Genomic DNA, 140,647 nt, shown 5'->3' with positions numbered 1-140,647 from the left:
TGTTTTAACATTAGATTTTTTTTTCACATTTCCTCTGTTTCTTCGGTGTTTTTATTTTGTTTGATTATTTCTCATCATCTCACGGAGTCACTGTTCTCTCTTCCTTCTCATTGCCTGCGTCCAGCCTGCTCCCCACTGTTCTTCTGGCCGCCCTCACCTCGGGCCCATGCGGCAGCTCTCAGAGATTCCCCCACCACTCTCCAGGTCCTGGCGCCAGCAGGGACTTTTGCCTGGGGCCAGCAGGGACTTTTGCCTGAGGCTCTCCGTGGGCTTGTTTCAGACGGTTCTTCCGGGGTTCACGCCTAGCCATCTCTCAGTCTGAGCTATTTCTTCCTCCCCCCCCCCCCCAACCCCTGTGTTTTCTTTGGTTTGCTCCTAGAAGGGGAGGCGCAGGGATTCCAGAGGGGGCGGTCCTGGCCATGTCTGGGGCAGTGTAGACGCCCAGCTCGGGCTATCGGTGTCTGATAGTCCCAGGGCTGCCGGGATGTGGCTCGGGGCCATTGCCTGTGGCAGCCAAGGCGTTGCCGGAAGCTTTGGCTCCTGCTGCTGCAGGGACTTCTGGGCCATGTCCGACAGCGAGGTGTCAGGCAGCCCCCTCACAGGGCTGTGCCTGGGACGAGCTTCCCCTTTTCTCTTTAGGTCTCAACTTTGGCGCTAGGCTTCTGTGGGCCTGAGAGGGACCCCCCCAAACTGAAAATCCTTAAAAGAGAAAACCTCCTTCTACTCTGCCTCAGTGAAGTGACTCCACCCCCAGCACAGACAGTTTCATCTTTGTTATCTGGGTGGGGTCGGCTCAGTCCCCAAACCCATAGAATTCAATTCAAATTCTAGCCCTAGTTGAAACCCAGCCAGGATCCAACTTGGGACTTCCCCCATGAGCCCCCTTCAGCTTGTAGCCAAAGCCCCCTATTGTAAAAGAGCCAAACTAAAACCCTCTCTTTGCAGCGGTTCTAAACGTGCCAGCTATGCCATGCTTGGCATCCCAAGGAGCCTCTGTCCACTGGAATACGGTTTCCAGAGCCCCTTTTCTTAACTCTCACCTATTTCCTTAACTAGACTACACTTTAACCTTGCTTCCAATTCCCATAATAAACCTCTCTTATCAATCTAAGTTTTGGGGTCTGTAAATCCCGTTACAGGGGACTCTTGCACCTCTAGAAGGGAATCCCAGAACTCCCTACCCTTGCACCGCCCCTAGACCTCATTTAGACCTTATTTAACTCCCTGACCACCAGTAACCCTAATTTCATTTGGGTGCCCCAAATCTAAACTTCATTGGCTGGACCCAGGCTCTGCTGGGCCTTCCCTTCCTACCAGGGTCTTGCCACATAAGCCTGGGACTGCCCCATCCTGGGCTGAGGACTGCTGAGGACTTTCTCCTGCTGTTGAGGTCTAGCTTTGGGGCACCTAAATGAAATTAGGGTTAAGGTCTAGTGGCAGGTTTGGGGTACAGATTCGGCGCAAGGGGGTCTAGTAGTGGCGCGAGTTCCCAATAAAAGCATTTATTGGCCCGCAGAGCTAGATTGATAAAAGAGGTTTATTATTAGATAAGCAAAGTTAAAGTACAGGCGAAGGTAGAGATAAGGAGGGCACTGGACAGAGGGTCCAGTGGACAGAGGGTCCTCACATGGTAGCCATGTTTGGAATCTCTGCAAAGAGGGGGTCCCAGCGTGGCCTTTTTATAATAGGAAACAGCTCATGGGGCTTTCGGGTGTAGCCCCAAAGTTGGCTCAGATCCCGGTGGGGCTGGGAACAGGTCAGATCTTCTATTGGAATTCAAGGGGATCAGGATTTGTGAGTTAAAGGGCAATTTACATTATTAACTAGGAGAGGGTGGGAATCTAGAAAGCAAGCTTTCCCGCATCACTGCCACTGAGCTTGGGGCTTGTCCTCCACTAGGCTCTGGGCCGGGGGCCACCTCTGGGCCGCACTCTGCCTGAAGCCCCTCTCTCACTGCTGAGTTTGGGGGCAGCCTCCTTCCTGAGCCTCCCTCAGAGCCTGCCTCCAGCTCTCCTGGACTGATTTCCTTCATTTCCGACTTGCCATCGTTCAGCGCAGCCTCAGGCCGGGCACAGAAGTTCTGCCCATTCTTCTTCTCAGTCCTTTTTTAATGAAATCCATTTGTTCTTCTTGCCTGTCTGGGGAGACACTGCCTCGGAGGCCTTTATCTAATCCTTTATTTACAACCCTCAGGAGCGGAAGCCCATTGGAGGCTGCGAGGGAGCCCCAAGGCGCCTTTTGGAGCCCCAAGGCGCCTTTTGGAGCTCTCCAGAGCCAAGGCAGCGGCTCTCCCGGGACTTGTGTGTGCATTGTGTAGGGGTATGTTTGTGTAGGAGTGTGGTGTGTGTGTGTCTATGTGGGGTGTGTTATGTGTGTATTATGTATATGTGTGTTGGGGGGGGGGGGGTGAGTGCGCTGAGTGTGTTTCCGCCCCTGCCGGAGAGCACTTTCTCTGTGACCTCTTCATTCTTTTCCATTCCGCTTCAGGTTTTGGACCCGAGCCGGTTGCCGGGGGTCGGACCCACTTTCCCCCTGCACTGGGAGTCTCCTTTGAGGCCCTTTAGCGTTAGGCAGGGCCGTGTCCTTGGGAGGAGGAAGTGTCACACTGTCACAGAAATGAAGCTGGGAAGGAGCTCTGCCAGCCTCTGATCTCAGGCCGAGTCACCGGGTTCCCCCTGTAGGGACCCCTGCCGACCCCTTGCCCGGGCCCTGGTTTTAAATTAACCAAATAAAATCCTAGGAAGGTGGTCACAGATGACAGACAGACAGACATGTAAGAGCTACAGACACACATCTGCACACACCCATTACATATACATGTACTACACATATATGGGGAGGGGGAAAGAAACAAGTTCCGGCGGCCCCGGCTCTCTTGGCCGGCACCCTTGCCCTTGTTTTCCTCGGAGACGCTTCCGTTTCCTCTTGCAGAGCAGAGATCTTGCAAGATCGGCACCCCAAAGGGGTAACTTTCTGTCACTCATGAAGAGAACAGTCTGCTACAGAATGCCGAGGGACGTCCCCCCCCTTGTTCCCTTGCCTTCCTCCCGCCAAATTCTCTGAAAGAACCCAGGTCCAGGCCGGGTGAGGTTCTCTGCGCAGAATCTCCTCCTCCCCGGCTCCTCGCTGCTTCCTGAACCGTGGCTCCATAGCACCTTTGTTCTTTACCAGAGATCTTGAATCAGTCTCCTTTTCTGGCCCTTTGGATGTCACCGTGTTCACGAGAGGAAACTGAGTCTCAGAGAGGCGAAATGCTTTACCCTCATCCCCGGGGGTGAGGGGGCTCCGAGGCCCGAGGCAAAGGCAAGGGGGCTCTTTCCAAACTTGGTGCTGGTTCTTCCCACCTGGGGCTGTGCAGATGGGCTGATAGGGGCACCTGGCACTGCCCCGGGCTGCCCGGTTTCGGCTGGCAAGCAGAAGCAAGAATGTGATGGCTGAGATAGTCTCTCTGGAGATCCTGATCTTAACATCTGCTGTGTGAGAGTTACATTTCTGTGGCCAACACAGTGTCCATGCGAAGGCCCGGCCTCCACCAGTGCGTTTCCTAGGACGATCCCAGATCCCTGGGAATCCCAGAGATCCTCCCGTGGGATCTGTGAGGGTAAAACGGGTCATAATGATCCAAGGACGTTTTCATCCTCCTCTAGTAAATGTCAGGTAAAACCTACCTGACCTAGAGCTCCCAGGAGGGAGGCCCTCGGCAGTATCTTAGTGTGAAGGCCACCCCGAGGTCAAAAAAGTCCCTCATATCTGCTTGTAAGTATTCCCACAATAGGAGAAAGAAAATATCTACCATCAAATGCATCCTTGTAAACTGATGTGCGCAGTTCTTGTCTGATACAGTAGGTCACGCTGGTCACAGCTTGTTCCTGAAATCATTTTTTAAAATCAGGTCATGCTTTTGATCATTGATCTAACCAGTTGATGGTCTGACTCTTCCCAGTGGGTTCAGATATGACTCCCAGTAACGACTTGCTTCCTCTCTATAAAAATTCAGGCAATATCTGCTGTAAAAATGTGGGTTGCTGCTTGCCACACTTAATGCTTCCCTATCCCTATCCTTCTCCTCTCTCTCTCTCTCTCTCTCTCTCTCTCTCTCTCTCTCTCTCTCTCTCTCTCTCTCTCTCTCTCTCTCTCTCTCGTTTTCCCCTGGGAAAATTGAGGTTAAGTGACTCACCCAGGGTTGCAGAGCTAAGAAGTGTTAAGTATCTGAGACCAGACACTTGACTTCAGGCTGGTGCTCTATCCAGTGCACCACCTAGCTGCCCGTCCTGTTCTTTTTTTGAAGGGAGTATTCAGAGACTCGGCAGCAATTTCCAGGGTGACGGCCAGCTTTGGACTAATTTCCTTTCTTGATCCTCACTCATATTTTCCAAAATTGTTTAACTTCCTAAAATTGTTTCCAATAGGTTTCAAAAACACAAAAAATTAAAATTGAGGTAAATTGGCCTTGGAGGGAGGGTTTTCTTGCTCTTTCTCCATCTAATTCCATGCCCTTGACAGCACTGCAAAGCAAAGTTGCCAAACATCCCCTAAAATTGTGACCTTGCTCCCTCTGGACACATTGTAAAATCAAATTCACCAGTTTCATCGTTTGAATCTCCAAGGAGAACTCGAGAGCCTTCCTATGAAGCCTCCACTGAAAAAGCAGAAAATCAGCTTGAGTCTAGTCACATAGGAATAATTGCCATGTAGGCAGCTGAGCAGCTAACTGGTAGAGCTCTCCGTCACTTGATCCTCGACAAGTCATTTAACATCTGTCTGCCTCAGTTTCCTCACCTGTAATGTGGGGATAATAGCATCCATCTCCGGGAACAGTTGGGAGGACAATTTAAGATAATATTTGCAGAGCACTTTGCAACCTTTAAAGCATTATGCAGATGCTAGCAATTACTTACTGATGTTTCCAGAGCATTTTCAGGCTGGCTGAGCATTTTTCTCCCATTACATGGTGAGGAGGTAGAGTACAGATTCTTAGGAGCCTGTTTTATGAAAGAAGAAATGGAGTCTCTGAGACGTTAAATGTCTCAGCCCTTTCCGGGGTCGGCAAGCACCGGGGCTGGGACTGAAAGCCAGCGGTCCCAATGCCAAGTCCAGTTCTCTTTCCTGGATGCTATGCTGTTTCCGGAGAAGTCGTTCCATAACTGTTTGTTGAACTGAACCGAACCGATGTGTGTGGCACATAATTATTGCTCTCCCCTATGGAACATCTAGGGCCTGAGCTATTTAAAGCTGCTCTTCTGACCTGTAGGGATCCTGGCCGGTGGCCTTGGACACCAGGGTTCCCAGCCCGGTGGTGAGCTGGGACCGGAAGAAAGGCGACTCAGCGTCTCTCCCTGGGATTGAGCGATCCTTTCACCTTGCAAGCAAGGAAACCTGACTCCAAGAAGGGGCCCGGAAACTGCCCCCACCTGCCGGAGGGGTCCAAGAGCCAAGAAACTGGACCGGGGCCGGCCTCCCTCTCCCCTTGGCAGCCAGGGAATTGGAGCAGCCACGAGCTGCCTCTCTTCGCTCTCTGCTGGCTCTGCCAGCAATTGCACCCTTTCTGTTCCCACTTCTGAATGAGAGACATGTGGGAGGAGAACTTGCTGCAAAGAAGGTGCTTCAAGAAGCTCATTTTCTGCTCTCCAGACGGAGGAAAACAAGAAAATCTAATTAACGCTAAATCATCTTCACTCAGCAGCTAAAAGCATCCTGGGGCTTGCAGACTAGCAGAGCTGAGGGGAGCTCAGATGCCCTGGGATCCAGCCTGGCCATCCCGGCCCAGCAGCATCCCCCAAACAGGAGTCTGGGCTGCGGGAAGGTTCCCAGCAAGGACTGGGCCGGTGCCTCCCCAGACTTGCAGGAAGGTTGGTTGGTTGTTTTCCTTCCACTGATAGGAATAATCTACTTTTCAACTTTCCCCGACTGCCCCTGCCTCTGCCCTCCGTGGACAAGCGGAATCACTCCTCACACACTGAAATCACTGTCAGGGCTTCACTGTGCCCTCCCTTCTGTGAAATGAGCCAGGGAAGGAGATGGCAAACCAGTTGCTATCTTTGTCATCCCAGAGCCTGCACTCCCAACTGAGGCAACTGGACGTTAACAATCATCGATCTTGCTGCTTAACTAGCCCGGTGATCCTAAGAAGCAACTTAACCTTTGCTTCCCTCCATCTTCTCATCTGTGAAGTGGAGATGATAAAAGTATCTATTTCCCAGAGTATTGTGGGTTATAAAATCACACACACACACATACACACACACACACACACACATCCCAGCATATGCACAATCACATACACTCACCCATACTCTTACACACATTCACACACTCATATAAGAACATATTCACCTACACACTCATATACATATATCCAAGACACACTCGAACACATTCATACACAAATGCATTCACACTCACTCACACTCATTTTCTGCACTTTCAGTAAACACATATGTGTTCAACAAACACACATTCACACGTACATACACACACACGATCCAGCAAGTTGATGGTCTGGTTCTGGATCACTCTCCTGGTTGCTCTTTTACAGAAAAGAGAATGTACAGACATTCTCCAGCTTATCAATGTCTTTCCTAAACTGTGTCGCTCATGACCTAGATGGGCAAGGCGGGACTTATCAACTTGGGACTGGCTAAACAGATGATGACACATGAACGTAGAAGAATATGAAGTATACAAAGAACAATTAGAAGACTTGTATACATTAATTCAGGGTGAATTAAAAAAAACTAAGAAAACAATATACACATAGACAATAGTGTAAATGAAAAGAAGATGGATAAAATTAACCAAATGCTGGATCCTTTTGATGACCGATGCTGGGCCCAGAGAAAAGAGGAGAAAATGTACTTTGTCCTTTCGCTGGAAAACTTTCGTTCTTCAGAAGGTAGAAAAATGTGAGGTAAAATGATATAGTAGATAAAAAGTTTTGAGGTTGAAATGAATGAATGAAACAAAAGCATTATTACATGCCTACTATGTGTCCAAGTGCTGTGCTAAGTCCTGGGAATACAAATACAAAAGAGAGATAGCTTTTGCCCTTCTGGGTCATCTGACACACAAAGAATAGTGGCCAGAGAAGGATTAAATCACAGAAATGTTAAGTAGAGACATAGGGCCTTTCCAGATGCAATGATAATATTTATTTCATTACTTTTCCCAGAACAAGAAGCAGAAGGAGAGAGTGAAGAAAGCTAGTAGTGGGCAAGAAAATAACTTGCTTTGGTGGCTGGGGCTGACTAGATAGAGTAAGCTTCCAACAATCAGTTCTCAGTAACCCTGAAAGACCAGAATTCAAGTATCACTTCTGAAACATTGACTCTGTGACCCTGACAAATCACTTCAATTTTCACTTATCTAAGAAACTCGATGTGATGAAGAATTTCACAAGAGTTGTTGACCTGCTCTGGAAGGAGTAATTTTCTCAATGGGATTCTTATATCAATGAAATTCTAGTTTTTAACTCTTCCCTCTTACCCCCAACTCCCATCCTTTACCCCTTTCAAAGATGGAAGAACAAACAACATCTATGCTGGATCTGATTCTCACTAACAAAAAAGAATTGATGGCTCTTATGGAAATCATAGCAACTTTTAGAGAAGTGATTTCTCTACCTTCAGTTTTGTGATAGACTAGGTATAGTTTGATTTGTAGCCTATCTTTTGAGATAATAAAATTCCCAACAATGGGAAAACTCCAGCCAGCACAAAGGTGGAAGATGGAATGAATCTGTCTCTGCCTCTGAGGGTGGGCTTGTGTGTCTGGCCCTGAGAACTTCTTGTTGTTATGCTGTAAACTGACTACACACCAATCATTATATCACTAGGAAACCATTATTTGTTGTTGTAGGAGAAAATCACTATCTCCTCCATTCCACTTAGTACCTTGTTTCAAATTCTGGCCCATAATATCTTGTAGAATCAAATCAATCAAACTGAACCATGCTAAATTAGATAACTATTGTCTCTATCAATTCCACTGTCTTAGTACATTGTAAGAATCATAACAAAAGGGGACGCCTTTTTTTAGATATGAATAAGTAACAATAAAGATTTTTTAATTCTGGTGAGAGATGTGAAACTCAGCAACATCAATATTTTACAACCATCAATTCCGATGAACGTGACTCTTTCCAACAGTGAGATGATTGATGTCAGTTCCAATGATCTTGTGATGGAGAGAGACATCTTACCCAGAGAAGGGTATAGATGTGGGAAATGAATGTTGATCACAACATAACATTGTCACTTTTTTTTGTTGTTGTTTGCTTACATTTTGTTTTCTTACTCATTTACTTTCTTTTTTTTATCTGATTTTTCTTGCACAGCAAGAGAATTGCATAAATATGTTTATACATATTGGATTTAACATATATTTTAACATGTTTTACATATATTGGATTGCTTGTGATCTAGGGGACAGGGTGGGGGAAAGAGGAGGAAATCTGAAACACAAAGCTATGCAAGGGTCAATATTGTCAAATTATTCATGCATATGTTTTAAAAATAAAAAGCTTTAAAATTAAAAAAAATTAAAATGATAGGAAAAAAGAGAGAGGTAAAACTTACTTATGGAACAGCATATCACACGAATTTACAAGAATTTGAAAAGTCTGGGGATCAGATCTTCCTTCTTAAAAAAAAACATTTTGGTATTTAAGTAAAGAAAAAAATGCCTTCAGTTGTAGAGTCTTCTGCTTAGATCCACATTGTCAGCCAGATCAGAACCAGCCTCTAAAGTGTGGGTGACTGGAGCTGAATAAAGTAGGCCAGAGACAGGAGAGTCAGGGATCAAACAGAATTTTAATTCATTTCAAAGTGAGGAAGAATGCTTGCAAGTGCCAGTTCTCCTCACTTCCCCCTCCCCAGAAAGAGGCTCAACATGCTGGACAAAGCCCATGCTTTCCATATATACCGTGTTTCCCTGATAATAAGACCTATCCTGAAAATAAGCCCTCCCCTTACTGTGTAAGATTCCTCTAAAATAAGCCCTCCCCCGAAAATAAGCCCTATTGAGATTGCTCCTGTAGTGAAGGTGATCCCCTGCACTACACGCTACATTACGGTACCCTCTGTATGCACCGTCCCGTCCCCCCCACCCCCCTGGTAAAACGCACGCCACGCTCCGAGCTGCATCCAATCAGAGCTGCAGCAGTGAGCGCGTCATCCTGTTCTTCCCCAGTGATTTGCTTGCTGGCGCCATTGAGAGTAGTGCCGTGGAGGAGAGCTGAGGCAGGACAACATAAAAACCCGTTATGTAAGCGGGAGTGAGGGGGCATGAGGGAGGATAAAAGAAGAACTCAGGGGGCGTGATGGAGGATAGAAGGAGCACTCAGGGAGCATGATGGGGTTAAAACATTATTGAGGGGCATGATGGAGTGAAAAGAAGGACTGATGGTCATAATTTTATTTTTCTGTCTGCACGGGTCACCTGTGTTTTGGCAATTCGTTTGGATGGAAAGAAAGCCACACCTCTAATCATCAGTAAGGGCAAGAAAGATAAGATTTGACGTGTATCAGGCATTTATATTCTTGAAACCGAAAAAGCCTGCTGTACACAAGCTGTTATAAGAAAGTGGGTTGATTTAATGCTGCTACTTGTTATGTGAGGTAACCAAAGAGGTCTGATAATCTCGGATTCAGCCAGCACTCACCGCGCTAAAGAAATGAAGAACTTCCTTGCAGAGAGAAGAATAGATCAAGTAATGATTCCTGCAGGAATGACTGCCTATCTGCACACCCTTGATATTGCAATAAACAAGCCATTCAAGGACCATTTGCGCATGGAAGTCAATGACTACATTGAAAATAGAATGGAAAGAAATCAGTGTGGAAACTTTGTGAAGCCCTGTCTGCAAGAAGTCATGACTTGGGTGAAGAAGTCATGGGATAAAATTACTGACAGCTGTGTCGCCAAGGCACTACGAGCAGGTTACCTGGACAAGACATGTTCATTTAAAGAGAGCTATATTGCTGGACATGACAGATTGGGTCCAGTTCTTCTGAAGAAAATAGAGGCGCAAGACATCCAGGATGGAATTCAGGGTATGGACACTTATGACGATGTTGTTGAAGAAGATGACATGATCATTATTGAATAAAGGTCCTTTTTTTTGTTCACATTTACCTGTTTATTAAAATTGCTGTCAATGTTCATTAAAATAAGCCCCCCCCCCCCCCCTGAAAATAAGCCCTCTGGTGTTTTTCTGTCCAAAAAAAATAAATAAATAAGACAGTGTCTTATTATCGGGGAAACACGGTAGGTAGGCTGGACCATGACCTAATCCCTCTTAGGTGTCTTAGTAAATCCTGCATGGACAGTGCAGGCATTCCTGGATCCTGTGGCAACAGTCTCCTCTCCCAGATCTTGTGGCAACAGTCTCCCCTCCTGGATCCTGTGGCTACAGTCTCCTCTCCCGGATCCTGTGGCAACAGTCTCATTTCCCGGATCCTGTGGCAACAGTCTCCCCTTCCAGATCCTGTGGCAACAGTCTCCCCTCCTGCATCCTGTAGCAACAGTCTCATTTCCTGGATCCTGTGGCAACAGTCTCATTTCCCGGATCCTGTGGCAACAGTCTCCCCTCCTGGATCCTATGGCAACAGTCTCATTTCCTGGATCCTGTGGCAATAGTCTCCCCTCCTGGATCCTGTGGCAACAGTCTCCCCACCTGGATCCTATGGCAACAGTCTCGCCTCCTGGATCCTGTGGCAACAGTCTCCCCTCCTGGATCCTGTGGCAACAGTCTCCCCTTCCAGATCCTGTGGCAACAGTCTCCCCTCCTGGATCCTGTGGCAACAGTCTCCCCTCCTGGATCCTGTGGCAACAGTCTCCCCTTCCGGATCCTGTGGCAACAGTCTCCCCTCCTGGATCCTGTGGCAACAGTCTCCCCTTCCAGATTCTGTGGCAACAGTCTCCCCTCCTGGATCCTGTGGCAACAGTCTCCCCTCCTGGATCCTGTGGCAACAGTCTTCCCTTCCAGATCCTGTAGCAAGTCTCATTTCCCGGGTCCTGTGGCAACAGCCTCCATGTAGATTGTCTCTCAGTAGCGTGAAGAACCAGAGTCAGTATGGAGGGAATAGGAGTGCAGTACCTAGTTTGGTTCATCCGCTGTTACAAGAAACAGGATTGTGAGCATGTCAGTAGATTGCCAGCTGCTGGTCAAAACAATACACTTTGCCAGAGGATGAGATCGTTCAGAGCACAAAGGATTGTTGATATGCCGGCCTCAGGACATAATCTTTTTACTGGGTCTTAGTTCTAGGAAAGAGTATCTCCAAATGGCTTCATATTTCCCTCTTTTGACAAAAGGGGAGAGGTCTAGAAGAACCTCTATCCTTATGGAAAATAAAGCAGAAAGTGAGATGAGCAGAACCAGGAGATCATTATACACTTCGACAACGATATTGTATGAGGATGTATTCTGATGGAAGTGGATTTCTCTGACAAAGAGACTTAACTGAGTTTCATTGGATAAATGATGGACAGAAACAGCTACACCCAAAGAAGGAATACTGGGAAATGAATGTGAACTATTTGATTTTTGATTTTCTTCCCGAGTTATTTTTACCTTCTGAATCCAACTCTCCCTGTGCAGCGGGAGAACTGTTCGGTTCTGCAAATATGTATTGTATCTAGGATATACTGCAACATATTTAACATATATAGGACTGCTTGCCATCTTGGGGGGGTGGGGAGGAGGGCGGGAGGGGAAAAAACGAAACATAAGTGATTGCAAGGGATAATGCTGTGTAAAAATTATCCTGGCATGGATTCTGTCCATACAAAGTTATTATTAAATAAAATTAAATTAAAAAAAAAGAAAATAAAGCAAAGGCAGATATATGGAACAGGGGAGGAGGAGAGGGTAGTTCCTTAATGGCACCTTTGAGGCTTAAAAGAAGAAAAGGGGGGGGGGGTGTGAATGCAGAAGGAGAAAATGTCAACACATGACTCGTTGGGCACATAACTATACATCCACAAGTTTTGTAGCTATAGGAGTGGTCAAAAGGGCCTGGTAGGTGCCCTTAAAAAATTAATGGTTGATTGCTAATGTTTCAGATAAGACATATGGATTGCTTGGGATGTACAGTTGTGGAAAAAACCTTCTTACTTTTGGATCTGAATTCCTGGTTAGCATACCATGAGTTTAAATATACCTTGAAATAGCACCTAGAGATAGTTTGGTCTCCCAACCACATAGGCTAGGTTCAGACAATGCAATAGTTAATTCACAATTCCTATATTACATTACATTTTACATTAAGTCAAGTCCAGATCAAATTATTTATAGAACTTCTTATGAGAAGAGAGAACATTAAGTTCCATCTAACAAAGATTTGGAGCTAACTAAATCCTTTTTTAGCCTGGAGGAGGTGAGAGGGAGGTGAAATTGGAACAGAGGTAGGTCAGAGTTGTCTCTCTCCATGTTTGAATTACTTCAAACTAGCTCTTCTTCATTGTCCTAGAAGAATGAAACTATTGTTCTTTCCAATTCCTCTTAAAAACTTTGGAAGATTTAATCCTTATTTTCCCTTAAAACAAATTTTATAGAGAAGTACCCCAAAACTTACTAAGATGTTTCACAAGGAAGCCAGTTCCTGGAAAAGTCTCAGGAGTTCTCTCCTGCAGTCTTAAAATGATTAATTGCCAAACTCCTTAATGGTTGTGTGGGAGATGAAGACTCTTATTAATCAATATTCCAGAGCCTCAGGACAAATGTAGTATTAAAAAAAAAAAAAACAAAGGAAAGTTTATTAGCTTTTTTGAGAAAGGACACTCTCCAAACACCAAAGATAGTGTTAACAGAGAAGTTATGTAAAGAGAAAAGTGTGTATGTTCAGCAAAGTAGATTATATAGACCTTAACCACCAATTCCCCCCTCCCTTCTTCCCCTTTCACCCATCTACTGGGTCTCAGGAGGTATAATCTTTTCTTGGAAATCTACACCAACACAAAAGCAAAGAAAACAATGTGTTTCATAAGGTCTCACCAGATGGTGAGACAAGGACCCCTTCCCTTCTAGCCTGGAGGTTTGGGTGACTTTCTAATTTTGGTCAGAATGTACTTTAGCTGTCAAAAACAATTGGATTTACAAAGCAAAATACAGGATATTTTGAGCCCTTTGGAAAGAGGCATGTTTTCCTAGCATAAACATCACTTTGATTCTGAAAGGACTCCATAATAGCATTCATCCCCCCTCTTATTTCTTACTACTTGAAATCCTCTCACACTAATTGTCACAGTTTTCAACCACTCATGTAGTAACAATTCCACCTTATAGCCAGACTCAGGAATAATCAGGTGGAGTCTTATTCAAATGAACACTCCTGGGAAACTGAGTCAGAAGGCTCCCACCTTAAACAGAGAACAAGGTGGTCCTCTCAACTCTTGTCCAGATACAAGCCTCCACCTGCAATAGTTCAGAATCCCATTCCTCAGAGTAATTTGTGGTACATTTCTTTCACATGGTGGGTAACTGGCTTGATGTTCCATCAGACAATCATACCTGAATTCAAAACTCGAAATATCAGCTACAGTCCCAAGAGATTTTATCTCAAATAGCAAATCTCATTAATCAAAGTTTTAGGTGAGGTTAGTTCTCAAGGATCCCATGTCCCGTATATGTCTTGATCGTGATTTTACATTGGTGACAGTAAGAGATTCATCCTACAAAGTTGACAGTACATTTTTCATATCTAGGTAGGTGGCTTTAAGTTCAACATTACACAAATCATTTTGCTTTAAGATGCTAAATAACCAATAACCAAAGGCTCAAATTTTAGAAATATAAAAAAAAATTCTAAATTGCATATTGTCTATAGCAAAAACAGGTTCAGCTATTAACCATATTCAAAGGGACAAAGGCATAGACTACTATTCTCAGAATCCCTTTAAATAATAATAAATAAAAAATCAGCGTTAAGATAACTCAAAACAACCAATTAAAACAAAGTTTACTAAATCTCACCTATACAAGAGATTTTGCTTAACATCTTTGACCCCTCCCTCCTTTTTCCCCCTTTTTGAACTTAAATTCATTCTGGTATAAGAGGTAAACATTAGAAATCATTTTAATTAACAAATTTGTAGATTATTAATAAATCCATGGCTTGTTTGGAGATTATAAAACCTAAACAAACTCTTTCCCCAGGGCTGACAAGATGGTTTCAAGAAACATAATAATCTTTCAAATTAGGGGAATCAACAAGAGTTCCAGGGGAGGGACTGAGCTTGATGTTCATTCCTGTTTACTCATCTATTCTCAGGGTTTTCCTGTGGAATGTGCTCTTTGAAATACCTTCCCTCCCACCAAAACATTCCGGATTGCTCTGGTGCAAAGTCAATTTAGAGGTTATAAATTAAGGTCCTTCCCACTCTGAACCTTCCAGGACTTAACAGGCACCCAATCTCCTGGAATTGCCAACTCCAAACATGTCTGAGCCAGCGGTTCTCGTTTTCCAAGGGCTGAAAAGGATAAGGGCACTGTCAGCATATAATTCCTTAAAAACGTATTCTTTGTTTCCAAAGAGAGCATAATAAAGAGCTATAATAATAATAATAATAATAAATCTGATTCATTCTTTTCACTTTACTTAATGAGATGCACTCAATTTGCAGCCCCCTTCCTTATTTTTGTGTTTTTATAAAACCTTATATGTTCCATTATCAGCATTCAATAATCCCTGGCAATCCATACCTAGCTATAATTTGTTCTGAGGTTGTTCTACTAACCCTTCTCGAGGTAGCAGAGCTCAGGGGAGAACATCCACTCATCCTGTCAAATGGTCTACTATAACAGATAAATAGCTCCGTTTTCCTCCTAGTGTCATTTCAGTAAAATCTAACTTGAATATTTTGGAGACAGGCTCCCTCCCTCTGGAGAGACGTGTCCTCAATACTTTCTCATTTGTCTTTGGCCATGTTGCAAATCTTTCAGACATTTGTTTTGCGATTGTGCATATCCCTATACCGCCAAGTTTTCTTTTCTTTTCTTTTTTTTTTAATATTTTATTTTATTTTATAATAACTTTATATTGACAGAATCATGCCAGGGTAATTTTTTTTACATTATCCCTTGCACTCGCTTCTGTTCCGATTTTTCCCCTCCCTCCCTCCCACCCCCTCCCCTAGATGGCAAGCAGTCCTATATATATTAGATATGTTGCAGTATATCCTAGATACAATATATGTTTGCAGAACCGAACAGTTCTCTTGTTGCACAGGGAGAATTGAATTCAGAAGGTAAAAACAACTCGGAAAGAAAAACAAAAATGCAAATAGTTCACATTCGTTTCCCAGTGTTCTTTCTTTGAGTGTAGCTGCTTCTGTCCATCATTTATCAATTGAAACTGAGTCTTTGTCAAAGAAATCCACTTCCATCAGCAGAATACATCCTCATACAATATCGTTGTCGAAGTGTAAAGTGATCTCCTGGTTCTGCTCATTTCACTTAGCATCAGTTCATGTAAGTCTCGCCAGTCCTCTCTGTATTCATCCTGCTGGTCATTTCTTACAGAACAATAATATTCCATAACATTCATATACCACAATTTACCCAGCCATTCTCCAATTGATGGGCATCCATTCATTTTCCAGTTTCTAGCCACTACAAACAGGGCTGCCATAAACATTTTTTTTTTTTTGAAATCTTGCTTCTCAAGTTTATTTTTTTATATATTTTTTTATTTTTTTAAATAACTTTTTATTGATAGAACGCATGCCAGGGTAATTTTTTACAGCATTATCCCTTGCATTCACTTCTGTTCCAACTTTTCCCCTCCCTCCCTCCACCCCCTCCCCCAGATGGCAAGCAGTCCTATACATGTTAAATGGGTTGCAGTATATCCTAGATACAATACATGTGCGCAGAACCGAACAGTTCTCTTGTTGCACAGGGAGAATTGAATTCAGAAGGTAGAAATAACCCGGGAAGAAAAACAAAAATGCAAGCAGTTTATATTCATCTCCCAGTGTTCTTTCTCTGGGTGTAGCTGTTTCTGTCCATCTTTGATCAATTAAAGCTCTCTTTATCGAAGAGATCCACTTCCATCAGAATACATCCTCAAACAGTATCGTTGTTGAGGTATATAATGATCTCCTGGTTCTGCTCATTTCACTTAGCATCAGTTCATGTAAGTCTCTCCAGTCCTCTCTGTATTCTTCCTGCTGGTCATTCCTTACAGAACAATAATATTCCATAATATTCATATACCACAATTTACTTAACCATTCTCCAATTGATGGGCATCCAGTCATTTTCCAGCTTCTCGCCACTACAAACAGGGCTGCCACAAACATTTTGGCACATACAGGTCCCTTTCCCTTCTTTAGTATCTCTTTGGGGTATAAGCCCATTAGAAACACTGCTGGATCAAAGGGTATGCACAGTTTGCCACAAACATTTTGGCACATACAGATCCCTTTAGTATTTCTTTGGGATATAAACCCAATAGAAACACCAGCCAAGTTTTCTTTAAAAGACATCGAGTTGCTTGAGCACTCCAATGGTTTAGTTAACTTTAGTTAAGATTTCCTTTATTCAACATTCTCCTCTTATCAGGTAATTGTTAGTCTCCTTCAGGGATTTTTTATTGCTCCAATATCTCCCAAACCCTTCTCCTCCTCCCTAGAACACGCTGGAGCTGCCTTTGTTGTAAGGACAAACATCCGTTCCTTAACTCCTCCCTCTCCAAAGCTACTTCCTTTAAACATTTACTTCATCAATTAAACAGTTCCCCACTACCTCAGAGGTTATTGTCTTCTGAATCACTACTTAATTTAGCTGTCACTAAATAAATAGTTTACTCCCCAAGGTCTTGTATTAATCTGTAAGTCTCATCTGATTTCTTAAAAGACAGAACGGAGATATTGAAAGGGAAGAGAACAAAGTTCTAATCCCTCACCAGTCCCTTTATTACTGATTGCAATTTTATTTTTCCCTCTAATGATATAGGATATTGTTTAACATACACATTATATTCTATAGATTTTTCAGATTGATTTTAAGTGGGGAATTTGTAAACCTCCCCTATTTCTGCCATTCTTATTCTACCAGATGAGGGGACATTTTCAATATTACCTCATGGTTCAACACCTTTAATTCCAGTACCAATTGTATAAGCCAAACTCTGCCTAACAAATTATATTCCCAATCTCTGGGATTTAAATCTATCCTTTAATTTTGCCCATATCCAGGAGTGACTTTTATACTAGGTACACAGAAATTGTTTTCTTTAATTCCATCCATTAACAATTCCTGAAATTTCTGACTAATTTACAGAGCATGGATCTCTCCACTCCTAACTATTAAATCTTCTCCTTTTTACTCTTGTTCTACAAACCCAGTAATTACCAAATGTAGGTTTTAAGACAGTGAACTATCTTAGAAATTGTATAAGCAACAGCCATGGTCTTAGCTATAATTTCTTCTTAACTCAGGAGTAAAAGTGGAAATATCCAATACCCTAAATTACATGTATTGAGTTAGTAAGACTGATAAGATTCTTTAACACATTTTCCACCTCCTCTTCGTTTTTCACTTTATATTCTAATAACATTCAGGGTACTAGATAACAAGCCAAATCTGGTTTTTACAATCTCAGAAAGAACCCATTACTTATCAGTTCAGGTAGAACCGAATCTATCGCAACCGATTGTTTCCAGTTTTAACACAATACAAATTGAAAATTATTTAAAAATTAACCAATGATTTAGTTTGTGAGATTCCCTAAAATCTCCCTAGATTTCTCATTCAAACAAAATGACATTTTAGTTGTCTTCCCAATTCACACAAACCTCCTCTCTTTTGTAAATCAGGAAAGAGTTAAGAGCCACTTTTTGCTTCAGATGAGTTTTTACCTTGAGAGTTTTCCTGGTACCTGAGTTCTGATAAGGAAGTTAAAGACTCCTTGCTTGCAGGAGTTTTTAAAGTGATAGCACACTGTTTTTTCCATTTTCCCAAGAGTTCCATACTCTCTAATCCCTTTCAATCTATGCTCTTCTCATTCCTACCTGCTTAAATTGTCTCACTTACCTTTCTATATATGGATCATTTCTCACCCTGCCTACCCTCTTCCACTTGCTTTTAGCATCTTCACTGTATTAAATATATTTTCCCTTTCCTCCTGCCTCTTCTGCAGACCTGCTGCAATCAGCCAGAGGCAGAGGGAGAGAAAGAAAAAAAAGATTCTCTTTCCTTTCCTACTCTCAAGGAGTCCAGAATTAGCTCCCAAATTATCTTACCAGGATCAAAGACCAATACACTCACCCATTCAGTTTCATACATTCTATAGTCAGATTTTCAGTTTTAAATGAATCACAAACTCAAAGCTGTCTTCATGGGAGATCTCCCCTTTCTTTCCATGAAACAAGAGAGATACTAAACTTGCTAGTTTTTATTTCTAAAAGTGCAGGCTCCTGGGCCCAAAGTTATTTGACATTTCAATCTATTCTCCTACATTTTCCAAACCTAAGGCATTCTCCTATTTAAAGGGAACTAAAAAAGAAAAGAAAAGAAAAAAAAAAAGAAAAGAAAACACTTCCTTCAGCACTCACCAAGTTTGAGGCAGAGGAATTTAGGATCCTGAGTCAAGGATCGGAGCCCTACTGGAGCAACAGGATAATCTGGAACTTCTACAAATCTCACCTTGAGCCCTTTTGAAAGGATTACTATTCTGAATGAATTCCAGCATTCAGCCTGATCTTTCTCCAAGGCAGCAGTACAGATGCTAAAGCAACTCACAAGCTTGCCAACTTTTAACACAAAACACAAGAGTGCAAAGCAGACATCTACACACAGATGCACACAAACATCTGCCATTTCCAGCTTTGACATATAGATCTAAGTGTGACATACCCAGTTAGTCCTGGGAACACGCTCCCAATTTTCTTCCCTTTATATTTGGCAGTTCATCCCAATCACTGTTTGGACGCCCCAAAGGGCTATCAGCTAGCACTTCTGATAACAATTCCTTTCTGCCCAACTTTGAATTTACCTTTCCCATTCTTGTGGACCCAAACAGCTTAGAAGGGTATCTTACAGACCTTAACTGGGGTAGGGGTAGGGGGTGGTAATCTTATGAACTATAACCACTTAGAAGGGGTCTGCTTATGGACTCTAACTGCTCAGGCTCAGGGAGCCCCGTGACCCAGATCTCACTTCTCTGAGTTTTCACGAACTTACATTACTGCTGTTAACTTCTGTTAATTGCTGTTAACTGGTTTTCTGCAGGCTGTTTACAGTGGTTTTCTCATTAGCAATTTCAGAAAGAGGAAAAGAGAAGGGGGATTGGTGTCCCTTTTACTACCCTCAGATCTCTTCTTGTCAGGTTTTTCTCTTTCAAGGAGAGTTCAAATCCAGAGCTAAACATGAAAGCCACCTGAAATTCTGGCTCGTGCCTGTTTTGGGGTTTGAGTCAGGAGTCCCCCAAGAAAGGAGTTAAAAATCCCAGATGAGCCCCCAGCTGTCTGGGAGACAAAGACCCTTACCAATAATTCCACAGTCTCAGGACAAGTGTAGTAAAAAGGAAAGTTTATTAGCTTTCTTGAGAAAAGACACTCTCTAAACACCAAAGGTGGTATTAACAGAGAAGTGATGTAAACAGAGAAGTGTGTGTTCAGCAAAACAGATTATATAGACCCTAACCCCCCTCCCTTCTTTCCCTTTGACCCATCTGCTGAGTCTCAGGAGGTACAACCTATTCTGGGAAATCTACCCCAGCACAAAGCAAAGAAAACAATATTTTTCATAATTCTCAATATTTTCATAATTCCAAATCTCACCATCTGGTGAGACGATGACCCCTTCCCTTCTAGTATGGTGGATTTAATAACTTTTTAGTTTTGGTCAGGATGTACTTTAACTGCCAAAAACAATTTGATTTACAAGGCAAGATACAGGATGTTTGGGGCCCTTTGGAATGAGAGATGCTTTCCTAGCATAAACATATTTTTAACCCTGAGAGGACTTCATCATCTCACTCATAATGAATCTCCAAACTTCCAGAATTCGCTAAGAGATTTTTAGTGGTTCTACAGACTTTGCTTATCTGACTTTCTTTCTGTAATTCCAACTTGGCCAGTGTTGAAATGACAGAAAAGAAGTGTCCTGAAGTTGTTTTTTTTTCTTTTATCCTTATAATACAGCATCCCTCAGAAAGTCTAAAGTGAAGTTAGTCTGGCTTTCTGGAACAATCGCTTCAGTTATGAAAGTTCATTAATCTTTCCTAGTGTTCTGGCTAAAGCTCTTACAAGTTTTTCTGGTTGACTGAATTTCAAATCTTGGAAGGTAACAGAATCCAGATCTCAATACTAACAGACAGCTACAACTACAAGTACAAAGATAGACACAGGCAAAATGACAAGACAAATACAAACAGTAAAGCTCAAATCTGATTTTACCTGATTGACTCAGGGCACACATAGCATGAGAAATGCAGGGGGAAAAAAAAAAAGAGAGAGACACAGACAGACCAGAGTGATTCAGAGGGGCCAAATGATTGAGGTGGGCTGGTCATGAAGCTAATTGCACATCCTCTTAGCACGTAGGGAGGCCGGAGTCACAAAAGAGGTGGGTAAGAGTTTCCTGGCGTGGGACACCAGAGCCAAACAGAAATAGTAGGTTAGGGGAGGCACATAGCAGCAAGTTTACTGAGGCTCGAGAGAACAGACTGTGCGTAGGATAGCCCTATATAGGGTCAAGTGAGAGATTCTGGAGTTTTCCTCACAAAGAAAAGTGAGCTCAATCAAGGATAATCCCAGAGACTGGAGCAGGAATTAAAAATGGAGGATTCAGCGACAGTAGCGGGTAAGGGTATCAGACTCTAGAGAGATCACCAATGGTACCTCCTTCCAGTCAGGGATCAAACAGAGGTTGAATTCATTTCGAAGATGAGCAGAACCAGAAGATCATTATATACTTCAACAACGATACTGTATGAGGATGTATTCTCATGGAAGTGGATTTCTTTGACAAAGAGAAGATCTAACTCAGTTCCAATTGATCAATGATGGACAGAAGCAGCTGCACCCAGAGAAAGAACACTGGGAAATGAGTGAGAACGGTTTGCATTTTTGTTTTTCTTCCCGGGTTATTTTTACCTTCTGAATCCAATTCTCCCTGTGCAACAAGAGAACTGTTCAGTTCTGACCACATATATTGTATCTAGGATATACTGTAACATATTTAACATGTATAAGACTGCTTGCCATCTAGGGGAGGGGATGGAGGGAGGGAAGGGAAAAGCTGGAACATAAGTGAGTGCAAGGGATAATGTTGTAAAAAAATTACGCAGGCATATGTTCTGTCAATAAAAAGTTATAATAAAAAAATTCATTTCAAAGAGATGAAAAATGCTTGCAAGGAGAAGCCTCCTTCTCCTTGTGATCCTCCTCCCCCAGGAGAACAACACACTGGGACAAAGCCCGTGCTTTCCATACATAGGTAGGCTGGACCATGGCCTAATCCCTCTTGGGTATCTCAGCAGTTTCCTGCATAGCAGTGAAAGAATTCCTGTGGGAACAGTCTCCATTCCTGGGTCCTGTGGGGACAGTCTCCACATAGATTATCTCCCAGTAGAGTGTAGAAACAGAGTCAGTGTGGCGGGAATAGGCATGTAGTACCTAGTTTGGTTCACCCACTGTTACAAGAAACAGGATTGTGAGTTTGTCAAGAGATGTGATGGATAGCTATCAGGACCCTGGGAAAAACACAGGTCTATACGTTCCTCAGAGAATATATTCCTGGTGTGGGTCAGAGAAATATACTTTGCCCAAAGATGAGATTATTGAAAACACAACGGATCATTATTATGCTAAGCTTAGGGCACAGCTTGCTTACTTACTTGTTTAGTTCTGGGACACGTCTCCAAATATTTTCACAATATTTATCATTAAGGCTTCCTTACTGGTGATAAGTAAACATGTACATTATTCAAAACTTTTTTCTAGTGACATGCTTGAGTCATAATCCTAAATGCTCTTTGCTTAATAAACCATAATTGAATGCTTGCAACTGATAATAATTTAAATGTTTACATGAAATCCTTTCCCTGACCATGATTTCATTAGGTTTAATTGCATTAAATAAGCTTCCCCTCAAAAAAAAATTGCAAAAAATATTGCATTATTAACTTTTGACAAAGTTAGCGTTCCAATAGGTGTCCAGATAAATAAATACTTCCTAATGCCTCCTAAACTGGACTTGAAATCTGTTTATCAAATAAATGCCTTCACCTCTCCTTTTTGTCCATCAGTTAGTCAATCATCAAGTTATTTACTAAATGTTTTAATGACAAAGCAAATAAGAATCTAAAACAACTCGTCCCCCTAAGGCGCTTTCCATTTCAATAACTTTGTCATACAGTGCAATGACAATATCATCTCTATTTCTTTTTCCTATAATCTCATCAACCTCCTCAACTTCTAGATTTATTTTCTCAACATATTTTATTGAACACTAACATCTAGAAGACATTATACCATGTTTCTTTTCCCTTTATCAGAAAGATAATAGTTTCTAATATTGAGGACCTAGGTGCAAAGATTTGAAGTCTGATTTTAATCCCTTTATTGAGTACCAAAAATCAATCATTACCTGTTAAGTCAACCCAGGTGCTTTCACAACCTGTATAAAATACCTGTTTAGTCAGTCAACAGTAAACATTTATCAAGTGCTGAATATAAATCAATCACTAGGAATATAAATACAAACAAAATGAAGACCAAGAAAGGCTATTCTCAAGGAGCTTAATTTTAATGGATGAAGACAATGCATACAAGGGAACTCTTTTAATATTTAATTATTTAAGTTGTTTTTAATTGGATTTTATGGCTCACAAGTACCTGTTACATTAAAAAAAAAAAAAAAAAGGTCTTGAACATGATAAATCTCAACCAAGCAAACTTTAGCTAAGTCCCATAATAATTTCTGTGCTTTGAATAAAGATGCAACATTGATTTTGTGGGTGAGTTTTTCTCTTTGTTCTTTTAATTGGCAAGTAAATAAAACTGCTCCTACTACATTTCTCTATATAATACAAATCCAAATAGGAAGGCAATTTTCAAGCAATAAAAGCCTGACTTAATAAATGAAACAAGGGATACATTTAAAAAGCTTAAAAGCAAATGAGTGAGATGTTGGGTCCCTTGAAATGAAGCAATTCTTTGCTCCCCAATGAACCAGCAAATTTAACAGTGTAGACACGGTCTGGTTGATTAATTCATATTAACCCATCTCACTGCTAATTAATCACTACAATCAGTGACTTTCCTGGACTAGAATATTGGAATTGATTAATTTCGAGTCTTTCAATAATTTCTAAAGGGAAAGAACAAAACCAACAGGTTGTCAATGGCTGTCACAAAAGGAAGAGGACATTGAGCTGACAGTCATGAGGAAACCCCAAACCTCCACAGGCAATTGGGTGGTCGGCCTCCTCATTCTCCCAAAGGGAGGCTGGTGCCGTCTCCCCTCCGTGTTCTTCAGGACCTGTTAGTGGGTGTTAAGCCCAACCCTATTTAACCAATTACCATTAAACTTTCATGAGGGGCTATAGGACAGAAGAACGAGCGTACTCTCTCCCACGCTTGGGATGCATCTCTCCCTTTTGCCACCTGGACATCGGGAGGGAAGGCGATCAGACTCCATTTTCTATATAACTTGGTCCTGCCAAGTCTTCATCTGCTGAATCGATCCTTGTCTTCCCGGCCCAGAAGACCTCCTTTCTCTTTGGGGCATTGATGCAGAACTGGCACCTGCAAAGCCTGCCTGGAATGGACTCCTCCCTCCAATTTTCATTGTCTCAATGCATCCCGCTTTCCTGTTTTAGGTAGGGAACAAAAGTTCCTCTTCCCAAGCTGAATGCTGACCTCCATTGGGAGGACCCAAAGCCTCTCCCTGGAGCACCACAAGAAGGAAGAAGTCAGAGGAATAGGAGTAGGCATCTACATACAGCCTCCTTCTGGCTACTTGGGCAGTCGCGGACTTCTCTTCAGTGAAGAGCCGGTTCTAGGAAGTCTGTACATGCTCCAAATTATACATGCAGACTGCGGCAATATGCACATGTGTGCATCAACACATCATACATGTAAAGTGAATAAATGCACATGTGTAAAGAGAGTTTGGGAGAGAGGTCCCAAGCGGCTGCAGGGATCAGGAAATGCTTGATGGAGACCTGGTAAACGGCTGCCTTTTAAATGAGACTAGTCATTCTATATTTACTAGCCAGTCTGTGAGTCATTATATGTTTACTAAAACCCACCATACATAGTACAAGGCGAGTAAATAAGACTGCCCCGTTCTCTTTCTCTATATAATACAAGGTCCAGGGGTATAAATATGAAAAAGTCCCTGCCTCACAATCTAAAGAGCTCCCAATCTTTTGGGGAAACGGCAAGACGAAAGGAGCGAAAAGGAGAAGGGGAGGGGCAGTCAGGGACAGATGAGATGGCTGGCCTGGGCCCCCTCCACCAGGGTAGGGAGGAGCTCCCCATCAGCTTTCTAATCAAAGGGGTTCCGGGGACAAACTGGACTGAGGAGCACTGCCAAGTCAACGAGATGAGAAATCAAGAGTCGTGCACTGGGAACAGAGAGGCCAGTTCAGCTGCATCCAGAAGGAAGGCGGACAAGTCAGGTCCAATGCATCTGAGAAGATTGGAGAAACCCAGGTGCTAAAGGGCTTTACAGGCTAAACAGAGCGTTTATGTTTTATTCTAGAGTAATAGGAAACCACCGGAATTAACAGAGGAGGGGTGCCGCAATCACTTCTGCACTGGCCAAACGGGGCTTTGGCAGGGAGCTGCAGAATGACCTGGAGGGGGAGAGCCTGGAGGCCCCAGACTAATATATATATATATATATATATATATATATATATATATATATTATATATATATATATATATATATATATATATATGTGGAGGGAACAATTTGGAGAGAGAGAGAGAGAGACAGAGACAAGAGACAGAGAGAGACACAGAGAGGGAGGGAGAGACAGAGACAGAGAGAGAACAAATATGAACAGCTATCTTCACTGTATAGAAACTCAAAGGATAAGTGTTGAGACTCTCAGAACTGGACAGTTGGAAAACAGACACATTATTTCCCCTCTCTAATGTGTCTCCAGATGTCGAGTATGTTTCCTCACTTTGGAATTCCATGTTAAAAGACAACAAACACCTGCTTGTTCTCTCCCTGCCCTCCTCCAGTCTGTTCCCTGGGGGTAAACAAACACAGCCCTGCAGACTCTTCTGTTCTGGGGGCACACATCAGCATTTGGGAGGTGCCAGGAAGTGTAGAGGAACCTCATCCCAGGGAACAGCGAAGTCAAGACTCTTATTTTTTCACTGACTTTACTTTTTACAATGGAAGTTATTGGTAAAATGGGTTTCATTCAATCTTGCTTCTCATCAGAAAAAAAATATTTATAGTCAGTCAATAAACACAATTAGCTCAAAGCAAAGGCATTTACTATGATGACATTTTAACAACTGTAGATAAAGAATTTGTTCTAGTCTAACAAAGCCCCAGCCAAACCTTTGCTTTTCCACTTCCCCCAGTTAAAGTGAAAGCTCCTGACTGATCTGTGAACTGATCCGGCCACTTTCAGAGAGCAAACTGGAATTAGGTCCAAAGGTTAGGAAGCTGTTTATACTCTTTAACCAAACGACACAATGACTAGGTCTCTTTGCAAAGATGATTAGGGAAAAAGCAAAAGTCCTATATGTTCTAAACTATTTAGCAGCTGTTTGTGAGGCAAAGGACTGCATCGATTGGGGAATGGCTGAACAGATCGTGGTGCGATTGCGATGGGGTACTCCTGTGCTATAAGACATGAAGAGCTCAGGGATCCTAGAAAAACACGGATAGAGGAATGACTGAATAAGTTACGGTATGTGAAAGTAATGGAATATTATTGTTCTATAAAAAATGATGAATAAGCTGATTTTAGAAAGGCCTGGAAAGATTCACACGAACTGATTTTGGGTGAAACAAGCAGAACCAGGAGTACACTGGACGCAATAATATCAAGATCGTGTGTTGATCAACTATGAAAGGCTTGCTTCTTTTCAGCGGTTCAGTGATCCCTGGGCAATCCCAATAGACTTTGGATAGAAAACGTCATCTGCATCCAGAAAAAAAACCCATGGACATTGAATGGAAATCAACGCACACCATTTCTACTTTTTTTTTTCCTGTTTTTATTACTCTTGTGGTTTTTCTCTTTTGTTTTGATTTTTCTCTCCCAAAATGATTCATAAAGAAATATGTATTTTAAAAGTTAATATGCATGCATAACCAGAAAGAAATAAAACAATTAATAAAAAAAATAGACAGATTTGCATAAAACAATCAGGAGTGAAATGAGCAGAGCCAAGAGAATATTGTATATAGTAACAGCAATATTGTTTTAAGAACAGCTTTGAGTCCTTATGATTACAAAGGACATATGAAGAAAGATGCTATCTGCATCTAGGGAAAGAATTGAATAGAAGTGTGCATAAAATGATTTTACACACATACACATTTATATATCTAGGTCTAATGGTAGCCATGGGGGAAAATTTATGTGATTTTATTATATATTTAAAAGGAATAGCAATTTGTATGTAAGAGAGTTGCAGCTTCATGTGCTGAATTATAGTATTTAATAATTTAATAATTATACTATTATACTATGGGGGCACTAGGTGATGCAGTGGATAAAGCCCCAGGAGGTTTAAGTCCGGCCTCAGACACAACACTTCCTAACTGTGTGACCATGGCCAAGTCACTTAACCCCAATTGCCTCAGCTCCCCTCCCCCCCAAAAAGTATACATATATATACTATGTTATGGAAATGCTTGTTTTGCTCCATTAATTAAAAATAAAATTCATTTATTTTTTTTTAATAAATTAATTTACAGAACGGAACCTCCTGGAAGGCAAGAACAGTCTGTCTTTTGGCTGATATTCTCAGTGCTTACACAATGCCTGGCATGTAGCAGGCACTTAATAAAGGCTTATTTATTAGACTGGTGAGCTTACTCGTCAAGTACAGGAAGAGAGCAGCATTCTCAAGGGAACACAAGCAGCTGGGCTCATTCGTCCCTGGGCCACATGGGGAGATGGGGAGAGCTCAGGGCCTGGAAACACCAGAGTTCAAACGCCGCCAGTGTGACCCTGCACAAGGCCCCTCGTCTCTGCTTTCATTCCAGGTAAAGCATCTCTGCCAGAGAAGCCCAAGGGAAGCCGGGTCCACAAGGTCCCGAAGGGCCGGCCCAACGGACCCACAAGCAACGCGGGGCTGTGCTAGATCCAGGGATCCTTTGCCTCCCGGGAGGCAGCCAGGAACTCCTGAACAAGCAGCGGCACCTAACCCTAAATGCCCCGGCCGGATGCAGAAAAGCCTGAAGAACAAGAAGCGGTGCCGGTAAGTGAGCAGGGCCGGGAGAGCGCGGGACACGGAGAGCCACGCCGCCCGCTGCCCGCTGACGGGCCGCGGATGACTGGGCTCTTCCCTTCACCACGGCCGGGATCCGAGACGCTCCCAAAGGCGGCCGGCTGAAAAAGGCCCCAGCTCCGGAGACTCACTGAGGGTCTGAGCCAGCCACAGCACAGAACGTTCCCCTTTATTTCACCGGGACTTTTTTCAGGCTGTCTTTCCCAAAATGGCTAACACGGAAATGCCTTGTGCAGAATCACACGTCTACAACCTAGACCAGATTGTTTAGCCCTTAAGGGAAGGGGTGGGGGGTGGGGGCAGAGAAATGGATGCTTAAAATTGTTTTTACTTGTCTGAAGGAGGAATAACATGTAAATTTTTTTTAAGATTTCTCTTACAAACGATTTTCTCCATCAGTGACTTTGGGGCCGCCATGTTTAGACTCTGCTGTCACAAAATACCTGAATGAATGGAGCATGTAATAAGCTTTAAAGCTGTAGCCGCTGCGCTAAGCGCTGGGGATGCAAATAGCAAAGCCCCGGTCCTCCCGCTAATCCTCCCATGGCACGAACTGCGGCCGCTTGGCCGGGTGGCACAACACTGGAGACCCCACCGAGTTTGGGGCAGAGGAGGGAGAGGGAGGAAGGGAAGGACCTTGGTACCCACTGAGACTTATTGGGGGGAGGAACCGCCAAGGAGGTGGGAGGGTGACCCCCGTTTTGTCTAGGGCCCCTCTCCCTTTTGGGAGACTCCCACCCACATGCTCCGGGAGCTCCGAGCATGTGCACACACACAGAGACATCTACACAACTATCTACGTATAATGTGCCCGACTTCTCTGTATCTGGATCCACAGATAATGAGGGCAAGTCCTGACTTCCTTCCAAGTCAGGGAAGCACCTACTGGGGGCCAAGCCCTGGGCGCAGGCCGCCCTGAAGGAGCTCCCGGTCTAATCCGGAGAAAAGGCTCCGGAGCCCCCCTCCCCGGTTCTTGGCACTTTCCCCCTCCTCCCCCCAAGACAGGGGCAGGCAATGAGCTAGGAAGGGGGAAGAGGCAGGGGAAGAACTGTGGAACTGGGAAGAAGGTGGGACTTCAGCAGAGAATGCAAAGTAAGCTGAGGAGCCAGGAGATGGTGAGGGGACTAAGGAGCCAGCTGGAGAGGAGCAGCCTTTCCCTCGACAAGGAACTCTCTTTACTCAAAGTCAGAAACCATCTGAACAAACTGGTCTTTCCCCAAGTGGGTGACAGAATTAACAAAGACCAAGGATGGCGGATCATGGAGACACACGAGGGCCTTTCCTGGAAGATCTGTTTCTTTAAAATGTGCAAAGAAAGAATGTGATTTCTCCCAGAAATGGAGAGAGGCTTGCAGGACACGCATGCATAATTAAATTAGCACTCAGAGCACAATTAGCCATCATTAGCAAAATTAGGCTTCGGAGTAAAATTAGCATAACCCTGAGAACCATAATGATGATGTGAGGAGAAACAGTTGTAACAGGTCTCAGAACCCAGGTAGAGAATGAGCCACGGCCAAATGCCCAGCCCGGCTCGGAGCAGGGGGAGGAGATACCAGATCCCGACACTCCTTCCCAGGTGAAGTCAAAGGGCTGAATGGTTTTGCCTTTGAATATGCTCGTGACAGGGAGGATGTGGACATAAACATGAAAAAGGCATATTTTATTCTTCAAAATTAAGTTGAATCCAAATGATTAGGTGGTTTGTGGATAGCCAACATTCAAGTTCTGGTAAAATATTCATTTAGAATCAAAGAAGCAAAAGACAGATGATGGATTTTGAGCTAAAATGGCCCTGAAAGGTCATCCAGCACAACCTTCTCTTTTTACTTAGGCTATGGATGTACAACCATGTCAATAAATGTCTCTATTAGTCATGTTGTAAAAGAAGGCTCAGAACACGAGAAAAATCATGAGAAAAAAAAAGCAAAAAGAGTACTCTTTATTCTGCATCCAGACTCCCATAGTTCTTTCTCGGGATGCTGCCAGCATTTCCATCACAAGTCTATTGGAGCTGTCTTGGATGGCTGTGTGGTTGGGAAGAGCTAGCCCATCAAAAGGAATCATCACACCCTGGCTGGCAGTGCGCACGAGGCTCTCCTGCTCCCTTCACTCAACATCAGCCTCTTCCTCTGACGGACAAAGCTGCCGAAGGCCAAATAAGTGTCCCATTCGCCCAAGATCATTCAGCTGGTAGGGAGTGGGGAAGCAGGCACTGAACCCCTAGCCCAGATGTCAACTGTCAAACCATAGGCAGATTACATCGCGAATGAACCAACTGGAGTTCTGGGCCACAAATCGACTTTGTCAGGGGAAAGGGTGGTCTATGGGTTTGGGAAGTGGGATTTTGCAATCCCGAGACCAGTTGAAACCAAATTTGTACATTTTAAGAGCTAAGTAACAGACTCTAGGCCTAAGCCAGTTGCTAGGGGTTTTTTGACAAGACAATATGAGGTTTTAAAGAGCAAATTAATCCAACAACATCATTATTTGTAAAATGTGCTGCAAACCTTAAAGCATCAGGGAAATGCTTGCTACTGCTAATAGTAAATGACAACAGAAGGTGACAAGATAGACTGGGTTGGAAGCATTTGGCACCTGCTGCTTCAATTGAAAGGGAGAAATAACTTATAGTCATCTTTAGAAAAACATTTCTCAATACCTGACAGAACACAGGGGACTAGAAGAACTTGTAAAGACAATGAACTGTGGCTTTTTTTCCTCTTACTCAAGTCAGGAACTGTCGGTTAATACTTAGACAGGTAATATAAATAAGAACGTATCCTTGGTTGTTAGATAAGCAGAAAAAGTGAGCTTGTTAAGGGACTAATGAAGTAAGAAAGAGCCCACGGCCAGCTGCTGAGCCCTGAGCCAAGTGAACGAGCAATTGCCAATTGGCAGCCTGCTCCCAACTCATCCTTGGGTGTCAGGGGGAGAGTTACCAGCAAGGCCAGGGGATTGCAGAGAATCCCTTGTGGCAAGAAAGGAGGAGGTGGATTATACTGTGACTTGCACAAAGTCTTCTGTCTCTTCAGAGTTAATTGCTATGGGTATGAAAAGCTTCAGAAAAGAGGTTTCTCCATCTTTAAAACCTTTAGGCAGGTTCTAACATTTTTCTGTGGTAAAGAAAGGGCTTAAACAACAAGATTATACAATGGTCAAGTCTAAGGGAAGTGGCTCTCTTCAACAATGAGATGATTCAAACCAGTTCCAGTTGTTCAGTGATGAAGAGAGCCATCTACACCCAGAGAGGACCATGGGAACTGAGTATGGACCACGGAAACTGAGTATGGACCACAACAGAGCATTCTTACTCTTTTTGTTGTTTGCTTCCATTTTATTTTGCTTCTCTTTTTTTTTTTCTGCTGCAGCACAATAATTATATATATATATATATATATATATATATATATATATATATATATATATATACATATATTGGATTTAACATACATTTTTATTGTGTTTTCCCTTCTTCCTCTTTTCCCTTCACCTCCCCACACAATGGACCCTTTTGATGAAATCTCTGGACCTCTTCTCAGAATAGTGTATGTTGGTTTAATCCACAGTAGAAGAACATTTACCTTCAGTTAGTTTAGTAAAATATCACCACATACGGTCTTTTGTTTCATTTTGTTTTTTCACCCATCTCAATTCTGAAATCTACCCACAAGAGACCCCTTATTAAAAAGCCCCATCTGGTGTAGGAGCTCTTTAATCTCTCAGCCCCTTTCCACCCAAGAAAGCTTTATTTGACCCTGCCTCGAATCTCAGTAGAGGTGTTTGTGGCAGGTCCTGCGCACACAGTACAAAGTGTACTCAGGCTGTTCAGAGCCTGGGCTGGGAAGCCAGGCAATGGGATCCAGGCAAGCGTTGCCAGAAACACCTCCAGTCTGTGCGTTTCTGTTTGAATTGATTTTCGGTGGCTGCATTCAGAAGCCTTTTACTGTTGCCAAATTTTTCCTGACCCCTCCTCCCTCTTGTGACCCACGGTTTAAGAAGCCTTCCTGAAGGAAATTATATGCCAGTGACTTTTACGAAAATCAATGCTTATATTCTAAAGAGCTCCGATTGGAATCCACAGAAGTCCTCAGGGCAGAAATCATCTGGTAAGGGTCAAAGAAAGGGGAGAGGAACAGGCTGATGATGATCGCCTGGTGAAGGCAGACAAGAGTGTTATCTCCAACCAGGAAACAATCATCCTGCGATTGGGAACATGAAAGAACTTGCTAAGACTTGTCAAACTTGTTTGCTGCTACTTATTTCTGAAGATTTACTGCAACACAAGGGAAAATGTCAGAAGGAAGCTAAGGAAAGATTGCTACATATTAGGAAGTCCTAAAAAGATAATAAAGGTCACAGTCCATATTGTTGCCAAGGAAACCATGGGAAAACTTTGAAAGTAGAGACTACAGGAAAGAAAGAAACATTTGGGGAGTAAAGTCTAGGTGTTCTGGTGATGTCCGATTTTAATTTCTGGATCATTCTTTAAGACACAAAAATTATCAGCTTGTAGCCAAGGATAGACTACACATAATAAGACTAGTAAAAAGTATTAGCTGAGAGTCTTATAAAGCTTACCTAAACATCTTGAACTGAAAAGGAAAAAGTGAAAAGAAAAATCTCAATATATATTGACCACACTGGATACAAAAGAATACCTACCACACAGGAAAAAAAAAATATGAGACAGATATCCAGTAATTCCTGTTGAAAAAAATCAGAGGGGCATAGTGTTCCAAAGGCAAACACAGCAGACAAAAGAAACCTAAAGAGGGAAACAAAGAGACTGACTGACTGAATTAAAAAGATAAAATGCTGACCAGGTGCTTACATCCTGAGAGAGGATTGCCCTTTCACAATCACAATCTCAATATCTCTAATGATATCCACTATCTTTAGTATCTCATCTCCCAGATGGAACAAAGAAAGGCAAGTTCAAGTTTGAAGTATTCAAAAAGAAATTAATACCTTAGAGGAAAAAATAGGGAGGGGGAAGAACTATTATAATATCATAAAAGAATATTGTAAAATTAAGTTAGAGAAACAGGAACTTCATAAATCTTGTTCTTATATGTAGCAGGTAAGGAAAGGTATTTGTGAAGGGTGAAGGGTGGAGTATAGTGGTGGATCTATAATATAGTGAACAAAGGAGTTAGCTAGATCAGGGATTTGGAAAAAAAGGTAAAGTTGATGAACAGTCACAAGGAAATTGAACTATTATTATAGAGGTCTGATTATGAAAAGAAAAACATTATAAAGAGTTATTTAGATCCAAATATTCAGGTCAGGGATAAGGGAAAAGAGGGAGAACAAAGGGCTGGGGTTAGAGTTCTTCAAGAAATATAAACTATTGTTAATGAGTGCTGATTTCATTCCATTTTTCTTTTTTCCTAAATAAAGGTATAGAGGACCAAGAAAAGAAATGGTAGGATTTGTACAAAGACAAAAATAAACTTAACCATGCCCTTGAATGTAAATGTTATGAGCACACCCATAAAATGGAAGAGGGCATCAAAATGTGTCAGGAAGGAAAACCCAACAATGTTGTTTACAAATACCACTCTTAAGACACAAAGATTCATGAGGAATAAAAATTAAGATTTTTATTAGATACAAAGAAAAAATGAAACTGTCCTTGCCTCCAAGGCAATTCCATTGGCAAGACAACACATGCGCCATTAAGTACATAAGACAACTACAAAACAAACAGAAGGAAATTGTTTTCACGCAGGAGGGTGGCGGTTGACACAAGCAGGGAAGGATCAGAAAATATCTTTGGTCAGAAGATGCTGGAGATGCTTCAAGAGTCACAAGTCAGAAAGGGGACAGATGCAGGAGAGACATTCAGATGGCATACAGAGAATTCTCACAGGAAGGCTAGTCACATAAAGAGAATGCTGAACAAGCAGGCCGGGATGCACCATATACTATCCATGCTGTTAGAGGAGTCCCCCTGTATCCCTCCTCGTCCCTTGCATCTTAGATCCAACATAGTCCCCCCACTTCCCGGGCCCTTATCACTTCTACTGCAATATCCTGGGGTGGGGAGCATGGATCTGCCTGCCCCACGCCTCTGGCCACTCCGATGCATCTTCAGGTCAGTCACTAATGTGATTTTCCTAAAACAGGGGCCTTATCCAGTCACCTCTTCCCCCACCACCACCTGCAGCCCCATTCAACAAACAAATCCCGTTGCTCTAGGATCCAACACCAAATGCTTTATTTGGCATTCAGAGCCTTCATCCCTGAGTCCCTTCCTATTTTTCCAGTTTTCTTAGGACTCTGATCCAATGGGCTTCTGGTGTCCCACAAATTGGACCCTTCACCTCTCAGCTCTGAGCATTCTCTCGGGTTGTCTCCCCTGCCTGAAATACTCACCCCTCATCTCTACCTGGACTCCTTCCTATCCCAGCTCACTTCCACAGGCATCCTTTCCCAAAGGGCAGAATTAGAATACCAAAGGAACGATAAGATCTGACAAATTTAGGCTTAATATAAAGACACTTCATAACGCTATCAAAGAATCAAAGAGCATTTTGGGCACTGGCCTGTTTGGGACTGTCAGATAAGAGTGTTCAAGAAGTGAAATATAAAGCCTGATTTTACAATAATGCTTTATATGCTGAGGAGACCTAACTACTGACCTCTCAACCAATTTTAACTAATTACAAGACAAATTAATTAATTCTGTTATTATTTTGTTGAAGAAGTAATCCAAAGAAATGGAGAGATGGAGGCAAAGGGGGAGAAAGGGCGTCTGGCCTAGTGTGCTTGGAGGGGAGTGCAGGCTAAGCCTGGAAAGAAAGGAAGGAGCATCCAGCTGAAGGCTTTGTACTTGATCCCACGGTTAGCAGGGAGCCAGTGGAGCTTGTGGAGTGAACCCACTGTGAGATTGGCACCTGAGAGTCCAAGGACAAGAGGAGGGGCCTGGCCCTGGGTAGGATGTCCACGAGAGATTCTGGGAACCCATGGGATCTCTCTAAGGGCCCAAGATGGAGCATTAACAGATTAACAGAAAGGGAGCCGAAAGTGAACAAGTAGCGGAGAACCAGAAGGGGAAAATGTCCTGAAATCAGAGAGGGGACATTTTCAAGGAAAGGAGAATGAGCAAATGTCAGAAGCTGAGTGAAGAAGCATTTAGATTTGGCCGAGAATTTGTTGTTGGCCTCCAAATAACCGGCCCCTAGAAGTACGCCCGACCTAGTCCGACCTATGTTCAGTCTGTGGCCTTCCCTAGTACAAGGTGGGGAGGGAAAGCCTTTGAATTTAAAATGTAACCAAAAAATAAAGATTTGGCAGCAAAGAGATCACTGGTTCCCTGGTGGGAGAGAAGAGGGATCGGAGTTTGGCAGGAATGATGCCATCAGAACTGGGACTGCGGCATTCAGAAGGCAGGAAGTGGAAAAGAAGAAGGGGGAGCTCTAGAAAAGGAGGTCTCTCGGGGGCTGTAGCTCCGAAGGAGAGCGAGGAGACCAGAGTTTTACAGAAGTAAAAATGCTCCCTTGTGACGTCGATGGGGTCCTGGTCCCTGGGAGCTGGGTGGGTGCCAGGGAAGGCACCAAGAGGATTATCTGTCCTGAGTGGGCCCCTTGGTGGTCCTTGAGGAGGCCCTAGTCCTCTGGACCCAAGGAGAAGGCCAAGCTATGATGTCCACCCCCATTTTTCTCCTTACGGAAACCCCACTTATCAATAACTCCTTTTAGAAACTGGCCGGCTGCCCAAGTGTCACAACGACTCATTTATTAGGAACTTAGCTGCCCTGATGGCATCTTCCCCCTTGTTAATGGCCTCTTCTGCCAGGGAACTTAACCTGCATCTTTCCCTTGCTAGCTGCCGCCCTCCCTTTTGGACCTGGGCCTATCGGTCAATGGTGTGATATTGGTATCTTTGCCCCTTGATTTGGAAGTGGTCTAAGACTATGCATTCTTTCGAGACTCCTTGAGACATCAGCCCTAAACCCCAAGATATTTTGGGGGTTCAAGATGTTTGTTGGGCTCAAGAAAGTATTGAAGTCCCCCCAAAGAGTTCTTGAAGCAAAAGCCTAATAGTCACTCTGGGGGCATGGGATGGACCCCATGTCCTTGGGTTTTCGTGCAGTGCTGAGGTTCTGTGACCCAGATCATTGGCTTTTTGGGTGTGTGGTGATGGTGAGCAGAGGGACCGTAATGCCGGAGAAACTGAGCAAGACAGAGATTAGAGGCCAATTTAATAGTTTATTAAATGGAGAGATAGACTGGGACCAAATGCATCCATGTGGTCCCAGGGCTGAAGGAGACTATGGTCTCAAAGAATCCAGCCCTGAGCATTAGACAGCAAGACTCTTTTACAGGATAACAAGAGCAATGACATATGGGGGAGGTACCTGGATGGGGGTAACCTAATGGGGGGAGGCACCTAGGATGACACAATGGAGGGAGGAACTGGAGAGATTACTGATATTCTAATGATGTCTAAAATGGATTCCTGTCAAACATTAAGAAGGAATGTCTATAACCTAAAGATATAAAACCATCAACCATTTAAGAGGGAATGATTATAGCCTGCGGTTTGGGGGCAGAGCAACTGAAGTAGACCTTTGTCTCATCAAACATTAAGAGGGAAAGGTTAAACCATTCTGGAGAGTGATCTGGAATTATGCCCAAAAAGTTATCAAACTGTGCAGACCCTTTGATCCATCATTGTTTCTCCTGGGCTTATACCCCAAAGAGATACTAAAGAAAGGAAAGGGACCTGTATGTGCCAAAATGTTTGTGGCAGCCCTGTTTGTAGTGGCTAGAAGCTGGAAAATGAAAGGATGCCCATCAATTGGAGAATGGTTGGGTAAATTGTGGTATATGAACGTTATGGAATATTATTGCTCTGTAAGAAATGACCAGCAGGATGAATACAGAGAGGCTTGGAGAGACTTACATGAACTGATGCTAAGTGAAACGAGCAGAACCAGGAGATCATTCTATACCTCAACAACAATATTGTATGACGATGTATTCTGATGGAAGTGGATCTCTTCGATAAAGAGAAGATCTAATTCAGTTTCAATTGATCAAGGATGGACAGAAGCAGCTATACCCAGAGAAGGAACAGGGGGAAATGAATATAAACTGCTTGCATCTTTGTTTTTCTTCCTGGATTATTTCTACCTTCTGAATCCAGTTCTCCCTGTGCAACAAGAAAACTGTTCGGTTCTGCACACATATATTGTATCTAGGATATACTGCAACCCATTCAACATGTAAAGGACTGCTTGCCATCTGGGGGAGGGGGTGGAGGGAGGGAGGGGAAAAATCGGAACAGAAATGAATGCAAGGGAAAATGCTGTAAAAAATTACCCTGGTATGGATTCTGTCAATACAAAGTTAAAAAAAAAAAAAAAAAAAGAGGGAAAGGTTATAACCTGAGGCAGAGTAACTAAATAGGACAATGGGGAAGCTAGGTCAGGACATCAAAAGGAAACTGTGGCACAACAGGACAGTAGGGCCTCCCATCCTGCCTGATAACATCCGCCAGAGCAGGGCCATGGGCGCGCCCACGCTCCAGAAAGGGGTAAATGCTAGGGCCGAGGCAGCCAGAAGGGCCAGCAGGAAGAAGGTGTTTTCCGCAACGGAGCAAGAGAAAGGAGACCATCCCCTGATGTTTAGTTTTCCAGTTCTTGCCCTTAGGGGAGCAAACAAGACAGCTACACAAACGCACAAACAAACATGGAGATGTCAGGTGTTAGAAAAGCTGACTGAAGGTCACAGCCAACTGATCCGGCCGTTGGGCTTCCTTTGTCTCAGAGGAGTAAACGTCACCCAGCCTTAATCCCCCTCCTTCTTCCCCCCCTACCCTCCCCAGCTATGGCAGCCTCCTATGCGCAAGAGAAGCATCCAGGTACGGCTCCAGCCAGCAATCCTGCCAGTCATACGGGCACAGCCCTGGAAGATCACGGAGCCCGCCGGCCGCCCCGGGCGGCACCCAGAGTCACGGAGCCCGCCGGCCGCCCCGGGCGGTACCCCGAGTCACGGAGCCAGCCGGCCGCCCCAGGCAGCACTCCGAGTCACGGAGCCCGCCGGCCGCCCCGGGCGGTACCCCGAGTCACGGAGCCAGCCGGCCGCCCCAGGCAGCACTCCGAGTCACGGAGCCAGCCGGCCGCCCCGGGCGGCACCCCGAGTCACGGAGCCAGCCGGCCGCCCCAGGCAGCACTCCGAGTCACTGAGCCTGCCGGCCGCCCCGGGCAGCACCCTGAGTCACGGAGCCAGCCGGCCGCCCCGGGCAGCACCCTGAGTCACGGAGCCAGCCGGCCGCCCCGGGCGGCACCCAGAGTCACGGAGCCAGCCGGCCGCCCCGGGCGGCACCCAGAGTCACGGAGCCAGCCGGCCGCCCCGGGCAGCACCCTGAGTCACGGAGCCAGCCGGCCGCCCCGGGCGGCACCCCGAGTCACGGAGCCAGCCGGCAGCCCTAAGTAGTAGTTCCTCCCACAAGGAAAGTGCTTGACTTCAAGTTCTTCACAGCAATGAAATCAGGGCTGCTCCTCAAAATGAAAACAAAAAAACATTTAGGACTCTGATAGAAAACTGAATTAAGGCCCGTCCTGCCCTCGTGGGGCTTGCAGTCTAAACTAATGATAACTCCAATCCGGGGGGTAGCAGAGGGATTCGATGAAGGAGTCGGATACCTGGAGAGAACAGCAAGGGGGAGGGATACGCAGAGGAGGCCTGATGGGGCGGGAGGGGAAGGGGCAGGATTGGAAGACTTCCGGCCTGCCTCTACTGCGCACTGGCTGTCGGACTGGAGCTGCCTAAGCTCTCTGGGTGTGTTTTCGTTGGAAAATACAGGAGTCAAACTAAATAGTGTTTTCCAAGGGTTTATGGGCTAGATAGTCTTTATTTCTTTCTAAAATGTCTTTATTTAAAACTCCAGTACAAATAGAAAAAGAAAAAATGCCGCGTGCACAGCGGAACACGAGAACTCCCGAATTATGGAATAAAATTTTAGAGAAGCCACCTAATAAACACGACAGTCTCCACAAAGGTCATTTTTCTTTGCCTCCTTTTAGGTTTTCTTTTGTTTTCTCCTATGCCTGTTTTATTTCCCCCTTCCTCCCTCCCACCTCTCTCACGAAGGCTAAGCTCAGATGTATCTGTGCGCGCGCACACTCACACATCCATAGTCATACACTCAGACATCCACCTGCGTCTCCATAAGCTTATACGACGGCTGTCCTGCCTCCGTTGCTCTGAAGGTGTTTAACATCCTCCTCCCAAGCTCAGATGTACCTGTGCGCGCGCGCATACTCACGCATCCATAGTCATACACACAGACATCCACCTGCGTCTCCATAAGCTTGTACGACGGCTGTCCGGCCTCCGTTGCTCTGAAGGTGTTTAACATCCTCCTCCCAAGTCTAAGTCTCCATATTTTTCTAAATCCGTCCCCTCGTTTCCCAGCTCCTGGCAATATTCCAACCTTATTCTAAGTAGTCGAAAGCAGTGTTAAGCTACTGGCATTCGTGGCTTCCCTGATTATTTTTTATTAACTATTTTAGCTTTGACTTTGTCTGAGATCACCGGTCATTCCCCCTCGATTTTTTCCTAACAAAGTCCACTCTTATCGTTCAGGCTGGAATTTCTTCTCCCTGCCGACTCTTGCACGTTTACTTAACCTACCCCCTCCTGAGGGTCCCTTTCTCCTCCCTCCCCGCTTTCGCTCGCTCTTATCCCATTCCTGGTCTCACCCCCTTCTGTACCCCTTTTCCCGGCCCCTCTCATTCCGTCCGCACACGCGCCCTGCTCCCTCTCTAACCCATCGAGAGTCGGGCCCCCCATCCCATTCCTCCGGGTGGGCTCGGGGTCGGCGTGTCTGAGGAGAATTTCCCGGCTCGGACCCTGAGAAGAGGCTTTCCCGGAGCGGCGGGCGGGGGCGGAGCTCCGAAAGGGAGTCCGGCAATGAACACGGGACTTGCAGCCCTACTGGGGCCTGAGCTCCAAAAGAAGCGGGCGCCACAGCCGGGGACACCGCGCCAGAGCGGGCCACGCTCCCAGAGCCCGGAATGGGGCGCCGCGAACTTCGGGGTCGTTCCGGCAAGGCCGGGAAAGGGTCTGCACGCCGGGCCTGTAGGGAGGGGCGGGACGGCCAGCCCCCGGAGCTGAGCGGACGCGAAGGCGGCGCAAAGGGGGGGACCCACGGCGAGTTAGTGACTGGCTTGAGACTGAGCGCGAACACGCAGGATGGAAGGGGGCGGGGGGGGGGGAGCACATGAGCTGGGACGGGGACCTGCCGGCTCGGGGAGCTGGGAGATCTCTAGGATTTGGGGGATACCGGTGCGAGGCAAGCTGATGGGCTCGCCTTGAGAGAGGAAGAGGAAGGGATGAGTGTGGCGCTTTGGCTCCGGGCACCCAGCACTGACCCTTCTCGGGGTGGGGAAGGAAATCAGTGTCGGGACGTCAGGAGGCAGAACCCAGAGCCCCGGAGGTTCCCACTCCGAGGCTCGCAGGGGCTGGGGGCTCGGGTTCTGTCAGAGGCATCCCGGGCACTTGTACGGAGGTCCGGCTTTGGGGCCGGCGGGGACGTTCTCCTTCTGCCCCCCAGAACGTCAGGTTGGGGGGGGGAGGGGGGTCTCAGCTTGTCCGGGGGTCTGCCCCGACCCTGGACCGGCCGGACCTCCCTCTTTCCTGGCATCGCGGCTCGGCACGTGACCATGACGTCAGCAGCGACTGTGTCTTCCCGCGCCCTCGACTGGTCTACGAGACCTGAGTGGGGTGGGGAGGGGGTGATGGAAGGACTCAAAACCAGATCCCCTTTCCTCTGGGAAACTACAAAAGACGATCCTTCAGGACCAGGATCAAGAGGTCTAAAGGCCGCGGGGCGTGCGTGTCCTTTCAAGTCCGGCTCTCGGGCCCCCGCCCCGCCCCTCTTCCCGGGGGCCAAGGCCAAGGCTGGACCCACGTGACCCCATGACCTCTCACCCAGATTCCCGCCCTCGCTCCACCCTTCTGCGCTTCGGGGGCTCCTCCCATTCGTCTTCCTAGCCCGGGGCACCTGGGAGACCCCTGCGTGGCCACGCCTGAACTTCTCTTTGCCAGCTTCCCACCCCCAGACCCCGGGGTAGACTAGGACCTCCCCCCTCCCCCAAGTTCCAAGCCCAAGAAGGGAGGGCGTCGGCCTTCCCTCGTCCAATCGGGGCCCTCGAGGGTCGCGGCAAAGTGTTTCTCTCTTCCCTCGGTGGGCGACCCCTAACTCCGAGTGGATGTGCCTCTGTCATCTTCCATCCAATCCTGTCCCCTGGGGGGCGGGACTCTCGCTCCTGGACCAAAGTGGGCGGAACCCCGTCTCTCCTCATCCAATCCGATCGCGCGGTGGTCGTGACTCAGCGAAGCTTCCTCGCACGAGGCGTGTCCCAGGGCCTTCGGGTTCTCGCCGTGTGGGCGGGGCCAGGCGCCTCTGCCCTAAAAGTCTCGGCCCGGCGGTTGGAAGTGGAGCCGGTTCTGAACTGAGGGACTGCGGCCGGGAAGGAGAAGGAGAAGGAGAAGACAAAGAAAAAGACATGGCAGCGACGGTGCTGAGGCGCGGGGCACGGGTGAGTCTGCGGGCGGGGGACGGAGCCGACCTCAGGGTGGGGGGGCCTGACCCGGGACCCATGGGCGCGGACGTCGCCGCGGGGGGGGGGAGGAGGGAGAATGTGCCTGTGCCCGCTGTGTGCCCCTCCCCCTCTCTATCCCACGGGGTTCTCTGCCCGCTGTCTGTCCCTGCCCCACGGGGGTCCGTGCCCGCTGTCTGCCCCTGCCCCGGGGAGGGAGAATGTGCCTGTGCCCGCTGTCTGCTCCTGCCCCGGGGAGGGAGGGGTCCGTGCCCGCTGTCTGCCCCTCCCCCTCTCTATCCCACGGGGTTCTCTGCCCGCTGTCTGTCCCTGCCCCACGGGGGTCCGTGCCCGCTGTCTGCCCCTGCCCCGGGGAGGGAGGGGTCCGTGCCCGCTGTCTGCCCCTCCCCCTCTCCGCCCCTTTTAACTGGGGTGCCTCCAAGGCAGCCTTGTTGGAAGGAGATGGAGGCTGTTGCCAGTCCCGGGCCGGACAGATGGGGGCCCGAGGAAATGCAGGAAGTGAAATCTAGAGGTTCCTTGGGGAATCCTTGGGGATCCGTGCAGACCTTTTACAGATGGGGAAACTGAGGCAGAAGCAGGGGGGGAGTAGGAGGCTTTGTCCCCCCGGGAGTGCTAGGAGTGTCCCCCCGAAGAGCTTGGAGGAACGGTGTGGGCGGGTCCCAGCGCCGTCCGCGGCGCCTCCTTTTTGCGGAGGTCACTCATGGGTCCCCACCGAGGGAAACTGGCTGCTGTCCAGCTGACCGAGCGAGCACCGGCTGGGGTGACCTTGGCCCTGGGGAGGGGATGGGCTGGTAATCTAAGCCTGGAGCTGGCGGCTGGGGCCTCCTCCCTGGGTGGCTCCGCTCCAAGTCCGGGCCTGGGGAAGGATTCAGCAGCCCTGGCACCGCTGCGCCCGAGGAGGGACCCAGAGATAGCGGCGGGGCGGGGGCGAGAGTGCTCTGCCCGTGCTTGGGGCCTGCCCATGGACTCTCTTCTGGCAGGCGCTGCAAGGCTTTCCCCGGAGCTTTTGGAGGTCGCAGCACACCAAGAGTGAGCCCAAGCGGGAGCCTGCGCTGGGATTTAGCTTCGGTAAATGCCCCCCTCTGCTCTGTCTGGGTGGGAGACTAGTGTTCTGTGGGTCCTCCCTGCTCAGCGGGTCCTCCCTGGTCCTCCCTGGTCAGCGGGACCTCCCTGGTCAGCGGGTCCTCCCTGGTCAGCGGGTCCTTCCTGGTCCTCCCTGGTCAGCGGGTCCTCCCTGGTCAGCGGGTCCTTCCTGGTCCTCCCTGGTCAGCGGGACCTCCCTGGTCAGCGGGTCCTCCCTGGTCAGTGTGTCTCCTCACTTCCCCAGGGGCACCGGGCTGAAGTTTGTCTTGAAGCCCATTTCCCAGTTTTCCCGCAGGAAGGGTTTGGGGGTTTTCTGCCCACGTCTCCCTGGGACCCGGAGAGCTGCGTCTGCCTCCTGGGAGACACTGGCCGGGGCGGTCTTTCCCTCCCTGGGCCCCGCTGCCTGCGGGCATTAAGCCCCTCTGGGCCGGGCCTGTGCTAAGCTCGGGAGGACACGGAGGCGGCACAAAGACCCTGCCTCCAGGACAGTCTCACGGAGGGTCCGAGCCATCAGGGGGACCGGTCTGGGGCGGGGACGGCGGAGTCCCGGCCCATTTTCTGCCCCCACTGTAGAGTGGACGGAGGCCTCCCGAAGTGGGAGGGCGGGCTGTGGTCCTCCCCCTGAGGTAGCAAAAGCCGTGCTCCCCCAGGAGTCACTGCCGGGAGTTTCTGGAAAGGGGCGGCTCGGGTCGGGGGTCATCGGGGCCAGGCTCTCCCCGCCCCGCACACCTCTGCCCTCCCTTGGGGCCTCTGGGCAGCCGCCGGGGCGGCCAGTGCTGGTCTGTGCAGGGGCCGAGCAGAGCCCCCCTCTCCCCGGGGTCCCTGAGCCAGCCAGGAGAGGAGGTGCGGCTCTTTGGGGGAGCGACAGAGGGGCCACCGAAATGGTCTGGGGTCCGCTCGGTTCCTGCTGGGGCCCTCCCCTCGCTGAGCCTGGGCTCCCCGAGCCAGGTCAGTCTGGGCGCCAGCAGCAGGGGCGGCCCCCGCACCCCCAGTCTGAGCCCTCCCCGCCCCCGCAGAGCTCACGGAGCAGCAGAAGGAGTTCCAGGAGACGGCGCGCAAGTTCGCCCGAGAAGAGATCATCCCGGTGGCGGCGCAGTACGACAGGACAGGGGAGGTCAGTGCGGGCGGGGGGCCGGGGGGGAGGGTGGGGGGCCAGGGGGGCGGGGGCCGGGGGAGGGGCCGGGGGCTGTAGGGGGGCGGGGGGCCGGGGGCTCAGCCTTCTCACCCCCTCCCCGGCTCTTCTCCCTTAGTACCCCGTTCCCCTGATCAAAAGGGCCTGGGAGCTGGGGCTCATCAACACCCACATTCCGGAGAGCTGCGGTGAGTGGTGGGGCGGGGGCTGCCCCTTCTGTCCCTCCTCCGTGGAACCCTCCCCCCCTCCCTCCCATCCCAGTGGGTCCTCGGGCAGCACAGACCCCGCGCTCAGAGCCCTCCCCGCTCGTGGGGGCGCAGCCAAAGGGAAGACCCTCCCCCGGCGTGGCCCGTGCCAGAGGAAGTGCTGGCGCGTGCGGGGGCAGGGAGCCTGAGCCGGAGGCGCCCCCTCCCGGGAAGGCGGCAGACGCGGGACTGAGGGAGGGAGTCGCCTCCCAGCCCGGGCCCCCGCAGCCTCCCTGCCCCCCCCCCCAACCCCCCGCCGAGCCGGCTCTGCTTCCCTTGCCAACAGGCGGCCTGGGGCTCGGGATCTTCGACGCCTGCCTCATCACGGAGGAGCTGGCCTACGGGTGCACCGGCGTGCAGACGGCCATCGAAGCCAACTCCCTGGGGGTGAGCTGCCCCTTGGGGCGGGGCCCGTGGTGGGCGGGCCTTGGTGGGCGGGGCCCTGGTGGGCGGGGCCTTGGTGGGCGTGGCCCGCGGTGGGCGGGGCTCGTGGTGGGTAGGGCCCCGTGGTGGGCGGGCCCGGGTGGGCGGGGCCCGTGGTGGGTAGGGCCCCGTGGTGGGCGGGGCCCGGGTGGGTGGGGCCCGTGGTGGGTAGGGCCCCGTGTTGGGCGGGGCCTGGGTAGGCGGGGCCCGTGGTGGGCGGGTCCCGTGTTGGGCGGGGCCTGGGTGGGCGGCCTCCCCCCTGTGGGGGCGCTCTCCTGCCCGGGGTCCCTGCGGCCTGGCCAGCGGCTCTGCCCGCTGGGGCGCGGTCGGCGCAGGACCAAGGAGGCGCACACCCCGGCGGGAGAGGGGAGGGTGGCCGTGGGCACGGGGCGGGGAGCGGTGGGCCCCTGCCGGCCTCCCCTCCGGCCCCGCTCAGGTTCCCCGAGTCCGGAGTCCCCAACCAAGGGCCCCCTCGGGTCTCAGGGCCGCCCCCTGACATGGCCGCTTCCCCCGCAGCAAATGCCCGTCATCCTCGCCGGGAACGCCCAGCAGCAGAAGAAGTACCTCGGGAGGATGACGGAGCAGCCCTTGATGTGCGTGAGTATGGCGGCGGGTCTGGCACAGGGCGTTTCCTCATCGGGCCCCCCCCCCCAACCTGCTGAGACGAGGCCGGCGGGGGCTCCCTTGGGGGGGGGCCAGGGCACCCAGACGTGCAAGGCTCCCAGCGCGGCAACATGGCCGACCCAGCCCGGCCCCGTCTCTGCCCCTCCGGGGTTCTCGCCCGGTTGTCCCGGGAGGGGGAGATGAGGGGCCCGCCCCGTTCTGTCCTTGTACAGGGTGGGGGAGAAAGGCGCCCTTACGGCCCCCAGGAGATGCCGGGGCTGGTCCGGGCTCGGAGGCGGCTTCTCCCTGCGTGTTTCAGCGGGCGGGCGCGGGCGGGGGAGGGGCTGCTGGGCAGGGAGCCCCCGTGCCCCGGTTCTCTGGGTCTCTGGCTGTCCCCAAGGGGCTCAGAGAGTTCCCCCCTCACAGGGATGGGAGGGGTCGGGGGGAATCGGACCCTGCTGCCCTCCCGGGAGGCCCAGAGTCTGGTCAGAGAGGGGGTCGGAGGCGGTGGGGGGCCCTTCCTCCCATCATCACTGCCCGGCACGTGGGGGATGAGGGCGGGGATGGGGACGGGGTCATCGGCAAACTCTGGGGGCGCCTCGGAGACCCCCGGCCTGGGCCCCTCTTCCTACGCCCCCCCCCCACTCCCCCTTCCCCGGTGCCTTTCGTGGAGGGTCACATTCGTCCCCTCCCTGCGCGAGGCAGCCCTTGGGAGCCCCGAGCGCCTGGTCTGGGCCGGCTGCAGGCCGGGGCCCGGCACTGTTTGCCCGTCTCTCGTGAATGTTTGTCCAAGCAGAGTGCGAAGGGAACCGGGGCTTGGGGGGGGATGGGAAGGGAAGGGGGGGGGGATGGGAACCGAGGCGGGTGGGGGGAAGAGAACAGGGGGGGGATGGGAAGGGAACGGGGGATGGGAACCGGGGCCTGGGGGGGGGTGGGAACCGGGGCCTGGGGGGGGATGGGAACCGGGTCCTGGGGGGGAAGGGAACCGGGGCCTGGGGCCAGGAAGGGGCTGTTCCCCAGGGCAGTGAGTAAGGAGGAAGAAGGCGCCTGCTTGGACCAGCCGCCCCTCCTGCCTGGCCAGCGGCAGCAGCAGCCTCGGCGCTTGCCCTAGAGCCCCAGGAAGGAGAGAGCCCCAGTGGTCAGGCCTGCAGAGGGAGGGGGTCCCGGGGTCCCTGGGAGGACCCCCCCGACTGCGGCACCTCCACGACATGCGTGCAGCCGCCACAGAGCGAAAGCCCCCGCACAGGGAGAGCCGGCGGTCTCACGCTCCTTCAGGGCCTGGCGGGCGCCGGGGGGTGCGCGGGAGGCGGGCGCTGCCGTCGGAGCAAAAGGCTCTGATTCAGTAAAGAGGCTCCTGTAAGGGGGCTCCGAGGCCCCGCCAGCCCCTGCGCTCAGGGGTCCCTGCGCTCCTTCTCAAGGCTTACTGCGTGACCGAGCCCGGGGCGGGCTCCGACGTGGCGGGTCTGCAGACCAGGGCCGAGAGGAAGGGCAACGAGTACGTCATCAACGGGCAGAAGATGTGGATAACCAACGGGGGGAAAGCCAACTGGTGGGTGCCCCCGGCCCTGCCCCCACGCCCTGCAGGGGGCGCTCTCGGGCGCGGGCTCACTCCCGGGGGATGGGCGCCCGCCGCGGGACTGGGGGGAGGAGCTGAAGGGCCCCTCGTGTCTTCCAGGTACTTCCTCCTGGCTCGCACCGACCCCAACCCCCAGGCTCCGGCCAGCAAAGCCTTCACGGGCTTCATCGTGGAAGCCGACACCCCGGGGATCCAGGTCGGGAGGAAGGTGAGCCCCCGCCCGAGCCCCTCCTCCACGTGTCCCCGGTGTTTGGGGGGGCGCCCCCCCTTTGCTTCTCCTCAGTGAGAAAGCCCCCAGCCTGGGCCAGGACCCCCTCAGTGGAAGGGAGGCGCCGCTGGCTCTTTGGCGAGGACGCCGTCTTGGCGCCGCCCCCCACGTGGGGGTCTGCGCAGCTCGGCCCCTCCGCGGCTGACCTCTGCCCCGGGAGCCCCCGCCCCCGAGGTCGCGGTGCGGGTGAGGAAGCAGGCCCCCGGGCCCCCTCCTCCGCAGGAGATCAACATGGGCCAGCGCTGCTCGGACACCAGGGGCATCGTCTTCGAGGACGTGGTCGTGCCCAAGGAGAACGTCCTGGTCGGGGAAGGCTCCGGCTTCAAGATCGCCATGGGGGCGTTCGACAAGACCAGGCCTCCGGTAAGGAGGGCGCCGGGCCCGGCTCTGCTCCGCCATGGCGGCGAGGGGACTCCCGGGAGCCGGCCTCATTGACCGAGTCCTCCCCCCGAGGCTCCTCCCTGAAGTGCTCCCCTGCCGTCCTCGTTGGGAATGTTTGCTCTTCAGGCGCGCTTTCTGACGGGAGTCTGGCTGACTTCTGTCCCTCCTCATCTTCAGAAAGCTGTCCCCTGCCCCAGGCCGTGCAGGCCCCGGGGAGCAGCCTCCCCCCCCAGACCGTGCAGCAGCCCCCCCACCCCACCCCCCCAGACCGTGCAGGCCCCAGGGAGCAGCCCCCCCACCCCCCCAGGCCATGCAGCAGCCCCTCCCCCACCCCACCCCCAGACCGTGCAGGCCCCGGGGAGCAGCCCCTCCCATTTGGGGAGGAGGAAAGCTACTGGGGGCCAGAACCCACCCCCCCCACTCCCCCCACCCCCCTTCTCTGTGTCTGTGAGCCTGCCCAGGGGCCCTTCAGGGACTGAGCCTGTTGCGAGGACTTTTTTCCTTTGCTTTTTAATAGCATTTCATTTTTCCCAACTGTGCACATTCATTGTCACAAGATCATGGGCTTCCTCCCCCCCAAAACGGCAGGCGGGAGGGAGGGGCAGTTACATAGAACAAATTTCCATGTTAGTGAAGGTGTGTGTGGGGGGAATCACAAGGGGAAAGCGCCCAAAACCAGTGAGAAAAGTCGCCTGTGGTCTGCAGGCCCCGTCCCGGGTCTGTCTGCAGGCGGGAGGGCGTGTGCCGGGGGCCCAGAGCGCCCCCCGCGGCCCGCACACTGCGCAGCGCCCTCCCGGGCCGGCTCGTCCCACTTTGCCTCGGTTCTGGGGGGGGGGGGGCGACTTCCCACACCCTGCCGCCCCTGGTTTCTCGGGCCCAGCGCGGCTGCTGGGCGTCCCCCCCTCTGCAGCCTGGGCCCCCGCAGAAAGGCTGCTGCAAGCGCCCCTCTGTCGGGGCTGCCGGGCGGCCCGTCCGGGTGACGGCCTCCTTCGCCTCAGGTCGCCGCCGGGGCCGTCGGGCTGGCGCAGAGGGCTTTGGACGAAGCCACCAAGTACGCCTTGGAGAGGAAGACCTTCGGAAGGCACCTCGTGGAGGTACAGCCCCGAGGGGCCCCCGCGCACGGGCCCCGAGCTCCGGGGGGGGGGGAGGAAGGGGGGGCTGAGGCTCCGGGGGGGGGGGGGGTGAGAAGCAGGACCCAAAGAAACTGCCCAGGGAGCAGAAGTCAGACTTAAAGGCGTTAAAAGGAGCCCGTGTTTTCTGGCGCCCCCGACCGGCCCGGCCGCGCGTCTGTGCGTCCGCGTCCCCTCTGGGCTGTTTGACCGATGCCGCCTTTGTTGCCGCTTCCTTCCCGGAACCAGCACCAGGCCGTGGCCTTTCTGCTGGCCGAGATGGCGATGAAGGTGGAGCTGGCCAGGATGGGCTACCAGCGGGCGGCGTGGGAAGTGGACTCGGGCCGCCGCAACACCTACTACGCGTCCATCGCCAAAGCCTTCGCCGGCGACATCGCCAACCAGCTGGCCTCTGACGCCGTGCAGATCTTTGGGGGCAACGGCTTCAACAGCGAATACCCCGTGGAGAAGCTGATGCGAGACGCCAAGATCTACCAGGTACCTGCTGTAGCGCCCGGGGGCCTTGCCACCGGGAGCCCCCGGCTGCGACAGCCGCCGTGCTGAGGGTACGGGGAACGAGCCCCCCGTGGAGAGTGTAGCCAGTCACCTGGCGGGCTGGTGGGCCTTGGGATGCTGCCTCGGGGGATACAAGGGTCACTGCGGACTCCGCCTCGGGGGGACCCAGCAGACAGGGGCCGGTGCTCCCCTTCACAGCCCAGCAGTGCCCTCGGAGCTAGCAGCAGATGGCGTGGGGGGCCTGGGAAGTCCCCTCCCTGGCCCGGTGGACCCCTGCTGCTCCGCACCCCTGCGGCTTCCCTCAGCCCCGAGCCAGTGCCAGTGACCGAGGTGCCGATGGGCTGGGCCTGGCGCTGACCGTCCTGTGCCTTCCCCATGTCCTTGGGCTGCTCGGTCCCTGCAGTCAGGTCTGGCTCTCCGTGACCCCGGACTGGGGCCACGTCCTTTTCATTTACAGATGAGGAGACAGAGGCAGACGGGGTGCAGGGTCCAGGGTCACCCAGCAGGGTCTGAGGCTGGGCCCAGGCTCATTAGTGCCGGCACATTTGGGGAGACAGGCCCTTGAAATCACCAAGCCGTGGACTGGGCCAGGAGGGCCTGGGAGGTCGCCTCGGGGATCCAGGCCTGGCCTTGTTGGTCCCTGGGGTCCCCAGAGAAGGGACGCCCGACCCCAGCCATGTGACGGGGGACTACCTGTGCTGGGGGAGAGAGAAGGCCGTGTACCCGGGCCTCCAGGAATGGCCGAGGAAAGGCCAGAGGTCGGGGCTGCCGCCCAGGCCACCTCTGGGATGCAGACAGCCGTGAGGGGGTCGAGGGGAAGGGAAGCCGGGCTGTAGCCGGGGAGCAGGGCTTCCCAGGGGAAGGGAGGAGCTCTCTCAGCAGGAGCCCTTTGGTGGCTGGAGGAAACCTGGGGTTCCCCCCTTGCTCCCAGTCCCTCGGGCCCCCCACCTAGGAGTCATCCTGCCTGCCTTTCCCTCCCCCTCCAAAGCCAACATGGCACCAAGGCTGCCAATTACACCTCAACACCTCCCTGTCCCCTCCACTCTCTCGTCACCCACACTTGGACTGTTGGGGGGCAGGGGAACCTCAGGGCTCTGCCCACTGCAGCCACCAAAGTCACACCACTCCCCCCCCCCCCAGTCAGTCCCAGGGGTTCCCTTTGCTTCCAGAGGGATCAGAACCCTTTGAGATGGGGCCCCTCATCCCCTCCCAGCCTTTCCCCACCATGTTCCCCCAGCCCTGGGCAGCCTCTGTGGCTCCCTCGAAGCCGTTCTGCGGGAAGCCCCCCAGCCCTGGTTGTCAGGCTCCCTGTTGGACTGGCCGCGGCTCTTTCCAGAGCCCTGATCCAAGACGGGCCCTCGTGGGCATGACTCAGGGGCCTTCCCGAGTCGGGGGTGCACCTGGCACCCAGCTCCAGTCCCTCCCACAGTCCTTGGCTCATGAGGGGGCCTTCATGTTCACTGACCCAAGGGGGACCCACAGTGACTGGTTTCGGGGTTTTCTTCCATGACATGTGCGTTCTCTGGGAGAGTCTCGTGAAGTCCCAATGGCAAGAAACTGTTTATGTCCAGATCCTTTCTGATAACTGTGAGAAATGTCCATTATTTTTAGGCTTTTAAAACCGGGGGAGCCGCCTGGGGGCTCTGGCGGCAATGGGGAGCCTCCGGGCTGGCGTCAGTCTGGCTCGTTTTATTCTCAAACCGCCTCGATCGCGAGTACACACTTTGACCTTTGGGCAGTTGGCTGCCATGGGAAAACGTGACTTCTGAAACCTCATTGGCTGGGCCCGGAGGGACTTAGAGAACCTATCCTCTGCTCTTTCAGATTTACGAAGGGACCGCCCAAATCCAGAGGCTGATCATAGCCCGGGAGCACATTGGCAAGTACAAGAACTGAGGCGCCCCAGCCCCGGGAGGGGCTGCAAGATGTCTGCCGCGGGACGGAACCCGGGAAACCAAACCGCCAGGGGCCGGGACGGTAGCTGTAGGCCTTTGTTTTAGAACAAGAAATCTTTGGCTTCATTAAAATACTTGCCTGTTCTTCCAATGGCGCTTATACTTGTAGTGCAAAGCATCGAGGGAACATTCTGAATTGTTCGGAAAACTGTCACTGCCCAAAGGCCGAGCGCGTCCAGCGGCCGACTGCGACCGCTCTGTGAAGGAAGGGAGCTCCCTCCCGACCTTTACTGGCATATTATTCCTCAGGTAATCAGGCCTTCCCACGGTTCGGCTCTCGATCCCTAATTCTCGCCTTTGCCCCGCCAGCTCTAGGATTGGCAAACTGGAGAATTCATCTGTGTCCACAGGGTGTCTGTCCCCCCACCGCTGGGCACGGGACTTCTAGGGCACCCACTCTGCCAGCGCCTGAGGACGGGAGGAAATCTGGCTCGAGAGCAAACCAGTTTCTCCCTCGCCTTTCTTGGTAAAGAAGGCCAGCTCTTTCTCTGGGGGAGGCTGCCCCTTCTCTTAGGCTCCTGTGCACAGGAACCGGCTCCTCCATGGCCCGTGACTCCGATTAGGGCTCGAGGCACGTTTTCCTCCCTTCCCTCATAGGAGTATATGGGAGGCGGATCGGCCGCTGCACTTGTTTTGATTTTGAACTTAATGAGCCTGTCGGTAAAAGAGGCAACCCAGCTTATTTCTTAAACTGTCCCACCAGACCCTTCTCTGAAAATGTAAATATGATGAAATAACGGAGGAACGAGAATTCAACAAGTGTCATTTTATAATTCCTAGACATCCAATAGCGGATAGTCTTATAATGAGTTACCAAAATAAAGTGTTTTTGCAAAACGTGTTCCCGCAAGCTTCTCCTCTGTCAGTTCCTTAAAAGTAGAAACAGGCCTTCTCAGCATTGAAATCCCGGTTTGTGCCGGGTGTCTCGGCCGCCAAAGTTGCCCACGTTGGACAAGGGAGCGTGAGGCTGGAGCCAGAGAAACTGCGCCTCCTCCAGGCCTGACCCTCTGACCGGCGCAGCAGGGGAGGCTCCCTGGGGGGCCCGGTCAGCACCCCGGGGCAGAGGAGGAAGGGGACTGGGCGGAAGGCCGTGGGGGCTTCAGACTGGGAAGGGCCTCAGGAGGCCAAGTCACACAGCCCGCTGGTTTCATGAGCCGTTGTGGGGGGCAGGGCCTCGGGCTGCATTTGAACTCAAGCCCCAATTTCAGGCCGGTGCTGCCCACTGTGCCACAGCCATAGACATTTAGGCAACTTCTGGGTGTCTAGAGCAGCGAGTCTGAGGGGGCTGAGTGCCCGTGGGTGCCAGGCGCTGTGCTCCTAACAGCCTCCAGTTGTCTCACCCAGGGGCTGGCCCTCCTTCCTTTGGATGGAGGAGCCCGCAGAGAGGGGAAGGGTCCGGGAGAGGAGGACCCCGGAGTCTGCGGCTGGGCTGGGGCCAGGGACTCCCGGCTGTGGCTGGCTGCTTCCCGGGGAGCAGGGACCCCGGAGTCTGCGGCTGGGCTGGGGCCAGGGACTCCCGGCTGTGGCCGGCTGCTTCCCGGGGAGGGGGGACCCCAGAGGTAGGCCGCTCCAGAGACAGCATCACCCCTAGATGTGGCCGGGGGTACACGGGTCACTGGCCCCCCCACGGCCCCACTCCTGTGCCCACTGGTTCTCCCCCTCCCCCCCCCCACGGCCCCACTCCTATGCCCACTGGTTCTCCCCCCCCCCACCCCCACTCCTGTGCCCACTGGTTCTCCCCCCCCCCACCCCCACTCCTGTGCGCACTGGTTCTCCCCCCCCCCCCCCCCCCGGCCTCTCGGCTCCTCTCCCTTCAGTCGCGCCCGGGCTGCTCTTTCCCCTGCGCCCCCCTCCCCGCCTTGGAGCAGAAGCGCCGGGCCCGGTTCGGACCGGGAGGAGAGCTCCCCCGGGGGAAAAAGAGGCTCGGGGCTCCGGCTCGGGGCCCTTCCTGGGGCCGGACCCCGGGCAGGGCGTTCTCGGAGCTCCCGGAGCTGGGGGACCTGACTGCGGCCGCTGGGAGGCTGCCCGTTCCCGAGGGGAAAGTGGGGTTCACCGAGTGCTTTAGGACTCGGGCCTCCCGACCTCCAGGCTCAGCGGGCTGTCAGCTCTGGCGTCCCCTAGCGGTCGCCAAAATCATCCTCCCAAAGCCGAAAAGGAGCCTCAGCACCCGGACGCAGGGCGCGGGAGGGTCATTCGCTTCTGCGCATGCGCCCTCGGCCTTTCTGAGCAGGCAGAGGCGTGGACACCTCGAAAAGCGGGTAGGTCCTTGGGGCAGGACGGGACCTCCTACGCCAGCAGTGCGTCGGGGGCCTGCGTGCGCACTGACGCACGCTCCGAGTGACTTGGGGCGCGAGCGGCCGTTCTCGTCCTTTCCTTCCGGACTTCGCCATGGTGAGTGTCTGCTCCGCGGAGGGCCCAGGGCCGGCGGCCGTTCGGGGGCCCTTCGGATCTAGACGCGCCACTAACCCTAACCCTGCGCTTCGGTGGGGGCGGGGGCCGGGGAGTCCCGGGGATTTCCTCGGTTCCTCCGCGGCTCTGGGAGCCGGGTCTGATTCCGGGCCTTTGATTTTGAAAGGGAACCCCGGAGAAGGACGTGGTGCTGCAGCCCGACGCGCCCGACACGCTGCTGCTGGAGAAGCACGCCAGCTACATCTCGGCCTACGGGGCCCGCAAGGACGACTATGTGCGTGTCCGCGGCCGGGGAGGGCGGGGGGACGGGGGCTGGGACTCGGGCTCCTCCGGTCCGTGATGTCGTGGCATGTATTAGCTGAGCCTCCGCCCTGATGCTTCCTCTTACGAGTTCTAGAGTGGCTGAGACCTGGAGCGCCCGGCGTGGGGCGGGAGCGGTTGGGCGTTAACTGGGATCCGCGACTGTGGGGAGGGAAGGGGACGCGGGCTCGTTGTCGAGGTCGTTCCTTGAGACTAAGTGTCCGCGGGTCTCGGGTCGCTCCCTGAACCGGTTTTTTTTGGGGGAAGGGGTTCCTGACCCCAGGCCCAGCCCCGCCCCTCGATGGTGCCTCTGGGTAGGGGTCAGGGCCGGAGCTGTGTCCCTTGAGCCAGAGGGACTCCCCTTGTAGTCTGAGGTCCCGGGGAGTTGTAGCCAGGTTTGGGCTTTGCAGATTCTCTCCCGTTTCATTTCGCGCATGCCCGTTGGAGTCCCCCACCCCCGTAAGCATGCGCAGTAGTGAGCGGGGTGCCGGGAACGCCGGAGTCCGACGGGATCCGACCCCACGTTTCAGGAATACTGTATGTCCGAGTACTTGAGGATGAGCGGGATCTACTGGGGCCTGACGGTGATGGACCTGATGGGGCAGCTTCACCGCATGAACCGCGAGGAGATCCTGGCCTTCATCAAGGCTTGCCAGCACGAGTGCGGCGGCATCAGCGCCAGCCTGGGCCACGACCCTCACCTTCTGTACACGCTGAGTGCCATCCAGGTACGTGGGCCCCGGGGGGCACTTGTAGTGAGGCCCTCGGGTTTGGGGGAGGGCTGCTCCCTTCAAGGTCAATGATGTGACGGCATGTATTACCTGAATCCAGAGCTGATGTATAACTCAACTTTAGCTCTAGAATTACTCTGAGGCCTTGAGCGGGGGACGTCTCTTAGCTCCTTAAGCGTCCCCAGTTAGTAATTGGTGATTTTCAGAACCGAGGAGTGGGGGGTGAGGTGGTTCCAGGCTTTGGTGGCCACCGCCTTGCCCTCCTTGGGACCTTTGAGCTTAAGGCCTATGGCCTTAGCTGGCTATTTGTAGGCTCTAATCCTTGGGATGGGAACGTAGAAAAGTTAGTGACTTGGGAGCGATTACAATTGGAATAGGAAAGAAGTAGAGATAAATGTAGAAAGGCCCTGCTTAAGCTTTGGAAAATTGGACAGATGCAAAGAGTATTATGAAGGTCATTGACTTAAAATTTAGTAATTACTGCATCTTTTATTTTGCAGATTCTTACTCTTTATGATAGTCTTAATGTAATTGATGTAAATAAAGTTGTTGAATATGTACAAAGTCTACAGAAAGAAGATGGGTCCTTTGCTGGAGACATCTGGGGTAATGCTTTTTATGTCAGTTTAGCCATAATGACTAGAATTGCGCCATCAAAATAGGTTTTAAGTGCTAGTACAGGGAGTAGGTATAAAGAGGGAAAAAAGGTACTCGGCGCTAGGCTGTTTTTTTTTTTTTTTTTTAAACTCATTTTTTAGGAGCTGATTTGGCAAGTTGATGTGTCCATGTATCTCTGGGACTTTTTTTTCTAAAAATTAAACCTTTTAAGTTTGCCCTCTTTTCAGGTCCCACTAAGCAGCTGGAGATATGTCTGTCTGCTGGAAGTTCCAGCATGCACTGTAGTAATTAAATTTCAGCATACGTGAGCACTGGATCAGAGGGGGCAAGTCTAGGATGATAAGGTAGGTAAATTTCCCCCCTGATATTTGGTGGCTTTGTAAAGTTTTTTGATATTTTCTTTTTAAAAAAAATCTGCACTGGAAAGGAGGGAGTTAAAAAAAAAAGAAAACTTTACAAACTTGCTGAATATTTGAAGATTAAAAGTGAGAAGACAGCATTTTACCTCCTATATAAGTATTTTCTCACAGTGCAGACTATGCTGTCTAGGAAAGAGATTGACTGGATACCAGCTGCTTGATGGGATGTGAAAAATCCAATTTGGTTTGGTTTTTATAAGAAGGGGGGAAGAGTTAACATTCCTGTGCTTCCTAATCTAGTTTTGCCCTTACTTAGCTTTGGAACTAGGCAGTCTGCTTCCCCTGGAACTCCCAGCTTTGTAAAGGATCAAATAAGATCATAATGGCGATATCCAGGGGCACTAGATTGTCCTTTTCAGCTTTGCTAACTGGAGGAATGATGTAGTTGTATGTTAAATGGGGAGGATCACAGATCTTGATATAATAGGATCCACAAGTATTTCCTGGGGTGTTTATAATAATGGGATCTTTTTTTCTTCAGGTGAGATTGATACAAGATTTTCTTTCTGTGCTGTGGCAACATTAGCACTTTTGGTGAGTTTTAAACATTTTTATTTAAATTTAGTTTATCTCTTTCTTTGGAATGTCATTTTAAAAAACCACTTTGTTTTGTAGGGAAAGCTAGATGCCATCAATATTGAAAAGGCAATAGAATTTGTCTTATCCTGTATGAACTTTGATGGTGGATTTGGATGCAGGCCAGGTTCCGAGTCCCATGCTGGGCAGGTAGGTGATCAAGACTTGCACTAAATATTGAGGCATTCGAGAAGTTTTTAGAATGTTGACCCAGTGTTTCAAGTCACATGATCACACAAGTTCAGTGGCACATTTTGTTTTTGTATATATTTAGTTAAATATATAGCTATATTTAAAATTAGTAGCTAGCTATTTTCATCCATTTTTTTTGGAATTAGCTACCACTTTATGACATCTTCCCACTGTTCCTTAGAAAGCAGAAGCAGATTTAGTCTCGTGTGACTGGGGATTAGAAACTTTTGTTGGCACTTCAATCATGTGATTTTAGAGTACAAATCAATAAACATTCCCTATCTATGAATATTGTATTCTCTTTTACATGTAAAAATACATTTATATGGAGGAACAAAGGAGTTCCTAGGGCTCATTTTTCCAAAATTGTCCTTAATTTAGCAATAATTCTATTCTATGGAAGTCAAAATAAAGTTTACATATTTGAACCTTTATGTCTGTAATTTTAGATCTATTGTTGCACAGGATTTCTGGCTATTACTAGCCAGTTGCACCAAATCAATTCTGATTTGCTTGGCTGGTGGCTTTGTGAACGCCAGTTACCATCCGGTGGACTCAATGGACGACCAGAAAAGGTAATTTGTTCATATGCTTCCCTCGAGATGTTTCCCCTTGGCCTTTCTTTGTGACATTAGCTGGTTTTCTAAAAGCCAGATTTATGTCCCATAAAGGATATTTTATCCTTTCTAAAAACCCAGTAGTTGGACCAGGCAGTGAGGCCGAGTTCAGGGGGGGCAGGTGATCTGCCCCTTTAACTGCTAGCTAAACTCTTAATAAGCACTGTGGAGCCTCCCAGAACCGAGGGGCATCTTCATACCAAATAAGTGTTTTTTGAGGGATCTTTTTCATTCCCTTGCCCAAATTCTTGGCCTGTCCTAAACAGCATTCTCATCTGTGGGCCAATTTAATGAGGAGATGGATAGTCGTGATAGTAACAAATATGTGTTTTCCTTCCTTTAGTTACCAGATGTATGTTATTCCTGGTGGGTCTTAGCTTCCTTGAAAATAATTGGAAGGCTTCACTGGATTGACCGGGACAAATTGCGCTGTTTCATTTTGGCTTGTCAAGATGAGGAGACTGGAGGGTTTGCAGACAGACCAGGAGATATGGCAAGTTCTTGAATTACTGGTTTTTGGGTGGAAATTGTCAAAGGCAATAATGAGGTTTTTGTTGATTATTGATTATTGCCGAGTTGTTTACTATGTGACTATAAGCCCCTCTCTGGCAGTTAAATTACAGAACAATGTGAGGAGGAAGCTTTTTTTTTTTTTTTTTTTAATAGCAAACTAAATAGATTTATTGGAAAAAATTATTTCCCTTATATGGCTATTTACAAGTTTCAAACATGGAGAACATGAAATAATTTCCATGTGGTCTTGTTATAGCATGCTGTTGGGCAGAAACCACTTGTTAAGAAAAGGTTATAAGGGCTGTAAGAAATTTGATTCTCTTAATTGCTAACAAGATTGAGGAAAACAGCTGGCTACTTAAATATTTAGGGTTATTAATTTATACCAAAATAATTTTGTTTAATTAAATGTATTGATTTCCTTCATCCCAGATTTTTTTAAGTTTTGCAAATAAAAAGTGCACCTTTATTTCATTTCTCAGTTTACTTGTGGCCATATTTTTCTTCATATTTAAATACCATGTTTAATGCCAGATAGGTATTAAAGACCGACCATTCAACTTTTGTTGTAATGTGTCAAGATTGTGATTACTGACCTTGCTTTCTTTTCCAAATAGGTGGACCCTTTTCATACTTTATTTGGAATTGCTGGACTTTCTCTGTTAGGAGATGAACAAATCAAGCCAGTCAATCCAGTGTTTTGCATGCCTGAGGAAGCACTTAGAAGAATTAATGTTCAGCCAGAACTCGTGAACTAGAATAGCAAGCCTCTTTGCTTTTTTTAAAATGTGCATATACATATAGCAAAAAGACACATTGGTGAATTGGTCTTATTTTGTACATTGTCAAATTAGTTTTAATAAATTATATAGTTATATTTATGTTATATATATGTATATATATATATATTGTAAAAAAAAAAAATAGCAACTATATCCTAAAACTTGGCTTCAGATAATTCACTGTAATGCTGTCAGATTCTTAGTGCAATAGGTTAATGGTACTTGAAACATGTAGTCATTTCAAGAAGCAGGAAAAACACTAGCATACTTTGTGTGGTAGTATTTCTGCATGTGATGCCTATGGAAATTAGTGCTTTAAGTATTAGTATTTTTAATGTGTAAAGGAGGAATAAATGTCATTTGTATTTCCTGAGCTCTTAAAGTCAAAAGAAAAGCTCTTACGAAGCCTTTAGAAGCTTGTCATTCTTGTAAACATGACATAAGGGCTTGTAAGACTGATTTGTTCCTTAGACTTGTTTCCTGTAAATGTGTTAGAAAAAGTTGTGCACTTAATCCACCTATTTTGATTGCATACTGTACACACCTCAAAAACATGTGCAAACTGTGATAAATTATTTTAATGAGTTCATTTGTAGATTTCAAACTGGCATGCAAAAGTAAGAATAAAAGGGAGTCTGTTCTGAGGAAATTTTGGGCCCCCTAATTTTGTCCATATTCAGTATATGGTAGACTGCTGGCTGCATTACTTTTCTGCTTTCAAGCTGCTGCTTTTAGACTGAATATCAAAATGAACGGCATTTTTTGGTAAAATCTGAAAGGAAAATGTTGCTTCAGTGGGAGCTGGGGACAGAACTAGGTTGTAGAAGTGCCTCCCCGTGGCCAAAAACGATGCAAGAAAGTTGGGAATTGGGTCGAGTGGTCATAGTACCTTTTGAGTAAAACGGGATCGGGAAGAACTGGTCTGTTGTTTTACAGGGGGAATGGTAAGACCCCTGCGGATTCCCATTGAAAGTCTCCCACGGGCTCTCTATTAAAGGCAAATGAGGGTTTGGGGTTGCACAAGATGCCCAGTGCCGCGAGAGGATCCCTACATCCAGTGGCCCCTGCTCCCGCCAGTGAGGGGCCCACGTGGAGATGAGTACAGCAACAGCAGAAATCTAAATGGGGAAATTGCCAAAACAATGAGCGTCGGAAGGATACACCAGACCACGAAGCCCTGCACGAGCTAAAGTGTGTGCGGGAGCATTGACAGGTTGGGAAAGTGAGCTTTAGATTAATGAATTGGTGCAGTAAATGTGGCGCCACGCGGCACCTTCTCTCCAGTCATTTTTATGGCGACATGACACGTGAGGCTAAAGAGACTAAAAAGTAATTGGACCCATCCGTTGCCTTCCCCGTGACCACGCGGCTCCAGGGTCGCGGCTCTTGTAGGGCTTGGCCTTTAAGCCCTTCCCAGCTTGCAGCTCTGTCCCTGCAGGTACTCCCGGGTCCTCCGGGGCACCAGCCCCCTCCTACCCCCAAGGAGCTCGCTCCCGAGGCCTCCGGAGCACGAGCCTCCGGCCCTGCAGACCGGCTGCCCCCGCCCCCTCCCTCCCCCAAGGAGCTCGCTCCCGAGGCCTCCGGGGCACGAGCCTCCGGCCCTGCAGACCGGCTGCCCCCTCCCTCCCTCCCCCAAGGAGCTCGCTCCCGAGGCCTCCGGGGCACGAGCCTCCGGCCCTGCAGACCGGCTGCCCCCGCCCCCTCCCTCCCCCAAGGAGCTCGCTCCCGAGGCCCCCGGGGTACGAGCCTCCGGCCCTGCAGACCGGCTGCCCCCTCGCTCCCGAGGCCTCCGGCTCAGCTGCCTGGCTGGCCCATCCCTGGGACTTCCCGTCTCCGGGTTCCTCCCCGGGCTGTTAACTTTGGGTCCCTTTGATGAACTCAAAGGGTGCTTCCCGGGAGCCCAGGCTTCCTAAAGAAGCCCTTTTTCCTTTCTTTCCCCATCACTTGTTCTTAGACGTTTTGCGTCTCGTTTATTTTCCAGAGTCCTTTTTGACTGCTCCCAGTCTCCCAGGCACCATCGGCTTCCCTTAGGCCGATTCCCACTCGAGCAGCAGCGGGCCTGCGCCACTTTGTCCTAAGCCCAGGAGCTCGTGCGGGGCAGGGCTGCCGCCCGCCAATAGGGGGCGTGTCTGAACTCGGCGCTTATCAGGGTTCCTCTCGAGCCTAGGGGCCGCCCGCATAATTACCGGAAGCTCCTTCTGCACATGACCGAGGCTTCCCTAAACCCATGAGCTTACTTCCGCCCCAACTGCGCGCTTGAGTCCAAGGCCTGCTGGGAGGGGGCGGGGCTCCGTCGCCGGACGCTCTGAGCCTGCGCTCCGCGCTTCTCGAATTCGAGGGGCGGAGGGAGCCCTCAGCGGGTGACGCGTCAGCGCGGGGCGCGGCTTCCATGAGGAGAATGTCTAGGCCCTGGGGCCAGCCCCCCTCGCTTTCGCGGCAGTGCAACTTCCTCACCCCCGCGAGGGGCGTCCGGCCGCCGGGCCCCCGCTGCAGATCGGAACCGCGGCCGACCTCGGTTTGGGGCTCAGCCCAGCGCGTCCTGGCCTTCCCCGCCAGCCGCGGCTCCTGGTCGGGGCCCGGGCCCAGCCGCGGCTCCTGGTCGGGGCCCGGGCCCAGCAGCAGCCCGGTGTCGGAGCCCGGGCCCAGCCGCGGCTCCTGGTCGGGGCCCGGGCCCAGCAGCAGCCCCGTATGGGGGCCCGGGCCCAGCAGCAGCCCGGTGTCGGAGCCCGGGCCCAGCCGCGGCTCCTGGTCGGGGCCCGGGCCCAGCAGCAGCCCGGTGTCGGGGCCCGGGCCCAGCCGCGGCTCCTGGTCGGGGCCCGGGCCCAGAAGCAGCCCCTGGTCGGGGCCCGGGCCCAGCAGCAGCCCGGTGTCGGGGCTCGGGCCCAGCCGCGGCTCCTGGTCGGGGCCCGGGCCCAGCAGCAGCCCCGTGTCGGGGCCCGGGCCCAGCAGCAGCCCCGTGTCGGGGCCCGGGCCCAGCAGCAGCCCCGTGTGGGGGCCCGCGCGCTGGAGCAGTAGCAGCCCCAGCCCGCGGGGCAGGGCCCCTGGGAGAGACCGAGGTGGGGTGGTCCCCTACCTCCTACAGGGCTTTGGGGTGAGGGGAGGTAGGAGGGGGACTTCTGACCCCTCCTCAGCATTCTCCCCATAGCCTCGTGGGGCGTGCGCAGTGACTGCCCTTTCCTATGGGATCCCCCTCCATATTGTCTCCATCATTAGACTATAAGCTCCTGCTGACTAACTTCTCTCCCCTCCTGGAGAGCTCTCCTTTGTTTAAAAAAAAAAAAAAAATCCCCCAAACCAGTTAAACAAATCCTGGTTTTCTCTTCAAGAATTCACACCCACAGACCTTCTGGCCCCTGCAGAGGAGTTCAGGAAGGACTTTGTGGAGCTCTTCCTTGAAGTCAAACATTCCTCTTCGAATGCATTTTTGTCTTTTAAAAATCACTATAGTTTTTTTTTTTTTTTAATAATAATCACCATGGTTTCCTTCAGTGTTCTCCCCTCCGGCTCTTTTTTAAGGGTAAAAGAGGAAAAAATCGATATAAGTTAGCAATAGAGGGCGAAAACATGACAATTGGCCAAATGCCCTATGTGTGGCTCCTGCATCTCTGCAAAGGACCTGGCAGGGAGTTCTCATATTTCTTCTTTGTAATTGCAACATATATTTTAAATTGTTTTATGATTCTTTCCATTTACATTGTTGTCAATTTATGTATGTGTTCTTGGTGGTTCTTCCCTCTGAGTCACTTCATGTCTTTGCATTCAGGCAAATTACATCCTTTCTTACATACGTTCCATGTCTAGCCATTAACTCACCAAAGGGATTTTTTTCTCTTGTACCCCTTGACTTCATTGGGTAAAGAGAGACAATTGGCCTGGGCCCTCAGGGGCTCCAGTATTTCAAAAATAGCTTCCTCCTGGCAGTGTCACTTATCCCCATGTTGAACACATGAAGTGGGATAAGTCTGGGGAAGTTCTCTGGGATGTCTTGAATGCAGGCCCCAGGAAGACAACAGGGGTCTCCATTAGTTATCTGGGTGCAAATGGCATTCCCTGTTCATCTGAGCAGGTAACAGCCAACTGCGGCCATTTCCTCTCTGAAACTCGGATGGTGGCTCCTGTGGCTCAGCTGTGCTGTTCTTGGGAGAGCCAGATGCTGCTTCCTCCTTTTCATGAAGAGCCTCAGATTTATTTTAGGAGGAGCCTTCAGATGTGACAAAGATCTAGTCTTGCCTCCATCTTAGATTCACATTCTCCCTTTGGAAGCCTTGCTTTTGCTTTTCTTTCTTTTTTCTTTTTTTTCATTTTCAAAGTTAACTCTCCATAACAGACTAGAAGTCTGTTCTTGGAGTCTACTTTTTCTTCCAGAAGGGAACTCAGCCTACACATAGAACACAGATAACAGTCATTCTGTTGTTCAGAAATACACACACAGGCTACTTCATGCACAATTTCTCCTCTTCCCCATAATAGTTGAATTTTTATCCTTCTATTTTGAGCTGTTGGTGGGTACAGTTGTGCTATATCACTTGTTTTGAAAATGTGACTTTATTGCCGTGAAATTGATACATCAAAGAACATTTTGAGCATGAAACAATTTTGCTTTGCTCAATACATGATGTCAGCTCATAAGCTGCCCCTGTTCTGAGGTCTTCTTCCACAGGCAAAGTGCCCTATGGACAGTGCCTTCTGTGCAATGGGAGCTATGGAGAGAAGGGGGCCTGGCTTCCAGGACTCCCCTCCCCCAGTGACCACCTGCCCCAAACCCAAGAGACTTTCCCAGTTAGGGGGGAGAGACCAAGCAGGGACCTGAGGTTGCAGACTCTGACACAAATTATTGTGCTACTTATGTATTTCTTAGCCACTTAATGTATAAAACTAACACTTTTTTTATTAGGGTCCTGACTCATGTCACTGACAAAGTTTTTGGGAATTTCACCTCACCTCCATTTTTCCCATAAGCCCTATGATTTTTCTTGGATGATTTTGCCTGGCATAGTGTTAGGCATGTGTCCAGTTATAGCAGAAATGACTATTTACCACTGAACCCTAAGTACCCTGGTTACATCTTTTACAGATAATAACCATCCCTTAATAACTTGGCAACCTTGAGCAAAATCTTTAGTTTTACCAACTCCACAGTCACCTGTAGCTTTCTAGCAGCCTCCTATCTCTTTCACCAGCTTGCTCCCCCCAACCATTCACTCTTATTAATTCACTTTACTCCCTGTACTTTCTACCTTACCTTACCTTACCTTACCTTGCTGGCTCTCTTATCCTCCTGGAGTCTAATTCTTCAGGTGCTATTCCTTAATTTTTCTTGATCCTGCATTAGAATCTGGTCCGGTACATAGGCCTAGGGATTTTTGTTAATTTTCCTTCAGTTCCTCCAAAAAGGAGAAATTTCTCTAGATTGGAAAGAGATCGGCTAAGTGTCTGAGAGTTCTGCTGGAGATGATGAGATAGAGTAAGAAAGGTTCCCTTTTCTTTTTGTCAGAAAAGTGGAGGAGTAGTAGTCAGGAGTTGTAGAAGGGGAGCTCCACCAGTGTTGAAAAGGTCAGGTCTCAAGTAGGAGGCCTACAAGGATTTTTTTTTTTATCTTGATAAGGCTAATTTTAGGTAGTGTGCCTTCTATTTTTAGACTCTTCAGTGTTCAGCACTCAGAAACTCTTTTTTCTGACTCGAGATTTTTTATGAGCTTTAGAAAAAGCTGATGAAAATGATATCTAAGTCTAGGATGAAAGCTGTGTGATCATGTTGGCAATATCAGAAAGCCATTTTAAACTTGATGGTACCTCAAACTGTGCTGAAAGTGACTTATCCAATAGAATTAATTACAATTAATTCCATTATTTAGTAGCCAGCAATTCCAGGAATGGAATTCTTCCTTTTAGAGGCACCTAGGTAGCAAAGTCAATAAAACACTGGGCCTAGAGTCAGAAAGTCTTGAGTTCAGATCCAGCCTCAGATACTTACTAGATGTGTGACTCTCTTCTTCCCTCTGTTTTCTTAGCTATGAAAAGGGATAGTAATATTAGCATATACTTTCCATGGTGGTAGTGAAAATAAGCTAAGATTTTAAAATGTGCTTTGCAAACCTTAAAATGCTACATAAATGTTAGTTTTTATCTCATTTGATTACAGTACATAATGTATAGCTATTTAAATTCAACATGACTAACTGATTTTAACGTATGAATTTAAGTTTTTAAAAGCTGTTTGTTCACATTTTATTTTTCCTACTTAGATTCATACTTTGGGGACAAAAGTTCTTTTGCAGAAAATACTAGTGCATTTAATTTTACATCTGTTGCAAGTTCATCTTCGGCAAGAGATGGCAGTTTTGCTCAAACAATAAAGACACCACTGGCTTTTGGCAATCCTCCCAGATTGGGCTTCAGAAGTAAGACCCCTCAAATGGGACATTCAGGTAAAAAGCATAGAATGTGAAACTGTTCCATTAGCATGTTGGCTTTTATTTCCAGAGAATCACAAGCATCTAAAGTAAATGGTAAAGTAAATGGTGGTTGAATGTTTGATGTGTTTCAGAATACTGAAGCAGGAAATGGGAATCAATAGATCTTTCTTCAGGGACTGTCCAGAGTCAGGATGTTTGCTTTTGCTGCTACGGCTCACTGTGTATGAGGGGTCCTAGAAAAGGGAGAGAAGATGGCCACGTTTAGTTTTAAGCTAACTCCTGTTAAGAACTGATCCCCTGGAGAAAGCTGGAGAGGAACACATTGGAGACATCAGATGGAATGTCCCTTCTACACCTCTTAGGGCCGGGACTTGGTCCTGCTGGCCCTTTGTCTGCCTCTCTGGGTCATCTCCTGGTCCCTCACAGCTCCAGATTCTGTGATTTGGAGATTCTGGGGGTGGGGGGGGGAGGGAAAGGGGGGAGAAGCCTTTTTTGCCAAAATTTGAGATAAAAGCCGGCCATTCCATGGTGTTCCCTAAGCTGCTCTAGGCAAAGTTGGGGAGACCTCCATAACCTTCCAAGCCCTAAGTTTCCAAAGCTCCTTTCTTCATGTCAGCAAGGAAGCCCGCAAGGAGGCCCTGTTTGTCTTCTGCCTTTGTTTGTTTTGGGGGGTGGGGGAAACAAGTTCCAAAGCAGCCAACTACTCGGGCTCCCAGTGATACCCATTTGGGGACAAAAGTCACGCTGCAGACACAAGAGCTTTTTGCCTCCTCAGAGGACTCCGACTCATTCTTGTCATGGGAGATGTAAGGGAACCACATGTGCCCAGTGAGGGCCTGGCTGCTACTGGAAAATGGGGCCGCTTCATGCTGGGCAGACTCCACTCCACCTCTGTGCAGATGTTAAATAATCAGAGTCACTCATACTTGTGGAAGTGAAAACGCCCCTGCAGGCACAAGGCGGCCCATGGTCCTGCAGGGAAATCTCAAGTGAAGGGAAGCAGCAAGCATTTAGGGAGCACCTCCCCTGGGCTGGGGCCTGTGGGCACTGTGGGCGCAGCAGGCACAGAGAAAAGAGCCCAAGGTCGCCTCCTCTGGCCAGGCCCTGTGGCCCTGTGGCCCTGTGGGCACTGAAAGCACAGAGAAAAGAGCCCGTACTGGAGAGCATCTGCAGAGCCGGTGATTCTGGGCACCCCATGCTGTGGGGGCCATGGCCTTAGCAGAGAAACTCAAAGCTTCTGGGGGAGTCCGTGCAGCAGGACCCCCGCCCCCCACTGCCCCAAGCACTTATGTTCCTCATGCGAGGCTCAACCTGCCAAGACTGAAAATCTGGGAAGAGTGGAGGAGGCAGAGCTTGAAGTTCTCATGAAAGGGGTTCTGCTTGATCCTGAGCTCACCCAGAGTCCCTGGGGCTCCCGGGGCTGGGTCCAGGCTGGCCTCCTGCAGCCCCTGGAGCCTGAGTAGTGAAGGCTGGGCAGTAATGGGGGGGAGGCAAAGGTGTGAGCCACAAGTAACTGGCCGAAGAGCACAGGTGAGGAGGGGAGACCGGGGTCGGATACCAAGGCAGGAAGCCTCTAGTCAGTCCCCATGAACTTAAATTTATTTTTTTCTTTTTCCATTTTATTTACTTATTTTTTATATGCATGGGTAATTTTTCAGCATTGACCCTTGCAAAACCTTCTGTTCCAACTTTTCCCCTCTCTCCCCCCACCCCTCCCCCAGATTTTAACATGTAAAATACGTTAAAGTATATGTTAAATGCAATATATGTATACACATCCATACAGTTATTTTGCTACGCAAGAAAAATCGGATTTAGAAATAAGGTAAAAATAACCTGGGAAGGAAATCAAAAATGTAAGCGGACAAAAACAGAGGGATTAGGAATTGGATGTAGTGGTTCACACTCATTTCCCAGAGTTCTTTCGCTGGGTATAGCTGGTTCTCTTCATTATTGAACAAATGGAACTGATTTGGTTCATCTCATTGCTGAAGATGCCACATCCATCAGAATTGATCATCATATAGTATTGTTGCTGAAGTATATAATGATCTCCTGGCCCTGCTCATTTCCCTCAGCATCAGTTCCTGTCAGTCTCTCCAAGCCTCTCTGTATTCATCCTGCTGGTCATTTCTTACCGAACAATCATATTCCATAATCATATGCCACAAACTATTCAGCCATTCCCCAATAATGGGCATACACTCAGTTTCCATTTTCTAGCCACTACAAACAGGGCTGCCACAAACTGTTAGGCACATACAGGTCCCGTTCCCTTTAAGATCTCTCCCCATGCACTTATTTACTGCTTCCTGTGTGCCCTGCTTGGAACGGGAAGTGTGCCATTGTTGGAAGGGGCGGCTGTGAGATTGCCCGGATAATCTGCTGTTTTATTATCACAAGCGCTCTTTTCATTCAAAAGGTGATTTTGTCAAAAAGAAGAGGTGGTAATTGAGTCAGGAGGCACGCATTTAGGGTCAGAGTCAGAATTTGCCTTTTCCAGTATTTAAAAGTATTGGAAAATAAGCAAAAGGGAAGAAATGGCAAAGTGATGAAGATGCCGCCTATATGACGGGGTGATTTAGAAGAAGTGGGGGAAATGGAAACGATCAAAGTGGCATTTGGTTTGAAAAAGTAGCTGAGGAGGGAGTTAATTAAGCACCATGTAATGAAAGAAGCAATGATCAGTTCTTGTAAAAAGCAGGGTTTTCCCCTAGAAATCATTTAAAACATTAGAGTACTTGGAGTGGTGTCTTTATGTAATTCGCTGAGCATTGATTAGCCCCTGCTTGCTCTGGCTCGGGACCTGTGCTCAATATAAAGAAGGGCAAACCTATGGCTCCTTCCCTCAAGGAGCTCCCTGCACATTTCAGTGGGAAAAGGGTGGGCACAAAGCTGGGCACACCCTGTGCCTGCCTTTTGGAAGACGTGGGGGAGGGCACCAGCATGGGCCTCCTGCACAGGGGGAAGTTGGGCCTTCTAAGGGAAGCCGAGGTACCTGGAAGCAGACTGGAGCTGGGAGCCTTCCAGACAGGGGGAACCTGTGAGGGGCCCCTAGTCCAGAGGAGTTTGCTGGGCCCTAGAGCTCACGGAGGAGCCAAGGGTGCTGGCTTGATTAGGCAGCTGGGGCGAGGGCCTGGAGCTTCCTGAGTCCTGAGGGGTCGTGGCCTAAGCTCAAGACACCCCATGGGCTGGTACCAAGGGTCTATCCCAGGGAGCAGCTGTGGGAGGAGAGAGAAAGGGCACATGAGAGATGGCACTGAACCCCACTCTGAAGCTGGCTGAGACCTTAGGAAAGCAGGCAGTGTGCCTGGTCAGCTCCCCAGGCCTGCTCAGCCTGGCCCTCCCCCTCAAACATGGGGCACCCAAGGGGCTTCCCGCTCTCCATCCCCTCAGGGGGCCTGCTGGCCTCCCCAGCCCCACGGCCCCTCGGCCAGGCCCAGAGCTGTCTCCTGCCATCTGTGACTGTGAAGATTCACTTGTGCTCCACAGCCAGAGGTCTGGGGACTCATGAGAAAGCTAAAAGGTTCCCTTTCTGAATTTCTCGGCCTTCCCCAGCCACGTCATCCTCCGCAGTCTCCGCTCATGCCGGGGCCTCCGCCATCGTGGCCCTCGTGGAAGGGAGGGGCCTCGCCAGGGGCGAGATCGGGATAGCGAGCATCGAGGAGAGAAGTCCTCAGCTGGTCCTGTCCCAGTTTTCTGACAGCACGACCTACACCAAGGTAAGGGCTGAGAGCACGGCGGCTCCAGGGATGCTCTGCGGGAACCGCGCCCTCACGCTGGAATGGCCGGCACGATTTCTCGGGGGCTGATTGGCTACTTTGAACTAAGATGGAGCTGTTGGTAAGCGCTGGCTTATCTTATTAAAATTCCAATTATGGTTCAGAATTTGATTTCCTTAGTTGGGAAATCTGTCCCCAGTTGGAGAGCAACAGTTCCCAGGTCAGCTGTTGCTACCATCAAGCTCGGGTCCTGGGACCCCTTTGGGGGCTTTTGACCCCTTAGCAGGCTAGAGAGGTCTCAGGAGGGTCAGGGCTGTCTACACCCAGATGATGCCAGGGTACCACCAAGAGAATCGGGTGTCTGCAGCCTTTTAATCCAAGCTTTAATGTTAATAATGAGAAACATCAAGATTTACAAAGAGCTTTGGACAACCCTATCTTAAATTGTATTTCCCTCATGGCTCATATGTTTTAAATGACATACTTGTGATTACAAGGCTAGAGGAGCCACAAGATGTCAGATCATCTCACCTTAAGAACAATAAACTTTTTCAGCATATCAGATTCTAAAAATAATGCCTTTTATAATGAGTAAAATCCTTGTATGTATTCCCAGTCTTAAGCAGGAGGGTAAATAGCTGCAATGTCCCTCTCTCCACTAGACCTCACCCAAATTTAGAAATGATCTTAATGGATTTGAAAGTTGCTGTCATCTATATTTAACCTGTCTCTGCACATCTCAACATGAAATATGGTGACATCTGCCCAACCCTAGTTATATTGCTAGCAGTGGAAGAGACGGGTTCTGAAAATCACCAAAAATTAAAACTATTGTAAAGTAAGGGGATACGGCAGAGAGGTTGAAACATATGTGGAATGTATGGCTTGAACTTTGAGCTGTTCCAGTTGCAGGCAGAATGTAGCCTAACTCGATTCATAGCCATGTCAGTTTACGTTCACCTAAGATGTTTTAGGATGCAGTGGAAGTTAGCATAATTATTGGAAATCCAAGTAATTATCCATTGTTTGGGGTTTTGTTTAAAGAGCTCTCTAGAAGAAAATGATTTTTTTTCATGATTCAGAATATTTGTATTTTAAGAAGCTGCTAATGTGAATTTTTTCAGGTAATTACTAAGCTAAAAATTTTAGCACCATTGGAAATAATAATGTCGAACACTGCCTGTGTTGTGGGGAATCCAACGAAGCTCTTCACCTTAATTACAGAGAATTTCAAGGTAATTCTTAAAAATGTTTTAACATTTAACAAGGATTTAAAGTAAAGGATCTATGAAGCTGTATCTTTCCCTTGAAGGAGTGCACCCACTGGTAGCGTGCCTGCTAGGTGTGGTGGATTGGAGCAGGGGGCTCCTGACCTTCCCCTTCCCAGTCAGGAGAAGTCCCCAGCCTTGTATAGCCCCCCAGGCTCAGAAGTCAGGCTGAGCTCTTCCCCCATTCCTCCGTATTCTACCTCCTCATCCTCACTTGTGTTTCTTCTGTCCCACCACAGCTCTCAGTAGCCTGAGCCAGGGGTATTCCAGCAGCTTTTTCGGCTTTTCCCCTCCATTCCATCTTTCCAAAGCTCCCAAATTTACCTTCCTAAAACACTAGGCTTGATGAGGTTGAGGCAGGCACACCAAATGATGGGGCTGGATAGCGGTTCACATGTCAAGAATTCACATGGGATTTCTCCTTGCCAAGAGGTACATTTATTTATGAGAAGGGGCTACAGGCAAAATGAAGAAGTAAGCACCAGGAATGGCAAATATGAAGTAGAGCTAGAGAGTGTGTAGTTATGAAGGAAAGGGGTTTTAACAATTAACGGTGGAAAAGACAAGTTAGATGGAACTTTTTTAGGGTTTTTTAAGGCTTGTTAGGTGTTTGAAAGGCTCTTGTACAGAAGGTGGTACTGTCAGGAGGCCCCTGGAGGCCGCTGGGCTTGCTGTTTGGCCCTTTTCTCTGTTCCACATCTCAATGTCAACAGGAGTTGTTAAGGGCTTAGGGAATAAAGACAGACCAAAGTGTGGTTCCTGGTTTTAAGGCATCACAGCCCGGAGGGAGACTCACATGAAGACAGCGGGGCCTGGGGGGGTCTTTAGGACAAAAGAGACTCATGGAAGGCAGACTGAGGAAGACTTCTCGCAGAAGATGGGGTTTGGGGGAAGCTGGAAGGGAAGGACGACCAAAGTCAGAGACAGTGAAAGAGAGAGGAACGCGGGTGTGGGGGGGAGGGAGTCTGGGTGAGAAGCAGGAAGAAGGCCAGCTCAGGGGAGGGTGAGAAGAAGGCTGGCAAGGTGGGGAGAAGGCTGGCTGTGGATGTGCTCTCGGGACCTTGGGAATCACGCTGGAGCAGAGGAAGAGGGGAGAGGTCATAGACAAAATGAAAGGAGGCAGCAGACACCAGCAATGACAAACGTGAAAGGGTGGGAGAGCGGGTGAAAGGTTCCTCAGGGAAGCTCAGGTACCCAGGAGGAAGGGAGCCCCCCATGAGGGTGGGACATGCCCCCAGCTGGTAGCTAAGCCCTGAAAGGGACTTATTAGTACCCTAAAAGTTAGCTGTGAGGAGGAGGAGTGGGGTTGGGAAGCTTAGTGGGCTTGGGGAGAGAGCATGGGGGAGGGCAAGGGGAAAGACCCCATGAGGCAGCATGGAACATGAGTGGGAGGGGGCTTCAGGGGTCTGACTTAACTTGGACTTCTGACGAGAAGACCCCCTCAGAGGTGGGACCTTGGCTGAACTGGGCTCTCCTTGCCTTTTCCTTGCCTGCCTCAGGGCCCGGTTCTTCAGGTTCTCTCCCCCTACATTTCGGACCTCATCAGGGAGCTCGAGCAGCTGTTTTGGGCCCCAAGTGTCCCGAGGCTGGCGGCCTCGGTTATTGGGGGGCCCGTGGAGCTGAGGGGGAGCAGTGGAAGGGAGGCTGCCCCACCTCCAAGCCCCGGTCTTTGCGAACAGGAATCCTGAGAGACAACCATACTCTCTGATTCCATTTGATTTGTGGTTTGTCAAGGAAAGGAGAGAATTCTAGGAGAAATCGAGTCGTTCCCTTCAACATTTAGGTGCTGGATGGGGGGTCCTTCTGATGAGTAAAAGCTGTTAGGGCACTTGAGCAACCCATGCCTGTGTTTGAGCAGATCTGCAGGGACGGCTGCTGTGGGGGTGAGGGGGAGGGGAGATGTGGAGATCTCTCTTGAGAGCAGAACTTTCTTTCAGAATGTGACTTTTACCACGATTCAAAGGAAATACTTCAATGAAACGAAAGGGTTAGAATACATCGAGCAGCTGTGTGCGGCAGAGCTCAGCACTGTCTTAATGGAGGTCCAGTCCAAGTAAGTGTCGCTTAGAAACAGTATTGATTTTGCAGTTGGACACTAGTATCCCAGGCTCCCCCTTAATTATGTGTGTCGTTCATACATCCTTCCTTGCTGCGATGAGGGCTAGGGGGCTTCGGGGTCCAGCCGGAAGCTCCATCCCTGCATCTCTCTTCATCATCCCCTTAAGCTCCCCTATCTCTATCCCTTGGAGTTCTTCCCTTAGTTCCCTTATTCATGTTGTCTAGGTTGGTGTTTCTCCTCATTTTCCTGTTTCCAGCTCATGCTCTGCTCACCTCCGATAATTATTATTTCCTCTGCCTCTTCTCCACCACATTAATCAATCAGTCAATATTTGTAGAGTGCCAGCTGTGTGCCAGATACTGGGCCAAGGGCTGGGGCACAAAAAGAGATGAAGGACAGTCTCTGCCCTCAAAGTACTTACAATCTCACGCACACAAAACCATAGAAAGCAATCAAAATGCGGGGAAATAAGGAATAATGCAGGAAAGTTGCATCTGCCCCCTCTGCTTCTACTCATGTGCAACGCAGTCAAAAGTTCCCAGAGGGAGTCACCTAACGGGTCAGCTGGTCCCTCCTTGCAGCAAGCATTGATTCTTTTACAATCTGGGAAAAGATAATGGCGTTGGTCCTGTTAAGTTTTAGATATTTAGGGAATATACAGTGGGAAGTGTCCCAGTCTCCGAGGAAGGATTATGGCTCCCGAGAGGGTTTAGAACCGGAATGTGGATGTGGAATTTGGAGAGAAGGCGGAAGAGAGACAGAGACATTGAATCAATGAGGGCAAATATGGTCCCTGGGAGAGGAGAGAAAGGGTTTTGTGTCCGCTTCAGAGGCTGCATGTGGACAAGAGGCCTGCAGAGGTGACTGAGAAGGAAGAGCTGGACAGAAGAAGCAAACCGGTCTGGGAGTGCGAGGAAATAAGTGAAGGGAAGATGAGGAGGAGAGGGGGAGAAAGAGCACCCTCAAAGCTGGACTGAAAAGAAGGAATATGGCCTGAGGGCATGGTCAGCGAAATCTAGTTAATACTTTTGTTGCTCTTTCAAAGGGTGATGGAGATTTGGATATTGTCTCTAGTGAAAAGTCCACAGAGGTAGACTGAGGTACATTCTCACTAAGCAAAATAACAATTTACTAATAGGCTACTGGACCTCTCTCAGTAAAGGGAGCAATGACTTGCCTGAATATGTGCCTAAGACCCCAAGAAGAAGGCTTGACATACTTTTATAAGGTTAGAACAAAGCACAAAAGGGACATTTTGGGGCTGCAGACTACATGATTGGTTACAAAGCTGAGGCGAGGTGCTCAAAGTGATTGGTTGAGACTTAGCAGCCCAGGGGCTAGTGAGAACCCCCTCCTTTCCTCCTTTGACTAGGGAGTGTTGATTTGAATCAGCCTGAAAGATTAGGGAGAGGGATCTAGACCTCTCTGGGTAGCCAACCAGAGCTCTTGGAGGCAAGCCTGGTGGTGTAGATACTAGACCCGACCCGTTTCCCAAGAACAGCAGAACCCCTAGGGGCCAGAAGAGAAGGGAGATTATCATGAGACTTAACCTGGTTCAGCTCAGCCAAATGGTCAGTCCTATGAAAATGATGGAGTGGAGGTTTAAAGAAAACCCTAAAAGGTTGGGGTTTCAGGCTGGTGGCTCGAGGTATCTCAAAAGAATTTTCAGGCTGGAACCCATCTCCAAGTAAGGACAAAGTTTATTATAACTGTTAATGCCAATCGAAGCGGGTTCAGTCCCGAAAGAATTTAACAAAGCACCAGGAGCAAGAAGAAACATTTACAGTAATAGCCAGAGATGGATCTTCGTCATGGATACGCTAACGTTATGGATCAGCGGTAGAGCCGAGCAGTGACTGGCAGGCCCCTGGGCATTGTCTCAGAAACCCTGTCATCACTGACCCCCAGCTTGTGATTGGCAGTGTTTGGGGCTGCAGCACGCCCAGGGCCAGGTGGCCTAGGGGTTACTGCCACATCGCCCCCAGAAGCTGCACCCATCAGTGGGAAGAAACAGAAGCCAGGCTGCAAGAGGGACGCTGGTGATGAGAAGGACCAAGTCGTCTGAGCAGAGAAGAGTCCAGGAGAAAAGGTCCCTGTTTTGTCAGTGACGGTTGAGGCAATGCCATCTAGTAGGAGGGACAGCTAATGGGATTATTGGGGGGGCTGAGGGCCTAAGAGAACATTGGAACAGGTGCTCCTGGGATAGAGCCAGGAAGCGTTTAATTACAAATTGCTTTTCTAGATCGCTGTGCTTCAGGGAGCGGGAACTTGTAAGAGAAAGTTTCTTTTTTTACATTATGATGATTAAGACTTGCAGAGACATCTTGTGTTGGTTGTCTTACAGGTATTACTGTCTGGCAGCTGTTGCAGCCTTGCTGAAATACATGGAATTTATTCAAAATTCAGTTTATGCACCAAAGTCTTTGAAGATTTGTTTCCAGGGCAGTGAGAAGACAGTCATGATCGATGCTTCATCAGCTCAAAATCTTGAACTATTAGTTAATAATCACGATTACAGGTAACATTGTTCCATTTTTTTAAAGCCCGTAATATACTTTAAAAAATATTGTTTTTGTCTAAGAATATTGCTGATTTCAAGTTCTTTTGTGTGTAATTGTGGGGGGATTTTGTAAATCCATGATTTTTATCATCATTTAATACTCATTAGACCTTTTAACACATAGCTAAAGGGCATCTGAGCAGAGCAGACAGAGAGCTGGCATTGGAGCCACAAGGACACCCCTGAAGTCCTGCCTCTGATATATACTAGTTGTGTGACTGTGGACTAATTCATTTGACCTTAGATTTTAGATTATAGAGAAGCTGCTGATGAGTCTCCGTGGAGGGAGTCTCTACAGCAGTGATGTAGACCCTAAACCAGCTTATTCTCAGGAATTGCTAAAACAAGCCCATCCACTTCCTGTTATTAATCATATAATCAAGTCACTTCTCCCAGTCTGTCCTGTTTCCATAGAATGACCTGAAGCCCAAATTCATTGTTAATCCATCCATCCCATGTCACCCTTCGAGACCATCTTGATTAGCATATCTTCGGACAACCAAACTCTTTTCTGGTTCCTCTCCTTATTCCCTAAATCCTGTCCTAGTCCCCCCAATATGACTCTTCCTTGCCTAATGCTCTTTGTTTGAGCCCATAATAAATGGCAAATTTCTTATCTGTGATGGAGTCTATGTCATGGTGACTCCATGTCGCTAACCACTCCACTCTTCCAAATCTATTTCTTATTATCACTTCTGAGGCATTTCTTTTCCCATCACCTGAAATCCCCTGCACAGATTAAGTCATAGATACGATATTCCTGTCCTCCTCTCCTCCTTCTGTGAGAAATAACTGCATTGGACTTGGGAGGGGTGGAGTTAAAATCTTCGATTACACAGCTGCAGAAGTGGGTGTCCTATAGAATAGGAACACTTAGCATCAATTGATATGTCTTTTTTATTTCTGAAACACAAGTCCCTCTGTTGAGGTCTAGATTTGGGGTACCTAAATGAAATTAGGGTTTAGTTGAGGTCTAGTGGCAGGTTTGGGCAGAGCTTCCCTGCAACCCCCCTGGATTTGGCGCAAGGATACGGCAGTAAATGAGGTTTAGTAGCAGCGGGAGTCCCCAATAAAAGCATTTATTGGCCCAAGAGCTAGATTGATAAAAGAGGTTTATTATTGGGTAAGCAAGATTAAAGTACAGGTGAAGGTAGAGAGAAGAAGGGCACCGGACAGAGGGTCCAGTGGACAGAGGGTCCTCACATGGCTAGTATGTTTGGAATCTCTGCAAAGAGGGGGTCCCAGCGTGTACCTTTTATAATGGGAGATTTAGCTCAAGGGGCTTTTGTTGTAGCCCCAAAGTTGGCTCAGATCCAGGTGGGACTGGGACAGGTCCGGATCTTCTATTGCAATTCAAAGGGACCAGGGTTTGTGAGTCAAAGGGTAATTACATTAACTAGAGGGGTTTGGGAATCAAAGATAGGAATCTTTCCCACATCACCTCTGATGTAATAGAAGTGTGCCCCCTTGATCTTTGAGGGGGCTGGACCTGGATTAGAAAAAACTCTGAATCTTAACCCCTCCCAACTCTGGAAAAACTACCTGGTTCCCACTGGAAACTCCCACCTCCAAATGATCTGGAATCACTTTGGGCTGGGAAATACTCACCACCTTTATTGATTTGATCGATCCCTAGCTCCAAGCCATAAAAGGCTAAATAAAATCAAGACTCTGTATCCCAACCTTTGCTATCTTCCTAATCAGGAAGGAGCCCACTGAGAAAAAGAGCTTCTCATTTTTTGCCAACCCTTATTGAGACAGAACTGCGAATTCTTTTGCAAAACCTGTGACACCGGCCTGGGGACCCCCATTAATTTTAGGGTATCCCACCCCTCAACACCACCCCAGAGTCTCTATGGACTGAGTACCAGAGGTCACATGTTGGGAGTTCAAATGTTGGAGTTCTTGTTTTTCTCAATATACAGCCGGTTTAGCTTAGAGCCCTCCGAATGTCTCCAAATCCAAGGGTTTTGTCCTTTAGCCTCCAACCAGCACAGAGATGGAATGAATCTCTTGTCTCCTTCACTTGGGGCTTGGCTAGCTTTCTGGTGAGTCTTTCAGACCAGCTTGGTCTCAGTGGGGGGCGTGCAGGAGCCCAGCCACCAGCTACAGTGGTGTGAGATGAAGATGAATCTGGTTGTCCACTGAACTCTCCACTCGTAGCTTTATCCTCTGAAAACTCTTCGTCTGCCACCAGCCAGCCAAGTGGAAAATATTCTGCCTTGCCTCGGAGAGAGGGCTTCTGGCGTAATTCCGCTGAAATCTGTCAAAGTGCTCTGTGTCTGCACCAGAGTCGCTTCTCTCGAGTCCAGCTGAACTCTCCTCTGCGACCAGCCAGCCAAGTGGAAAATGTATTCTGGAATAGATCTTTCTTCACTGGCCTTATATGTGAATCTTCTGAGAGAATGGGATTATGGGTTTTCTCCCATAGTGCTCTCTGGCCCAAAGAGCTTTAAGGGAGGTGTGCACACAAAGGTGTAACACAAGCATTGTACTACTTAGTTCTTGTTTCAGGTTCTGGCCAAAATCTTCTTGTAAGATTAGATCAACTCTAATTAGTTAGCAGTTTGTAAGGATTACAACAGTCACAATCTATCCAAAGTGCCTAATCCTCCCCTTGAGGGTGAATCTCCACCCCAGGTTACATCAGTACTTCTTCCTTGGCATTAGGGGAAATTCCAAAAGAACCAGGAGCAAGGAGATAAATTTATTCAGTTCTTTGACTTATTGATGTGCTGATTTTATGGCCTAGAGGTAGAACTGAGGAGTGGTCTCAGGAACTGGATTATCTGACCAGCAGATCTAGGACCATCCTAGAGCTTAGAAGACTGAAATCATTGATAGATCGTCAGAACGAGAGCACTCTTAGGTCAGAGTGATGTTGTTTGAGTGGTCTAGATTCCTGGTGCTCTAGATTAGTGGCAATAAAAGAGTTACTAAGAATCCCCTTTAAATCTGCCGCAGGTTCTAGGAGTGAAAGAATTCACTCATTCCCAAATTATTAGTTGCAAAATGAAAGTTTATTGTTAGATAGAAATCAGTTTAACCAGAGGCTGACTTCTCTAGTGGCAGATCTATGGAAAATGGAGTTTTGCACTGAGAATGTGGTTCTCAGTGGACAGAAAGTTCTGACAGCTGAGTGAGCTATCTGGGTCCATCTGCAAAGACTCTCGTTGATGGAAGCTGTTATATTGGGTGTCTTGGTGGGGGCTGGGACAGCCCAAGTTGGCTCATCTACAAGCTGGGTTTCTGCTTGAGCTGGAATTTGAATTGAATGCATTCTTTTAATTGAATAGGGTTGGAATTGTAGATAACTGAACAAAACTGTTTGTCTTGGGGGGGGGGGAGGGCTCTTACTGAGGCAGAGTTGAAGGAGATTTTCTCCTTCAAGGATTTTTAGGATTTCGGGATCCCTTCTTCAAGAGGGCTTCAGGATCACTTATATATCTTCCCAAAGTCTTAGGGAAGAAATTCTGTTCCTCAGCCAGAAGACTTTTACTGTCATTGGCAGACATTGCCAGAACAATCGGGATCACAGATTCCAGAGCCAGAAGCCTTTAGAATCCCTGACAGATTGTTGGCACAGAAGCACCACAAGGTCAGGGAGAACTCCCTAGGGTTGTCTCCCAGAGGGGCTATATTCCCTGTACTCTACAGCCTATCTGGGGAGTCTCCTCTCCCATTACATCATAGCTGCTCCCCTCACCTAAGTGTAAGTCCTTATTTACATCTTCCCTTCCACTTGTGAGTTCCCACCCCTGATTATCTTGTTTCTTATTGGAAGCCTGCATCTCTGACTACATTATACTATGTGTTTCTTCTTCTAACCCTCGATCTTTGTTTACATTTTCCCTCCATTTTCAAGTCTGAATCCCCGACCGCTGATTATATTTTTCTTCTATTAGTTTTGTTTCCTTGTTCCCTGTCCTACCCAGCATTTCTTAGATCTCAATTTTATTTTAAGTTCATAACTGGTTCGGAACTAAACCCTCATCCAGTTCTCACAATTCTACCTTGCTCCTTCAAAAAAGGTATAATTAAATTACGGATTGTATACCAAAAAAACTAACTCAGTTTCTAAACCCAACTGTGTGTGCGCATGTGGGAGTTAACAGCCTCAAGACATAGTAGTCACAATAATCCTCCTCCCCAAAGCAGAAAATTCAGGAAGTTGCCCAGGTTTATGACAATGAAGAACCTAACTCATTTCCCTAGAAGCTGGCAGAGCACCCCAGGAATCCCTCTTAGGCCCTAAATAAATCTGCTACCCTTCCAGAGGTCCATTCCAGTTGCCTTAGGCTTTGATTAGCCTGAATCTTCCCCAAAACTGTACCAGAGGCCATGGTTTTGGTCATCATTAGCATCCTGGCTCACAGGTTGTTGTCTCCACATTATCTCCTGTGATTCCCCCAGTGATTCCCCCAGTACCTTATTCCCCTTCTTTTATATCAGGGTGCAGATTTTTGAGCATGAGATACTGGGGAGAGTATAAACTAGGTGCCTGCAGGTTTGGGGGGAAGGGTCGAAATAGAACCAAAACAAACATTGGGCAGTGACCCACTCCGCATGTGCAATTAGAATTTGGGAGCAGGGGTGCAAAAGAAATAATGGATCTGTTTGGAAAGGCTCAGGCTCAAATTTTTGATTGTAAAGAATGAAGAATAATAAATGCTTTTCATATGAATCTCATTTGATCCTCAGTCATTTGAGAACAGTGTTACAGGGATTGTTATGCCCATTTTACAGAGGAGAACTTTGAAAGTAAGATGACTTGTCAATGGTCACATAGTAAGTGCGGAGACATTGAACCCCAGTCTAAATCTCAGGCCAGCTCTAAATCCATTGTATGATGAATGCTTATGTCACAGCTTTCATGAAGAGTTAAAATGATGCCATGGATTAAATGCTGGAGAGGTAATAGGGAGATACAGCTTCTCAACTAGTGCTTCTTAGCCCAATAGGAATTTAGAGCTGAGCTATCAAAATAATGCTATTTTTTTTTCTTTAAGTGGTAAAACAAGGCACTAAGAGTAGTAATATGAAATAGATTTGGGAGAGCAATAGATTGTAAAAGAATATTATAAAAATATCATAGTAGAGACTAGGCATCCATTCTAGGTTAGAAAGGGTGGTTATTTATTTTACCTGAATAGCTTTATGGGCTCAAGCAAATACAGGCCAGAAGGCAGTCACACTGAAAGAGAAGTTTGCATTTTGAAGTCTCTGGCTCTCTGAGCAAGGGGAAGAACCAGGCAGGAATCTGGGGAGATAAAGGCAGGATCTAGGAGGAGCCAGGTGGAATCCACCTAGCAGAGCAGTCCCAGAACTGTCTAAAGATGTGTTAGTCAACATCTCTCGGATTGTTGTGACCTGCTTTAAAGAATTCCAGGCAGTAAAACCGAATGGGCTGACTAGAATGTTTCGGGCTCGCATATTAAGAGATTCACCTTTCATTATTCTCCATAAACAGGACAGTCTGGGAATACCTGAGTTCCCAGAATGTTTTTTTTTTTTTTTTAAATAGTAATCTCTAAGAATAAGCTGGTCAGTAATTCTCATCTCTGGCATGAAGTTCTGCCTGTTGAAATCTGTAGTTATAATTTTTTTTTATTCTTTTGGAAAAAAACCCAAGGAGGGGAAGGGGGGAAAGTCCAGAGGGCTCCTTCTAAAGGAAGCTCCAACTCAAAACCTCCCCTCCTGATGACATTCTTTGATGTCCTTGTGGGTCCCAGCCTTTCAGTTGTTAGATTTCGATTTTTACTATTTAAGTTTCCTTTCTCCAAGTCAGTTTTTCCAAACTCTGGAAACCAGATCACCCTAATTCTCACAAACTGGCTCACTCCTTGCTTTGAGGCACTTCAGTTGATGATGTGCTGGGCCATAGCGGTCTCCATTTCTTCCTTTCTGTAGTACCTGGGTACCGTGATGAACTTCACCAGGGCCTACTTTCAGGTCTTCCACTCTCTGTTAAAGGCCCAACCTGGTCTCCTGGAGGAGGAGGGCTTATGTTGACTATAATGCTCCCTTTTCTTCAGGCAAAGGAACTAAACATCCCTTATCAACAGTGGTCTGGTTGTTCCTAGGTTAGTGTTGGGGAATGGTCTGAGACCACCAAGATGTGGTCTTTTTGGTACGTTCATGAAGCAAGTTGTGAGCAGGAGTAGCCCCAGCAGAGTGTGCAGCCTTGCATCCCAGGTGCTTTGGTCTCCTCAGACTCATTCACAAACATTTATTGAAGAGACTAAAGGCCAGGTGTGTCCACATAAAGAACCACCAGCAGGAGGCAGAGCTGTTGAAACAGCCTTTATTTTTCTAAGGTTTTGCCTTGTGTTCACCATCCCCATAACTTACTGACCCCTGCTTATAGTGAGTAGTTGGTAATGGGCCTCTTATTGTTATCCCCACCATTAGTCAGGAAAATCAAGGTCCAAAATTGATCATGAGAGAGAACGATAGCTGAGCATTGATTTATGTTTGCTTTTTAGAGATTATTAAAAGAATCATGCCAAAAATGCATCACTTAATTTCTGCTAATGATGAGGATTTCTATTAGTGTACAAGGTTTTACATGATCTAGGAAAAGTTGTTTTTTTTCTCCCTTAGTAATTATTCCACTGAAATGATCTATATTTAATAGCTCAGACATTTTGGTTTTTGAATTAAATTCCTTCCTAATTATACTCTGCCCCTAGCTTCTTAGATTGTATAAAAATGTTTTTGCATTTGTACTGAACTGAATTGCAAGGCATTATTTTTGTTCCTACAAAGTGTGTATAATTGCTTCTATGCCATAATCTGTAGACTTTCATGAACTCGAAGTGCATATACTTAAAAACAAGGCGGATTATGATTAAATAAGCAAACATAATAATAATAGTACTAACATTTATACAGTGCTTCCTTTGTGCCAGGTAGGCACTGTGCTAAGTGCTTTCCAGTAATGCAGATGAATACATTGTCTATTACTATATAGTTTCCCCAGAAATTTAAAAGAATTTTTATTGGCTTTTTTCCCTTTTGCTGTGCTGAGTGCAATTTTCTTTCCTTATGGCTTCAAAGGAGCAGTCACACTCTCTTTGGTGTTCTAAATCACACTAAAACACCTGGAGGGAGTCGGAGACTTCGTTCTAATATTCTAGAACCTCTGACTGATGTGGAAACAATCAACATGAGACTAGATTGTGTTGAGGAACTTCTTCAGGATGAGGAACTCTTCTTTGGTCTTCAGTCAGGTAAAGGTTTACTGAGTTATAGAATTGCAAGTTTTAAAACTTGGGCTTAGTAAAACGGTCTTTTCACCTCATCCCACTGTTCTGTTTTTATATTAAATTAAATAGTTTGGGGCTTACACTCTTTAATTTCTGGAAACACCTCTCTCTTAAATAGTACCCAGTGCTTTTTCACATGCTATATTTAATCCCTCAGACTACTTACTCTTACCGACCTTTGAATTCTCTTCCCTGGAGAAGCTTTATCATCTGATTTTTTTCCACCAGTATTTCAGGGCTACTGAGGAAGAGAAAATAGAGAATATCATAAATCAAAGTTTTGAATCTCAGCTGGGCCTTCTAACCCTAAAGCTCCAAAGGCATCTCTTGAAAACTTGCCATTTTATCTCCACTCTTATGGCAGATGACCAGGCCTTTTGTGTCCGTTCAAGTCAAGAAGCATTTGTTGAATGTTTCTACCTGCAAAGAATGTTATGGCTGCCAAGACAAATGGTTTACTGCCTATGGCTTAGTGGAAGCTTGACTTATGTCCTTGCTCTCCTTTATTTCTTATTGCAGTTATTTCAAAATTTCTGGACACAGAGCAGCTGCTTTCAGTTCTTGTACAAATACCAAAGCAAGACACGGTGCGGTGATGTATATGCTTTTAAAAAGATGTTTCCATTAGCTGCCTTAGAGTAATTGTTTAAAAGAATTAATGTGATTTGTTAAAATGGTCTTAATTTTACAATTATCTTCTTGCCCTTTGAAAGGGAAAAAGGAAATGGTGATTTCAACGTGAATCTTGACTAATGAGTTAGAACATTTTTTAGGATTTGACAAAATTCCAGTTCATTTTCGACATTGATACCAAATTGAAATATCTCTGTCTATGTGCATGTCGGTGTGTGTATTTTGAAGGTATTTACTTTTTAAAGTATATTTGAAGTTAATTCTGCTAACAGTCTAAATTTGTTCATGGCTCACCGGGAGTGTGACCCACAGTGTCCGATGGGTCGTGCTGGGCCCAGGGCCCATTTTTCTCAATAACTTGCAGAGACATTGATCTGTGCTCGTTAGACTTGCCCGTGACACAGAGACGGGAGCTAGAACTGGCACAGTGGATGGCAGAGTCAGAAACCCAAAGAATCTTATACCCCAAAGTTCAGGAGGTCTTGTACCTGGCCACCAAAAATAAGCGCACTGAGCCTACGGTGGAGGGCCCAGCCAGTCGGGTTTTAGAAAAAAATCTAGAGACTTAGGGTGACCACAAGCTTGGGATGACTTGGCAGGGAGACAGAGCGGCCAAAGAGCCGGGGGAACGGTGGGGTGCCCTGCCCACATCGTGCCGGGTCTGGAGCGCTCCGCAAGCTGGACAGAGCAGGAGCTGGGCCGAAGGCAAGGGAAAGGGCCTTGGATCCAGAACCCATAGGGACTGTTCAAGGGCTTGGGTGGGCTCAGAGACAGGAGGAGAAAGGTCCTGGGCTGGGGGAAACAGGAGGAGCCTCTGGCCCCGTTGGGGCCAGGGGAGAGCTGGGAACAAATGGCGGCGCCCCGCCCTTCTCTGGACTGAGGGAAGCTACGCCCTTGCCTTGGGCCCAGCCTGCCTGCTGGGGGTGTGCCCTCCCCCCCTTCCCCCTGCCCCTCCAAGGCCTGGCTGTGGTGCGCACCAAAGGTGGGGCTTGGCGGTGTAGCTGAGCTTTTTAGTGGGATTTTGGACTTGCGGGGTTTACCTTTTGAAATGGAATATAGTTGGGAGTTCACATGGATTTAATTTTCTTCGCATTGGATCTTCAAGATGGCATTGCTTACCAGCTTCTTACAGCACTACTCTGAGGACCTTCTCCACAGTGGCGCTCTTTGGGTTTTGAATAATCTAATATTTTGTAAATATGATGTTATAACATTTAAAATATTGGTGAGCAAAAATTTTCTTAGTTATTTGAATTTTGTATTTTCCCCAACAGGTAAAAGCGTCTGAATCCAAGATAACAAATTTAATTTACCTAAAGCATACTCTGGAACTTGTGGATCCTTTAAAGGTAATTTTTAAAAGTCACAAATACATTTTATGGTACAGTTCTGTGATGTTATCCACCAGATTCACTTGACTTAAGACATAGTTATGCAGGCCTGGCTAACCAGATATGGTATCGGACTGAAATCCGGGCTAGTGGAGAAGGGTAGGAATGAGAGTCTGAGCATTTCGCTTTGGTTTCTTCCCAGAAATCAATAGACAAGGAAGGAGGTGGAAGGAGAAATGCAAGAAACTCCCACATTTAGTTTTTCCTTCCTTCCTTTAGAATATCCTAAACAGCACGTTCTTGGTCTCTCTCTCTCTCTCTCTCTCTCTCTCTCTCTCTCTCTCTGTGCATATATATATATATATATATATATATATATATATATATATATATATATATATATATTATATATATATATATATAATAAGTGCTAGATATTTGAGGACCTTAAGGTCCTAAAAGGGAGTGACAAAGCAGAATAGAAATGCTTTAAGTCACTCAGCAAGCATTCATTAATTGTTTCCTATATACCTGCTAAGTGCACTAGGTATGAAGAAAAGCAAAAACAGTCCCCACCTCCAAAGAGCTCTTTAATAACCAGATAATAACCATTAATAACCAGGTAGATGAAACTATATGGGGTAAAGGGGCTGGGGGTACCTGGAAAGCCTCGAAGGACCCAGGGAAAATGAAGACATGGAGGTGATGGGATCCAGTATCCCCGGGTTGGGAGACACTCAGGACAAAGACATAGAGGTGAAGTGGAGCACAGGGTTCAAGGAGCAGCTAGTAGCTGGTAGGAAGGGGACAGGTCAGGAAGGTTGGAATCCAATCCCTGGTGACCCTGGGCAAGTGCCTCCCTGTGCCTTAAGAGATAACTCATGGAAGCCAGGGGGAAATCGTGAGGAGCCCCAAGTCTGAGGACTTTGCTTTTTCATTATAATTGGCTTCCTCTGTGATGTACACTGGTTTGTGCTGTTAAAAGACATCATTCTGTGAGGGGTCCACACATTTCCCTGTATTAGCAAAGAGGCCCCTGACATAAAAAAAGTTAAGAATAGACAAGGGGAGAGAAAAGAAGAGGCCTCAGGATGAATCTTGGGGGCCTCAAGACACCTTGAGGAGAACCCAGCAAAGAAGGCATGGAGAAGGGACTGTCAGACAGGGAAGGGAAGGCCCAGGATAAAGCAGTGTCCCTAGTAAGAGAAGCATCAGGGGAGGAGTGATGGCGGAATGGAGCCCTCTGCTATTGGGGGACCCCCTGATACGTGCTGGTCGTGTCACCAGGACCACAAACTTGGTCCATCAGCCCCGAGTCTGTGCCTTCATTGCCTTCTCTATCAGTAGACCAGTGACATCACCGGGCAGAATCAGAACCAGAACAGATAAAAGAGCAGGGCAAAATGTGAAGGGGATATAAGATACTGGATATGGGGAAACAATGACTATGACTAAGCGGATCATGGAAAGCTTCTTGGAAGCCAGAGGTAGCAGGGGCGGCTGCTGGGTATCATTTAATTCCCCCTACTCATTTTCTGGATGATGAATGGGCACGTGCTGTAAGGGAAGCCTGGGCCCACAGAGGGAAACCAACTTTCCCACTGTCAAGTTGAGTAAAATATGGCGTAACTGGGTGACCCCGGGACCTTGGACTGCAAACCTGCGGTTTTCTCCAATGCTGTACCCCCTCGTGATTATGTCCTAAGACACTGAATGGCCTGGGCCCGAACGCCAGTGGCATAGGGGTAGAAATGCATGCCCTGGTACCAAAGCAGAGGAATCTGGCTGCTGGCTGCTTGGTCAGTCGGAACTCATGCTGGATTTTTCCTGTAGTAAGCGGAGAGGTGCATTCTGATGTGGATGGAATGACAATGGCACTTTGGACAGACCAAATCCCTCAAGATTTTAAGAGCTGCCACTGATCCCCGAAAAGGATGCTAATTAAAAGCTTGAAATACATGTTTCATTTTTTCCACCTTCTTCTATGAATGATAGAGTTTGCCTAAATTTAAAAAACACCTCATTTTTGCATGAAGAGACTTTTAGACTAGAGTAGAGCATTTTAGCCCCTAAGCTGTTGTCCAGATTTTTATTGTCTATCATGTTCTGCATTGCATTAAATTGAATAAGCACAGATCTCTCAGAAATAAGTGGAGAGTAGTCATTTGAAACTTTGTTTTGGTGATCAAAAATGTTAAGGAAGAATTGGATATATAGTAAGATCACAATTGAGCTTTCTTGATTTATTGTGTGTTTATGAATCATAATTTTAAAATGTTCACTTACTAGGCGGTGCTGAAGAAGTGTAACACACCCCTGTTGAAGGCTTACTACAGTTCCTTAGAAGACAACAGGTATTTTTTCAGCTTCTCTACTCAATGATCAACTGATTTTCTTTGCATTTTGATTGCGTTTTGAATATAAAGATAGTTAATTAGACTTTATGCTATAATTCCTCTATCTTTGGTAGAACATTTCTTTTAAAAACACATTTTAGGTGACAAATGTAATTACTGGGAAAGGATCTATTGCTTGTTTGTGCTAAGGGAGAATACAGATTTTGTGGAAAGCTGGATCTGTTGATTGGCTATCTGGAAAGCTTCTTCATTTTAGCCTTCAGAAGCTTCAGACTTCTTCACAAAATTTGGCAAAATTCTTACGGAACTAGCAGAATACACACAAACACATGTATATATGCACATATGTATATGTACATATGCTTTCTTTTCCATATGGCAGCTGTTCAAATATCTGAAGACAATAACCATGTTTCCCCAGTGTTCTCCAGGACTCTACACCCCTAAATGCTACTTTAGTATGGTTTTATGGCCCCCTCACTAACCACCCCCCTCCCCCCCGGATAACTACAGCTTCTCAGTGACCTTCTTCAAATGCGGTGGCCTTCGAGGGCACCTTTCCGTTTACCCTCCCTCTGCCTCCTCCTGTTAGCCGCCAGACTCCTGCCCAAAGTATCTGCACAGGCTGGAAGGCCGGTGGGTTATCCGTCCCGTGTTCTGGGCAACGCGCCTGAAGGCTCCTTCCCTTTTTTTATGTGTGTTGTAGTGAGCCTACGGTACCCTAAAACCACGTGTCTGCCCTACATTATGTTTGAGCAGGTGATGTTCAAGTCCATTTATATGACAGGACACTTGACCCTGTTAAACTTCATTGCCTTCGGTAAAGTCAGCGCAGTAGCTGAGGGCCACAAGGATCGTGTCCGCTCTGAGCTTCCCAGCTTTGTGCAAGGAAGGGGGCTTATAGGCAGGAGTGGGCGCAGCTGCTTAAATGTATCTGGGGACATTGTCAGAGGCCCTTGCTCCTTCTTGGAAATCTTGGAAGAACCCATGGCCATAAACGTTCTCAAAAAGACTGTGATGAAAATACCCGACGTGTGTATGTCAGCTCCTTGGGCTGAGGAAGAAAAGGTGGAGAAAGTCTGGAATATTCAAGATCATCAGGCTGAGTGGGACAGGGGGATCCCTCAAGGATGAAATCCTAAAGACACAATGGAAAACTTTCCAGTGACAATGAAACTTTCCAGAAGAAGAAACAGCCCAGCGAGCATCCTGCCCTCACCATAAGCCTTGCATCTGCGCCCTTCCCTGCCCTTGCCAGCACCTTCCTTCAGGCCTCCATCTGGCCTCTTACAAGACCAAACTCATTGTCTTCTTTACCATCCACCCCTCACAAGGCTTCCTCCTGGAGATTCTTAAAACAGATTTTTTTCAAAAAAAATCTGGGAACTGTGCCCTCCGGGATGTGATGCAGACTCTCATCTTGGCATTCAAAGCCCCTTGCAGTCTGGCTCCGGTCATCGTTCCTCTTTGGGTGCTCTACCTTGTAGCCAAAGGGCTTTATCAGTCAGTTATCAAACACGTAAAGAATCCGGATGGCGCCGGATGCTGGACCCGGAGTCCAAAAGTGTAATGATCGCGTATTTAAAATCAGCCGGAGTCAGGAACTCAGGTTAAGGGAAAAATCTTCAGTCTTTATTGAAGTGAAGAGGTGAAAAAAGATTGTGATAGCAATATGGGCAAGAAGGATTGTGATAGCAACATGGGCAGCTGCGACAGGAAGCCAACTAGCAGAGAGAGAGCGCGAGAGATATCTGCTCTCCTCCCCTTCCTTTTCCACTCCCCTGCCTCCACCCACCAGAATCGTCATTTCCTATACAACACATGAGGACTTGCACAAAGAGTGGGCAGGGGCCATTCTTTCTCCAAGCTTATATATTAATAGAGTATGGTCCAATGACTATTTAGCCTCATGTGCTTGGGACCTCAGTGCATCAGCTCAAGCCTCAGCCCATTACACAAAAGACCCGAGTCTAAATGGAGCCTCCCTTAGGCTCCATCTGCCTCCGTTTCCTCATTTGTAAAGTGCACATAATAGCGTCTACTTCCCAGAGTTGTCATGAGGATCAAATGAAATAATTGTAAAACACTGCAAACCCCCCATGCGCTATATGAATGCTAGTTATTGCTATCATTTGTAATAATTTATAATAGAACAGGGAATACGGAAGGTGTCAGGCTGTGCTGAGTGCGAAGGCTGCAAAGAAAAAGCAAAGCCGCCTTTGTCCTCAAAGAACTCACCTTCTCAGGAGGGAAAAGTGTGTGTAAAAATGTGTGTGTGTGTCTGTGTGTATGTGTGTGTGTGTGTGTCTGTGTGTGTGTGTGTCTGTGTGTCTGTGTGTGTCTGTGTGTGTGTGTGGTGTGTGTGTGTCTCTGTGTGTCTGTGTGTGTCTGTGTGTGTGTGGTGTGTGTGTGTCTGTATGTGTCTGTGTGTGTGGTGTGTGTGTGTGCGGTGTGTGTGTGTGTGTCTATGTGTGTGTGTGGTGTGTGTGTGGTGTGTGTGTGTCTGTGTCTGTGTGTGTGGTATGTGTGTGGTATGTGTGTCTGTGTGTCTGTGTGTATGTGTGTGTCTGTGTGTCTGTGTGTCTGTGTGTGTCTGTGTGTATGTGTGTATGTGTGTGTCTGTGTGTCTGTGTGTATGTGTGTGCATGTCCCCTCTGGAGAGAAGGGCCCACCTTCAGGTTCACAGAGCAGGCCCTTTTCCCTGGGCCCTGCAGGAAGCCGATGAGGAGGAAGGGCATTCTGGGCCGGGAGACGCCAGGGAGCCCGCCCGGCCTGGGAGACTGCGGGAGTCCAGGCCATCGCGTGTGGAGACTGTGACCCCTGGAGCAGGTGGGGCACTGTCATGGGCGTCGGGGCAGACATCAGGAGGCCTGGCCTGCGAGGAGCCCCAGAGAGCAGCTCTCAGGAGCCGGCCCTCCACACGGGCTAAGGCAGGAGTCAGCATTCCTGGGGCTTCCTCCGGACTTTATTCCGATAGGTGGGATTTTCCCGTGGATCCCTTGTGTGACCGGGGGCCAGGGCCGAGGCTGAAGAGTGAGGAGGGCCTGCCTCTGGCTGCTGGACGGCGATGAGGGGCCTTAGCCTGCCGAGGTTCCAGCGCCTCTCCCAGCGTCGTCTCTCTGACCCCGACGGCAGCCTCGGGAGGGCGGTGCTGCTGTGATCCACATTTTAGAGCTAAGGAAACTGAAGGAGCAGAAAAGTGGACTGGCCCAGGTCTAACTGGCAGGAACCGGATTTGGGGACTCCCGCCTGCAAGTATGTGAAGGACTCGGTTCTTATCCCAGCCATGGCATTTCCTTTGGCGGTCTGATGGATGGTGTGGATCAGTGACCACAGTGAGACAGAGGCGGAGGAGCCGCCCCGAGGACGGCCATGCTGGCCAAGCCAGCCTGGGGCAGAGAGTGTTCAGGCAGACAGATGTAGACTGCCCTAGGGGACATTAATTGGGATTGTTTCGTAAAAGATGGAGAAGCAGCCAAAGGACAGCTGAGCCTGTAGAAAGGTCTGGGTTATGGAGACCATCCCAGGACCCCCCAAGGATGAAACCTAAAGGAGGAGAGATGTTCCCGCCTCCCCAACAGGGGAGCCTCCATGTTGGACCTCTCCCTGCCAGTCCCTCTTGTGCTCTCCCCGAAGGCAAGACCACATGGCCTTGAGCTGATGTGGAGTCCGGGGCCGCTTGCAGGCCTCCCAGCTTCCAGGGCGTTAAAGAAGGGCCGCAGATGAGGGCAGAGTACCAGAGCCTGAACTCAATGACAAGAGCAGCTGAGAAGATGAGTTACTCATGGCCCTTTGCCTACTTCATCTTTCTGCCGACTTTTGGAAAATAGCTTCCAGAAACAGAATCTGCGAGTGCTCAGGATCGCCGAGCCTGGGCTGCCTGGAACAAACTATATCTGAAAAAACCCTCACTAGCCCATACTAGCAAGTGGTTCCCACCTGGCTTGCAGACCCCTGCCTTTGGAGGCTCAAGGGCTTGGGAAGCCCTCCCAACAGAGGCCCTTTAAATCGGTCTCTCTACAACTTGCCCAATTAGTCCCAGTCCGGGACTGTATTCCCCATGATGACCCTGCAGATATTTGAAAATGGCACCTGTATTATTACCCGTGGAGGGGAAGCATAATATCGGGGAGACTCCTCCTGCCTCCAGCCTTGCGCCTATTTTAAGTCATTTAACTTCTCGGAGACTCGGGCTATTTCAAGCTATAAGTCATGGGCAAGTTGGGATTTATGTTGAAGGGGAGAATTCTCGCTGTAAAATTACAGGTCCTTGGTATGTTACTATTTTCTTACAGGTAGCCAATTAAAAAGCCGAATACTGGCGTGTTTGCTAGTGTAATTCGTCATGTTCAATTTCTGCTCCACACGTATTTCAAAGGAAACGTTTCCTTTTTTCTCTCCTGTAAAATGTCTTTAGTGCTTGTCATTTACTGTTTGCCTAGTTGGAAGATTTAAAAGTATTTCTTTTTACTTCTCACTTACAAAACACTTTCAGGTTTGGAAAAATACTTGAAAAAATTAAAACAGTTGTGAATGATGATGTGAGATACATGAAAGGCTGCCTGAACATGAGGACTCAGAAGTGCTACGCCGTGAAGGCGAACATAAACGAGTTCCTGGACATTGCCAGAAGGACGTACGCCGAGATCGTGGACGACATAGCGGGTACTTGTGGAGACAGACGGGCACTCGTAACCTCTGTCTTTGTTTTATACACCAAAAAAATAGTCTTTCCTATTACAAGGCATGTCACGTGTATTTGCTAGGGAAGAATGACCAAGAATAGATTCGATTCCATTTTTAATTGCCCAAATAAGTAAGTTAGATTTTAATTTGTTCCTTATAATGCAGTATATTAACTTTTAGAAATGAAATTTTAATAGAGATCACAAGGTTTTTATTTTCCTAATATTCATGAGTTTCAGAGTATGTTATACGAGGACTCAGTTTTTCAGAATTTTGGTAGAATGAAAACTATGTAGCAGCTGCTGTGTGTGAGAGGAACAAGGTCAGGCAGCTTATTACTCTGAAGCACAAAGGGTGGGGGCCTCCTTGACCTACAGGCTCGGATACAGTTGGGTGTGTGGCCCTTGTATCTGATTGCTTTTGCAATGAGGGATCCTGTGGAAGCAGGGCCCACGGACCAGTAGTCAGCAGGGGGCCTGCCCTGCAGCCTTCCCTTGTCAAGCTGGGGGAACCAAGCTCTGTGGTTCGGAGGGCCGGCTCCTGTTGCCCACTTAGAGAGGACCAGGTTTGATAACCCTGCACTGCTTTACCCCTGTGTCCTGGCGGTTGTTCCAGAGGAACTTCTCAGACAGATCAGTCCTCAGACGGTCCTCCCGGGGCCCCAGGCCTTTTCCCTCCTGACAGCGGAGCTGGGATGGGAGAATGTTAGTGAGACGCCCCCAAGGCCATGTAAGTGGCTGGATGTGGGGACCACAGGGCATTTTGGCTGTTAAAATGGGTGACCCTAAACCCCTTCGTTCATGTTTCAGCCACAGTGACGCTAAATCACAGGGTATCATTGAACAAATGAAACGTCCGGGCTGAAATACCGAGGCACACAAAGGGCCAGTCAGTCTGACCATCATGGGAACTGGTGGGGTCTGTGAGAGGCAGTGCCGAGGAGTAGGGTCGGGGCTGGATTCGAATCTCATGTCAGAGGCATGCTGGGAGTTTGATCCCTTCTCTCCCTCCTCCCCCTTCCCTGGGGGCAGGTGAAAGACCAAATGACTGAGGGTCTTCCAGGCATATTGAGTTATTGAGTAACATGGTTGCCATCTTAGGCCCAGGGCTCAGATATGGGGAAGGGGGGGCCAGACTTCTTTGTATCAAAAACAACCAAATAAGGCTATTCATTTACAAGAAAACAAGGCAACTTCAGGTAATCTGATTTCTAATCAGGGACTTTCCACATTGGGTCGGGGAGAGTATGGGTGCCCCCCGAATGCAGAACTCTCCCGAGGTGTCTATTGATGACCCTTGGAGCTAGACTGGCTCCTGTCCTTGGTTAGGGGACAGACACCCAGGGCGGGGATCGAGCCCAAGTTGGGACAACCCCAAAATTGATTAGGAAGGAAACTGCATCTTGGGAGGGAGCCAGGCTTCAGGCCGCTCAGTCTCCCCACAGCCCCCATCCCACTCCCGGTTCCCCTCCTCCAGACCAGGAGGGTGGCCCGACTTGGGGCTTCAGGAGGTCACTGACAGGAGCTGGGCTTCCCCAGCCCAGGAAGACTGCAGGCTCCCGCCTGCCTCGGTGTGTTGAGGACATTTGTAAAGCACTTTAAAAACCTTATAGAACTCCCATACCTGGCATTATGTAATCCTAGTATTTGTCATGACCACCAGCCACCGAAGCTCCCAGGCCCCCCAGGCCACCCTTGGTAGGGAAGAGACAGGCAGCTGCCTCCAGTCCCGTAAAGGGGTGCATGCAACGAAGGTCTCGCCGTGCTGCTCTGGCTCCTTATTGGTGCTGGGGGCAGCTGGACTGCAGCCCAGAACTCCATGGAGCTCAGCTGGCCGGCAGGGGGCCCAGAACCTGGCCCAGAGAACCGGGCCTGCTTGGCCCGAAGGCAGCCAGACCCAGGCTCGGCCCTCCTGAGGGGCCAGACTCTGACCTCACTGGGAACTATCTGGTGCTGCAGCCAGAACTAGAGTCAGTTAGGGAATGTTAATGGTCCAAGGCCATGGGGGGCCCGTGGAGGTCCCTAGGTGGGATTCAGGGGTCTGGGGCCCTGGGCCTGGGGTGGTGAGGGGTGCCTGACAAGCTGAGGAGGCTTCCTGTCACTCACCAAAGCCATTTACATTCTCGGTCTGCCTCTCTGTGTGTCTCTGTCTCTCTGTGTGTCTCTGTCTCTCTTTCTCGCTCTCCCTCCCTCCCCTCCCTCTGTCCCCCCTTTTCATGTCCTACCTGTTGATTCACATGTAGCTGCATTTCCGGTTTTGCATTTGCTGTTAGTTGATCCTTGGAAGCCAAGGGAAGGGCTCGGTGGTCGCCATGTTACTGGCTGTGGTTCAGCTCCCTTCTTCGAGCCCCGCTGCCGCCATTGTCTCCCACCACATTAACCACTTCTCCCGGCCTCAGGTTCTTTGGAGACCCCGACCCAGTTGTCCCCAGTCTGCCGGTTCTCGCAGCTTTTGGTTGCCCGTGGATCCCACGCCTCTTCCATTAACAAAGTCATTGGCCAGAATGTTGGATGGAACCGGGCCAAGAGACTCCTATTTAAAACAATTAATTTCTGAAAATCGGTGGAGGAAATTTATCATTTGGCAAATTTCATTGTTAATACTTTGGGCAGCATTTTTTAAACCAAAAATACTATTCATAAAATAGCAGAGAGAGCACAGAGGGGTCAAGTTTGATTTTGTTTTGAGAGGAGACGAGGAAATTCTTTGAAAAGGTGCAAATAAGCCATTTTGTACAAGGATTTTTACAAGATTCGAATGTCTCACTGTGATTTGTAAGTAGGTTTCTAGCATTTTAATAAGCGATAGATTGAAACGTGTTTTTCCCAACAGATATGTCAAATTCTAAAAGAATAATGTTCCTACTTCAACAACGGAGCTCTGTTTCTCTTTCTTTCGGGGACACTAGGAATGATAACGCAGCTCGCCGAGAAATACGGTCTCCCTTTGAAGACGAGTTTTAGCTCCGCTCGAGGATTTTTCATCCAGATGAACCTGGATTGTGCATTGCTCCCCGGTGGCCAGCTCCCCTCCGAGTTTATTAAGGTTCGTTCTGAAACGGTCGGGAAATAATGTTTACACAGGAATTAGGGGCGGGTTTTGGGAAGGCGTCTCTGCTACCAAAGTCGGATCTGTCCCTCGAATGTGTATTATCCGAAGGGTTCCATGGCACTCTCTGAGCTGGGAGGGTGCTGCCACCTGGCGGCTGCCGGGGGAGTCCGCTTCCCCTCCAGGCCATCTCCTGAAATGGTCTCCGGAGTAGACACTCTTCCTTTACCTTATTTTCCATTTGACCTCCTTTTTCTCTGTTTATGGGCTAAAAAGCAGCCCTGAAACATCCGATGTAGAGACGCAAGGGGGCTTGGGGCTCATTAAATGCGGGCTGGAGGGCCGGAGGGACCCTTCAGATTGTCTGGCCCGATCTTGTTTTACAAATGAGAAGCTGAGTCCCGGGCCGAGGTGCCCCTCCATTCCCCCCCCAGCCACAGTCAGAGCGATGGAGAACATGGGGGGAGTGCGGCTTTGAGGCCCCCCCCCCAGGTCCGCAGCGGTTCTCTGCTCTGTCACAAGAGGCGCCAGCTCTGGCCCGGAAGGGCCGAAGCCTCCCCTGCCTCCCGGCTCTTTGGGCGGTTCTGGCGCTGATGACCTGCTTGGACTGGAGGGACAGGGCTCAGGGCTAGTGGTGGATGAAGCGAGCCCTGCAGGGACCGGGTGGCCACGAGACCAATGGTGGCGGGCAGCTGGGCCTGCGGGCCCCGAGGCTGGGGGGGACCCGGGGCAGCTGGTGATGGCTGGGGGCCTCCCCCTGGAGAGCCCCCGTGCCGTTGCAGGCCCCAAGGCCAGGAGTCCTTTCTCTGGTCTGCCTGCCTCCCGGCTCCTCATTCTAGTTCCTGGTGTGGCCCCTGAGGCTGGGCCCCTCCAGCTCAGGAAGCCCAGTGGTTCCCACAAGTCTCCGGAAATGCCGGTGCCACGGTCCCCCTTGTGTCTGGCCGGCCCAAGGACCCTGGGCTCCCCGCCTTGCCCTCCATGGCCCCCCCCACAGGCCTTTCCTGAGTCTGTGCGTGCCCTGGCTTTTGCCCCACGCCAGGCTGGGAGAGCGTTCCCCAGGGGTGGCTGCCTTCAGCCGCCAGAGCCAGCGGGGGCCTATAGGGTGGGAAGGCCCTTCGCCCCAGGCTTGAGTTTCCAGCTTCATAGACATGCTCTCCCTTGGGGAGTCACCTCATCTTTGCCACAAGCAGCCCCTGGGGGAGACTTCTCGACTTAAAATATGGGAAATCGACCATTAGTCCATAAAATTCATGGCAACTTCAGGCTATTTTTTTGACAGATAAAAGTGTTTCTTAGACATAACAATTATATGATGGGAAAATACATTTTATTTAGAATTGCTTTTGTTCTATAATTAGAGCAACTTTTGTTCCCCCCAATGGTTAGCTTTTAAACTAGGAATGTTTTTCATTTGGTTATAACTAAGGGGTGAACTTTAACATTTAATTTTGATTTCTCGGCAGATTACCAAAATGAAAAACACGTACAGCTTCACGTCGGCAGATCTGATTAAAATGAATGAAAGGTGCCAAGAGTCGCTGCGAGAAATCTACCACATGACTTACATGTAAGAGAATTTCCGCTGTTTGGCTCTGGAGCTGAATGGGCTTGTGAGGTTAATGCTGATAATTAGCAGTGTTCATGATGCTGACGTCCATTTATTAATTCTTTTCTTGTTTCTTATAAATTATGATTTTTAAGAAATGAAAAGTTAAATCTTCTCTAAGTAGGTCCCACTAGACACTGTGCAGGGCCCAGCAGCTTCTGGAATCCAGCATGCTTTCTGTTATTCCATGGTACTCTGTAAGCACGTGCATGTGCAAAGTCTGGATCTGGTCAGTGCTGCCCCAGACACAGGAGGGGAGGCCCGGAGGTTCGGAATGTCCTGGGAGAGTTGGGGAGCTGAGCAGTCAGTGCCGCTGGAGCCCCTCCCCCAGGAGCTCTCTTGGCCCCTGGGAGCAGAACCCCGAGGGAGCAGAACCCCCGGGGATGAGCCCAGGCTGAGTGGGGTCCGGCCAGAGGCTGCTGCTCTCCGGGGTAGGGAAGAGGGGATTCCCATTGGGAAGGATGGGCCCTGAGCCAGCAGCAGGAGTTGGGAGGAAGGGCACCCCGGACTTGGGAGAAGCCACAAGACGATCGTCATCGGCTCTATTGGAACACTGAGACTAAAGTCAGAGGAGATACGGCTGGAGAGGGCTTTGGGGGATCCCAGGGGTCCGCTTGGACTGGATTCAGGAAGCCACAAGGAGCCCAAACTGTTCTTGAGCCAAGGAGCAACAGCAGCAGATCTCTGAGCAAGATTTGTGATAGGGCTAGGAAGGGGACCTGGGGGGAGAGAGACCTGGGAGGTGGCAGTGCCTAAGCCCATGGGGCCGGAGCCAGGGCCCCCTTGCAGTGAGAAGTGCCTGGGGTGCGCCTGAAGGCTGGCCCAGGGGTTCTGAAGGGCCTGGAGCCCGCAGGCCTTCCCTGCTTCACTCAGCGAGCCAGTGGGCACAAAATGCGGGCATTCCCGAAGGAACGGCCCTGGAGCTTTTGTCTCACCGGTTGTGGTGTCATTAATGGGCCACAGGAGCCAAGGAGGGGGATGTTTGTTTAGGATCTGGCTCAGACCAATGAGAGACTGGGGAAGTGTCAGGACTTTGGGGAACAAGTGGTATCTTGCACTCACAGTCTGGAATAAATCAAGAAGGGAGGGTTGGGTCCAGTTTGTCCTGGGCCCGGGTTCGGGTTCTGAGAGATTAAATTAGGGCTATGTCGTGCGCCAGGCACTGAAGCTCTGTGGGAAAGTCAGCCTGGGAGGGAAGCTCCTGAGCATGAATTTCTGAAGACATGGAAGGAAGCAGTTTGGAGGGGCGGAAGTGTGTGGGGCTTGCCAGCCAAGGCCTGGGGGGTGCCAGCCCTGTGTGCCCACCCTGGAGGAGTGCTGACAGGTCTGGGAGGGGCCCAGGGTCTGAGCGGGTTGGGTCCGTGTGTCTGTCTGGGCCAAATGGGCCAAGAAGGAGCACAAAAAATGGCCTGAGTTGCAGCTTGGGGGTTTCCCCTCCTTGTCAAGGAGTGATCCTTGCACTAGAAAGAACCGAACAAAAGTGAGTGACCAGGATGCAGCCCGACGTTTGTGAAGGTCCCCTGTGGTCTGTGGGGGCTGGCGTGGGTCAGTGCAGTGGCCCTGGGAGATCCTGGACGCCTGAGGGAGACCAAGGGTCAGGGAGAGCCAGGCTTCAGATGCGGGGACGGGAGTTTGGCTTTGATTCCTTGTAGGAATTAAGGAGTGACCAAAGCCCTCCATGGGCCAGAGTAGGGGGGCCACCCCCCGGGGAGCCCTGGTCCCTGAGAGCGTTTCACCCGTGACAAGGTTACTGGCCTAAGTTGTAATAGCTGAGAACATTTCTGAGGGAGAATGGAGCGGTCCAGATCCCAGGTGATCAGGCGTCAGGGTAGGGTCCCGGACCAGGCCCCCAGCCTTGAGCTGCTCCATTTCTCTCTTAGCCCCAGGCATACAGACCCTGCCCTCGAGGAGCTGACAATCTAGGAGACCAACTGTGAACTGAACCAGCAAGAGTGAGCCAGGATAGACTGGAGGGCTCCCCAGAGGGACGGCTTCAGGGTGCAGGAGCATGGGGGGGCACTCCTGCAGAAGCTAGACTTCCGACTGGGATTTTAAGGGTGCAGAGAAACCAGAGGCAGAGGGGAGGGGGACACTGCAGGCCTGGGGGTGGTCCCAGTGTGGCCAAAGGGGCAGTTTGGGGACCTTGTCCCTGGGCAGTGCTTCACAGCATGGAGGAGCCTCCAAAGTCGTGGGGAAAGAGACCCCCGCGGGTGGAGTGGAGATTCAGAGTGAGGCAGGTGGGCCCTGGGGAGAGAGAAGGATCCAAGTGGGCAGTGCCAGGAGCAGAGCAGGCCCGGGCGGGCATCCCTGGAGTTGGAGGAGATGCATAGGAGACTTAGCAGGGATGCCAGGAGAGTACAAAGAGCACAACAGACCCAGGTGGTCAGTGCAGGGACGCGGGGACTCCATCCTGATGGAGACGAACAAGGTGCCTGAGAGCTGACAGTAAACCAGCATGGCCCCTGGCAGAAAAGGCATCTGCTAAGGGAGAGCTCTGTGCATGAGCACAACCCTCTCTGGGTTCTGCATTTCAGAGCGAAACGGTAAAAATCCAGTGTCTAAAAGCATTCAGGATAAAATAAGGGGGCCCAGCCTGCCGGGGGTAGTAGCTCCAGGAGCCCCTCAGTCTGGCTGTGAAAGGGTTTGCTTTTGGAGCCTCTGGGCATTGTTGTTCTAAGGCCTGCGCAGGTTTCCCCAGATTGCCGGGCGGGAGGGCCCACGCCTGAGAGAGGCCCCGCCGAGGCTCCCGGTCCATCTCTTGCCTTCCGAGTTTTCGGGTGCCCAAGCTGAATCTGAAACAGAAAGTTCCCTAGCATTCCACGGGGGCGCACTTCCATGCAAGAACAAGGTGGAACCAGAAGCAGCGGCCGAGAGAGGGTCCCCCGCTCTGGCTCTGGCGAGTCTGTTCCCCTGGGTTTCAGGTAACTCCTTAGTCTTAGCTGCTGAGTCCTCGAGAAACAGGCACTTACAGGTCTGCAGAGGACTTTGCATGGGTCGTCTCATTGAGAGGGTCAAAGATTGGCTGAGATTTGGGCAGGTGGAAGGAGTTTCCCCGTGGGGAAAATGAGTGACTCCAAGGAGCTTTCGTATCTTCATGAATGATACTCAGTAGAAGCCCATCTGGGTCAGAAATAGAGCCCGATTCTCCTTTAACGAATGACCTTTCTTTTACCTCCTGGAATGAACAAAGGCCGAGCCATGGGAACCCTTCCCATACACAGAAGCTGGGAAGGGCCATGGATTGTCTGCGGGGCACCCTTTGGGCGTGTTCCTGCTGTGAGTGCCAGCCCGGAGAACGTGAGCCGAGCTCTCTGTTTGCAGGGTCGTGTGCCAGCTGCTTGGTGAGATTTATCCCCTGGTTCACTGCCTCTACAAACTTTCCGACGTCGTGTCCATGCTGGATATGTTGCTGTCGTTTGCTCACGTCTGCACTCTGTCCGACTATGGTAAGTTACTGTGCTATTTAGGGTTATTTTCTGCGGGTAAACCTCCATTTAGGGTTAGATAAGATTAGGTAACAAGCTCCAGGGTGTTTACATCTTTACTTGACTTCTTTGCCCTTGGACGGCTAAGCTTTGACATAACTTGTAGATCTGGATTTCAGTAACTTCACGTAGGGATTCTCTCTCACACAACGGGACTACAACTTGTGTGCGTCTCTGGGACCGTGTCCATTTCCTTTCATAGATGTACTCCCCAAACTGCCCCAGGATCCAGTGGATTCACAAGTGAATCCTATCAAACTTTCAAAGAATGATTAATTCTAATATACCTAAAATAACTGAAAAAATAACAAAAGGAAGCATCCTTTTGTTATATAAAATATTATATGTGTTATGTATATAACATATATTATATAAAATATCTTTTATATGGAACCAAATTCCTTCTATTGCACAGATGTCATAGAAACCTGGGAGAGTCAGAACAGAAAGTATAGAACCAAATATCTCTAATGACCATGGATTCAAACTTTGAATAATATATTAAAAATCATTTTTATAATTTATAATTAAATAAATAAATAAAACATTATCAAGAAACTAACACAACATAGCATAAGGCTTATACCCTTTAATTCAGTGATATTTATGCCATGAATGCAAACTTGATTTAATTTAATTTAACTCTATTAATAACAAAATAAAAACCAGAAGATTGTATCGATGGATACAACAAAAAAATCTTTTGACAAAGCACAATACTCATTTCTGTTAAAAAGATTAGGAAACATAGAAAAAACAGACCTTTCCTTAAAATGATAAATAGTATATATTTAAAACCAAGAACTAACATTATTTCTAATGAAGATAAAATGAAATCTTTTTCAATAAATTCAAGTCCATTGTCATCATTTCTATTTAATGTCATCCTAGAAATACTGGCTCTAGCAAGAAGAATAAATTGAGGGAATGTGCATAGGTAAAGAAGAAATAAAATGATCGTTCTTTGCTGATTATATAATGATGTAATTAAAGAGCACTAAAATGCCAGCTAAAAATTAATTGAAACAATTAATAACTTCAGCATACTTGCAATACATAAAATAAATCTACAGAAATCATAGCATTTCTACATGATGCCAATAAAACCCAGCAGGAAGGGATTGAGAAATTCTATTTAAAATCACTACTGAATATATAAAATATTTGGAAGACTACTTTCCAACATCTATACAAGAATTATTAAAAAAATTATAAATAGCTATTTGCAGAAATAAAACACTTAAATCATTGAAAATACATTAATTGCCTTCAGGTAGCATGAGCCAATATAATAAAAATGACAATGCTACTTAAATTAATTTACTTATTCAATGTTATATTAATCTCACTACATTATGGAACTAGAAAAAAAATAATGAAATTCACGTGGAGGAAAAAAGATTAAGAATCTCCAGAAAAATAATGGGAATAAATGAGAGCTTGGCAGTGCTAATCTCAGACTATACTACAAAGAAGTAATTACCAAAACAATCTGATAGTGCTACAGGTATAGGCCCAGTGCCTCTCTTAGGCTTTACTTACCTGTATTGAAAGAAAGATGAACAAGTCCTTAATGTACAGATATTTTTATAGCAGCTCTTTTTGCAACGTCAAGGGGCTGCCTAGATGGATTAAGCTGGTTTGTGATTATTATGGATTATTAGTGTGCTGTAAGAAATGAGGCAATAGAATTTCAAAAAGATGTGGATAGATTTTTATGAATTGATGCAGTGGGGGGAGCAGAACCCGATGAACAATTTGCAGTATAACAAAAGTATGATAAACAATAACAGTTTGGGAGATGTGTACTTAAGCCGGCCAAGAATGAAAAGAATAGAAGGATGTTTTAGGCAGGATCTGAACACCGAGAAGACAGAAGAACAGAAAGAGGCAAAATGCATGAACTTTCAGACATCATTGTATCATTAGTGTTACTGTTTTACTTTGTCCCAAGGACATCTCGGAGAGTGGAAATAATCTGTAAAAGTTTATAATGTAAAAATAAAGCTTCGGTAACATTTAACATTTTAAAAATAAGATCAAAGGAAACTTTTTTATTGCAATTTTCTGATCAACAATTTTAATAACCTTTGAAAAAAGGAAACAAAATTAACTGGTGTGATATTCTTTAAAAAGAAAAAACCCATTATTTTTTAATTTCCCTCTCACTTTTTTCTCCTCTGTGTCTCATGGAGTCCTCCATTGTCAGGAAGTCTAGTCCTTCCTCTTGCCCTTGTGTCCATCCAATGACAGGAGCCCAAGAGGCTTGGACCTGGGGGCTCTAAGCAATTTCTCTGGCCATCCTCCATGTCTGGACCCCTCTCCCTCCTCTGTGCTCACTACTGGCCACTTCCTTTAAGTCTCAACTAAAATCCCATCTTTTACAGAGGGCCTTTCTCAATCCCTGTTGATTCCAGGGCCGTCCCTCTGTAAATCATTCCTTATTTGTCCTGCATGGGATTTATTTGTGTGGGATTGTTTGCTTCTTGTTTCCCCAGTGAGAATTTGAGATCCCTGAGGCCAGGGGTTGTGCTCTGCCTTTTTTTTTTTTTTTTTAATCTTCCCAGGTCTCAGGACAGTGTCTTATCTGTAAGTAGGCTAAGTAAAGAAGCCTGATAGACTAAGTAAAGAAGCACTGAATAACAGCATAACTTTTTCTCTTTTTTTCTTTAACTACTTATTGATATCTTTTTTAACATCACTTTAATTTCCTAATATTTTCCCTCACTTAGCCATACCTTGTAGCAAAGAATTTTAAAAAGAGAGAGAGAGAAAAATAGTTTGGTAAAACTAAGCAACCCATCCATACAATCTGATAATAAATGCCGTTTTTTACACCCATGATCTCCCACTCCTGCAAAGAAGGGAAGGAAATTCAATTTCTCTTCTTCTTGGGACCAAACACAGTTGGCTTTGATTTTTGTTGTTGCTCTTTCCAGTTATAGAGTGTTGTTGTTCAGTCATTTTTCAGTTGTGTCTGACTCTTCATGACCCCATTTGGGGTTTTCTTGGCAAAGACAATGGAGTGGTTTGCCATTTCCTTCTCCTGCTTATTTTACTAGTGAAGAAACTGAGGCAAGCATCTTAACTGTCAAATTATTTTTATTTTTTTAGGCTGGTGATTTATCATTGCATTGATCAAAATTCTAAAGTCTTTCCAAACTTTCTCTCCACAATGGATTGTATACATTGGTCTCTTAGCTCTGCTCTCTTCTCTCTGCACCATTTCATAAAGGTTTGACTAATTTTCTCTGAAAATTTCCATTTCATCATTTCCTATGGCAGAATAATACTCTGTTACATTTATATACCACAATTTGTTTAGCCATTCCCCAGCAGGAGAACAGCCTATTATTTTTGACTCCCCCAAGAGAGTTATGTAAGTATTTTTGAATATATCAGTACTTTTTCTTTCTGATTTTTGGGGGAGCATGTGCCTAATATTTCAAAGCGTGAATGGTATAGCACTGAATATACAAATTAGGCAGTATCTCATTTTTACTGCATTTCTATAACCTACCCATGAGCAATGAGTATTTCTCCAGTTATTTAGGTCTGTCTTTATTTTTTGCAGAATTTTTTTTTTTTAGTTACATTATATAGTTTCTAGTTGAATTTCTTGAGTCCAAGTGTAAGACTTTAAATTTCAGATCATTGTTTTCAGCCTTTCAGGATCTTTTTGGAATACACTTAGGTTATTGACTGGATTAACTATCCCTACCTGCTTTGTATCATTTGCAAATTGAATAAGGATTCCAGACTCGCCTTTATCTGAATAATTGGTAAAATAGGTTCCCCAGCACAGGGCCTGTCCCAGACCCCCACACCCCATCTGAGACCTCTTTCAGTTTGACAGAGAACTGTGAATGACTTGCTATTGAGTCTGGATAGGTAGCATTCCATGACCTATGTTTCTTGATGGGAAAGTGGGACTGAGAAGAATGGAGAATTCCCAAGAGTGAATTTCAGAATTAAACACAGATGATTTCAAGGAAGAAAAGGGAGAAGTATCTAAACAGAACTCGTGAACTCATCAACAACTCAATGCATGGAGAGAAGGTGGGAACCAGGCAAAAATGACTGTGTCTCAGATTTCTGGAGAATACAGAACTAATAAAAGTGGATGAAAGGGTCAGGGTCTAAAAGACCAATGTGATGGCCTGAATTCAATAAGGCAAAATTTAGCAGGGTCAAAAAATTATCTTCAAAAGTGCAGAATGAGGGAGTCACCAAGTGACTGCCAATCCTCTCGAGAGCTCCGGAGGCTTTAGGAGGCTACAAGCTTGATGTGAGTCATGAATAGGAAGACAGGGCAGTTTTAGAGGAGACATACAAAGACAGAAACACTGACAGAGACAGGCAGACACCAAGAGACACACAGAGACAGAGACACTGAGAAAGACAGACACTAAGAGACAAAGACAGAGACATTGAGACAGAGACAGAGACACTGCAGAGACAGACACCAAGAGACACACAGAGACAGAGACATTGAGAAAGACAGACACTAAGAGACAAAGACAGAGACATTGAGACAGACAGAGACAGAGACACTGCAGAGACAGACACCAAGAGACAAACAGAGACAGAAACACTGAGAAAGACAGACACTAAGAGACAAAGACAGAGACATTGAGACAGAGACAGAGACACTGCAGAGACAGACACCAAGAGACACACAGAGACAGAGACACTGAGAAAGACAGACACTAAGAGACAAAGACAGAGACACTGAGACAGACAGAGACACAAAGACAGAGACACTGCAGAGACAGACAGACACTGAGAGACACACAGAGACAGACAACAGAGAGAGAAACATTGAGAAAGACAGACACTGAGAGACAGACAAAGACAGAGACACTGAGACAGTCAGAGACAGAGACACTGCAGAGACAGACACCAAGAGACACACAGAGACAGAGACACTGAGAAAGACAGACACTAAGAGACAAAGACAGAGACATTGAGACAGACAGAGACAGAGACACTGCAGAGACAGACACCAAGAGACACACAGAGACAGAGACACTGAGACAGAGACAGAGACACTGCAGAGACAGAGACTAAGAGACACACAGAGACAGAGACACTGAGAAAGACAGACACTAAGAGACAGACAAAGACAGAGAACTGAGACAGACAGAGACACAGACAAAGACAGAGACACTGCAGAGACAGACAGACACTGAGAGACACACAGAGACAGACAACAGAGAGAGAAACATTGAGAAAGACAGACACTGAGAGACAAAGACAGAGACACTGAGACAGACAGAGACAGAGACTGCAGAGACAGACACCAAGAGACACACAGAGACAGAGACACAGACAAAGACAGACACTGCAGAGACAGACAAACACTGAGAGAGACACACAGAGACAGACAACAGAGAGAGAAACATTGAGAAAGACAGACACTGAGAGACAGACAGACAAAGACAGAGACACCGAGAGAGACAGATAGAAAGAATCCAAATGAAGAAAAAGCATTCCCTTATGCTTGGCCCTATTTATCCAGTAGTGTCAGTTCTGAATGTCACATTTTCAGAATGATTGTAGCAGATTGGATTGGTAATGGGGCTGGGTATCTCACCATAGGTTTAAGGATAATAAGAGATGTGATGAGTAGAGCATCAAACAAAATGGGTAAAAATCCACTTAGAGCACAAAATGCCTTTTGATCTTGAATGTAATTTATTGGTAGGATCTTAGGGTTAGAACTAGAGGAGACCTCAGAGGTCTATCCCCTCCTGCAAATCTTTTGCTCTGCAGATGAGGAAGCTGAGACCTAGCAAAGCTAAATGACCCACAGTTATACCCTTAGTGACTGGCTGAGCTAGGATTCAGGCCTTTTTCCTTTGCATCACCAGCCTGAATCAATGCAAAACCAGCTCTTTCCACTCGACCACGGAGCCTTTTTCCCCTCCTCAATATAGAAAGGAAAAAGCTTAAACGCCGTGTGCTGTTATAGCTTACAGTTTCCCTTTCCCCCCTTTAGTTCGCCCTGAATTCACGGACACATTAGCCATCAAACAAGGCTGGCACCCCATCCTTGAGAAGATATCCATGGAAAGGCCTGTGGCTAACAACACTTACATCACCGAGGGCAGCAACTTCGTGATCGTCACTGGGCCAAACATGAGCGGGAAGTCAACTTACTTAAAGCAGATTGCCCTTTGTCAGATCATGGCCCAGATTGGTAAGTCACGCTTTTCTCTGGGCATTGTCCTCCCTCAAAACCTCCCAGAGTCAGTGCTAAATTTCCAGGCTTCCACAAGCCCCTCGAGGTCACTCCTTTCAGGTAAGATTATAGTACATCTTATAGCAGAGAACACTCACTGCTCTTTCAGTAAACATTTATTAGGTGCCACCTGTCTACATTAGGAGCTCCCCTCCAGCTTCTTGTAGTCTACAGCCACTTTTGGTACCTGGTTCTGGTTTGTTGGGGCCTTGTTCACCAAGGGCAATTTTTGGGCTTCATTCAGGGACTTCTAATGTCTGGTGGGAGGCCAGATGACCACAGGGGTTTTGGAAGTTCAGAAAAGCCTCAGGAATTTATAAGTCAGAGTCCAGGTCAGGTTTTTCAGCATTGAGGCCCTGAGGAACAATGAGGAACCTTGGGGAGTACCCCAAATGATCCAGGACCCCAGCCCAGTGGGAGCTAAGGTGACATTTCATCCAACACGCAACTCAGGCCACATCTGGATATAAACGTGGGGGAACCAACCATGTCCAAAAAAACAAAAAAAGAGCCCAGACAACTTAGTTCAAGAAATCTTCAGAGAAAACTTTCCAAATCTCTTGGTACTGGAGGGAAAAGTAGAACTAGAAAGAAACCCCTGGTCACTTCCTAAAGTAAATTTCAAAATGAAAACTCCCAGAAACATCACAGCCAAAATCCAGAACTTCCCAGTCAAAGAAAAACATTGCAAAGAAAGAAAGCCTTTAAATACTCAGCTGCCCAGGATTTAGTTGCCACAAAATCCAAAGGGGCAAAAACTCGGAATATAATATGCTAGAAGGCAAAGGATATGGTGTTACAGTCAGGTGTAATTTATCTAGCAAAACTAATGTCATGGGGGAAATGAAATTTTAGTGAAATAAAGAGCTTTGGTGCATTCCTGAAGAAAAGACCAGAAAGGGCTGGAGAGAATGAATAGGCAGGAAAAAAAAAAACATAAAACCAAAAAGTTAAACCAAACCTAGCAAAGATAACTGAGCAAAGATAAAATGCTTATATTCTGATATGGAGAGATGATCCATGTGTCCTCTCTAGGCCTTGTCATCAGTGGTGGTCCTGGAGAGTCTCATTAGACAGAAAACCTGAGAGAAGACTGGAAAGAGAGGGGAGGAAGAATGGGGGGAGCACTGTATGAGGTGGAGAAGGAAAGTCAGGGGAAATATCTAACCCAATTAGGATATGCAAGTGGTCATCGACACAATATAGGGAAAGGAGTGACTGGAGAAGATCTCTGAATTGATCAAAGGAGGATAAAATACATCTGCAAAGTTGTGTACTGAAATACATTTGAGTCAGCAGGGAAATAGAGAAAGGGAAGAAGAGAAATTAGAGTGAAGGTCGCTAAGCAAAACAACCTCTAACTAAGAATGTACAAAAATTGTAGCTCTTTTGGAGGTGACAGAGAAAAGGAAACTCAACGGTTCCCATGATCTGGGAATGTGCTGTGAGAAATGATGAAGGGGATGTCTCAGAGAATCCTGGAAAGATTTATATGAGCCGGTGCAGAGAAAGGAATCAGGGGACAATTATCCAATGGCAACATGCTAAAGACACAGCTTGAAAGAGTGAGGAACTCTCCATAATCAAGCAGGCTTCCAGAGGACTGAGGATGAAATGTGTTCCTTACCTCCACAGTGGGAGGTGGACTTGGAGGTAGAAGACAATGGTGGGTTTTGGCCCACGGAGAGGGGGGCGATGTGTTTTTGTTTGACAATCATGTTTGTAACAAGTTTTTTGGGGGGAGATTTAGTTTCCCAATTTGCATGGGGTTTGGAATGAAAGAGCAGATGTGGTAGAAAGGTAGATATGGTTTGCTGATTGGTTTAAAAATATCAAATGCAATTTTTTTGCAAGACAATGGGATTAAGTGACTTGCCTAGAGTCACATAGCTAGGAAGTATATAAAGTATATACATGTATACACACACACACACACACATAGAGAAAGACAGAGACAGAGACAGACAGACAGACAGACTATGGTGAAAAGAAATAAGTAGAAAGGCTCTTGTAGGAGATCATACAAGAAGCAAGAACAATATAGATAGGTTCACGATGTGGAAAAGGGGAGAAAGAACTGATGGCAGAAAGGCTCTATTTTCTCAAGAGAGTCAGTGGTGAAGTACTCGTTGAGAATGGAAAGGAAGCAGTAGTTTGGGGGCTTTGAGTGAAGAAAACTCAGAATACGATACCAATTCAGTAAGGGGGAAATAAAAGAATTGTGGCAGCAGCAATAACTTGTTAAGATCAGGTAACATCATTTATCAGATTATTGATAAGGCGGCAGTTTCTTAAATTTTAGCATCACATTCTTTAATGCAACTATATCAAAAAGCTCCTGTAATTTGAGATATTTCATCCTTTGTGCCTCCAGAAACTAGCTCAATGAGTTGGCTCCCACTCAAACCCAGAACTTGCAGACCACCACCAACATATTTATATGTTAGCCTAAAAACAAGAGACAATTAATCAAATGGCCTAGGACGATAAGCAATGTGGAAGGTGTTCCCTACACACAGATGGACACGTCATCCTATGGAAGAAGGGCACAGATGTAGCTCCCAGAGGGACACTCATGTAAGAAACATACACATCCTTCATACCGAAGTTCCAGAGCCACAGATATCCTCTGCAAATGGCCCTGCTTGGGGATGGGTCAGGGCTCCCCGGGAGTCCCTCTGGCCTGCTGGGCAATGCCACGGGTGTGGAGGTGCTGCCCTCAGCTACATTCTAATCTTCTCCGTTATCTTCCCGGGGAGCCCGGGCTATGGTGAGAAGGAAGCGTTGTTCCTGGAGACACAGACCCCAGCCTCAGCCCAGCCAGCAGCCAGGAAAGCCTGCAGAAACTCCAGGAGAAAGGGGTCTCTCTCATTGGACTGCTGTTCTCATGTGGAGTCTCTGACCCCTGCTGCTGAAAAGCATCCTTATTCCAGGAGAATCTGGTGGTGTGGTGAGGGGGCAGGGAGTGAGGTTGCCCAAGGAGTACCTGGGACTTCTGGGCAGCTGGTGCAAGGGCGTGATGGGGAGCAGGACAGTCGGGCCACTTTCTCTTTGCCTTCATCGGCCCAGACCTGCTCCAGCTAATACTGAGGAAACAAGATGGAAAGACAGGCCAGGATGCTCCAAGGAGCAAAATGTGGGATCTCAGAGAGCCCAATGGACTTTGCCAAGGCCCACGGCTAGTTCCCAGGACACCGGAAGCAGAATGCAGCCCCAGCTGTGCCTTCTCTTTGTGGTTACCTGTGGAACAGTGACTTCAGTTATTTAGTTGTCAGAGTACTCATTCAACTTCCCTGATCGTTCAGTGTTAAGACACTTTTAGGATCTTAATGCAAAACAAGTTTTTCCTTTAACAATTATCCTAATTTTGCTTAGCTTTTTCCTAATATTCAGAAAGAACTGATAACGATTATATAATCGACATTCCTGGATCCTTTAAAAAAAAGAAAAGGGGCAGCAAGGAATAGTGAATCTTAGAGCGAGGAAGACCAGGGTCTTTGAGTCCTGATGCAAATGGGTTCCAGATGGGTGACCGTGGGCAAAGCATAACTTTTCAGAGCCCCGGACAATGGGGAAAACATGATAAAATTACTGACAAATTATAGAGTTATATCAGTGGGAGGATTTTCCTACACAGATGAAATCATTTGAGAATGGCTTTTATTTCTCAATAATATTTTATTTTTCTAATTACATGTAAAGATAGTTTTCAACATTTATTTTTGTAAGATTTTAAGTTCCAAATTTTTTCTCTCTCTCTTCCCTATATTTTCCCTCCCCAAGACAGCGAGCAGTCTGATATAGGTAATACACGTACAATCATTTTAAACATTTTCATGTTGTGAAAGAAAAATGAGAACAAAAGGGAAAAACCATAGGAAAAAGCAAACTAAGAAACAAGTAAAAAGGTGAAAATGGTATGCTTCAATCTACATTCAGTCTCCATAGTTCTCTCTCTGGATGCAGATGGCATTTTCCATCACAAGTCTGTTGGAATTGTTTTAAATCATTGTATGGCTGAGAAGAGCTAAGTCTATCATAGTCGATCAGAGGATGATTTTTAAAAATGTTGCTTTTAAACCTTTCTTAAGACTGTCTCTTGCCGGATTGGACAATGAATTTATAAGGAGAAAAGCTTATTTTTCTTCAGGATTTAATAGGCTACTATTTTCTTTCTGACATTGCCAATTTGTATTTAAGGATAGAATTTTCTTTTTCACAAATTTGAATGCTAACCACTTTTTTACATATAAATAATGGCATGCTGTTATTTTCCAGTGGAATTAAAGTGCATTTTGTGCTCTCATTCTTTATATGGAACAGGTTTATAAGTTGACCCATTCAGCTTTTAAGAGAGGGATATAAAATCTGGTGTAGACAGCATCATATTGTCTGGGACAGTAAACTTAGTTTTATGGTGGAAAATTTAGTGTTGATTTTTTCTTCTTTCTGCTGCTGTGTAGCCTTCAATGTTTTCCAGTCACATTTGCTATAATATTTTCCCAAGAGCTTTTGAGGATGAAACTTTAAACTTCAGTTACTTTTCTAAAATGGATTGCTTCCTATTTAAAATTTTTTTTGATTTTTTAAAATTTAAATTTATTTGATTTTTTAAATATCTCTTTTCATTCTTTTTCACATGACTATTACCTTTAGAATTTGTTCTTAACACACACACACACAACACACACATATAACTATTGTTGTGCAGTATAAAGGAGAAAAAGTTTAGTACAAATATGGTTTTTTAAAAAAAAGAATTTCTTTCTGCTTTGAATTTAAATACACCTGACACCTTTTCTTAATTCTACAGGTTCATTTGTCCCAGCAGAATATTCTTCATTTAGAATCACAGAACAAATTTTCACCAGAATCAGTATGGGTGATGATATAGAGACAAATTCATCAACGTTTATGAAGGAAATGAAAGAGGTACCAAGTTAAATTCTTCTACTGTTGGGAGCTGATTGGATTCAGCTGGAGATGGCGGGTAGCATCTCCCGGCCTGTGACCATCCTGAAGCAGGCCTGTGACACAGTCTCTGTTATCTCAGTGTCTGAGAAAAGATGGCCCTTTACTTAGGAAGCATGTCCATTTTTCTGTGAAATGCACAGTGTGCTCCCCCAAAAGACAATTTCTAATTACTTCTATCTTTTACATTGTTCTTGCTAGGCTTAATTTTAAATACTGGATTGGTAGCAAGCTTCTTTTTATCAGACTTTAATTTTCCAAGATAACTGGGAACGTGGAGCCAGGGAAGGCAGAGTCCCAGAATCCGCCAACTCCAGGCCCCACGGATCAGGCAGCCTTGCATGGTACGGTGCATGGCTCAGAGAGGGCCAGGGCCACCTTGTCTGTAAGGCCCCGGCTCCTCGGGGCACTCAGGGAGCAGACGGGGCCTTGAAGCCCAGGCTTTGCAGCAGGAGGGGTGGGATCAGGTTTGGGAGTGAGGAAGACTACTTCAGCAGGACTCTGAGGGCCTTCTTAGTCTCTCTCCAAGGAATCCCTGGTTTCCCTTCAGAATCCCTCTCTAGATGAAGCCTTCTGTGGTTCCTGCAGCTGCTCAAGCCTTCCTCCCACAGTTACCTTGTATGTGCTTTTTGGAGGATTTTCCTCATTAGAATTCAAGTTCATTTAGGGCAAGGGTTAGAACAGTGCCCAACAGTGCGGTTCCATAGCAACTGCATGATTAGTGCTTGCAGAGTCGTCTATCAGACGTGGCATCGGATTGTGGCTACCTGATGTCATAAATAGAGTGGAATTCTTTTGCTGGGGAAGGGGATCTCTCTGCGATAAAGATGGTGGTCCATGAAGACTTGTATTGGGTGTCCTTGGGAATGGAAATGGGGCTGGGTTAGCCATAAACGTCCATACTGGTATATTTTCCCCTGTAGTTTTCTTTGCAATTATGCTAGTTTTAATTATATCAAAATAAATTTGATATTATTTAATGATAAAAGTTTACAGGACATTAGTATCTTGGGTTCCCTCCTCCCCCTATTAGCTAAAATGAAATTTATTCCTGTATTTTCCTTGGCTCAATCTAAGACATTATAATTTAATTGTTGGCTACTTGCTCATTGTGTTGTCTCATGCACACATGCGGTGCATTTTTATATACCCATTAGCCATTAATATTGTAATTACCATTGTAATTACTGGCTTTGAATTTAAGAAAAATAATCTTTTACTCTGTGTGCCAGATTTCTCAGTAAAGCTTCATTTCAGTTGAATTAATAATCTGTATTTTTTTCTAATTTTGTTTTTTTATCATACTGACAGCTTCTTAGCTGAAGTAATATTAAAATATTTTTCCCTAGATAGCATATATAGTACATAATGCTAACGACAAATCACTCATCTTAATTGATGAACTTGGCAGAGGCACTAATCCAGAGGAAGGAATTGGCATTTGTTATGCAGTCTGTGAATATCTGCTGAGCTTGAAGGTATTCTTCCATATTTCTTATGTATTCACTAAATTACTTTTTGATGTACTTTTTTCATTTAGATGCCAACTCACATTAGTGGACATTGCTCACAAATAAAGTCCCTTAGCAGTCCTTGGTGGTATAACATCCCCTAGTGCTTTAGTTAGAAGGTGGCTGAAAAACATGCATCTGAGTTTCACTTCTCCTTTGACAGAACTGTCTAATAGAGATAGAAAAAATAAGAATTATACATAATTTACATATTGGATCAAACCTTAAATTGATAATGGGATCATAGATTTTGACTGACTTCTGTTGTTTTTGAGCCATTTAGTAAAAAGGAGGTTTACTAGTGTTACTACAATTGATTTAAGATATGAAATTTTGAAAGTATTACAAATTTTTAATCTCTTTTGGTAGCATAGTTGATCAATATATTAGATGACTCAGATTTTATTTATATTTTTGTCTCCTATTTGAGCCTTCTTTTCTTCTTGTCTCACTGTTCAATTTAACAATTCCACTGATAGCCAATCTAATGGCTCATCATTCAATTCTGAAAACCTTCCTAATGTTTTCTGTCTCTGCCTGTCACAATGTGGTGTCTTTGTTCAAAATTATCCAAAGATAATACTGTGTCTTAATGGTGAAGGGGATTATTATAAAGGAAATATGTAAAAAATGTTTAAATATATTTGTCAACTAACATCTCTTCTGAAGTTGTTGAATTTAATAATTCACTTCCGCAAGAACCTCATCTGTGCAGAATAGTAGAGGAAAAACAAAATAAATACCGATAGTGATGATAGCTACAATCTATTGGTACTTACCTTTGTTATCTCATTTGAGCTTCACAACAGCCCTGAGAGGTAGATGCTATTTCATGCTCATTTCATGGATGAAGAAACTGAGGCAGACAGAGTTTTATTAACTATCCCAGGATCACATGTGTTTGAGGAAGGATCTGAACTTGGATCTTAATCCTTGGCTGATAAAACACATTTGGAGAAATAAATACATAATTATAATAGAAGGCAGATAACAATAAATGCACAGAAAAGTATGAAGTGTTGTGCAGGTGGGAGTGGGTACTCACTACTTACTGGAACAGAGAAAGCTTCCCCTTAGAGCTCATAATTGGAGCTGGCCCATCTACACCCAGGATATGGTGCGTCATGAAAAGAAATCAGATTTCAAAAGGCAGAGGTAGACCTGCAGAAGTAGGACTGGTCCCCTGTTTTCTAGGGCTGTTAAGTGGAGTCCAGTTTTAGAAGGCTCATAGGTGTCTGTATTTGCATGGATGTATGTATGAGGAAAGAAGGATGGCTTTGAGTTAGGGAAATGTAGGCTCATGGGGTTTGACTCCCACTAGCTGTGGGAGTGACTCTGGCAGTTCCTGCACTTCTTGGGGAACCAGGTAACCCTTCAGGACCGGGAACTTCAGGGAATCTCCTCCAGTCTGTGGATCCTAGAGGGCCTGTAAGTAATAAATGCCCTCAGGTTGGCTGGGCTGAAAGTTGCTAAGGGAATGGGTCCAGTGAGATCCCACAGATACATACACAGGAAGCATTTTGGTCTGTTTAAGGGGGAACTCTCCAAGAACAGTGTTATAAACGAGCAGGATTCTCGGCTTGGTACTGTCTTTGCCGAGTCACTGGGAGTGACTGTGAAATTCTTAGTTGCCTACATGGAATCCCTGAATTTACTTGACAAGGCCTAATGGGGACTTTGTGGTCTGCACTGTAGGCATTTACATTGTTTGCCACTCATTTCCTGGAGCTCTGCGAGATGGATCTCTCGTTTCCCAATGTTGAAAATATCCATTTTGAAGTTGAGCACGTCAGAAGCAGTGGAAGAAGCAGAGAGTCCGTCACGTACACCCACAAACTCTCGAAAGGACAAACGGAAGAAAAGAATTATGGTATTTCTAATATTTCTGTCCATATAAACTCTGAAATTAGAATTGTTGTCTCTGGTCAAATCCTGGTGGTCCGAGGGATGTCTCCCTCCAGAGCTAAGGTTTGCCCTTCTCCAGAATAGTCTTTCTTGTAGAGCACTTGATGGTAATTAAAGAATTGAACTGAATTTTGAGCTTATAATGAACTATGGAACGTTATCTAAACACTTGAAGTGTCTGGAGAGCTCCAGCCTGATGCGGTTTAGCATAGGCTTGAAGAGAGGGCCCCTGAACACGGCCAAAGAGCCGATGGCCCCTGGCTGGAGAGACCTGGCTCAAAGGCCTTCCTCCTCCAGCTGGCGTGGGGGCAGCGGTTCTGAGTCCACAGGGCCTGTGGTTCTCCCGGGGGCCAAACCAATTAAAGGGAATTGGGATTCGTTGGATAAAATACAAAGCATACAGGAGAACCTTGGGCCCGCTGCTAGGGGCTTTTTGGAGTTGGTGCCGGCCGGCAGGGATCCTTAGGTCTGGGTCGGGGCCTCTGAGTCCGCTCCCTTGAGAGTGAGTTTCAGAGAGGAGAGCAGCCTGCATTGTGTGAGGGGCTTTCTGCACCTGCATTCTGGCCAGTGCTTGTGGGCATTAGAAACTAAACACTCACATTCTCTACCCAAAGTTTTGGTGGCCTGGGCACGATAGCCAATCTGCCGTTCCCATGCCGTAGTGCTTTGTGATCATTCCAAAGAGAATAAATGCATGAGCAGGGGAGTGTTTCACACCAGAACTCACGTTTCCACATCCAATCTGTCATGGAAGGGATGTGTAACACCAGGCAGATAAGAGAGAATTTCCAATTCACTTCTAAATCTGAAGTTTTAGTTCAGGTTATGGCCCATTTGAGAAACATCAGTCTCTGATACATGGTTTTAAATGAGAGGCAAACCATTCTGTTGGCCTCTACAGATGTTACCATATTCAAAACACATTTAGTTGGGTATCTTGGTACTGAAAAAAAGGGGGAAAAATCAAAGAACCTGTGAAGGGTCCAGCCTCTGCAGGGAGGGTCCAGGGGGCTGAGCAGGAGGGATAGGGTCAGTGTCAAAGGAGGACAGGAGTCGTGGGGTAGCTTGAGTGAGGGACTGATGGAAGTGATGCTCCACTTCTCTCAGGCTCCTTCAGGCTTTATTTTTATACCATATCATGATCATATACTTTTCTTTAGGTCAACATAGTCTTCAGCCATATGTCTGACTTATTGACCTTTATATGTTACTACATTTGACATTTAACATTTGAGTAAGTTTTTTATGGTTATGTTAATTATTGATTACATTACGCGAAGCCAATAATGAAAGGTAAATGTTATTTTGTTAGTTTATTTATGCCTTCTTTGTCAATTCTATGGATTGTTTGATTCCTTATTTACTAGGACTTAAGTCCTAGACCTCTGGATTCTCTCCCATAGTGACAATGCTTTCCATGGTGTTCTCTCCTTTATCATCTGTCTCAGTGAGAGATGAGTTTTATTAGGACACAATATTGCTGTGGAATCATTTCTAGTTAACTTGCCCAAATTCCCCTTGTCACCAGATTTTTTTAGATAATGTTCAGTGCTGTAATCAAGCCAATTATAAATAACATAAGAAATAGTAGTCCACTAATGAGAATCATAGAAGGAAATGTTCCTGCACGAGTGCTGTGCACATTTGATCTCAGTCTGTTTTAGACAGGTTCTTCACTTTGGGGTGGCGGTAGCCCAGGAAGCTCTCCTAAGAGCATTTGTGGCTCCATCAATAATCGAAGAAAATGCTAAGTTTCAGGTTGAGGCTGTGACCTTGTTTCCTCTGTACATTCCCAAACCTGAAATCAGTCTTGACGTGGGGAATCTGTAAACCTCAGCTTAAGAGTCCCTGGTTCGGCCCAGAGCTAGTAATAACTTTTCTCTCCTACAATATAGAACTATACGGCTACCTCCTGTTACTAGGACTGTTTTAGAGGTGCAGGAAAGGGAGCAGGGTCCCCCAAATCTTTTCTATCAGCCTATCCTCCCAAACTCCCCCTCCTCCCAAATCTCCCACAGATGAAAAAAGGATATTTTTCCAAATGCACAAGTAGACCTCCTTCCCAGGCTCCACCATTCTGCTCACTCCAGGCCCCGGGAAGAGAAGCCGAGACTAAGGAAAAACTGTGTGGACTCAGCAGCAGACTTAGGGAAAGAAGAAGAGGAGTCAAGGAGCTGAATTTCAGAGAGAGAAAAAAAAGAAAAAGGAGAAAGAGAGAGAGATGGAAGAGGGGGCAGGCAGTGGGCGGGGAAGGCCAGGAGCCACAGGGTGGCCAACACTCTGGCATTTGGTGCAGGGAGCGGGGAGGCCGGGCCATGGAGGACTGAAGACCCAGGACTTCCGGCCCTCCGGGCCTGCCCTCTGTCTACTGCACAGGGGCCCAGATCCATGTGTACAAGTCCCCCAGAGTTCCCTGTGGCCATGGGAGTGAAGCACCCGATCTCTCTGTTCCCAGGGATCCAGGCTGCAGAGGTCTCTTCACTCCCACCATCGATCATTTCGGAGGCCAAAGAGATCCGAGTTCAGATCACCAGACAGCTCATGGTGAGTGTCTTCTTAGCGACCCCCGCCCTTGTCTCCAGATCACACAGCTCCTGAGCTGTTTACAAATTATATAAAAGGAGCGGAGGCCCAGCACTTCCATTAAGGCGGCTGCCTTTTGAGCCTTTATCTTTAAGAGCTTCCCGTTAGGAGCAGCCTTCTGTTTGAAGCTGCTGTTCTCTTCGAGCCACATGAGGGAAGTGAGTTCGGAGCTGGGACACGGGCCAGGCGGCCTCCCCACCGGCTCCAGACCCAGCCAGACCGGGCCGCACTTGGTGCCCGGATACACCAGAGGGGAGCTTGTCGAGCCCTGTTGATTCATTCCAAAGAAGAAGGAAGAAAGTCGGGGGGATCGGGATGAGCCAGATGCAAGGGGGGCAATGAGAAAAGTCTCATCCTGTGGTGGGGCAGCCCGGAGAGGCGGCTCCAGATCGGGGCCATCATCCCCAGGAGGCAATGCTCACCGCTCTGTAACAGAAGTGGGGAGCGCTGGGGACCCCCATGTCCGGGGCGGGTGGCCAAGGCTGGGGAGCTGCCGCTAGCTTCTCTTCCGGGTGGAGTGCGGAAGTGTGCGCCAGAGACCCGGGAGGAAGACTCTGAGGAGAGGAGGAGGGAAGGGGATGTCGCAAAAGGAAGTTTAAGGCTGTTTGAGGAGGACCTCCTGGCACCCTTAGCATCAGAAGACCTCCAAGAGCCTTTGTGCTCAGAGTGTTTCTGTATTAACAATCAAAACATCCAAATTTATAGTATTATTTCATTTAAATGTATAATTCAATTCATAAATATAAATAAAATGATGTGAAAACTGCATTTCCCATAACAAAATAATCTAGGTCTTTGGACATATTTTTGCAAATCTCTTCATTGTGCAGTTGATTTTCAGTCATGTCAGGCTCTTGGTGACCCTATCTGGCATTCTTGGCCCAGACACTGGATTTGTTGGTCGATCCCTTCTCCCGCTCATTTGGCAGATGAGGAAACTCAGGCACACAGGGCAAAGTTCCTGCCCATCTTCACACAGCTAGGAAGGGTCTGAGGCCAGATTTAAACCCAGGAAGCTGAGCCTGCCCAGATTTCCCATAGCCGTGCCCTGTAACAAAGTAAATACATGGATGAGTTAAAAGGGTGCAGCAAAGCCACCCAACGCAAGGAGTCCATCTGACATTGTATGCAGAGTTTCATAGCCATAGACCCTCACCTCGTATTAGTTCTCATATTGGGTTTGGGCTTAATAATTTCCCAAGATGCAAGTTGGATTATGTTGTTCCTGTTGCCCTTCCATTGACATTTGTAGTTCTGGTGTAGATTGTTCCCTGGTTCTGCTCATTTCCCTGTTTTTCCTTAGGGTGCATTCAGGCCCTGTTCCTCAATTCTTGGGCATCTGCTTTGTTTCCAATTTTCATTCTGGGGTGGGGGGGCTACTGTAACTATTTTGTGTCTCCACACTGTCTTCTTATAGCCATTCCTTTCTCAAATTAAACTCAGAAGTCTGAGCTGCTATTTTTTTCTGACAGTTTGGTTGAAGAATGTTGTTCTACTGAAAATATAGAGTTGTCATAAAGTCCTAAGAACTCGGCAGAAATTTCACTTCTGGGTTTGGTAAAGATTGCTACTTATTCTGGTTTGAGTTGGTAGGAAATAGGAGTCCCACAGCCTCGAGCACTGTGAACTGCGGAAAAGGGACAGCCAGAATATGGCCAGTTCTCTTGGCAGGTGAAGACTGTGACCCTTGTGCGTATTTTTAAGGAACGGCAGAGCCAGAGCAGCTCTCCTGAAGCCGCCCGGCAGAGGGCCGTGTACCAGCTAGCCACCAGGCTCCTTCAGGCCGCCCGAAATTCTCGGCTGGATTCGGAGAGTTTGCGCCTGTACCTGAGAGGCCTCAAGTCCAAGTTTGAAGCAGACTTGTCTGGACCAGGATCCAAAGATCCTGAAGTCAGAGAAGCTACATCCCCAAGCCAGGGACCTGAGGAGGAGCAGCAGCATCACATGGTGAACTTTACCCAATCCACTGAGCCCAGGACAGATTTGTCTCTAACAGGATGAGTTTTACATACATTTGGCAGGTAGGAGGCACAAAGGTCCCATTCACAATCCATCCTGGGAAACTCACTATCTGTCTGACCCTAGGCAAGTCACTGCCTCGGTGACCTCTTCTGTAAAATGAGGATCACAGTAACATCTCTCCATCCCCAGGGTGGTCAGGATCAAATAGTACTTGTAAAATGCTTAGCATGGCCCTGAGTACATTAACCACTTTTATGATGGCTTTTAGAAAAAAACCAGTTTTAGTAATCTTTTATCCCTGACAGACTGGGTGGGTAAGCTTTCACAGATGAGGAAACTGAGGGCAGGAAAGGCTGGGTGACTGAAGCTTCCTTTGGAGCTAGGGCCTTCTGATTTCAGGGCCAGCCAGCATGCTCATAGAACCATTCATTTAAACAACCTCCCCCAGAGCTGAGAATTCATGAAATTTTGGTTATACTTTGTCTAGTTAGCATATATATATTATATATATATATATATATAGCATTTTATATATAGCAATATATATATTTTATAGCAATATATATTTAAATATTATCAGATACTATATATCATATTTATTAACTATTTTAGAAATTTCAATATTGTATTGATTATTATAAGCTACTCTTTCTGTAATTTTAAGCAAATATTACTAGTCAGATATGTGAAGAAACAACTTTTTAAATGAAATATGGTTTTCAAAGCTGTGACAATTTCAGGATTAAGTATATTTCAAAATGTATAGTCCTGCTACTTAATTATATTTCTCCATGACATGGTGGAAAGTTTGGAATATTAAGTTATTTAATAAAGTCCGTTTTAGTTTTAATTCATTGCCTTTGATCTTAAATGTTCTTGGTATAGACATTTCTAAAGCAGTTATCCAGAAAAAAGAATTTGGTCTTCAGACAAATTTCTGTCAGCCAGTGGTCTTTTAAAATATGGTGACCTCTTAGGAAAATTGGCAAAAGGACAATAAGGAAAGGACAAGGAGAGTTAGGGAGGGAAAATAAGTGAGTAGGGACAATGGGAGTATCAATTGTGCTAAGTATCAATTTCTCAGTTTTCATTTGGGATTAACACAATTCTACAAGACCCTTTCCAGAGTATTTGTTGTGGAATTCCATATCTGCCATTGCAAAAACAACCCAAAAGCTGAAGGCAATTGTCTGTTTTTCTTTTTATTAGAGATGAAAGATGTTCTCTAGGCTCTTTATTCATCATGCTTTTAAGGGAGTCCAATAATTCTTAGATTATCTGTCTTGGATCTCTTTTTCAGGTCAGTTATTTTTCGATGAGGTATTTTATATTTTCTTCTATTTTTTTCATTTCTTTGGTTTTGTTTGATTCTTCATATCTCAATGAGTCATTTGCTTCCATTTAATTAAAATTATTTTCTCCCAGTTAGCTTTTTTTAATCTCTTTTGCATTTGGCTAATTGAACATTGGATTTTTTTTCATTTCAGAAATTGTTTTTCAGGGAGTTGATTTCATTTTCCATTTCACCAAAACTGTTCTTTAAGGAGTGATTTTCTTCAGATAATTTCTGTGTTTTCTTTTCCAGAGCTCTCATTTCCTTTCCCCATTTTTCTTCTAACTCTCTTTTAAGATCCTTTGTGAATTCTTCCAAGACATTTGGCCTGTAGTGTCCTTAGGATTTGAGGTCTGGTCTTCTTTGACTCCATAAAAGCTATTTATGGTCAGAGTTCTTTGTTTTTTTGCTCATTTTTAAAGATTGAGGTCTGCTCTTAGGGCAAAGCTTCCCTTCCAGGTGACAGTAACTTCATACTGCCCTGGAGTTGGTACTGCTGCCTTCCTTTCCATGCTGGGTGGGCCTGGCCACGTCTCACATTATACTGGGATTCAGGGGCTCACTATTTGCCTTTTGTAGTTGTGTTGGTGGTCTCACAACTAGTCTGCTGATCCACTGGCTTCTGAACCAGAACAGAGTAGCCAGGACTGCTATATTTTGGCTCAGAGTCTCCTGATAGATTTCCTTGGCTGGAAGGCATCATCGCCTGCACCTGACCAACCTCCCCATGCCCAATTGAAACAGTCCTTTTCTGAAGTTCTTCCAAAACTTCTGCTAGAGATTTGTTGCACTTGTTAAATTTGTTACTTATGGGGTCTGTCCCTCCAAAACCTATTCAGAGGCTTGATCCGGTGTTGATTCTGCACAAAGCCAGGAAGAGCTGAAAGACCTCTCCACCATCTTGCCTCTGCTTCTCTGGCACCTTCTTAATCCAGGAGGAGAGCAGGTAGAAAGGGAGACAAATGTAAAATGCCCAGGATAGCACCGTGCCTTTCCTGAGCTGGGCTATGATGAAGTACACTGGCACCGGGTCAGAAACGTGGGATCCAGAAGGAAAAGCTTCTTGAGCTGAAGGGGTTCTCCCAGCTGTTATTTTGCAGAGAAGGCTCCCAAGGCCCTCATGTTTAGATGAGGGAGTCACTCTAGTAGGAGACAGTGGAGGCCGTCTCCTGCCACTGGCCAGTGCTCTTTCCACTCCCCCCACAAGGGAAACCCACCATGGGATCCAGTCGCCACTTACTGTCTGCCTCCTGGGCTCAAAGTGCCTCCTGGGCAGTGCTATACCTGACCTGGCAAATGAAATATTCCTGGAAATCACCATTTAGATGACAGAGAAAGGGTGGTCACCATTAAAGATTAGGGGAAAGGGTGGAGCTCGAAAGGAGGGACACATTCCCCTCTGAGTCAATCCAGTTTTGGAGCAGTGAGCCAACAAATGCCGCAGGAAGACAACTGAAGAGGTCCATAGGAGAGAGCTGGAACATGAGCCCACCAGAGGGATGGGGCTCAGGAGCTCTCAGCCCAGAGCTGGCCAGAAGATTGGGAACCCCTTACTGTCACCGGGTGCAGCGGGCACTGATGGGCAACTCTATTGTCTATAAACAGTCCCGGGTCGCAGTTGTGCTTGTGTTTGGTCACATGGAGCGGGGGGCTCCGGAGCGCTATTACTTGTGGCAGCAGAGGAGCAGGGGCCCTTCCTGGGAAAAGGCCAGCGGCGACCCCAACTCTCCCAGGATAGCCTTGCAGACTGCTCAGAACCAACTCCACAAACAGCATCGCAAAAAGCCTGGCCCCAAGGCAGGCAGAGCTATTCTCAGTGAAGAAATAGAGAAATGAGCAACTGGGAAAGAAAACTTGACCGGAGTGGAAGTGAAGGCCCGAGCGGCGTCTCTGTTATGTTGCAGCTGAAGTGCAGAGGGCACAGCGGCAAAAGTGAGACGGGAGCCGTCTGCCGCATTCCGCCCAGGCCCGCCGTGTAAGGGTTGGTGGACTTGGCCTGGTTTCGCTTGTAGCAAAAGCAAAATGTCTCCTTGATCAAGGTACTATAGATGGTGAAGTCATGTCAAAAGGTTTTACAGAGAGTTTTTTCCTGATAAAAACCTTTTTTTCAAAGACATTGCCAACTGAGTCAAATTTTAAAAAAAAGCCAAAAGCCATTTCTAATTAATAAATGACCAAAGGATACGAACAGCCGGGTTGTGGAAGAAGAAATCAAAGCTATCTGCAGTCACATGAAAATTACTATTAATCACTATGTTTGAGGAAAAGGCAAATTAAAACAGTTCTGAAGTTCCACCTCACAAAGGACAAATACTGAATGTGGGGGAAAGAGCTATTAGTGAATTGTTGGTGGAGTAGTGAACTGGCCGATCATTCTGGGAAACAATCTGGAACCATCCCCCAGAGGCTATAAAACTGTATTTGTCCTCAAAGACATAAAAAGGAAGCAGATCTATATAAAGAGAAATGTTTGTGGCAGCTCTTTTTGTGGTGGCAAAGAACTGGAAATGGAAGGGAGGCCCGCCAGCCGCGGAGAGGTGGGATGAGCCGGGACTGCGCGGGAACGCTACTGTGCTATGGGAAGGGATGAGCGGGGAGCTCAAGGCCTCCATGAGCTGAGGCAAACGGGAGTGAGAAGAGCCAAGAGCTGGGAGATCGTTGGGGACAGTAAGTCAGTGTGGCGTTGGCGATCACCTGTGGAAGACCTGGCAGTTTAATACCAGGACCTGAGATGAAAAAGGGCTCCAGAGACACCGGGGAGATCTGAGTGCGGATTGAGACTGATTTTCTTCCTTCCTTTCCTCCTCCCTTCCTTTCTTCCTTTTCCTTCCTCCCTGTCTCCCTCCTTCCCTCCCTCCCTCTTTCTCTCCTTCCCTCCCTCCTTCCTTCTGTCCTTCACTCGTCCAATCGTTGCCGTCTTGGGGAGGGAGGGAGGGTTATGGGGGACGAAGAGAGGCTGGAGCTCAGAAGTCAAAAGGAAAGAACAAAATAGTTCAGAGGATCCCGGAGAACCGAATACGCTTCGTGTCCCAGGTCGGCCACAGGGAAGGCCCCCTGCCGGCCTCCGGGGGCAGCCGCCCCTTAGCCGCGGGGCCGCCCCGACGTGTCCGGCAGGGGGCGCCCCTCTCCGGCCGCGGGCCCCCTCCCCCCGACCCCCCCGGGGCTGCCTGGGGCCGAGCGGGTCCGCTGGGGTGACAGCCCGGGGGTCCGCCCGCGCCAGCCTCGCGTGCCCCATCTGCCCGGTGCCGGTAATTCGGGAGGGTCTGGCCCTTCTGCGTTACCACTGGGGCCGTTCCGTCCCCTCCGAGATCTGGGGTCTGAGGCCTTGGGGGAGGGGGAACACGGACTTTTCACCGAGGACCCAAAGCTGACGCGCCCAGTTTGGGCTCCGAGGCTCCGGGGAGCTGAGCAAGGAGTAGATGGGGGAGGGGGAGGAGATTAACCGCGCCCGCTGCTGGTTAGCGGTTTCTCTGGCGCCTTGGGCCGGTCTCCGAGCGGGGCCGCCCCGACGTGTCCAGCAGGGGGCGCCCCTCTCCGGCCCCCCCCCCCCCCCCCGAGGGCCGCCTGGGGCCGAGCGGGTCTGCTAGGGTGACAGCCCGGGGGTCCGCCCGCGCCAGCCTCGCGTGCCCCGTCTGCCCGGTGCCGGTAATTCGGGAGGGTCTGGCCCTTCTGCATTATCACTGGGGCCTTCCGTCCCCTCCGAGATCTGGGGTCTGAGGCCTTGGGGGAGGGGGAACACGGACTTTTCACCGAGGACCCAAAGCTGACGCGCCCCGGCTCCGGGGAGCTGAGCAAGGAGTAGATGGGGGAGGGGGGGAGATTAACCGCGCCCGCTGCCGGTTCCGGTTTCTCTGGCGCCTTGGGCCGGTCTCCGAGGGGGCCGCCCGGGAGGCTGCGGCGACCCGAAGCAGTCCGGGGGGGCAGGACGCTGCCGGGAGGCCCCGGTGGGGATCCCGCCGCTCCCGCTGCGCGGGCGCCTCCGTCAGGGACAGCCGTGGAGTCTGTCCTGTCCCCTGGGACCCGAGGCAGCCAGGCTCTAAGTTCGGGGAGCGCCGCGCCCGGGATCCTCGGCGCTTCGCGGCCCCTCCCTGGGGGCGCTGGCGGGCTCCGCGTTCCAGCTGGGCGGCCGGGCCCGGGCCGCGGGGCCGCTAGAAGCAAACGCAATGGCCGCCCGTGGCCCTGGGCCTAGCCCTGCGAGCCTGTCCGTCCCCGGCCTTTCCCAGTGGGTCTGGAGGAGCCCTCGGGAGGCTCGCGTGACCCTGGTCAGCGGCTCCGCCCCCGACCGGGAGGCCACGGACTCGTGAGCCCTTGCGGTTCTGGCCAGTCTGGGCTTTTGTAATCCTGGGTGTCGGGTCGGAACTTAAAGTTTTCTGAAAAGGTTCTGTGGGCTTCTGTAGAGGCCCGTGGGGGTCCGTGTGCACACACCCACCCACCCAAAAACACACACACACAGAAACACACCCAAACACACAGACACACAAAGAAATACACACCCAAACACACAGACACACACACCCACCCAAACACACACACACAGAAACACACCCACACACACCGAGAAATACACACCCAAACACACACACACACCCAAACACACACATACACACACACACACACACACAGAAATACACACCCAAACACACACAAATACACACACAAACACACTCACACACACACATACATACACACATGCAGACACACAGACGCCCAAACACACATACAGACACCCACCCAAACACACACACACACACACAGAAATACACACCCAAACACACACAAATACACACACAAACACACTCACACACACATACATACACACATGCAGACACACAGACAGAAACACGCACATACTGAGAAACGGAGACAGAAAGGAAGAAACAGAGAAATAGAAACACACAGAGATGGAGACAGAAACGAAGACAAATAGACACAGAGAGATGAAGACAGCAACAGAGAAAGACTGCATAGAAATAAAAACAGACATAGAGACAGAGACAGAGACAAAGAGGCAGAGACAGAGAGACAGAGATAAGCTGATAATCAGAGATGGCGAGAGACAGTGAGACAGAGAAATAGAAAAAGAGAAACACAGAGATGGAGACAGACAGAGACGGAGATAAAGAGAAGCCAGAGGAGAGAGAGAGTACAAACCCTTATAATCTGGCTTTCTCCAAGCCACCTGGTCATTCCAGAAACAAGCCTTTGTCTCTCAGCTCCGGGCCTTCTCTCTGGTACCCCCCAATCCTGGAGCACTGCCCCCCTGACCTCCCTGGCTTCCTTTAAATCCCAACTAAAACCCCACCTTCTCCCTAAGCCCCTCCCTCACTTCATTCTTGGGCCTTCCCTCCTTTATTTACTTCCTGTTTATTCTGGCCAGAGCTTGGGTGTCTTGTTTGCTTGTCTTTCCCCTCACTAGAGTATGAGTCCCCGGAGGCAGGAATGATTATTTGCTGTTTTTAAAATTCCCAGTCCTTAGCACGGTGCTTGGCACACAGGAGGTGCCTAATAAACGTTTATTGACAATGTGTTTCCTGAGAGGGCAGGAGAGAGAGGACGCTGAGGAGAGTGATACCTGCGGGACGGGCTCGGGTTTGCCCTTTGTTGTGCCCTGGACCCTTAGGCCCAGAGCCGCGCCCCTCCTGCCCGCAGCCCGGGGAAGGGAATGACTTGCCGTGGAGGATCCCCAAACCTGGTGCTTGGGCTCGGATCCTCTGAGCCGGAGTCTGGTTCCCACGAGAGCGTATGACAAAAGTATCTGCCACCGACACTTATTTCATCCATTCAACAGGCATTTATTAAGCACCTTCTACATTCGGATCCCGGATAAGGAAAGAGGGCGATGGTCAAATGAAATATTCATTGAGGTAGAAATGTGAAGTTAATACAGTAGTTTATTAACTTCTGAAGCATACAAAGGGCGATCATCCTCGAGGAATTAGGGATAAAGAAGTTATTAGCTTTCTAAATTCAGGTAGTTCTGTAGCCGAACAGGAATGAGAAGTGAAAATATTCCATTGGGGAGCATATTGTTGCTTAGGAGCTGAGCTCTGATGGTCAGTCTACAAAGATGTAAGAGTTCGCATGGATCTTTGTATCTCGTTGAAGGGATATAATCTAACCAATTGGAAACAATCGGCCGCCTTCCCAAGCTCAGCTGTGCCTGGGAAGAAGAGAAATAAATAGGATTTTACTTGAAACATTTAGACGATTCTTTATCACTCACAATACAGAACCGGGGGGACGGGCACGATCCTGCTTCCAGGCATTGTTCTCTGGGATTCTTAACGGGCCAGAGTGCTCCCGCGAGCTTCAAGGCACTTGTTTGCCATTCCTATTTTGCAGATGAAAAAACCGAGGCCCCAGAAAGCAGAGTATCCCCAGGTCCCACCAGAACTCCAAATCAGAATATCCGCCCCCTTTAAAAGATGCGATTCTGGAAAGCCTTTTGTTGAGAGTCCTGAAAATGAATTTGTCAGGGAAGCCCCGCAAACAGGCATGTGGTTAGCTGCTGACTGTGGCTGGTGGGAACCTGAAAGGGCCACCCTGTAAAAGGCACCTTGTGTACTCATTGAGAAAGGCCAGAGTGCTCCCTAGGCAGGCGGGTCCTCTCCCTTTTTCTTCTTTCCAGCTCAGTTTAGGGATAGTGCAGCGCGGGATGCAAGGCAAGATGGGCCGAGCAGCAGAGCTATGGAGAGTCATGGAGAGCTGAAGGCAACAAATTACACAGTACAGAGTCTCCAGAAGTAAGTATTTATTCAGACATGTGCCTGTGCGGAGAGGAAGAGGGTAGGGATTTGTGTGGGGCACTCCCGGGTCAGGACACTCCCTTTCCCAGGGTAGGCTGGCCCTGGCTCTGCGACTTAGGAGTCATAGCTCTTAAGGGATGGCCTGGAGCACCGAGAGAGTTCTCTCTCTGCTCTTCCTCTCAGGGATCTAGGCAAGAAGGGACCTCGCAGCCACCCAGCCCAAACCCTTTTATGGATGAGCAAGGGAAGCACCCGCTAGTCAGAAGACTCGATGGAACCCCCCACACCTGCTACGTGTGTGAGGGCAGCGGAATTCATGTCTCCCTCAGCCCAAGTCCTTGTCCCCTTCACTCTCCCCTGGTCTTTATGGTGTGGCTATGTGAGAAAGACAGAGGGAGTCAAGGACCTTTAGAGCAAGAGTCCTTGGCCCTTTTCTATGCATCTTGGGCCCCTTTGGCAGCCTGGTGACGCCCGGGAATCCCTTCTCATAATGTTTGTTAATGAAGAATAAAAAATATATATGTATGTGTGTGCGTGTGTGCATGTGTGTGCGTGTGCGCGCAGTGTATGCATGTGTGTGCGTATGCGCATGTGTGCATGTGTGTGCGTGCGTGTGTGCGTGCGCATGTGCAAAGGAAACCAAATTCATTGAAATAAAGGTGTCATTCCCTCCACCCCTCAATCCACATTCATGAAACTTGTGGGATTGGGCTGTGATGCTTTTGAGTCTAGAGGCTTCCACTGGAGAGGAAGGAGGGACTCTCTTGCATTGTGGGAAAGTATGTAGTTTGCATCTGGAAATGGCAGTACCCAGTAACACTGCTTGTTTCCTCACGCCGATCATTGCCGCTAGTTGGTGTGGAACATTTGGCACAGAAATGTGCTGTTCTGCTGAAAATGGTGTACATTGCCTCAGCTCCCTAGTAGAAGCCCCAGTTTATCCAAACTTAATTTAGTTCACAGAAACAAATGGGGCAAGATAGTATTTTAGCATCATGTTTTTTAGATCTCTAAGGTACAGAGATATTCAATTTAACAAATAATTTATTCAGAAGTTGCCTTTTAAAGATTTGGGGATTCTAAAATAAATTTATGCCTAATCACTCCTGAATTGTCCAAATATAAATTTCACTTTCCCCAAATCTGGCTTATATCAATCCCAAATGAATCTTGTAATCAGTGCACTTTTTTATTATGTACACACATAGATATGTAATATATGTACATATATACATATAAAGGTTATATACAAATACATACATAACATGTACACATACACATATAAAGAGTATAAAATGCTTATATAAAATATAATTATGTACATGTACATATAGACATATAAAGATTATATATATTATATAAAAATATATATATAATACAAAGACACATATGGATGGATGGATGGATAACCAATAGATGACTGGATTCACTCAGGATTCATGCAAACCAAATTTGGGGAAAGACGTTATGATGAATAGTTATATAATATGATCATACATATTACATACGATCATATTGTACATATTAATAGTCATATTACAATGTAGGTATATACATAGAAATATTTTCCTTTCATAGAAATCTGATTTGCGGGTAGGGGTGGGAAGGTGGGAAGGTGGTGGTGGTCCATAATCAGATCACTATGATATGTCCAAGGAGACCACATAGCTCCCTTAGTGAAAGTCACTAAATATAAATTAAGGGTTAGTTGGTTTTTCTTCTTTTGGTTGGGATTTATATACCTGCGTTTGTTTTTGTTTTGTTCCTTGCTTATTTTAAGGACACCTGTTAGGTGTTTGTACAATCATGACACCTTATCTAGAAAGCTGACATCTGTCTACTTAGTAACTTTCTGAAAAGGCGCTGTGGATTTTGGATTTGCATGTTGTCATCCACATTTAGAAAGTTAAAAAATAAAAAAAAACACGTGGCCAAGTCCTAGTTCTTCTTCAGCTTAGATTTCAGCCTTTCATTTGCCTTTAATTTGAATGAGCAAATTGAATTTCTTGCAATTAACTTGCTTTTGGCCTAATGGGAAGCTAAGACCCGACCGTTCCCTTCTCCCTGTCACCGCGGCTGCCACCCTCGGAGGGGACAATAGTTCGCTTACCTCGATTTCCCTGACTGGAATGACCGAAAGCACTCTGGAACATAGCACGAGGCACGTTTTGGCGTCTTCCCGGATGTCCACTAGTTCATGATCAACCATTATCCTCACTCTCGAAGGATACAGCAGGATCGTCAGCACGATGTTGACGGGCTTTCTCTCTCTCTCTAGGATGCCATACTGGAGCAGTATTTTTAAGATGTTCGACTGCCTGGTCTGGGCTACATAAAGTAAAGGCGTGATACCGCTCAGTGGGCTTGGGCAGTACACTGGGGTGAAAGTTCTGCAAAGAGAAATCGAGAGAACGTTGGCTCTGGGAGTCCCAGAAATCGGCTCACAATGTAAACAGAGGGAGAGCTGGGGTCGGTCTTGACTGTTTGGTCTGTCTGACACTGGTCCTGGGCCGGAGACATCGAGGGGGGCGATTATGACCACCACATACTTAGGAAGGGACAAACAGCAGCAAGGAAGGTCTGGTTGGCTTGACTGGTCAGTCTCAGCGGGGGCAGTGACATGTTTCCTTTTTGTCTTTGTGTGTCCCGGCACCTAGCATACCCCTTTACGTGTAGGTTATTACATGTAGGTAATAACTGTCTCTTGTTGTCAATGATGGTCTTGTTACGACTAGTCTTATTTTAGCTTTACCTTTCCTTGCTGGATGTGATATCTCAGAAATGTTCTACGACATTAACTGATGAGGCTAAATGGAACAGCCATGAAATAGAGATTAAGAGTAAAAATAAATATATGTAAAGAATAAATATTACTAGTGATGATGCCATAGTTGGAAAATCCATATTGTTGGGAAACCAGGTTCTCCAACAGGAGAAAAGAGTGGTGAGAAGTAGACTGTTTTGTAGCTTATTGCATTGATTTTGTCTTTAACAAAACATGTGTACAGCTGATTAAGTGGCCACCAGAGCATCTGTGGCTTTTTCTGATCCCCCAGATTTGTGTGTTTGTCTGTTTCTGCCTGCTTGTTTGTCTATCTATCTCTATAGCTATCGGTCTATATCTATGTCTCTATCTATGTCTACCTATTTTTATCTGTCTGTCTCTGTTTACATCTCTCTGTCTGCCCTGTATCTATGTCTGTCTTTCTACCTATGGCTAATTATGTTTATCTTTGTATCTATGTCTATATATTTAGCTGCCTGTCTATATCTATTCCTCTATCATTCCATGTCTATTATTCTGTGTACCTGTTTTTCTGCCTGCATATATCTATGTCTCTATCTTTGTCTATATTTATCTATTCTGTCTATCCAGATTTCTCTATTCACCTGTCTATCTATCCACCCATTATCCCTCTCTCTATCCATCTATCTGTATGTCTGTCTTATCTATCCATCCACCCATCTATCCATCTCTCTATGTATCCATCTGTCCATCTCTTTATTCATCTATCTCTCTATTTATCCATCTCCCTATCCATCCGTCTATCTATCCATCTATCTATTCATGCCTATCTGTCTTCCTCTATCTGTCTATATATTTCTATCATTCCATGTCTATCTATTTCTACCTATGTTTATCTATTTCTCTATCCATCCATCTTCTAGCTATCCATCTCTCTATCCATTTGCTGGCTATCTGTCCATCCATCCATCCCCCCTCTCTCTCCATCTATTTCTCTATCCATCTCTCCAGCTATCCATCTATTTCTCTGTCCAACCATCTATCTATCCATTTTTTAATTCACATCTATCTGTCTTCCTCTCTGTCTATATCTATGTCTCTATCATCCCATATCTATTTCTACCTATGTTTATCTATTTCTCTATCCATCTATCTATCCATCCATCTCTTTTATCCATATGCTGTCTATCTGTCCATCCATCCATCACTCTCTCTATTTCTCTATCCATCTGTCTACCTGTCTGTCTCTTTGTCTCTCTATCCATTTATTTATTCATGTCTGTCTGTCTTCCTCTATCTGTCTGTATCTATGTGTCTGCCTGTCATTCCATGTCTGTCTATTTCTACCTGTGTTTATCTATGTCTGGCTCCCCATCTCTCCCTGCCTGCCGTTAGCTGTCTGTATCTAGGTCCGGCTGCCTGTGTCCGTCTGTCATGCTGTCTACCATCTCTCAATCTCTTGCTTCTTTCTAAGCTATATTAGGGGGTAGAAGTTCCATCCGTGGGGAGAGATCAGCTTGCCCAGGAGTGCTGGGAGCCCAGGTGACGCAGTGTGGGTGCCCACCCTGGTAGGGTCCAAGGCAGCCTTGACGCCAGGTGCCCATGGAGCCTCCGGCACACTCTGCCATGCTCGTCCTCTGGCCATTCACTGAGTGTCATCTTTGATTTGAGGTCACTGATTTGCTTTACTGAGAGTCAAAGTCAAAGTCTCTTTATCCCCACGTATTTGGCCAACATGGAAGTTGCTTTGGTAGGTTCAGGAACCGTCCAGCACAATGAGGCCGGTTTCAGCTGCTCCTCCTCCCGGGGAGTTTTGTCTTCTCAGAATTGTTTGTTCAGTTCCTTCTGGATTCTCTGTGGCAAAGAGGAGAACTTGTCACCCCCCCACACACACAATGGCCTACCCAGGTGGGCTCAGATAGAGAGTCAGCCTCAAGGGCAGAGGTCTGGGATCAAGGTCCACTTCTGACCCACTCTGGCCGGAAGAGCCTTGGGCAGCCTGCCCTCTGCCTCCGCCTCCGCTGGCTGCAGAGAAGGTTCTGATCTTCCACGTGGAGATGTGGCTGCAGGTGACCGCTGCCCACCAGAGGATCCGATGGGATGAAGGCCGTGTGCGCAGCTGCCAAGGCGAGCCGGCCCCAGCACGCCCTGGCCAGTAGCTGACCAGGCCGGTACCCAAACTCGGCCTAGTGATGCCAGATCCATCCATCTTTTTCTCCCACCAAGGGATGAAGGCAGGTGCTCTTCAGGATCCTCATCCACAGAGCTTCCTCATTTGGACTAAGGACGCAGAGCGGGAACAGTATCCCCAAAGAGCAGCCCCGGGAAGGATCTGGCGGGTTTGACCCTTCCCCCCCACCCAGGTTGTCACAACTCTCTTCCCATCTGTCCGCCAGGTGTCTCTGTCATTTCTGTCTGGGCCCTTCTGGGCTGTGCTCGGCCCTGCTGCTCGTAAGCCTCCTCTTGGCAATAGAGCCATTTCCCAGGTCTCTGTGGAGCGATCTACGTTAGCAAGCTTTGTCTGCTCCCAAACTCTGGCCTCGAACCAAGCCCCGACTTTTCTCGGTACTCTCTGGGTGATCGCAAATGATCATCTCTCTGAAGAGACCTCCCAGGGCCTCTTTCCCGGGGGCCATCATCCAGCTTCTCATCCTTCTTGACCTTCCTGCCTGGATCTCCAGCTGCCTTTTGGACAGCTTCTATTGGATGTCCCATGGGTGTTCTTATTCAAGACAGTCCCTGACTGTGTGTCCCTGACCTTTCTCCAACAACTGAGCCCCCCTTTACTTTCCTGCTTCCAGAGAAAGCACCCCCATCCTTCTCGTGCTGTTTGCTGTAAAGCTTGGGGCTGCTCCCCGATTCCTCACTCCCCTGACCCCACAACTCTCTCACCCCTCCCCCATCTCTGGGCACATAGGGGCCTTTGCCCCCCCTCTCCTGGACTATGACAATAACCTCCAATTTGCTCTTCCGGCCTCCACACCATGTCCGACTGACATTTCTCACGCACAGACTTGACCAAGTCACCTTCCTTCTCAAGAAGCCCCCGTGGCTCTCTCTTTCTGCCAGGAAAAACAGACTTCTCCATTGGACAATTAAAACTGGTCGCAATCTTGCTGCGGTCTTTGTCCCACGTTTGCTGGAATGCAGCCTGGGTGATGGATTTGCTTTTCTCCGAACACACGGCCCATCCCTCTCCTGCCTTTGCCAGACAGGCAGCCGTGCTTGAGATGCTCCGAGCCCCGTTCTTCCCCCGCCTAAATCACCTTCTATTTGATGGCATAATTTGTCCGAAGGGCGAGGACCGCCCTGTTCGCAGGACTTAGCAGAGGCGAGCTCGGTGGGCCCTTTACTGGATCCTTTTGGAATCATCACAGACACACGTCATGTATATGCAGGTGCTTTTGTCTTAGCTGGTTTCCCCCCCAAGTGCAAGGAGCCTTGCCCCCTTCCTTGCCCCCTTCCTTGCCCCCTTCCTTGCCCCCTTCCTTGCCCACTCTGTGCCAAAACGCGCATTTGTTGCTTCTCTGCCCAGAATGGGAGCAGTTTAAGGGCAGAGACTTGTTTTGCTCCTCACAGCCCCTGACCCACAGCCCCTGACACACAGCAGGTGCCTGATAAATGCGCGCTGAATCCAATTGAATAGGATGCTCTCCTTGCCAAAGAATAGGCGGCGCTTGGCCCCGTGGAAGCGCGCTAACGCTGCCCGTGCAGCTCCCAAGGAGACCCGGGGAGTGCTTGGTCCGGCCTGAAAGCCCGGGCGGATGCTCTCCTTAGGAAGGGGCCCAAGGGTGGGAGCAGCCCTCGAGGGACTCCCTCAGGAGGCGCAGGCAAGATCCCCCGCCCACTTACCTGGAAGGTTTTTCTGATAATTAAGCCCACAGGCCTTGGGTAAGTGACGGCCCGGCCCCGCCCTAGAGCTTACCGACTCCGGGGGAGTTAAGGGCACTTTGGCGTGGTTTCTCCCCACTCTCTCTGGCGCCGTTTGGGGTTTTCTGGGCAAAGATACGGGGCTGGCTCATTTCCTTCTCCGGCTCATTTGACAGATTAGGAAACTGAGGCACACGGGGGAGGGGACCGCCCAAGGTTACACAGCTTGTCCGGCGTCTGGGGCTGCATTTGAATCCAGGTCCTCCTGACTCCATGCCCAGGGGCTCCGTTACCTCATCACCCGCCTGCCCGGGAGCGCGCACACGGGAAAGTGCCAGACACTCATAAGGTTAACATCAAAGAAGGCGCGGAGGAACGCGGGAAACGAGGAGGGGCCTGGCGGGGGGGCCTGGAGGGGGGCCTGGAGGGGGGCCTCGGAAGAAGAGAGGGTTCCCTCCTGCGTGCGAGGAGGGCGGGGCCCAGCGGGGGAATGCCCCCGAGCACTGTCCACAGGCCGGAGCACTATCCACGAGCCCGAGCTCTGTCCACGGTGCTGCTCCCGGCCCATCGCTCCCGGCCCATGAGCGGCCTCGGGCCAAATCAGGGGGACCCCCGCAGCCCAGGAAGGCCGGGGGATCGGGCTGCTCGCGTTGTCAGGCGTCCCCCCGCCCCCCCCAGCAAGGCTCCTCCTGTCCCGTCCCCCCCCCATACAAATATTGGATGATGATCAAATCCTGATTTACCCTCACGGGTTTTTTCCGACCTGAAGATTAGAGATGGGGCCGCAATGCAGAAGCAGCTTCGGAAAGGGCGCTAGGTCGCCCCCCCCCCCCAACCAGTCTCAGCTCCGTTCAGCGACTCTTGTTCAGAGCAGCCTCTGAGAGGGGCTTCAAATCCGCCTTAAAGCCTTGGCTACCTGGGGAACCTTCCAGTAGCTGGGAACCTTGCGGTGCTCCCCACCCAGAACCTTGCAGTGCTCCCCACGGGGCCCAGAGCTCCATTCTTTTCTTGGAGAATGTCTGACCACTTTAGTGCCAGTAAAACGACTAATTTAATCTTGGGGAAGGCGATAGCTTGCCGGGCACACACACTCACTTACACACATACACATACACACACACCTGTTAATAGTAAAACTGTAGGAAACCGCTACCCAAAATGGAGAGTGTATATCTCTGTTCTGGGCAGAAATCTCAGCAATAATTTGATTTCATTGGCCATTAATCTAATATCCAAGCCTTTTCCAGCAGAGGGGAGGGGGGAGGAGGGAAGAAAAGGGGAGAGGGGAAGTCCCCCCCCCCAGATCTGTCTCCCCTCCGCATGATCCCAGCGAATATTTATAGGAATGTTGGACAAAAGGAGGTTCCCACATGCAAAATGGAGTTTGGGGTTAACGGTGTCCCAGAGCCGCCAAACCCTGGAGAACCGCACTCGGCACCAGCAGCATTTCTGTTGCTCCAGCTTTGGGGTAAAGCTCCCTCCTGGGTCCCTGCCTCCCTCCCTTCTTCCTTCTTTTCCTTCCTCCTTCCTTCCCTCCCTCCCTTTTGGTGTTTTAAGGAATTTCCTTCTTTGTTTTACAAACAAACCCCAACTTGCCAAGTTTCTTCAGGGAGGGAGAGCCCTAGAAACTGGGGAGGAGGCAGGGTAACCAGGTCCTGCTTGTCAGGGAGCCGCCGAGTTTCATAATGTTACATGTTTAGTAGCTCTATGGCGGCGGACTCCACGAGCTCACCGGGGCCGGGGCTGTTCTGTCTCTGCCTCCCCCCCCTCCTGACACGGTCCCCGTCACTTAGTGGGGCCTTTATAAATGATCTCTGAGTATCTGAATTGCCATCATACGCGTACATACGTGTTGTCTCCCCCGACCGAATGCAAGCCCTTTGCCTCTGCATCTAGCGTAGGGCCTGGCACACAGAAGGGGTCGTTCGACGCCTGCTTTCCGCTCGCTCACTGGGTTATGGAGCAGAGCCTCTAGCCTGTCGGTGCAAGCTGCGTTTGGGTCTCGGGGGCCGGAGTTCCCACCTGAAGTTGCCCTTAGGGAGAAGGAGAGGGGGAAGGGTTACCTCCAGATGAGGGCCAGGTTGCAGCTCCTGTCTTGAACATAGTCCTTGGTCTTCTTCAGGAGCAGCTCCACAAAGTCGGGGTTCCCTTTTCTCGCGAAGACCCAGTACAGAATCGTGTTCACACATATTTCCGTGAATTCAAGGTTAAAATTCAGCTCGAAACGATATCCTGATTTCTCCACAAAGGTGATGTAATCTGTGAGGAGCACATCAAAGCCGTCCAAGTCGACGTACCGGAGGATCTTGGCCAGGGTCCTGTAGATCCTGGGCTCGTAGCAGTGGTAGCCCCACTGGCCCAAGAACTGCAGGGACGGTCTTTTCACGATGCGGTCGATGAGGTTGCAGAATATGTTGCTTCTCGGACAAGAAGTCTTACGACATAACTTCGAAGATTTACTCATCGCTACTCGGGAGGCAGCGACGTAGGACTACGGTTACGGCAGGTCATAGTGCGAGCCGGGCGTCACATGCTTTGATAATGTGGTAGGCTTTGTACCACAAATCTGAAATGCCAGGGCCCGCGGCAGCAAGGGAAATGGCCTGGCCCGGGCCCTGCAAGGCAGGCTGACATCACAATGGCCGGCCCTGACATCAGCACAGGGGGCAATTTGGGATATTGTTGTGTGTCCTAGCGACCCGTTTGGGAGGGAGGAGGAGGGAAGCAGCAGGCACAGGGCACCCGGGAGGCTGCTGCCCACTGGAGCAGGAGCTGGTTCCCCAAAGGGTGCCAGAAGAGCGCCCTGGAAACAGCGGCCCCCGAAAGAGAGGATCCACCACATTTTTACTAAGGCCAGGACTGGAGCCCCGGAGCAGCCCACACTTGGATTTCATGAGTAGGAATAGAAAATGCTGCCTCAAAGCTCTTTCTACTTGCTCATCTTTGCCTTTCTCCAGAAATTTTGCCCACAAAGGGGCAAAATCACTTCCTCTTTCCCCTTCTCTCCCTCCTGTCTCTCTCTGTCCCTGAATTTCAATGTTTCTGTCTCTCTCCCTTCTTCTCTCCATTCACTTTCCCTCTCTCCCTTCTTCCCTTCTCTCTCCTTCCTTTCTTTCCTCTCTCTTCCTCCATCTGTCTCTCCCTCCCTTTCCTCCTCTCTCTTTCTCCCTTCCATCTCTACTTCCCTCCCTCCTTCTCTCTCTCCCTCTTTACTCCTTCTCTTTCTCTTCTACTACAGAATTAAATTAAAAATATTGCAGAGAATTGAATTTGAAGCTGTATGTAATATATTTTTTAGGAGCTTGAAGGCTGCTTTGGTTTTGGAGTGTGGAGACTGGGTTCAGAAGTCATTTGGTCTCTCAGGACCTGAGTTTCCTCATCTATAAAATGGGGGGAGTAGTACTGGCCTTCCCTCGCTTATCAGAAGTCTTTAAACACCTTAAGGAGCTCCACCGCGGTGGGCAGTTGTTAGGGTGTGTGATCATTTCTCTCTGCTTGTGGTCGCTCCATCGTTAGGGGGCCCAGAGCTGGGAGATTTTGTGTTCTTGGTTACTCACGGCGGAGCAAACATCGAGGGTCGCCAGAAGACCTGCATCTGTGTGTGTGCAAACGTTACCCCTTACCCGAGCCAAGTACAAATGGGGGAGTCATTTTACGCTTTCTGAATCAGTTTACCCACCTGAAAAGCGGACCCGCACTGCCGACTTGGCAGGGTTGTTGTGGGCACAAGCGGCCAGTTGTGTGAAGAAGTTGTAAAAGTGGGCGGCCTTGGAGCCTCCGTTCAGTGTCCTGTCTAGGCCCTGCCCAGGGTCAGCCGGTCAGTTTGTCAGGTGCTCACGCCGCGACATGCAGTGACTTCAGAGCTCGGAATTGTTTCTTTTCCTGTCACTTAGGGAGAACAGCGGGTGAATGTGGTCCCCTTTCCTGCACTGACGACGGCTAGAGTTAGGGCTGATAGTTATTGATTTAGCCAGCCCACGGATTCTGCATTAGTTTCTGCTAAGCACAGCCAGGTCCCAATTAGTGACAATAAGGAGTCCCTGAAGAGATCACATTATTGTAACTCATACTGAACCATTTGCCATATTTTACTTAATTATAGTTTCAAATAGTACACGTTTCAATAAATGTGGCTTCAGGGGATCCATTACGGTTCTAATGGGAACTTCTTTCTTCTTTCCTTTTCCCTGAGAAAGTAGCATGGACATAACCCATACCCAGCCCTAGGATCAGATCCTCGAAAGAGCTAAGTGGATGCAGAACGGTGTTTATCGGGTTGTTTGGAGAGTCTCTTCCATCACGTTCCATGTTTACATACCATCATTAAGCAAAGCCTGGGGATCTTTGCAGGGGATCCTGCCAGGATGCTTCCTGTCCGCTGCTCTTTCTGGAATCACAGTCGGAGCTGCAGGAAGATACAAGTTTAAGTTGTGTTTCAAAAAGAATTCACTGATGAGCCTTCGGTGTGCTTAGGGACCATCCGCTGCCATTGCCCATTTGGGGATGGGAGGGAAAAAGAGAAGGACTTTTGGCAGGTGAATTTATCTCTCTGAGGACCTTAGACTTCCCATTTTGAAGTAATTGTCAGCAGCATGTGCTATACCCCGTAGCTCCCGATTCACGTGTTTATTTGAACCTCCACAATGAAGTAATTAGGTGTTTAATAGGACTGCAAATATATTCAATAGCTTTATGAAAATACCCGAAACTACTGAAGGACCTTGATAATTCATGCTAATGATGGAAATACCCATGGTTCATTACAGAATTTTAAAAACTAACAAGTAAGCAAATAAGAAAGCATCAGAAGCCAATTAAAATACGTATTATCAAATGAATTTTCTCCATTTGTTTTGACAAGTATAATTTCAATTTAATTCATTTTGATAATCCTTCCTAGTGTCCTGACAAAAGTACCATGATGCATTATGCATAAGAAATAAGGTCTTAATAATGAAAACTAGACACAGAACTCCTTTGCTGAAAAGTGAGAGATGAAGGAACCAGATTACAGATCAGCAAACTGGGGGGGGGGACTCCAAACACTTGCATGCGTGCTCTGCCAAACACCCAACAATAGGAGAGACCTATTCACCTGCCCCGCTGGGTTCGCCCTGTCTTTGTCTCGTTAACTCCTTTGGCAATTTGGCCCCTTCCCAGAATAATGGGTGTGAGTGCAGGAGATACATAGAGGAAACAAAGAGTCCCAATTATAATTTTTTAAAATAACTTTTTATTGCCAGAACCCATGCCAGGGTAATTTTTCACATTATCCCTTGCACTCACTTCTGTTCCGATTTTTCTCCTCCCTCCATCCACCCCCTCCCCCAGATGTCAAGCAGTCCTTTACATGTTAAATAGGTTACAGTATATCCTAGATACAATATATGTGTGCAGAACCAAACAGTTCTCTTGTTGCACAGGGAGAATTGGATTCAGAAGGTAGAAATAACCCAGGAAGAAAAACAAAAACGCAAGCAGTTTATATTCATTTCCCAGTGTTCTTTCTTTGGGTGTAGCTGCTTCTGTCCATCTTTGATCAATTGAAACTGAATTAGCAAAGAGTCCCAATTATACCGAAATACAATTATCGACATTTCCCTTCCAAAATTCAGGGATCCCTAGTTAAGAACTGTTGAGCTAAGTCGACACAAGACATATATGGTGAGTCATCATTGGTCCTGATGAAGACAGAGTCAGAGGAAAAGTTAGGGCATTAACTAGCTACATGACTTTGGGCCATTTACTGTTAATTAAATACATCAAACATGAAATATCCCCTGTCTGCCAGATACATAGGATTCAAAGATAAAAAAGAGCATTATCTCCTGGCTTAATGAGCTTATAAACCCATTGGAGGGAAATGCATACAAGCTAATAACGACTTTGCTTTAGGCTTGTTGCTTTTGTGTGGGATGTAGAAGACCCTTACCCAAAAGTACTCAGTACTACAGAGATCACTCAGTAGAAAGCAGAAAGGTTGTTTATTAAAACCTCCAGAGGATGAGCCATCCCATCATGAGATAAGAAAGAGAAAGCTCCTGGGAGGAGGGTTAAAGTAGTAGTAAAGATACACAGCTCTTATACAAGAGATGACATCACAAGTAAGAGGGTTGAGAAGGGGAGGGGGAGGCATCTAATTGGTTGTTGTTATTTGGAGAGATTGGAATGGAAGGTTTCTTTTGTTTCCCCCAAATCACCTGATTTCTAGGAAACAAAATCAGGCCTTCAGGCTTAATCAAGCAGATAGTGGTCAAGCTAATGGACTAAATATCAATAAATGTCAAATACCGATAAATGTCATCAGCTCAGGTTAAGTAAATATGTTTGTAGCTGGCCAAGGCTTAAGTAAATATGGGCCGGCACATATGATACAGGTCATAGAGGAAACCCAGAAATAATGAAAATAAAACACAGAAAAAGAATTCACACGTTCCTGTAAGTTCTTCACCTTATCTCTCTATTGCACACACTTTCCGTAGGGTTTCCCCGACATGGCCTTGTGGGGCAGGGAGCATCCAAGATCTACAGCTGGAAGGGACCTCAGCGACCATCTATCTCTTCTGGCATTTCCAATTTCATAATTGTGATGGACGAGGAAAGCTGGGTGTCTGACGTCTGACCTCGTTCTTGATTTTGGGAGAGCAGATTTCAAAGAGCTCTTTGAAGGATAAACAGAATCCCCCGGGCTAAATTTCTATACAGAAAGACTGTCCAGATGAAGGGGTGGACTCTCAAAAGTGAAATTTTAAAAACGCAGAGAGAAACATTTCTATGAGGAGGAAAATAGGAAGGTGCTTATTTTTAATTTACTTTTAATTTGATGCATTTTTTGGTTATATTTAAAGTTCTGAACTGCCTCTCTTTCTCCCTCCCCGACTAGAGAAGGCCACTGTTTCACATGTGAATGGGGGGGGGGGTGTGAGACCTCTCACCCTTGTGTTTATCAGCTCTTTCTCCGCATCTTCCTTTATAGGTCCGTCCTTTGGCGTCGATTTGAGTATTTATCATATGCAGAAAAGCTTGGTCGTTCTTAGCGCAGTATTGTTCTTACTGGAGGACGATGGCCACCGTGACTCGGGAGCTCAGCCTCCAGCTTAGGTGAATGTAAGTCTCACATTAGTCTTTTTAAATCTTCTGAGCTGCATGAGAAATCTTCTAAGACCCTGAGCCTGGAAAAGACCAGGGACGATGTGACTGCGGGTCTGGGGAGTTTAATTGGGCATCTCACCTGGGGCAGAGTGCCAGCTTATCCTTCTGGGCCCCATTGTCCAAAACGCAGCCACAGAGCTTGAGAAGGGCGTCCTCTCCCAAACAAAGGGAATCTCATCGTGGCCTTGGAGCGGCCCACCCCCTTGGGGTCTTGCCCAGGCCACGCTGACAGGAGGATCCAGATGTGAGCTGGGAGGATGAGCCTCCCTGACTCCGGGCCACCATCCAGCTGCCCCGTGACTCGGCGAATCCTGCTGTGAACATGAGCTTCTGGGCCGGGGGAGGACTTCTGGAGACCCGAATCCGACGGATCTTGTCATTTCCCCCGTTAATGGAGCTGAAAGAGCCGCCCAGCGCGGGCGCAGAAGGAATCGTCAGGAAGGGTTGGGAGGGGCTGGGCGCCCAGCGAGGGAACTCGCCCCCTCCGAGCCCACAGAGACATGGGGGGCGTCCCTGCCCGGGGTTCCTGAGAAGACCTGGGCTAACCTGGCCCAGGGTGGAAGTCACGGCTCAGCGTCACGTCAGGGAGCGGCGGGTGAGACCGCTGACCCACGAGGTCTGGGCAAAGCCCCCAAAGCGAGGCCTTGGGGGGGGGCGAGGCTGCCCACCCGGCCTTGCTGGACAGCTCCCTGAAGACACAGCCAGGGATCCTGCCAGAGGAGGAGCCAGATTCTGGGCTCCCGGGGCCTGTCAGGCAGGGGGGGGCCCTTTGGCTTCAGGGAGGAAGCAAAGGGACTAATGGGCTGGGGTCTCATGTCTCAGAGCTGGGGGGGGGGGAGGCCGAGGCATTAAAGGTCCCCCCAACTCTACAGCTTGCCATTGCATGACCTTCGGAAGTGAAGTCCTCCTCATCTGGCTACTTCCCATGCTGCCATGGTGGGCAGAAGGGCCAGCTTATTCCTGTTCTTCCTCTTCTTCCTCTTCTTCCTCCTCCTCCTCCTCCTCTTCCTCTCCTTCCTCTTCCTCTTCCTCGTCCTCCTTTTCTCTTCCCCCTCCTTACCTCCTCTTCCTTGTTTCCTCCCCTTCCTCCCCTCCTCCTCCTCCTCGTTCTCCTCCTCCTCTTCTTGTGCCCTTTCCTCTCCTCTTCCCCCTCCTCCTCCTGCTGCTTCTCCTCCCTCCTCCTCTTCCTCTTCCCATGATTCCCATTATACTAAGGTAAAAATCCTCTTCCCTCTCCCGTTTTCTCCCTGGACGCGGAGGAAGCGGAGCCTGCCCCCCCCCCCCCTTATAGCTTAGAGCCCGGCTTTAGGAGACCCGTTCGGCGCTCCGGGGCGCCCCTCCCCCGCGCCGCCGCCCTCCTCCTCCTCCTCCTCCTCCTCCCCCTCCTCCCTCCTCCCTCCTCCCTCCTCCCTCCTCCTTCTCCTCCTTCTCCTCCTCCTCCTCCTCCCCCTCCTCCTCCTCCTCGGAAGCAATTACACTCGTTGGGACCGAGACTAAGGAGACGAAATTCCATAGGAGTAAATTGAAGGCGCGGGAGCTTAGAAAATCAGCGAGGGGGGGGGGGGGCACGTGGTCGGCCCGCGGTTTGAACCGAACCTGCCGGGGAGGGGCGATAGACTTTAAGCTCGCCCGGGGTCATCGGGTGACTCGGCGGCTGGAAGGCGAACGCCACAGTGACCGCGGGAGAGAGGCCGGGCTCGGGACAGGGGGCGC

General features: G+C 48.2%; 5 protein-coding genes, 1 long non-coding RNA gene and 1 other non-coding gene across 8 annotated transcripts; 6 read left to right on the top strand and 1 right to left on the bottom strand.

The window, feature by feature from the left end:
* Window positions 1–25,707: 25,707 nt before the first annotated feature.
* On the top strand, window positions 25,708–38,458 carry LOC127563136 (transcriptional regulatory protein AlgP-like). 2 transcript variants are annotated; one of them, XM_051999400.1, is made up of 3 exons: window positions 25,708–25,894; window positions 27,202–27,416; window positions 37,284–38,458. In XM_051999400.1, exons 2-3 carry the CDS (start codon window positions 27,369–27,371, stop codon window positions 37,710–37,712), a joined length of 477 nt encoding a protein of 158 aa, XP_051855360.1. In that variant the 5' UTR covers window positions 25,708–25,894; window positions 27,202–27,368; the 3' UTR covers window positions 37,713–38,458. The 2 variants fall into 2 exon arrangements, with proteins under 2 accessions (XP_051855360.1, XP_051855359.1); XM_051999399.1 differs by having other exon boundaries at window positions 26,911–27,416.
* Window positions 38,459–40,659: 2,201 nt separating this feature from the next.
* ACADM (acyl-CoA dehydrogenase medium chain) lies at window positions 40,660–51,157 on the top strand. The gene is made up of 12 exons (XM_051999398.1): window positions 40,660–41,004; window positions 42,006–42,093; window positions 43,125–43,222; window positions 43,359–43,428; window positions 43,772–43,872; window positions 44,425–44,505; window positions 45,930–46,060; window positions 46,187–46,295; window positions 46,578–46,718; window positions 47,735–47,830; window positions 48,095–48,343; window positions 50,186–51,157. The coding sequence occupies exons 1-12, from the start codon at window positions 40,675–40,677 to the stop codon at window positions 50,255–50,257; spliced, it is 1,566 nt and encodes a 521-aa protein (XP_051855358.1). The 5' UTR covers window positions 40,660–40,674; the 3' UTR covers window positions 50,258–51,157.
* Window positions 51,158–52,610: 1,453 nt separating this feature from the next.
* On the top strand, window positions 52,611–58,122 carry RABGGTB (Rab geranylgeranyltransferase subunit beta). The gene is made up of 9 exons (XM_051999397.1): window positions 52,611–52,707; window positions 52,892–52,999; window positions 53,556–53,753; window positions 54,257–54,362; window positions 55,275–55,327; window positions 55,409–55,519; window positions 56,011–56,136; window positions 56,522–56,671; window positions 57,309–58,122. The coding sequence occupies exons 1-9, from the start codon at window positions 52,705–52,707 to the stop codon at window positions 57,447–57,449; spliced, it is 996 nt and encodes a 331-aa protein (XP_051855357.1). The 5' UTR covers window positions 52,611–52,704; the 3' UTR covers window positions 57,450–58,122.
* On the top strand, window positions 53,820–53,903 carry LOC127563623 (small nucleolar RNA SNORD45). Its single transcript, XR_007954064.1, has one exon. It is a non-coding gene; the product is annotated as a small nucleolar RNA SNORD45 (small nucleolar RNA).
* Window positions 58,123–59,820: 1,698 nt separating the features above from the next.
* MSH4 (mutS homolog 4) lies at window positions 59,821–117,572 on the top strand. The gene is made up of 20 exons (XM_051999396.1): window positions 59,821–60,529; window positions 63,718–63,900; window positions 67,447–67,610; window positions 68,735–68,845; window positions 70,816–70,931; window positions 73,282–73,455; window positions 80,557–80,729; window positions 81,285–81,352; window positions 82,673–82,747; window positions 85,019–85,083; window positions 89,582–89,751; window positions 92,681–92,817; window positions 94,284–94,387; window positions 97,748–97,872; window positions 103,913–104,113; window positions 108,969–109,087; window positions 110,476–110,604; window positions 112,333–112,507; window positions 114,998–115,086; window positions 116,830–117,572. Exons 1-20 carry the CDS (start codon window positions 59,863–59,865, stop codon window positions 117,124–117,126), a joined length of 3,342 nt encoding a protein of 1,113 aa, XP_051855356.1. The 5' UTR covers window positions 59,821–59,862; the 3' UTR covers window positions 117,127–117,572.
* A 6,719-nt stretch (window positions 117,573–124,291) lies between these two features.
* On the bottom strand, window positions 124,292–134,381 carry ASB17 (ankyrin repeat and SOCS box containing 17). The gene is made up of 3 exons (XM_051999395.1): window positions 133,846–134,381; window positions 127,277–127,556; window positions 124,292–124,580 (listed from the first exon to the last, which is right to left on the bottom strand). Exons 1-3 carry the CDS (start codon window positions 134,244–134,246, stop codon window positions 124,374–124,376), a joined length of 888 nt encoding a protein of 295 aa, XP_051855355.1. The 5' UTR covers window positions 134,247–134,381; the 3' UTR covers window positions 124,292–124,373.
* A 60-nt stretch (window positions 134,382–134,441) lies between these two features.
* Window positions 134,442–139,933, top strand: LOC127563132 (uncharacterized). The gene is made up of 3 exons (XR_007953899.1): window positions 134,442–134,678; window positions 138,265–138,576; window positions 138,759–139,933. It is a non-coding gene; the product is annotated as an uncharacterized LOC127563132 (long non-coding RNA).
* The last annotated feature ends 714 nt before the right edge of the window (window positions 139,934–140,647 follow it).

Source organism: Antechinus flavipes, chromosome 4 (genome assembly GCF_016432865.1).
Source record: "Antechinus flavipes isolate AdamAnt ecotype Samford, QLD, Australia chromosome 4, AdamAnt_v2, whole genome shotgun sequence".
In the NCBI taxonomy this organism is placed as follows: Eukaryota; Metazoa; Chordata; class Mammalia; order Dasyuromorphia; family Dasyuridae; genus Antechinus; species Antechinus flavipes.
Note: the sequence above shows the minus strand (reverse complement) of the source record. Positions and strands in the feature narration are given on the sequence as shown.

Bases quoted from the DNA above. Each gene is read 5' to 3' on its own strand.
- LOC127563136 (XM_051999399.1), top strand. From the start codon at position 27,112: ATGGGGAGAGCTCAGGGCCTGGAAACACCAGAGTTCAAACGCCGCCAG. The intron at 27,417-37,283 runs GTAAGTGAGCAG...TACCCTCCCCAG, and splicing joins AAGAACAAGAAGCGGTGCCG to CTATGGCAGCCTCCTATGCG.
- ACADM (XM_051999398.1), top strand. From the start codon at position 40,675: ATGTGCCTCTGTCATCTTCCATCCAATCCTGTCCCCTGGGGGGCGGGA. The intron at 41,005-42,005 runs GTGAGTCTGCGG...CTCTTCTGGCAG, and splicing joins TGCTGAGGCGCGGGGCACGG to GCGCTGCAAGGCTTTCCCCG. The intron at 46,061-46,186 runs GTGGGTGCCCCC...CGTGTCTTCCAG, and splicing joins AACGGGGGGAAAGCCAACTG to GTACTTCCTCCTGGCTCGCA.
- RABGGTB (XM_051999397.1), top strand. The intron at 55,328-55,408 runs GTGAGTTTTAAA...TTTGTTTTGTAG, and splicing joins TGGCAACATTAGCACTTTTG to GGAAAGCTAGATGCCATCAA. The intron at 56,672-57,308 runs GCAAGTTCTTGA...TTTTCCAAATAG, and splicing joins CAGACAGACCAGGAGATATG to GTGGACCCTTTTCATACTTT.
- MSH4 (XM_051999396.1), top strand. From the start codon at position 59,863: ATGAGGAGAATGTCTAGGCCCTGGGGCCAGCCCCCCTCGCTTTCGCGG. The intron at 92,818-94,283 runs GTTCGTTCTGAA...ATTTCTCGGCAG, and splicing joins TCCCCTCCGAGTTTATTAAG to ATTACCAAAATGAAAAACAC. The intron at 109,088-110,475 runs GTACCAAGTTAA...ATTTTTCCCTAG, and splicing joins TTATGAAGGAAATGAAAGAG to ATAGCATATATAGTACATAA.
- ASB17 (XM_051999395.1), bottom strand. From the start codon at position 134,246: ATGAGTAAATCTTCGAAGTTATGTCGTAAGACTTCTTGTCCGAGAAGC. The intron at 127,557-133,845 runs GTAACCCTTCCC...TTCTCTTTGCAG, and splicing joins AACCTGGCCCTCATCTGGAG to AACTTTCACCCCAGTGTACT. The intron at 124,581-127,276 runs GTAAGCGAACTA...TCTTCTTCCCAG, and splicing joins TTCCAGTCAGGGAAATCGAG to GCACAGCTGAGCTTGGGAAG.